The 140,053-nt window shown below is 43.4% G+C and overlaps 1 protein-coding gene across 1 annotated transcript; it reads left to right on the top strand.

The window, feature by feature from the left end:
- Positions 1 to 46,851: 46,851 nt before the first annotated feature.
- Positions 46,852 to 132,435, top strand: TBC1D10A (TBC1 domain family member 10A). Its single transcript, XM_073630862.1, has 9 exons — positions 46,852 to 47,174; positions 101,819 to 101,918; positions 103,580 to 103,687; positions 106,380 to 106,486; positions 108,718 to 108,832; positions 108,907 to 108,972; positions 117,175 to 117,364; positions 126,921 to 127,075; positions 131,031 to 132,435. Exons 1-9 carry the CDS (start codon positions 46,993 to 46,995, stop codon positions 131,547 to 131,549), a joined length of 1,542 nt encoding a protein of 513 aa, XP_073486963.1. The 5' UTR covers positions 46,852 to 46,992; the 3' UTR covers positions 131,550 to 132,435.
- The last annotated feature ends 7,618 nt before the right edge of the window (positions 132,436 to 140,053 follow it).

Raw genomic sequence — 140,053 nt, 5'->3', positions numbered from 1 at the left:
ACCACTAGAGGGGGAGATTACAAAACTAGTCACTATATTTTATTGTTGTCCCCCTTCGGACGGGACAACAATAAAATATAACATTCCATGTTACACTGAAAAAGTACAAGAGAATTACTTTCCATCTTGCTTGTAAAAGGCCTAAGCAAAGCATAGAGCATAAGGTATTTGACTAAGAGTAATCTCTCTTGTTCAGACACCACCTATTTTAATATACAGACCACAATTTTTCCATCTAATACCAACAACTTATCCAACAACCTCTTACTTGAAGATGCCTTTCTGGCTCTAACATGTACATTTTAATCATTCTTGATAATATTTAGATCCTCTCCACATCCAGCTCATTCCTATTGTGCAGTAATGTCACTTATTAACCACTTGAGCCCCGGACCATTATGCTGCCTAAGGACCAGAGGTCTTTTTCCAATTTGGCACTGCGTCGCTTTAACTGCTAATTGCGCGGTCATGCAATGCTGTACCCAAACGAAATTTGCGTCCTTTTCTTCCCACAAATAGAGCTTTCTTTTGATGGTATTTGATCACCTCTGCGGTTTTTATTTTTTGCGCTATAAACGGAAAAAGACCGAAAATTTTGAAAAAAAATGATATTTTCTACTTTTTGTTATAAAAAAAATCCAATAAACTAAATTTTAGTCATACATTTAGGCCAAAATGTATTCGGCCACATGTCTTTGGTAAAAAAAATGTCAATAAGCGTATATTTATTGGTTTGCGCAAAAGTTATAGCGTCTACAAACTAGGGTACATTTTCTGGAATTTACACAGCTTTTAGTTTATGACTGCCTATGTCATTTCTTGAGGTGCTAAAATGGCAGGGCAGTACAAAACCCCCCCAAATGACCCCATTTTGGAAAGTAGACACCCCAAGGAAATTGCTGAGAGGCATGTTGAACCCATTGAATATTTATTTTTTTTGTCCCAAGTGATTGAAAAATGACAAAAAAAAAAAAATATTTACAAAAAGTCGTCACTAAATGATATATTGCTCACACAGGCCATGGGCCTATGTGGAATTGCACCCCAAAATACATTTAGCTGCTTCTCCTGAGTATGGGGATACCACATGTGTGGGACTTTTTGGGAGCCTAGCCGCGTACGGGGCCCCGAAAACCAATCACCGCCTTCAGGATTTCTAAGGGTGTAAATTTTTGCTTTCACTCTTCACTGCCTATCACAGTTTCGGAGGCCATGGAATGCCCAGGTGGCACAAAACCCCCCAAAATGACCCCATTTTGGAAAGTAGACACCCCAAGCTATTTGCTGAGAGGCATATTGAGTCCATGGAATATTTTATATTTTGACACAAGTTGCGGGAAAGTGACACTTTTTTTTTTTTTTTTTTTTCCATAAAGTTGTCACTAAATGATATATTGCTCACACAGGCCATGGGCATATGTGGAATTGCACCCCAAAATACATTTAGCTGCTTCTCCTGAGTATGGGGATACCACATGTGTGGGACTTTTTGGGAGCCTAGCCGCGTACTGGACCCCGAAAACCAATCACTGCCTTCAGGATTTCTAAGGGTGAAAATTCGGAGGCCATGGAATGCCCAGGTGGCACAAAACCCCCCCAAATGACCCCATTTTGGAAAGTAGACACCCCAAGCTATTTGCTGAAAGGCATGGTGAGTATTTTGCAGCTCTCATTTGTTTTTGAAAATGAAGAAAGACAAGAAAAAACTTTTTTTTTTTTTCTTTTTTCAATTTTCAAAACTTTGTGACAAAAAGTGAGGTCTGCAAAATACTCACTATACCTCTCAGCAAATAGCTTGGGGTGTCTACTTTCCAAAATGGGGTCATTTGGGGGGGTTTTGTGCCACCTGGGCATTCCATGGCCTCCGAAACTGTGATAGGCAGTGAAGAGTGAAATCAAAAATTCACGCCCTTAGAAAGCCTGAAGGCGGTGCTTGGTTTTCGGGGTCCCGTACGCGGCTAGGCTCCCAAAAAGTCTCACACATGTGGTATCCCCGTACTCAGGAGAAGCAGCAGAATGTATTTTGGGGTGTAATTTCACATATTTCCATGGCATGTTTGAGCAATATATCATTTAGTGACAACTTTGTGCAAAAAAAAAAAAAAAAAAAAAAAAATTTGTCTCTTTCCCGCAACTTGTGTCGCAATATAAAATATTCCATGGACTCGACATGCCTCTCAGCAAATAGCTTGGGGTGTCTACTTTCCAAAATGGGGTCATTTGGGGGGGTTTTGAACTGTCCTGGCATTTTATGCACAACATTTAGAAGCTTATGTCACACATCACCCACTCTTCTAACCACTTGAAGACAAAGCCCTTTCTGACACTTATTGTTTACATGAAAAAGTTTTTTTTTTTTGCAAAAAAATTACTTTGAACCCCCAAACATTATATATTTTTTTAAAGCAAATGCCCTACAGATTAAAATGGTGGGTGTTTCATTTTTTTTTTCACACAGTAATTGCGCAGCGATTTTTCAAACGCATTTTTTGGGGAAAAAACACACTTTTTTTAATTTTAATGCACTAAAACACGCTATATTGCCCAAATGTTTGATGAAATAAAAAAGATGATCTTAGGCCGAGTACATGGATACCAAACATGACATGCTTTAAAATTGCGCACAAACGTGCAGTGGCAACAAAATAAATACATGTTTAAAAGCCTTCAAAAGCCTTTACAGGTTACCACTTTAGATTTACAGAGGAGGTCTACTGGAAAAATTACTGCACTCGATCTGGCCTTCGCGGTGATACCTCACATGCATGGTGCAATTGCTGTTTATGTTTGACGACAGACCGCCGCTTGCGTTCGCCTTAGCGCGAGAGCAGGGGGCGACAGGGGTGTTTTTTTTTTTTTTCTTTATTATTTTTTTGCTTTTTTAATCTTACTTTTAAACTGTTCCTTTCATATTTTTTTTTTTAATCATTTTTATTGTTATCTCGGGGAATGTAAATATCCCCTATGATAGCAATAGGTAGTGACAGGTACTCTTTTTTGAAAAAATTGTGGTCTATTAGACCCTAGATCTCTCCTCTGCCCTCAAAGCATCTGACCACACCAAGATCGGTGTGATAAAATGCTTCCCCAATTTCCCAATGGCGCTATTTACATCCGGCGAAATCTAAGTCATGAAATACTCGTAGCTTCCGGTTTCTTAGGCCATAGAGATGTTTGGAGCCACTCTGGTCTCTGATCAGCTCTATGGTCAGCTGGCTGAATCACCGGCTGCATTCTCAGGTTCCCTGTTGAGACAGGAGAGCCAGAGAAAAACACGGAAGACGGTGGGGGGGGGGGGGGGCATTCCCTCCCACGGCTTGTAAAAGCAGTCTAGAGGCTAATTAGCCGCTAGGATTGCTTTTACATGAAAGCCGACCGCTGGCTGAAAAGAATGATACCAAGATGATACCTAAACCTGCAGGCATCATTCTGGTATAACCACTCAAAGTCGTGAATGGCGTACCTGAAGACAAAAAAATGGTTAACAATGGTTAACAATAAAGCACAGTAAAGTGTAAATAATTACACACCTGAAAAACAAACATGATAAAACATAATAACAATAACAATAACAATAAAACATTGCAGAATAGAATACAGTAAAAAAGAGCAGAACAATAGAGAGAGAGAATAGAGAGAGAGAGAACAATAAAACAACAACTATTTTTTTTTATTTCATATTTTTTTTTTTTTTTTACACTTTTTTTGTAACTAACTTTTATAACGGTAACCGGTTCCAGGTTCGGGTCTCTCAAAATGCGATGGCATCTTGGGAGACCCTGTGAAAGTGTGCCTAGTCTGTGCAATGCTGTACCCTACGCTAATACTCAACTAGTGAATGGTAGCGTTCAAAACATTCACCAATGCAAAGACCAGGATTGTCAGGACAGGAGGGACAATAATAGCGGGTGTCACGCCTATATCCGCGCTTGCTGCAGACACGACATCTTTTTTGGGGGGTTCGTTGGGTAGGGGTACTCGGGAGGACATAAAAATGCCTCTCATGCAGCCGACTGCATTTGGTTGGGGATGTGAATGGGGGAAGTACGGGCGCTGCAGAAGCGGTGGGTTCCCAATTAGGATTGGCGAATGCAGCAGGAAGGGCACTATGGGCACGATGGGCCTGTGTTTGTCTTTTTGGTGGCAGCGGGACACTACTTGTGCTTGCCACCTCACCAGCTTCAACTGCACTTATGGGACTCGCCACGTCACCACGTGTTACTGCAGTGCTGGTTTGACTACGACCGGGGTGTACTAGGCCGCTGGCGCTTGCCAGTTCACCAAAACGCTACCAAAAAACGTTAGCGATCGCAGGGATCAGGCCTGACTCTGCGAACGCTGCAGTTATGCGTTTAGTGTTTTGTAAGTGTCAGTGATCGATCGATACTGCACTTGGGTGGGCTGGGCCGGGCCGGGCGGAGGGGCAAAACGCAGGTGCTAGCAGGTATCTGGGCTGATCCCGCTAACACTGCGTTTTTGGGAACCCTAAACTGCTGGTGACGCTAGTATAGATCTGATCGGATCAGATATTGATGCGATCAGATACTATACCACTAAGGGAGGTGTACGGTGCGTGCGTGGGTGTTAGCGGTACTGGCGCTAATCTGACGCTGCCTGGGGCTGGTGCTTGCCAGTTCACCAAAACGCTACAAAAAAAACTGTTAGCGATCGCAGGGATCAGGCCTGACTCTGCGAACGCTGCAGTTATGCGTTTAGTGTTTTGTAAGTGTCAGTGATCGATCGATACTGCACTTGGGTGGGCTGGGCTGGGCGGAGGGGCAAAACGCAGGTGCTAGCAGGTATCTGGGCTGATCCCGCTAACACTGCGTTTGTGGGAACCCTAAACTGCTGGGGACGCTAGTATAGATCTGATCGGATCAGATATTGATCCGTTCAGATACTATACCACTAAGGGAGGCGTATGCTGCGTGCGTGGGTGTTAGCGGTACTGGCGCTAACCTGACGCCTGGGGCTGGTGCTTGCCAGTTCACCAAAATGCTACCAAAAAAACTGTTAGCGATCGCAGGGATCAGGCCTGACTCTGCGAACGCTGCAGTTATGCGTTTAGTGTTTTGTAAGTGACAGTGATCGATCGATACTGCACTTGGGTGGGCTGGGCGGAGGCACAAAACGCAGGTGCTAGCAGGTATCTGGGCTGATCCCGCTAACACTGCGTTTTTGGGAACCCTAAACTGCTGGGGACGCTAGTATAGATCTGATCGGATCAGATATTGATCCGTACAGATACTATACCACTAAGGGAGGCGTATGCTGCGTGCGTGGGTGTTAGCGGTACTGGCGCTAATCTGACGCTGCCTGGGGCGACGCATATCACCGCCGGGCGATCAGGGGGCTAAACCTTTATTTGGTAATAAACGGCGGGTGCCCTGACACTATAAAAAATAAACGAACTAACCAGCGTCATCCGTAACGGTTATACGGTGATCAGTGGTGAAAGGGTTAACTAGGGGGCAATCAAGGGGTTAAAACATTTATTAGGTAGTATATGGGGGTCCCTGACGCTATAAAACGCTGACGGCGAACCTAAATATTTACCTCACTAACTAGCGTCACCAGCGACACTAATACAGCGATCAGAAAAATGATCGCTTAGTGACACTGGTGACAGGGGGTGATCAAGGGGTTAAAACTTTATTAGGGGGGGTTAGGGGGGTACCCTAGACCTAAAGGGGGGTAATACTCACTGTCCCAACACTGTAACTGTCACAAACTGACACTATGCAGTAATCAGAAAAAAAAAAAAAAAAAAAAAAAAAAAAAAACTGCTGGTGTCAGTTTGTGACAGGGGGGGGGGGGTGATTGGGGGGGGATCGGGGGGCGATCGGGGGGGGATCGGGGTGTTTTGTGTGCCTGGCATGTTCTACTGTGTGTGTGTGTGTTGGTGCACTCACATAGATGTCTTCTCTCCTCGGGCCGGAACGGAAAATACCGACCCGAGGGGAGATGACATCACTTCCTTTGCTGCTGTTTAGCATACAGCAGCAAAGGAGTGTTTTCATTGGCCGGCGGCGATCGCGAGGGGGGGGCCACGAACGGATGGTCTCCCCCTCATCACCGATCGCCGCTGGACAAAAGACGACCGCCTCGGGCACCGGGGGGGGGGTCCGATCGGACCCCCCACCCGCGGAAGGCAAATCACGTACCCTGTACGTGATTTTGCCTGTCCGTGCCACTTTGCCGACGTACATCGGCGTGAGGCGGTCGTCAAGTGGTTAAAGTGCTGAGCCCATAGGAACCTGAGAAAATACTGGAAGAGGCAGGCAAGCTTTTGACTCTATACGCAATCCTCCAAATTTGAATATAAAACCTTAATCATGTGGCTGACAAATAAAACACAGATCTTTACAGAAAATTGTACCTGCATTATATTTTTATGTCTTTTTGACAGCAGAGAGGATGGGATTTGGGGAATGATGAGTCCCAAATACCTTCTTCAGTTAAAGTGGGAGTCCGGCGACCAATCTTTTTTTTTTTTTTTTTTTTTAGGTCATTGAGACACTTTGCTAATCCCAAAATAATACTCAGTTTGGGTGTAATATTTCCACCTCTGTCTGTTTTCGTACTGAAGAATAACTGTAAAATGTGATGCTGGCTGTTTCCATCTTGCTTGTGGGCATGTGAAGCCCACAAGCATTGATTTCCTGGATGCGGTGAATACTGTTCATTCACAGCTTGTGGAAGCCTGACACTAAGCTCCCAGGAGACAGTGCGGCGCCGGGGAAAGGCAATAAACATGCCTACTCCCATGGGAGGAGAGACAGGAAGTGCCACAGTAAAATACAATATAAAGGTAATTACAGCGATAAAAAAAATTTTCGTGTGGCATTTGAACATCTATGCAATTAACTGAAGGGGGTAAGATTAAGTTAAAAATTTGAGTGGAACCCCGCTTTAAGGAGGGACTTGGGCGCAGCTACCCTGTGCAACATATTGCCTGGGGCTCAGTATGTGACATGTGGCTCCTATCTGGTATCTCTGCTACTTCTGGGGCACCTTTCTACAATTCCTTTATGACGATGGAGGAACAACTTACATCTGCTAGGGGTACAGCAGCAGAATACTTGCTGGTTTGGAGGAGGAACCAGTAGAGGAACACGGGGATGTTTTGGTAAAAGGAGATGCAGAAGAATCCTCATTTGAGGGATCTATTTCTGAAGAACCCCAGGGACAGGATTTATCTCAGATCCAAAAGGCTGTTGTGAGTTTTCTTGTAAAGTTGTCCAGAGTAATTTAAAGTAACTGCTTCCTGAGTCATCTACTCCAATGTTTACAGAATTTGGTTCATGGCAGCTGTCACAACATCCTCAATCCTTTCCTGTACATCCTCATTTAATGGGAGTTTTGTACATGGACTGGACTCATCATGACAAGGTGTTCGCTCTGCCAAAAAAATATTCTCTCAACTATACCCCATGGAGAATGAATTCACTAAGAAATGGAGTATGTGTCCAGCTGTTGTACCACACTCACGGTACATCCCATCCTTCCATCAGTGTTACCTGGAATATATGTAGGAGAGTCTTTCGTGCTCCACATCCCTTCTTGCCAATTGTGGAGAATCCTTCTGTTAGAACATGCAAACTCTGACCAGTTTCCCAGTCCTGACTGCTGAAAAACATCCCCACAGCATGATGCTGCCACCACCATGTTTCACTGTGGGGTTGGTGTTCTTTGGGTGATGTGATGTGTTGGGTTTGCGCCAGACATAGCGTTTTCTTTGATGGCCAAAAAGTTCAATTTTAGTCTCATCAGACCAGAGCACCTTCCTCCATACATTTTGGGAGTTTCCCGCATGCCTTTTCGCAAAATCAAAACATGCCATTTTGTTTTTTGCTGAAAGTAATGGCTTTCTTCTGGCCACTCTGCCATAAAGCCCGAGCGTATGGCTTATTGACGTCCTATGTACAGACACTCCAGTCTCTGCTGTGGAATGCTGCAGCTCCTCCAGGGTTACCTTAGGCCTCTGTGCTGCCTCTCTGAGTAATGCCCTCCTTGCCCGGTCCGTGAGTTTTGGTGTGAGGCTGTCTCTTGGCAGGTTTGCTGTTGTGCCATGTTCTTTCCATTTGGTTATAATAGATTTGATGGTGCTCCTAGGGATCATCAAAGATTTGCAGATTTTTTTATAACCTAACCCCGACTTATACTTCTTAACAACATTGTCCCTTACTTGTTTGGAGAGTTCCTTGGTCTTCATGGCAGTGTTTGGTTAGTGGTGCCTCTTGCTTAGGTGTTGCAGCATCTGGGGCCTTTCAAAAAGGTGTGTATATGTAATGACAAATCATGTGACACTTAGATTTCACACAGGTGGACTTTGTTTCACTAATTATGTGACTTCTGAAGGTAACAAGCAAGCTAAATGACAATTTGGACCAAAAAAAAAATGTTTATGTAAAAGGTTTATAACTAATAGTATCATTAAGGCCAGGGTCAGTAGTGGCATCCAGGGTATGAATCCATCTCATTTCTCTTTGTAGGATTTTTTTTATCAAGATTACCACCTCGAGAGTTTGTTGGAATGTGTTCTAATGCTGCAAATTTTATCACACTGCGGCACAGTGGTGCAGTGGATAGCACTTTCACCTAGCAGTAAGAAGGGTCGCTGGTTCGAATCCCACCCACGACACTACCTGCCTGGAGTTTGCATGTTCTCCCTGTGCCTGCGTGGGTTTCCTCCGGGTACTCCGGTTTCCTCCCACACTCCAAAGACATGCTGGTAGGTTAATTGGATCCCGTCTAAATTATCCCTAGTATGTATGAATGTGAGTTAGGGACCGTAGATTGTAAGCTCCTTGAGGGTAGGGACTGATGTGAATGTACAATGTATATGTAAAGCGCTGCGTAAATTGACGGCGCTATATAAGTACCTGAAATAAATAAATAAAATAAATAAATAAAAAAAATCACCAGCTGTCACCTCACTAGCTGTTTCAGGGAAATGGCATTGTGTCAATCTGTCCCTGAGTGATCTTTCCCTCTTAAAAGTAATATTAGGTTTGGGACCTGTATATTTACAGAGGATGGGATCGTTGGTAAGAAGGTACCAATGTTTCTTAAGTATTTCCCGTACGCATGAGTGTTGGCGATTATAGGTAGGTAATAATCATCCTGGTAGTATCTTCCTCACTTTGTCGGGGTCTCTTAACTAAAGCTTCCTGTCTAGTCTGCCTAAATGCTCTTTTATAAGCTTTTTTAAGCGCTGTCTTTGAGTATCCCCTATCGGACAGTCTCATTCGTAATGTGTCTGCTTACTGCTTAAATAGGATATCATTAGAGCAGATTCTGCGCAACCTGAGATATTGTCCGTAAGGGATACTGTTGATAAGAAGAGTAGGATGAAAGCTACTAGCATGTAAAAGGGTGTTCTCTGCTGTCTCCTTTCGATATAGGGTGGTGTTGATGTTCCCATCACCTTCAGTCACAACTGTAATATCCAATAGATCAGTGGTGGAACCAGTCCATAATATCAAAACGTCATCTATATACCGCATCAGGATGGATTCCTAGTATTTGGCGTACCTGTCGTCAGAGAAGAGCATATGTTCCCACCCCCCCAGGTACAGGTTGGCATACGATGGGGAACACAAAGTCCCCATCGCAACCCCCTGCACCTGGAGGTAGTGGGAATCGTTAAAGGTAAAGACATTGTCTGTCAAAATGTGCTCTAAAATAGAAAGGATAAATTTGCTAAAGGACCATGAATCCTGCGTTCTCTCACCTAGAAAATCCTGTATAACAGACAGACCCAAAGAGTGTGGAATATTGCTGTACAGGGCTTCGATATCAATAGCTACTAAAATCTTCTCCATCGGGACCTGAATATTTTCCAGACGTCATAAAAGATCTGGTGTGTCCTGAATATATGAAGGAAGTGATACAACATGGGAGCAACAGGCTTTACAGAAACTTTGTGCACAAAAGGGAATTATCATCAAACCCTCAGATAAAGGGGGAAATATTGTCCTCATAAACAGAGTCCAGTATGTGGGCATGTGTAACAGAATCCTAGATAATGAGGAATGTTATAAAAAAAAAATTCTGCAGAGCATGCCAGTAAGGTTCAAAATGAATTGTACTTACTTCTTTTGGACTCTTTTCACCAAGGTGTCATTACCAAAGATTTATACGAGGGTCTTCTCGTGAAACATCCTGTTATGCCCACTTTTTATTCTCTTCCTAAGACACATAATAATCTGGTATGTCCCCCTGGAAGACCAGTTTTATCTGGAAATGGAGCATATACTGAATAGGCTAGTCAACTAATTGAGCAATACCTCCGCTCCCATGTTGTATCGCTTCCTTCATATGTTCAGGACACATCAGATCTTTTACGACATCTGGAAAATATTCAGGTCCCAGTGGATACTATTTTAGTAGCTATTGATATCGAAGCCTGTACAGCAGTATTCCACACTCTTTGGGTCTGTCTGTTATACAGGATTTTCTAGGTGAGAGAACTCAGGACTCATGGTCATTTAGCAAATTTATCCTTTCTATTTTAGAGCACATTTTGACAGGCAATGTCTTTACCTTTAACGATTGCCACTACCTCCCGGTGCAGGGGGTTGCGATGGGGAATTTGTGTGCCCCATCGTACCTGGGGGGGTGGGAACGTATGCTCTACTCTGACGACAGGTACACCAAATACTGGGATTCCATCCCGATGTGGAATAGGTATATAGATGACGTTTTGATGCTACGGACTGGTTCCACAACTGATCTAGCTGCATTCATGCATGACTTAGATCAGAATGCATTTAATTTAAAATTTACCATGCATAAAATAAATCTATTCCCTTCCTGCATATTACAGTTGTGATTGAAGGTGATGGGAATATCAACACCACCCTATATCAAAAGGAGACAGCAGGGAACACCCTTTTACATGCTAGTAGCTTTCATCCAACTCCTCTTATCAACAGTATCCCTTATGGACAATATCTTAGGTTGCGCAGAATCTGCTCTAATGATATTCTATTTAAGCAGGAAGCAGACACATTACGAATGAGACTGTCCAATAGGGGATACTCAAAGACGGCGCTTAAAAAAAGCTTAGAAAAGAGCATTTAAGCAGACTAGACAGGAAGCTCTATTTAAGAGACACTGACAAAGTGAGGAAGATACTACCAGGGTGATTATTACCTATAATCACCAACACTCATGCGTACGGGAAATACTTAATTTGCCTACTTATTTTTATGCCCTATTACAAGAGGGGATATATATGGTCACATATTGTTATCTGCCCAATCATTTAAGAAGCAGTTTGCGATCACATGACTACGCTCACATGACCATAATTACATGGCGTTGTTATACGTCATGTGACTGTTTACCTTCTGGCGCCATATTTGCGCCGTTACGCTCCCTTCTTTGTTACTTCCATGCCCTATCATATGAGGATGTATATGGTCACATGACTTTGATCATGCGACGCTATTATACGTCATGTGATTCGGCCATTTTGGTTCCATTTTTGTGCACCACACCCCTTTCCTCTCCCTTTTGTCACTTCCATGCCTCTATATAAGATGGAACGTATATGGATTTTGGGTGCCATACACAGCAAGGAAAGCCGTACATAGGGGTGCAGTGCCAAAGAGTAAGCTGTAATGTTTGTTTAGCCATTCTAGCAAATTATTATGTGACATCTTTTTTGGAAATTGGATATTTATTCCATTTATACAACTGTTTATACTATAGAGGTACATTTTCCCCTGCTTATGCAGCAATACTGATCTGAGCCCTAACAAAAGGTCTCCCCCTATGGGATAAGTGCAGTATTTACATATTCAGGTCAGTTCTCATGTCTCCTAATTTGTCCTTTTCTTGTCAGCTATGCCTGCATTTGGGCGTTTTCCACATATATGCTAATAGGTTGCTATGCCCCCTTTTTTAAACATCCTATTAGTCTCTATACTTTAAGGGATTGAGCACTCGTCCATTTAAAACAGTGGCTCTGTACTCAAGGGCCATTTCTCGGTACTACTAGTAAGAACCATTCATACATATCTTGTGTATCTTTTGTGTATTCTATTCTGGTATATATATCCCGCTCAAAAGGTTTAACACCTAATTATGGATTCTGTCTAATCATGGATTTTTAGATACTGTATGGAATACATTTATAGTGAGAATCTGGGACTTTTTACCGCTGTGTGTGATTTATATTCTAATATACCTCTGCATGACCGTTGTATATGAGGTGAGAGCCATTCTAGTATAAACCGTTTTTTTGATCTGGGGATTTTTTTCCACAGTGGCACCTTAGTCCATAATGGATATGTCTCTGTTTTATCTAGTGATACATATCATAGCATGGAAAAGAAGAAGGGTAACAGCACTCTCTGCAGGAACAACTCAATCCATACACCAGGTCCACTCACAGGTGCCGAGGCGCTATGTGTCCCAACACACTCCAATGCAACAGTAATAAGGAGAGCCGGCAAAACTGTAATCCTTGAAGTGTCGTTTATTGGTACATCAGAGTGACAATAACACAATAAAGCTGATGCGTTTCGGCAATAGCCTTAGTCGTAGCTAACCCATGGCTGCAGGAAATAAATTTGCACCGTGCATGGCCTGCCTAAGGGATTTAATTGTAAATATGTTGTGGGTCACATTACCGGCTCTTCTCCAGTCTGGTGGTTGATCAGGGTTTGGTCTTGCTTCACATTCCCTGGTGTGTGCCTTTTATGTAAGGTATCACATGTATTGTTCCGCCAGTCAAGTGACTGCGTGGGACCACAACTTGGTTTTCTGTATCAGAAATCTCCTTTTGGACCCATCCAGGAAATTCCTTTAGTCCTTCTGACACATAGGGGGTCATTTACTATAGCGCCAAAAAATTATCCTGCAGTACCAAAAAATAGCTCTCAAAAAAGGCCAGAAAGACTTCAACTCTCAGAAACTCAGTGCTAATGCAAATGGAAAGCAGTGCTATTGCCTGTCAGATCACATATGCTGGAATAGTGGAAGTCAATGGGGCTCGAACCTGCAAAATCCAAAGTTCTCACTAAAGGCTTATATGCAAGTTCTTTGCCATAAAAAGTGTTTGGAGACCCGGGTCCTGCCCCAGGGGACACGAATCAATGCAAAAAAAAAAATTAAAAAACAAACGTTTTGTTCGGGAGCAGTGATTGAAACAATAAAAATGTAATATTCCTTTAAATTTCGTACCTGGGGGGGTGTCTATAGTATGCCTGTAAAGTGGCGCCTGTTTCCTGTGTTTAGAACAGTCTGACAGCAAAATGACATTTCAAAGGAAATATAGTCATTTAAAAGTACTAGCGCTAGTGCCGGCTATTAATGAATTGTCGGTCCCGACAATACACATAAAAGTTCATTGATAAAAATGGCCTCGGTTCCCCCACATTGCATTACCAGGCCCTTTGGGTCTGGTATGAATATTAGGGGGAACCCCGAACCAAAATTTAAAAATAAAATGGCGTGGGGGTCCTCCCAAATTCTATACCAGGCCCTTCAGGTCTGGTATGGATTTTAAGGGGAACCCCGCACCAAAATTAAAAAAAAAAGGCATGGGGTCCCCCTAAAAATCCATACCAGACCCCTATTCGAGCACGCAGGAAAAGGGGGGGGCGAGAGAGTGCCCCCCTCCTAAACCGTACCAGGTCACATGCCCTCAACATGGGGAGGATGTCCCCATGTTGATGGGGACAAGGGCTTCATCCCCACAACCCTTGCCCGGTGGTTGTGGGGGTCTGCCGGTGGGGGGTTTATCAGAATCTGGAAGCCCCCTTTAACAAGGAGACCCCCAGGTCCTGCTCCCCCCTGTGTGAAATGGTAACGGGTACATTGTACTCCTACTATTTCACAAAAAGTGTCAAAATTTGTAAAAAAACACACAGACATAGCATTGGACAAGTCCTTTATTAAAAAAGAAAAAAAAATTCCAGCGATGTAATCCTTCCTCATCCCGGGATACGGAGAAAGACGTCGCCACAACGCGAGCCGCCTCCATGGAAGGAGCCTACTGAATGATGCTGGAACTGCCGTGACAATTCTTAAAAAGCTGAGGGCGGGGCCACCCGTGACATGCGCGTGTGACCACGCCCCCTCTGACGCAACGGGAAACGCCGCGGGGTTACCCAGTGACATGTACAGGTGACCCCGCCCCCCTCTGACGCTAAGGGGAGTCCTTATGCGCCTGGGGAACTTTCTCGGCAGAACACCGGAGCTAGCACTTTTAAGTTACTTTTTTCTTCCTTTAGAAATGTAATTTTGCTGTCAAATTGTTCTAAACACGGGAAACACACGCCACTTTATAGGCATACTATAGACACCCCCCAGGTATGAAATTTAAAGGAATATTACACTTTTATTGTTTCACTTTAAGCATTATTAAAATCACTGCTCCCGAAAAAACAGCCATTTTTAAAACTTTTTTTGCATTGATACATGTCCCCTGGGGCAGGACCCGGGTCCCCAAACATTTTTTATTACAATAACTTGCATATTAACCTTTAAAATTAGCACTTTTGCTTATTCATGTTCATGTCCCATAGACTTTAACGGTGTTCGCACAAATTTTTTGTCTGTTCGCATGTTCTGCTGCGAACTGAACAGGGGGGGATGTTCAGCCCATCCCTAGTTATCATTGAGAATCATGGGGTACAACTTGTCAAGCAACTCGGAGGTCCAAAGTCACCCAACTGTGAAACAAGTCATATATATTTTAATAGAAAGGAGCTCTCATTTATACTTGCATTTACATCAGCAGAACAAATGCAGGAAGTGATGTGTGCACATGGGCCAGAAGCAAATGTGTGGGGATGCCAAACAAATCAATGAACCCCACCCACACCAAATCTAACTACCACATCCACCCCACATTGATTAAGCACAAGTACATATCATACCCTTACCTGGAAAATGAGCAGCACCTCCTCTTTGCTAAAGAGGGACCTCGCCATGTCCACCTAGATGGAGATCCTGACCAGCACAGGAACTTCCGGGTGATTACAATGACTTATTTCTGGGTCAGAAGGCGAAACCACACTCTTTTGATCGCTGCTGCGAATATTTGATCTCAACCACACTACTTATGATATTTAAAGGCATTCGATAAGAAATGGTGTCCCCTGGGTTAGCAGCAGGTGAATGACAAAAACAAAAGGCCCAGTTTGAGCCCTGGTTCACACTGACAGAGGGAGGAAATCGTTCAGCTGAAATCACACAATTTCATTCCCCCATGTCATGGGGAATTTCAGAGACATCTGTGCAGGTTTCTGCACTGATATCAATACAAATTGCACCCCAAAGTCGCACCAATTAAAACAGTGCAATTGCCACCGCTTTGACATGTCAAATCACACCAGTGTGAACTAAAGCTGACACATACAACACTGCCTATCCACCAGCTGAATTAATTACCTGCAATTCTCCACAGCTGTTATATATAAAGATTCCACCTTTATCATTAACTTGCAGGTGTGCAGAAGCCTAGGTTTACATTGGAGCGATGCATGACTATTGGCAGCAATGGCACTGTTCCAATCGATGCAACACTGGTTTTGTGGCGCCGCACCAATTTGCTAAAGTAGTTCCTGCACTACTTTTGCCGATTTCAGGTGCGACTTCAATAGACATTTGTGTATGAAGCCACACGGATGTCTATCAAGTAGCACCTGAAATCATGCTGACCTTGCTACTTTGAAATCGTGCTACTTCAAGTGAAGTAGCGCGATTTCAAAGTAGCATCAATGTGAACCAGGGCAAAGAGATTAGTTTTTTGGTGCACAAATACATATTGAAATAAAATATAAGAGATATTGCACTTTCCCAAAACCACCACCCACAAAAACTAAAGAGAAAGAAAAGTAGAAGAAAAAAAAAACACCACAACAAAGCTCAATAATGTACTTTTATTTTACCAGCAGAAAAAAAATGTACATTTATATACTAGCTTCAAAAAAATTTGGACAGGATATATGGTGCTACATTTAGCAATGGGATTTTAAGGGCCCTGCTCATAGGAGCTTACAATCCAAAATTTGACAAAACCTTAGAGTGGACACAGCTTTAATTTCCGTTTATAATGGGCAACACATCACATTTTTATCTGCAAGATTATAGAAACATACTTAACAGTCATTCTTACAAAGCATTCCAACATAATATTACAAAAGACTTATTCAAAACACCCACCACCAGCCCACAATCCACACATACATACATTGGTGACCATGTTCTGCTGGAAGCTGCATTTCAGTGTACACGATTAAACAAGTTCAAAAAGGGTAGAAGGTCAGCAGATGCTTCCAAACGATGTTTGCATGATCAGACAGGAACAATACACACACAACATTGACAGCATGGCCACATCAACCCACTTTTGATTGGAAAAAATGCACAAGAATTTCATCAAATATCCCTAGTTGGGCATTTGTCAATATGCACAATATCATTCCTTCTCCCCCACAAATCACAGCAAAAAATCTGACCTTCTCAGGCCAAACAAACCCCCCTACTGCAGGCTTTTATATAAGAGAGGTTGTATTGTTAGCACACTGACACACCCAAAGAAGTACACGCCCACCAGTATCTTTCAATCTATCTCTTCAAGTATGTCTAAAGTGATTGCACCTGGAACACATAATACTATTCGCAACTGTGTTAGCCCTTGGCTATGTGCATCAAATCTCCAACTACAGGACAAAGATCAAAGTCCATTTGCATCCACATAAACAAAGCAACAGTTTTCTAAGCATATGTACCTGTGCAGTGTAAACCCTAAAATTTTAAATGTCCAAGTCCCTGGGCATGATTAGTGCTAATAAACTAGGGATGAGCTTCGAGTTCGAGTCGAACTCATGTTCGACTCGAACATTGGCTGTTCGCAAGTTCACCGAACAGCGAACAATTTGGGGTGTTCGCGGCAAATTCGAATGCCGCGGAACACCCTTTAAAAGTCTATGGGAGAAATCAAAAGTGCTAATTTTAAAGGCTAATATGCAAGTTATTGTCATAAAAAGTGTTTGGGGACCTGGGTCCTGCCCCAGCGGACATGGATCAATGCAAAAAAAAGTTTTAAAAACGGCCGTTTTTTCAGGAGCAGTGATTTTAATAATGCTTAAAGTCAATCAATAAAAGTGTAATATCCCTTTAAATTTCGTACCTGGGGGGTGTCTATAGTATGCCTGTAAAGGGGCACATGTTTCCTGTGTTTAGAACAGTCTGACAGCAAAATTACATTTTGAAGGAAAAAACTCATTTAAAACTACCCGCGGCTATTGCATTGCCGACAATACACATAGAAGTTCATTGATAAAAACGGCATGGGAATTCCCCAAAGGGGAACCCCGAACCAAAATTAAAAAAAAAAAAATGATGTGGGGGTCCCCCTAAATTCCATACCAGGCCCTTCAGGTCTGGTATGGATATTAAGGGGAACCCCGGCCAAAATTAAAAAAAAAAAATGACGTGGGGTTCCCCCTAAATTCCATACCAGACCCTACAGGTCTGGTATGGATTTTAAGGGGAACCCCGCGCCAAAAAAAAAAAAAAAACGGCGTGGGGTCCCCCCAAAAATCCATACCAGACCCTTATCCGAGCACGCAACCTGGCAGGCCGCAGGAAAAGAGGGGGGGACGAGAGTGCGGCCCCCCCTCCCTCCTGAACCGTACCAGGCCACATGCCCTCAACATTGGGAGGGTGCTTTGGGGTAGCCCCCCAAAACACCTTGTCCCCATGTTGATGAGGACAAGGGCCTCATCCCCACAACCCTGGCCGGTGGTTGTGGGGGTCTGCGGGCGGGGGGCTTATCGGAATCTGGAAGCCCCCTTTAACAAGGTGACCCCCAGATCCCGGCCCCCCCCCTGTGTGAAATGGTAAGGGGGTACATAAGTACCCCTACCATTTCACGAAAAAAGTGTCAAAAATGTTAAAAATGACAAGAGACAGTTTTTGACAATTCCTTTATTTAAATGCTTCTTCTATCTTCCTTCATCTTCTGGTTCTTCTGGCTCTTCTGGCTCTTCTGGCTCTTCCTCCGGCGTTCTCGTCCAGCATCTCCTCCGCGGCGTCTTCTATCTTCTTCTCCTCGGGCCGCTCCGCACCCATGGCATGGGGGGGAGGCTCCCGCTCTTCTCTTCTTCTCTTCTTCTCTTCTTCTTTTCTTCTCTTCTTCTCTTCTTCATTTTCTTCTCCGGGCCGCTCCGCAATCCATGCTGGCATGGAGGGAGGCTCCCGCTGTGTGACGGCGCTCCTCGTCTGACAGTTCTTAAATAACGGGGGGGGGGGGGCGGGGCCACCCAGTGACCCCGCCCCCCTCTGACGCACGGTGACTTGACGGGACTTCCCTGTGACGTCACGGGGAATGCCACAGGGAAGTCCCGTCAAGTCACCGTGCGTCAGAGGGGGGCGGGGTCACCGGGTGGCCCCCCCCCCGTTATTTAAGAACTGTCAGACGAGGAGCGCCGTCACACAGCGGGAGCCTCCCTCCATGCCAGCATGGATTGCGGAGCGGCCCGGAGAAGAAAATGAAGAAGAGAAGAAGAGAAGAAGAGAAGAGCGGGAGCCTCCCCCCCATGCCATGGGTGCGGAGCGGCCCGAGGAGAAGAAGACAGAAGACGCCGCGGAGGAGATGCTGGACGAGAACGCCGGAGGAAGAACCAGAAGAACCAGAAGAGCCAGAAGAACCAGAAGATGAAGGAAGATAGAAGAAAGAAGAAGCATTTAAATAAAGGAATTGTCAAAAACTGTCTCTTGTCATTTTTAACATTTTTGACACTTTTTTCGTGAAATGGTAGGGGTACTTATGTACCCCCTTACCATTTCACACAGGGGGGGGGGCCGGGATCTGGGGGTCACCTTGTTAAAGGGGGCTTCCAGATTCCGATAAGCCCCCCGCCCGCAGACCCCCACAACCACCGGCCAGGGTTGTGGGGATGAGGCCCTTGTCCTCATCAACATGGGGACAAGGTGTTTTGGGGGGCTACCCCAAAGCACCCTCCCAATGTTGAGGGCATGTGGCCTGGTACGGTTCAGGAGGGAGGGGGGGCCGCACTCTCGCCCCCCCCTCTTTTCCTGCGACCTGCCAGGTTGCGTGCTCGGATAAGGGTCTGGTATGGATTTTTGGGGGGACCCCACGCCGTTTTTTTTTTTTTTTTTTGGCGCGGGGTTCCCCTTAAAATCCATACCAGACCTGAAGGGTCTGGTATGGAATTTAGGGGGAACCCCACGTCATTTTTTTTTTTAAATTTTGGCCGGGGTTCCCCTTAATATCCATACCAGACCTGAAGGGCCTGGTATGGAATTTAGGAGGACTCCCACGTCATTTTTTTTTTTTAATTTTGGTTCGGGGTTCCCCTTTGGGGAATTCCCATGCCGTTTTTATCAATGAACTTCTATGTGTATTGTCGGCAATGCAATAGCCGCGGGTAGTTTTAAATGAGTTTTTTCCTTCAAAATGTCATTTTGCTGTCAGACTGTTCTAAACACAGGAAACATGCGCCCCTTTACAGGCATACTATAGACACCCCCCAGGTACGAAATTTAAAGGGATATTACACTTTTATTGTTTGACTTTAAGCATTATTAAAATCACTGCTCCTGAAAAAACGGCCGTTTTTAAAACTTTTTTTTGCATTGATCCATGTCCCCTGGGGCAGGACCCAGGTCCCCAAACACTTTTTATGACAATAACTTGCATATAAGCCTTTAAAATTAGCACTTTTGATTATTCATGTTCGTGTCCCATAGACTTTAACGGTGTTCGCATGTTCGAACGAACTTTTTTCCTGTTCGCATGTTCTGGTGCGAACCGAACAGGGGGGTGTTCGGCTCATCCCTATAATAAACATTAACATCAGTCCCTGGCTGCAATGAGCTTCCAATCCAAAGTCCAAAACTAACTTTCTTACATTAGAGACTATTTCGACAGGAGACAAATAAAATGCCAGCATGTCTTTGGATTGTGGTGAGAAACCCACACAGGGAGAATATATAAACTTCAACACAAGGATTAGCATGTTGGGGAATTGAACCAACATCCCAGGTGCTGCTAAACCTCTGACCTCTGGCTTGTCTATGACTCTGCATCTGCCTCATCCTCTGATCCATCCGTGTCTCCCTGTTACCGACCCGGCCTGTCCTGTGACTTCGTCCCTGTCTCCTGCATTGGTTCCTGTACCTACAGTCTGTGTTTGACCCGGCTTGCCTGACCTTCCTGTGCACCTATACTCAAGTGCTACTTACCTTTCCAGTGTGTGATCCCTGGTTTCAGCTGGTTCCTGTCTTCTGCCAAGTCTGCTAATCTGGCTAAAGCTCCTCTGGAAAACCCCTGATCTTTCTACAGGATGTTAATCCTGCCAGGCACTCGTGCTACCTTGTACTCCCGTGCCACCTGTCTCCAGGGGCCACGAGTCAGGGACGCAAGAGAGGTCTCCTTCTGCATTCCGGACTGGACCATTAGGTACATGACAGTATCAGGCAGCCATGTCTGAGCCCGAGTAGGGAGACTCTCCGATGGATAAACTGTGTTTACATTTGGCAGGCCTTACACAGGCTGTTAAAGGTCTTCAGGAAGGCTACTCCCGGCTGGAGGAATGTGTTCAAGCTCTCTCCCCTCCTGCTACAACCCTGGGGTCGCCACACACTTCTGCCAGCATACCTGCTCCACCAGCAGTAGTGATGTTACCCCCGGAACCTCGTGTGCCCACGCCTTAGAGATTTTCAGGTGAACGTAGCAAATTCAGAGCTTTCCGCAACTCCTGTGAGCTCTACTTCTCCCTCCAGCCACGGACATTTTCTTTGGATATTACTAAAGTGGGATGTAGTTTGTGCTATCAAGTGTTACCTTAAGTTGACTGCTGCAAATTCATAAGTCAGATTTCCTCTTTGTGCTTCCTGAAGGCTCAAGGAAGTGTCACCCAGCTTCCAAATTTATAATTTTTTAATGGATTCATCAGCTTATTTCTCAAGCTCTAAAAGGCAAACTTCCACTGTTTCGGTGACCGTTTATTCTATCAGGAGTGTTGGTGCTTCCTGGGCTATTTGACATCAGGCTTCAATAGCTCAAGTCTGTAAAGTTGCTAAGCTGCTGCCTGATTTCAGATTCATACTTTTACAAAGTTTTCCCAAGTGGATGCTGGAGCCGCTGAGGACCCTACTTTTGGCTGGTGTGTTTTGTAGGCTGCTGCATGAGGTACTAACCTGCTTTGGTTTAGTTGTTTGGGGCCAGTTGACTTTTTGCTGTGTTGCTCTTCCCTCATATTCAGTGCTTTGGGACATCACTACGGTTGTGAATTTGAAGATGCTCTGTGTCTCATGAAGTACGGTAAAGAATATGGGATTTTTTGTTTACCTGTAAAATCCCTTTCTTTGAGTACATCACACCACAGAGATCCTGCCCCTCTCCCTTTGTGTTTTGCTACTTGCTACAATAAACTAAAGCCTTGCCTAGCTGGGAGGGGTTATGCCTAAAAGGGGATTTTCTGTCTTTTTTGTTGCCAGTGTCCAGTCACTTGAAGCTGGCAACATAACCTATCATTATAAGTATGAGGGTGCTCTGTCCTGTGATGTTCTCTAAAATTCCCATTTGAACAGTGTTTCTCAACATTTTAAACCAGCGCCCCCCTCCAACGTTGTTCCTTGTGGTCACACTGTCCAAGCTCCAAATCCCATTACCTGGTAAGAAGATTGGCACAAACTTGGATTCTATATAGAATTTATGTTGTTATTTATAATAATTTTTAGTTAGGCTGTTTACAATACATAATTGCACACATTTTAAACTCAATGTAATTTATTGGGTGATTCATGTGAAGTTATCTTTACTTTGGCCAGGGAGTAGTGCATTTGTGTTAACACATATCTTACCTGATTCTTCAAAATATGATATGGGAAATGATATGTAAAAACAATTTTCCCTTCTCCCAAATCTGTGCAGACTTGAAATTGCACTGCTTACCCAAAAATAACTTTGAGCTTTTCATAGCATCTGTATAGCTTTAAAGTCAGTGGCGGCTGGTGTTTTTTTTGTTTGGGGGGGGGGCGGCAAACAGAACCCCCCCACCCACCTGCGGAAACCTAAACCCCCCCAGCCATCTACCAGTCGGTCCACGGCACTTACCCCCCTATCTAAGCAGCGGCAGGGATCTGTGGAGCGGCGGCTCTTCTCCTCGCTTCAGCCGTGCATCTCCTCCCCTCCTCCTAGGCGTCCTTTAGGATCGCCTGTCCTTTCAGCCAATCAGACACACTTCCCAATTGGCCGGGAGGAGGATCAGTGCTATAAGAGCAAATGTTCATTCGCACTTGCAACATACCAGGGTGGGCTCTCTGCGACCCGGGCCCACCCTATTTTGAAGCCTATTAAAGACTTTGACTCTAATCAGGTGCTTAAAAAAAACCCTGGCCACTGTAATTCATGCGCCCGGTGCCCTAAAAGGGGCCGGACCATGAATAGGGGGCTGCCGCAGTGGCCATAGATAGATTTGTGCTATGCATGAATCTATCCATTGCATATAGGGGGATGGCCCGGACAGAGAGGCGGCGCCCCTAATGGACAGGCCGCCCCTGTTTATAGTTCAATAAGCAGTTCCCCTACTGGACCGCAAAGTCTGCAGGCAACTTCGTTACCTTTCTCATAAATATTATGAGCATGGTAACAAATGTAGTAGGCTGCTTGCCAGAGCCCTCCGGAAGTATCTGGCTCAGACATATGTCCATAAACTCCAGTCTACCTCCGGAGTGGCAGTCTCACATTCCTCTAAGATTGCCTCTCTGTTCCATGAGTATTATGCCAAACTTTGCTCATTGGATGTTGGGCTGACATCTGAGGCCCAGGATTCTAGACAGTCTAACATTCAGGATTAGTTGGCTGCCTCTGGCCTCCCACCCTTGTCGGAGGAACAACAGACAGCTCTGGAGTCCCCTGTCATGCCCTCTAAAATTGAAGCAATGATAAAATCACTGCCTAGTGGGAAGAGCCCCAGCCCTGATAGGTATACTAAGGCATACTATAGTACTTTCCTTCCCCTACTAATGAGCCCGATGTGTAGTTATTTTAATTCAATTGCTAAAAGGAACCGGATCCCCCCTGAAGCTTTGCTAGCTCACATTACGGTTCTTCTGAAAGAAGGCAGGGATCCTACTTTAACGCAGAACTACCGTCCAATATCACTGTCAACGTAGATGTAAAAAGTTTGGCGAAGATATTAGCGAACCGCCTGAAACACCTTATACCTCATATTGTGCACCCCGACAAAATGGTATTTTTTGCAGGTCATGAAGCACAAGATAATTCCCTTAGAGCTATCAACCTTGTCCATTGGGCACGCCCAGAGCCTAGTTCTTATCTTATTCTATCCACGGATGCAGAAAAGGCTTTTGACTGTGCGGACTGGTCCTTTCTGAGGGCAGTCCTGGAGACCCTGGGGCTGGGTTCACATATGCTAACCTGGATCATGGCTTAATATTCAGCCCACAGCGCTCAGGTTAAGATGAATGGCCTTTTCTCTTCCCGATTAGGAATGACACGAGACAGGGGTGCCCCCTTTCGCCCCTCCTTTTTGCGCTTATTCTGGAACCATTGCTGCGCTCGATAAGGGCTAACCCTGACATCAAGGGGTTGAAGGTTGGAAATATGGAACACAAATTATCGGCTTATGCAGATGATGTGTTATTTTACTCAATGTAACCCCTGGTCTCTTTGCTGAACCTTATGAAGGAACTTCAACAATTTGGGGCACTCTCCAATTTAAAAATTAACTACTCTAAATTGGAGATCTTGCCGATTGTGCTTTCGCTTCAAAACTCTCTATAATAGTAACTATCTAACTTTACTGGCAGCGCTTAGGAGTGATCTTGCAAATTGGTCTAAAACTGCCTTTACCTGACTAGGACAGGTGAACATCATCAAGATGAATATCCTCCCACGAGTGCTCTTCTATCTGTAGATGGTGCCAGTGCCCTTGCCCAGCACCTTTTTCTTAACAATTACTAGTATGCTATCTGAAATTGTGTGGAATGCAAAGAGACCCCAGATAGCTATGCAAGTGCTGAGGTGTTCAAAAAAGGCTGGAGGCTTAGGTATACCAGATATCAGGAGATATTATAGGGCTATCATTCTCCAGCGGATATTAAACTTGCGTTTCCATACCCAATCTAGGCTTTGTGTGTCCCTAGAAAAGTGGTGCGTAGGAACCTGGCTTATGTTCTGTGGTTGCCTAGGGAGCACAGGGGGTTGTCAGACACTACCTCACCCTTAACGTCCCAGGCTCTTAAAGTTTGGGACTGGATCAATATTCTATACTCATTGCCCCCCCCCCGTGTCCCCGCTGGCCCCACTTGGGGGCTTTCGCTGGTTCCCCCGAGGGAGCAGATAGCCTTCTTTGGGAAATGGGCAGACGATACTAACGTTAGCTGCGGTAAATTTCTGGAGAACGGTAGACTTCCTACTCTTGAGGCCCTTAGGGCCCACCACGGTAGCTTCCCTATGGACTTCTGGCAACATAAAGGCATAAACACAAGGCTGCTCTATTAGAACTATCCCTACGCTTACATAATTTGAGCTTCTCTTTGTGGCTGATGAACCTATTCCCCATATGATCTCCGAGATATTCCTACTGCTGGGTTCAGCCTCATCTAACACTAAGCCTGCTCATATCAGGGAAAGGGATTTGGAGACAGAGTTTTCCGAAACGCAGCTGGTTCACTTGTATCAGCTTACACACTCTAGCTCCATTGGGTCCAGAACCCAAGAAACTAACTACAAAATATTGAGGCGCTGGTACTGGGTGCCTGCTGCTTCTGTCTCAGATCTATCCCTCCATATGTGACCACTGCTGGAGAGGCTGTGGAGCACCGTGGTACATTGTTGCACCTGTGGCGGAAGTGCCCAGTTGTCAGACCCTTCTGGGAAAACATTAAAGCGCAGATAAAGGAAATATTGGGCCTTGATATTCCCTCCTCTCCGTTGCACTTACTCTTCCATATTCCTCCAGTACCAGTTAGTCAATATAAGAAAAGTGCCTTGCTGCACTTCCTGAATGCCGCTAGACGCCTGCTCCCAGTTTACTGGAAGTGTGCTCATGTTCCTGGTCATGAGGAAAGGATTCGGAAGGTGCAGGAGATTAGGGAAGTGAAAGAACGGGTGGCAACTTGCAAAGGTACACGGGAACGTTTCAATAATATCTGGGCTCCGTGGCAAGAGCATACCTCTGATCCGGGGCATATCTCATCCAGCTTGGATGTCGCATTGTTAGAGCTTGCTGAGCTCTCCCTTAGAGGATGCCTTGGAGAGCACAGTTCATCTGCTTAGATTTATCTTCTAGACTTAGACGGACCATTCTCTTTATCATTTTTACCTTGCGGCGATGATCATTGGTGTGAACGTTCATCTACACTTTCCTAGTGGGAGCATAGGTACGTGCCTGGAGCAGAGGGTTCTCCCTCTTCTCCTTTTATTTTTTTCCCTTTTTTTCCTTAATCTTTTAATTTTGGTTTGTAGGTTGTGTTTTTGATATGCATATGTTTATCTTAATTGTGATACCTGGCTGCATTTACCTGCTATGTTATCTTAGGACACACCCCCTCTGGTGGTCAGCACCCCCCTCTCCTTCCTGTTTCGGAGATGGGGTCCACATAAAGTAGGGACGTAAAGTATTCAGACTCCCTTAAATTTTTCACACTTTGTTATATTGCAGCCATTTTCTAAAATCATTTGAGTTCATTTTTTTCCTCATTAATGTACATACAGCACCCCATATTGACAGAAAAACACAGAACTGTTGACATTTTTGCAGATTTATTAAAAAAAGAAAAACTGAAATATCACATGGTCCTAAGTATTCAGACTCTTTGCTCAGTATTTAGTAGAAGCACCCTTTTGATCTAATACAGCCATGAGTCTTTTTGGGAAAGATGCAACAAGTTTTTCACACCTCGATTTGGGGATCCTCTGCCATTCCTCCTTGCAGATCCTCTCCAGTTCTGTCAGGTTGGATGGTAAACATTGGTGGACAGCCATTTTTAGGTCTCTCAAGAGATGCTCAATCTTCCCCGCTCTGGACCCATCACCCGGGAAACTCAACCCATTCTTGCTACCATGGACTCTGGCCATCAGGAGTTTCTGCGATTCTCATACATTCTCCAATCTTTCCTATTATACTAGGTCTGCCCTGGCTCTAGGCACACGACCCTCAGATAAACTGGAGTACCAAGGCAGTATCTTTCTTGTCTCAATACTGCTCCCAGCACTGCCTCTCCCCAGCTCCTAGCGTCTGATCAACCATCACAACCATGCCTGACAACCTACAACATGTCCCTTCTGTATACCTTGGGTTCCAGGATGTGTTTGATAAACCAAAGGCCGACTGCTTACCACCACATTGGCCGTATGACTGCCCGATCGACCTCCTGCCCGGCTCGGAAGTCCCGTTCGGTCACATCTTTCCACTATCAGAGACTGAGCTAAAAGCCATCAAGCAGTACCTTGATGAAAACCTTGAAAAAGGCTTCATCCGCCCCTCTTCTAGACCAGCCGGAGCTGGTATTTTTTTTGTGGGAAAAAAAGATGGGTCCCTAAGGCCGTGTGTGGACTACGGACAACTTAACAACACAACTATTTGGAACAGATACCCGTTGCCACTCATTCCCGAGTTATTCCAACGATTCCGATTGGCCCGAATCTTCTCCAAGTTGGATCTCAGAGGCGCTTATAATCTCATTAGGATTTGGGCTGGGGATGAGTGGAAAACTGCCTTTAGGACATTTGAATACCTGGTGATGCCGTTTGGGCTCTGCAACGCCCCGGCCACCTTTCAACATCTGGTGAACAACATTTTTCGGGAATAACTTGATGACTTCTTAGTCGTCTACCTAGACGACATTCTCATTTTCTCCACCACCATTGAACTGCACCGGGGGCATGTTAAAAAGGTTCTCACCATACTCAGGCAGCATAAGTTATACCTTAAAGCTGAGAAATGTGAGTTTGTGAACATTTCTACCAATCAAAGCTAAGCAATTCAGGAATGGCCAGCCCCATTGGATAAGAAGGGGGTGCAACGATTTATAGGGTTTGCCAATTTCTATAGGAGATTTATTGTTGGATTTTCTTCTATCGTGGCACCCATTACTCAGTTGACATGCCAACACAGTCATTTTCAATGGTCTCATGAAGCACAGGAAGCCTTTACCAAGCTAAAAGCTTTATTCACCTCTGCACCAATTTTACGTCACCCTGATCCAACCAAACCATTTGTATTGGAAGTGGATGCGTCAGAAACCACAACAGGGGCCATTCTCTCCCAGAGACATGGACCCAAGGCCATTCTACATCCTGTAGCCTTCGCATCCCGGAAGCTCAGCCCACCAGAATTAAACTATGATGTAGGTGATAGGGAGCTGCTGGCCATCAAGTTTGCCCTAGAAGAATGGAGGTACTTCTGGCCTGTTTCATGGACTTGTTTATTTCTTCTGCTACTTGATTCCTCTGTCCTGCATTGGACCCTCAGCCAGTTCCTGAATCTCAGCTAATCCTCCATACAGCTCTTCAGTCTTTTCAGGGAACTCACCCCTGCTGGTGGCCCGTGCCTCCGCATGCCACCTGTTCCCTGTATCACCTTCTGGGGACGGGGTGCGCATGATCACAAGGGCGAGCCGCTCTCAGCATCTCGGCCTCGGTAAGTACTATCCGTGACATCAGGAGCCTGATGTAATCATGCGGTTGGTAAGGTAGATGAATCTGACAGTAGCATTTATGATAGACTGAAGAGGAGATGCCTATGGAGAGGTAGGCCTATGAGAAGAGAGTTGCAATAGTCAAGGCGAGAGATAACAAGGGAGTGAATAAGTAGTTTGGTGGTTTCATTAGTTAAAAAGGGGCAGATTTTAGAGATGTTACAGAGGTGAAGTCTACAAGCTTTTGACAGCGATTGGATTTGGGGCTGAAAGGACAGGTTAGAGTCTAGGATTACCTCTAGTACCCTTTCGTGAGGGGAGGGACTGATAGTGGCATTATTGATCTTGATGGAAAAGTCATAGAGGGGGGGAAGGGCAGGGGGGAATATAATCAACTTGGTTTTAGAGAGATTTAGTTTAAGGAAGTGCTGCAACATCAATGTTGAAATGTCAGTTAGTAAGTTAGTAATGGTACAGGAGACTGAAGGGGTGAGGTGAGGAGTAGAGAGATAGATTTGTGTGTCATTGGCGTAAAGGTGGTATTGGAAGCCGTGGGAGGTTTTCAAGTGACCAAGGGAGGAGGTGTAAATAGAGAAGAGAAGGGGTCCAAGAACAAAGCCTTGGGGGACCCCTACCGAAAGAGGGTGTGGAGAGAAGGAGACAGAGTTATAGGTAACACTAAAGGAGTGCTGTGATAGGATAGACTAGAATCTTGGAGACCAAAGCAGTGGAGTTTATTGTGAAGGAGCGGGTGGTCAACAGTACCAAAGGCTGCAGAGAGGTCTAGTAGTAAGCGTATGGAGTAGTGGCCATTGGTTTTATCAGTTAGTAAACCATTAGTGAGTTTTAGCAGGACAGTTTCTGTGGAGTGCTGCAAGCGAAAGACAGATTGTAGGGGGCCAAGACGGTTGTTTTCAGTGAGGTAGGAGTTAAGACAGTTGTAGACTAAGCATTCTAAAAGTTTAGAGGTGAATGGGAGCAATGAGATGGGTCCTAAATTGTTCAGGTTGTTGGGGTCTAGTGAGGCCTTTCTAAGTATGGGGGTGATCTGTGCATGCTTTAGAGGGGAGGGGAAGGTGTCAGTAGAGAGGGAGAGATTGAAGATGTGAGAAAGCATAGGATAGAAAAAGAGGGTGACCGTAGTAGTTGTGAGGGAACAGGATCCAGAGAACGATTGGTTAGGTGTGCATCTGAGAAAAGCTTGGTAACCTCTTTAGTAGTAGCCAGTTCAAAAGACGAAAGTATTGAATGTGCTGTTAGACGAGGTATGTTAAGTGGAGAAGATATGTGTACAGTGGAGGTGTCCTTACGAATTGTATCAATCTTGTTTTTGAAGTGATTGGCAATCTCTTGGGCAGTGAGTGAGTTAGTGAGTAAAGGAGGTGGGGGACAGAGCAGAGTTAAAGGTAGAGAAGAGCTGACGAGGATTGGATGACAAGGTATTAACATGAATAACAAAGTAGAGTTGTTTGGCAGCATGGAGGCAGGAATTGTATTTTAGGAGGGCAGATTTATTTAGGGTGAAGTCCTGCAAGGATTTCGTTTTATGCCACAGTCGTTCAAGAGCACGGCAATGTCTCTTGGGATTTCTAGTGTTGTCAGTTTCCCAGGGTTGTAATGGTCTTGGCTTAATTCTGCGTGTAGTTAGAGGAGCAAATGCGACCAGTGAGGATGAGAGTGAACTGTTGTAGACATAGGTGGCCAGGTTAGGACAGGAAAGAGGAGAGATTTTATCATAGAGGTGGTCAGTAGCAGAATAGAGAAGAGAAGGGTTAAAGTGGCGAAGGTTTCTATAAGTAATTGCTTGCTGCTTGGAGGGATAGGTGGTTGAAGACAAGGATACTGTAAAACTGATAAGGTTGTGATCAGAGAGAGGAAAGGGGGTGTTGGTGAGGTTGCCAGGAGTGCAGAGGTGGGAGAATACAAGGTCAAGGGTATTACCATTGGATTAAGTGGAAGTGCGTGTTTATTGTGTTAGGTCAAAAGATGAGGTTTAGTTGAGGAGTTGAGCTGCAGCCGTGGTGTTAAGATTAATGGGGGTATTAAAGTCACAAGAATAATAGTGGATATCTCAAAAGGAAAGTAAGGTAGCCAGGCAGAGAAGTCATGAAAAAAGTGCGATATTATCATGCATAGGGTGTATTACACACCCTCGCGCCTGCATAAAATATACCCGTCTGTCCCAGGTTCGTGCTGGAGGTGTGTTGCCCTGTCGGCGGATTTTATTCATATATTCTGGTCCTGTCCTCAAATAAACCATTTTTGGAGGGAGGTGGCTATGGTTGTCTCCATTGTTACCACCATCCAGATACCGCTGACGGTGGAGGTGTTGGGTCTTGTCAAGCCTCTGGCTCATAGCCGAGCAGTCAGAACCCTCCTGGGATTATTAGTCTACTATGCACGCAAGGCCATTGTACTCCGGTGGAAATCTTCTGCTGCCCCATCCGTCAATCTATGGAAATGATTAACTAACTCTGCCCTCCCGTTGTATAAGGCCACTTACTTGTCTAGAGGATGTGCTAAGAAATTTCACAAGATATGGGACATCTGGGTGGAATCCCCATCTACAAATGTAGACTCTTTAGATGACTAGTAAATATTCCATACAATAATCCAACCATCCTTAGTTAACCACTTGACCACTGGGCACTTAAACCCCCTTCCTAACCAGACCAATTTTCAGCTTTCGGTGCTCTCACACTTTGAATGACAATTACTCAGTCATACAATACTGTACCCATATAAAATTTTTGTCCTTTTTTTCACACAAATAGAGCTTTCTTTTGGTGGTATTTAATCACCGTTGGGTTTTTTATTTTTTGCGCTATAAAAGAAAAAAGACTGAAAATTTGGTAAAAAAATGAATTTTTTTTTGTTTCTGTTATAAAATTTAGCAAATTAGTAATTTTTCTTCGTAAATTTTGGCCAAAATTTATACTGCTACATATCTTTGGTAAAAATAAGTACAACTTGGTGTATATTATTTGGTCTTTGTGAGTGTTAGAGAGTCCAAATGCTATGGTGCCAATATCTGAAAATTGATCACACCTGAAGTACTGACGGCCTATCTAATTTCTTGAGGCCCTAACATGCCAGAAAAGTACAAATACCCCCCAAATGACCCCTATTTGGAAAGAAGACATTCCAAGGTATTTAGAAAGATGCATGGTGAGTTTTTTGAAATTGTCATCTTTTCCCACAATTCTTTGCAAAATCAAGATTTTTTTTTTTCCTTTTTTTTTTTTTTCACAAAATTGTCATATTAGCAGGTTATTTCTCACACACAGCATATACATACCACAAATTACACCCCAAAACACATTCTGCTATTACTCCCGAGTATGGTGATACCACATGTGTGAGACTTTTACACAGCCTGGCCACATACAGAGGCCCAACATGCACGGAGCACCTCCAGGCGTTCTGGAGCACCCAGGCCAATTCTTATATTTCTCTCCTACATGTAAAAATAATAATTTATTTGCTAGAAAATTACATAGAACCCCAAAACATTATATATATATTTTTTTTAGCAACGACCCTAGAGAATACAATGGCGGTTGTTGCAACTTTTTATCTCGCACGGTATTTGCGCAGCAATTTTTCGAACGCGTTTTTTTTGGAAAAAAAACAGTTTTGTGCTTTAAAAAAAAATAAAACAGTAAAGTTAGCCCAATGTTTTTGCATAATGTGAAAGATGAAGTTACGCCGAGTAAATAGATACCTAACATGTCACCCTTTAAAATTGCACACGCTCGTGGAATGGTGCCAAACGTCGCTACTTAAAAATCCCCATAGGTGATGCTTTAAAATTTTTTACTGGTTACATGTTTTGAGTTACAGAGGAGGTCTAGGGCCAAAATCATTGCTCTCGCTCCAACGTTCGCAGTGATACCTCACATGTGTGGTTTGAACACCGTTTTCATATGTGGGCGGGACTTACGTATGTGTTCGCTTCTGCATGTGAGCACACGGACATGGGCGCTTTAAACATTTTTTTTTTTTTTTTTTTTTATTGTTTATTTTACTTTATTTATTTTAGTTTGACACTTTTTCCCCCCAAAAAAAATTTTTGATCACTTTTATTTCTATTACAAGGAATGTAAACATCCTTGTAATAGGAATATGGCATGACAGGTCCTCTTTACAGTGACATATGGGGTCAATAAGACCTCACATCTCACCTCTAGGCTGGGAAGCCTGAAATAAAAAAAAAAAAAAAAAACGATCTTGGCTTTGATCGTAGCGGTGAGTCGGTAGAAGCACCGGAGGGTGGCGGGAAGGGGGGGGCGTCCCCTCTCGCCTCCCGTAAGAACGATCAAGCAGTGTAACAGCCACTATGATCATTCTTATGGTGTAGGAAATCGCCGGCTGAAAAAGCTGATATCTGAATGATGCCTGTAGCTGCACCCATCATTCAGATATCCCCGCTCAAAGTCAAGGACGTCATATGACTGTGGGCGGGAACTGGTTAAAAATTGCGGGGTATTGCAGAGTATTGCGGAGTAGTGCAGGGTATATTGCAGAGTATTGCTGGGCATATTGCAGAGTATTGTGGGGTATATTGCAGAGTAGTGCCGTGTATAATGCAGAGTATTGCGGGGTATAATGCAGAGTATTGCGGGGTATAATGCAGAGTATTGCGGGGTATTATGCAGAGTATTTCGGGGTATTATGCAGAGTATTGTATGTATTATGCAGAGTATTTCAGGGTATTATGCAGAGTATTTCGGGGTATTATGCAGAGTATTTCGGGGTATTATGCAGAGTATTGCGGGGTATATTGCAGAGTAGTGCCGTGTATAATGCAGAATATTGCGGGGTATAATGCAGAGTATTGCAGGGTATAATGCAGAGTATTGCAGGGTATTATGCAGAGTATTTCGGGGTATTATGCAGAGTATTGCGGGGTATTATGCAGAGTATTGCGGGGTATTATGCAGAGTATTTTGGGGTATTATGCAGAGTATTTTGGGGTATTATGCAGAGTATTGCGGGGTATTATGCAGAGTATTATGCAGAGTATTGCTGGGCATATTGCAGGGATGGCTGAGCATGGAGGGATGGATGGATGTGACTGTATTTGTCACTGAGCACCGCTGTGGGCACTACACATACAGCCCACAGCGGTGCTGCCATCCGATCCCTCCCCCTCTCCCCTCGCACTGTACCGATCGGTACAGAGAGGGGCGGGAGGAACCGGCGTCATGACATGACGCCGGTCTGTTGACATGTGATCGCTCCGTCATTTGACGGAGCGATCACATGGTAAACGGCCGCGATCAGCGGCCGTTTACCGTGATCCGTGATGCGCCGGGTCCTCTGGACCCGGCGGTCACGGAAGTTCTCGGGTGCGCGCCCCAGGGGGCGCGCGAGAGCAGTATTCTGGGAGGACGTCCCACGGACGTCCACCCAGAACTAGCCGACCGCGCTGCAGCCGTCTTTCGGCTATGGCCCGGTCGGCAAGTGGTTAAAGGAACTTTGAATTATTGCTATACCTGTCAGGAATTTTCTAGGTGACTAGAGTCAGAGAGGGACTATCTTTCAAGTGGACTTAATTCGTACCGGGGGGGGGGGGGGGGGTTCTTTTTGTTTTATTGATTGTGTTTTTGTTTTTTTTCTATTTTCCTTTCTTGTTTTAGCTATGTTTGCTGTTGTACATCCGAGCCTGGGTATGCCCAATAGGCTCTGTTCTGTACCTAAATTGAAATACTGCAATAAAAATAATTTTCAAAAAAAAAAAAGTGGTCCAGGAGGCCAATAAATCACTGCAATTCTCAGAGAAATTGGAGAAAATAAATACAGTGCGTCTTGAAAGAAGAGAGGGATAGAGAGGGAGGGTTAGGAAGGACTTGGAAGGTGAGTCCAGTGGAGGCCACCATGGGAAAGAGCAGCAGAGTCAGATTCTTGAAGCCAGGTTTCAGTAATGGCAATTATGTTAAAGTAATGGGAGATAAAAAGGTCATGCACAGATATGAGTTTGCATTTCAGAGGGCATGTGACATTAGGGGGCTGTTTTTTGGAAGCAGGGGGATAGAAGTTAAATTAAGTTGCTAGAGGAGGAAGGGTGCCATATATAATAATTATTTGTATATTACTTATGGTAATTAACCCCTTGCCGTCCTGGCCAATTCTGACAATTCAATACTCAGAACTCCCAAACATTATATATATTGCTTTAGCAGACACCCTAGGGAATAAAATGGTGGTCGTCGCAACTTTTTATGTTACATGGTATTTGCGCAGCAATTTTTCAAATGCGTTTTTTGGGGAAAAAAAACGATTTCATGAATATATAAAAAAAAAAAACACTAAAGATAACCGGATTTTTTTGTATAATGCGAAAGCTGATGTTACACCAAGTAAATAGATACCTAACATGTCGCGCTTTAAAATTGGGCACACTTGTGGAATGGCACCAAACTTCAGTACGTAAAAACCTCCATAGGCGACGCTTTAAAATTTTTTACATGTTTAGAGTTACAGAGGTCTAGTGGTAGAATTATTGCTCTCGCTCTAACGATTGCGGTGTATGTAACCTGTGTGTATCTGGCTCTGATACTAGCCAGTGCCTCACCAGCCACTGACTTAACCGCATGTCCCTGCTCTGTACCCAACAGCTTACACATATCACCCTCACTCCTCTCCCTATTATTGCACCCATCACTTCCTGCAAATACTGAACCCATATGCTGACCTAAACTCCAGGGCAGTGAGATATGTGCTCTCATATACATCCCACTCCCATCTTACTTTCCTCACCCTCCTTCTTCTCCTAATCTCTGGGAATATTTCCCCCAATCCTGGGCCTCCATTTTCTAACTGCAAACCCCATATATTGTTTTAAGGAATGTTACTATATTTTCAAAAACTGTACTCAAGCAGGTGGCTTAACGAGCAAATTACAAATTACTGAAGTTTGAAGCTATAACTTCAAACCAATAATTTCACAGTAAACAGATAAATAATAAATTATTATGTTATAACTTATAGCATACAGCAGCAGATTCTCATTCTCCCTCTTAACTGTGTGAGAAAAACATGGGATTGTGGGTAAATCTTATACCCATAAACCCATATTTTTTCCTTGTAGTTAAGAGGGCTGGGCTGGAAGGGAGCATTTGTCTTTAAGACACATGCCCCTTCTATGACACTACAGTGAGAGATGTGCTTCCACTGCAGCAGTTTTATTGGACAGCTGGAACCAATGGTACTTTGCCATTGGTCCAAGACCCCAAGCTGTCCTTTCAGCTCAGTGCCTCTGACAAGAAGTGAGGAGAGGCACTTTGAGCTCAACCTCTCAGTTTGTTGCAAACAGAGTGTGCCAGCTTGTATTTAGACTGGGCGCTCTGTATGTAGCTTCTGACAGGCTGCACAAGGAGCCCCGTATCTCCAGTACCATAGGTAGTAGGAGCCCCAAATTCGCCGAGCTACGACCCTCAAAGCTTGATTTTTTTTTTTTAATGTTCCTCACCTGCCTCCTCTGACTGCATGTTCCTGGTACAGAGGAGAGTTAAAGTAAGTACAGTTTGAGGACAGAAAACACGAATGTGAGAAGGAAGGGTAGATGGAGCATATTAGTGGGAAAAGAGTGGGAATCAGACTTCATTGGAAATAAATATCAAATGTTGGTTTGCTTGCCGTCTTTCCAGATTGGAACAGAGTTCCTGCTGTATCTTCATACAGCTTTGGTTAAACTGCTGTGTGGAAACTGCTACATCATTTGTTAAATTAAAGAAACACTCCGGAAAGAAACATGGTATCCGTGGCTAACCCCTGTCCGCGACTTCCCCATAAGCTGAACTAACATTATAGGGAAATGGAACAGGCAAACGTTTAAATTGATCAAATTAGGATCTGGTTTGAGACACTTGAATGGGAGGGAAGAAAACCAAACCAGACCAGACACAGGCCAAAATCATAAATGTTGGTAATTGATTCTTTTGATCACTAAAGGCAAAAGGAGGTAAGAATCAATCACCAATTATATAGACAAGATACAAACAATATGAAATCAGACATTTACCATAAGCATAGCAGTGTCAATGATCAGTCATACATGGCAGGAGGAATTATTTAGACCATATTTGCTTATGCTGTAGTTTAGCTTTAATCAATATCACTCTTGGGTACTAGTACATTACCCTTTATATTCCCCTGTGTGGTTTTCAGATTCAGTATTGTGGTATGATTGATGAAGAAACATGTTGTGACACCTTACAGTTGCAATTTATCTTCTTGTTGATCCTGTAACTCATGTGTAATGGCAAGGAGGGTGGGCCTGAACACCCACACATGCATCCATGAAGGGACAAGGTTTCTGTGCTGAGAGCACTCTGTGTGCACTCCTAGCACAATGACTGAGCTATCACAGACAGCTCCTGGTCTCTGTTTATGATCAGGAGCCAGTGGGATAGGCTCCTGATCATGTAACCAGGGCCATATTTAATATTGATTTAACCCTGGGCAAATATTTTCTTGGGCCTGTTGGGTTTTTACTGAACAATCAGTGCCACTGGCTACAGCCGGTACCATGGATTATTCTATTTTGCCAGCAGGTGAGGCTTCCCACTGTCAGAATACAAGGATTGGGAAGGATTTGAGGTGGATGGTGGAATAGCCTCTTTTTGTTTTCATTCAACCTGCTGGTTGAACGAAAAAGAAAAAAAAAAAGAATCACGTATTGGCAGCCTAAATCATATAGAAAACTTGTATCCATTCCTTACACATGAAGAGGAGCTCGAGAGGAACTGGAGAAGAATGAGGAGGAGCTCAGGAAAAACCGGGAAGAATGAAGAGGAGCTCAGGAGGAACTGAAGAAGAATGAAGAGGAGTTCAGAAAGAATGAGGAGGAGCTCAAGAAGAACTGGCGAAAAAACTAAGAGTAGCTCAGGAGGAACTGGAGAATGAGGAGGTGCTCAGGAAGAACTGATGAAGAATATGTAAGAGCTTGGCAAAAATGAGGAGGAGCTCAGGAAGGACTGAGGAAGAATGGGGAGGAGCTCAAGAAGAACTGAGGAAGAATGGGGAGGAGGTCAGGAAGAACTGAGGAGAAATGGGGAGGAGGTTAGGAAGAACTGAGGAAGAATGGGGAGGAGCTCAGGAAGAACTGAGGAAGAATGGGGAGGAGCTCAGGAAAAACTGAGGAAGAATGGGGAGGAGCTCAGGAAAAACTGAGGAAGAATGGGGAGGAGGTCAGGAAGAACTGAGGAGAAATGGGGAGGAGCTCAGGAGGAACTGGGGAAAACTGGGGAGGAGCTTGGTAAGAATGATGGGAGAATGAGGAAGAGCTTGGGAAGAAAGATGGGGGAAGAAAGATGAACTCAGGAAGAAGCCTGGGAAGGAAAGAGAAAGAGCACAGGAAGACTGACATGGGAATGAGGAGGAGTCCAGCAAAGAGGTGGCAGAGCTTAGGAAAAATGAAGAGGAACTTTGGGAGAATGAGAAGGACATGCTGTAGGTATAGCAGGTTTAAATGACGGATTGTATGAAGACGTATGTACCAAATGTAGTTTTCTGACATTGGAAGGTGGACGGTGTATGAAGGATTATATTTGGGGGAGGGGTGGTGGGTTGCATGGTGACAGTTACAACTAGGCAACTAGGGTGTAAAGGGTGGTGACAATGAAGGAGGGATGTATACAGTGTATTATGGGGTGTGATGGGTGTATACAGAGTACAAAAGAGTGGGATGGGGGCCATAGCTGAAGGAAGGGTGTGATGGGTGTAAGCAGAAATAGTGGTGTGTGATGGGTGGTGACAGGTGCAGGAGGTTTATGTGATTGGTGTATGCAGAGTATAGTAGGTTGAAATCTGCGGTAAGAGTTGCTTACAGGGTATGTTGGGTGTATGCAGGATATAATAGAGTGTAATGAGGAGTGTTGGGTGGTGTCAGGTCTCTGCAGGGAGTGGATGGCTGTACATTGGTCTGTAGGGTGTAATGGGTGTATGAAGGGTATGATGTGTATATACAGCGTATGGTGGGATATAATGCAGTGCACAAGGGGACAGAAGTTGAACATGTCACTCTTTGGAAGGTCATGTGAGCTTTAATGTGCGCAGGCGGCGTCTGCAGGAACAAATCTGGGCTGGTATTGGTGGTGAGATGGACCCGGTACTGCAGGGCCCACGGCCCTCTCACTATTTATCCACTGGACGGCACATGGCCGCTGGCGACCCAATAAAGAAACCAGGAGCCTCTCATGGGGCCCCCGGGCGGTGCCTGAGTGTCCGAATGGTCAGTGTGCCCCTGGGATTGGCTGCCCGGCTACACCGGGAAAACTATTTGTGGGCAGCGCAGGCTCAAGGGGCAGCTGCTTTGGGCCCCCCGACAATGACTGGGCCCGGGGCAACTTCCCCTCTTGCCCCATGTTAAAGACGGCCCTGAATGTGACCAATGTAAAAGCCAATCACAGTGATCGGAAAGTCTATACTGCCTCCAGAGGTTGGAACCCATTTAAAGGGCCACAGGAAAGAGGCTAGAAGTAGTGAATGAATCCAACAGTTAGGCTTCATTCTCGTTTTTAACCACATCCAATTCGCTTAACCTGTGAACCGGCAGCCTTCTCAATGCAGCTGGTGGTGCGGTTTTAAAAAGAGTCCTGTGCGATTTTAGCTCTGGTTCAGGTGTGATTGCAGGTAAAAATTTGCACCTGAGCCGGTAAACAGAACCGTACCGAACTCCCGCACTGAAACCGTGGCGGGACACGTGTGAACTCAGCCTAAGGGTTCATGCGCATGGGCAGAAAAATGCTGCTTCTATAGGAGTCTGGCATTTTTTTTTCATGCCCATGAAAGCAGCTGCATGTCATTTAATGTGGCCAGGCATGTGTTTATGCACGTATTTACATGCAGCGTTCAGGGGCATAAACAAATGTCCCTGAGAGGTGCGTATGAACTCATATACACACAGTTAAATGCGTAAATTAACACATCTAAATGCATTCTTCTGAGTGTAGCTTTATTCTAGTAGCTAGAATACACAAATATTTTAGCAATAGAATCAGCTGAGGCTCATATGCTTATAAACAGCATACGCCTGTAAGCGCACATAAACACACGTAAATATGCAAGATTAGAGACATTTTATTCTGGCAGCATTTTCAGGGCATACCCATATACATGAGGACTAATATCACATTTACTAGGACTGTCCCCTGGAATTCATAAAAACGTAACTAAACCCAAAACCAAACATGTATTATATTGCAGCTTACCAGTCATTATATCTGGTGGCTGCATTTGTTTTCCTTTTTTAGACATTCCTCCCTCTGCTTTCACCAGGTAATCTGGCCAGTACCGCCCCTCTTGTGTTAGTAAGAAACAACTCTGGATGAAGGAGCACAGGAAGCACAGCAGGCAACTGCATTGTCAGTCTAGGGTAGTGCCCAGATAGCAAGGATAACTTGCCACAAACTTGTGGCAGTGTTGAATTGTAAGTCTGTTAACTTGCTGCACATTTTCACTGGCAGGTTGTAAACTTGCAGAGCATGTGAAGCACAAGTTCTAGTTGACACTTCTACAATGTGAGTCTACAGCAAGAGCTCTGCAAGTCACAGTAACCCCTGTGGTGGGATGACTATTGCACAACATAAATGAACCAGAACTTGCAGCAGACTTGCAGAATGTTTGCAAAGTTGATCTGGAGTCACGCAATGCGGACAGGAGCGGACTAACAACCCATGGGGTCCCTGGGCAATAGGAGATCATGGGGCCCCCCTGTGTCCCTGTCCACACTCAAGCCACACAAAACACTCCCCACCTACTTATTGCACTGCGTCCACATTACATACGTTCGTCCCTTCCCCCTTTAGCTGCAGAGGCAGCAGCTGAGGATGTACACTTGCTGCGACAGGAATTAAGCCCCCTGTTGCTTTTGGAGGGTGATCACGACCCATTCAAGTGAATAGGGCCACTCTGAAAACACCCTGCAACTATGTGCAATGCACGTAGTTGAAGCATGCTAGTGTGGGATCCAAGGAGTTAAAGCAGGTGATGAGGAGGCAATACAATGCCTCCTCGCTGCCTGCTTTAACCCTTTTTTTTTTGCTGTACTGCACAAGGTTGCACGGCCTTTGCAGAGCAGCCCCATTCACTTGAATGGGTTACGCTTGGCAGGCGCTACATCTGCCAAGCATGACAGGGTGTATAATACCTGCTGTGGCTGCAATATGTTTACGACCCTGGCCACTGCAGCTAAAGGGTGTGTGGTTGGGGGGGGGGTGAGTAAAAACAGGGCTCAACTATGAGGTTTTATCGTCCCCAAACTGCAAATGTAAACAAGCCCTTACTGTCCTGAGCCCAATATCACAGCTGGTGTTTAGGAGACCCCTGGGATGAGGACAGAGAGGTACCCCTGAGATGAGGACAGAGTGGGACCCTGGGATGAGGACAGAGAGGGACTCCTGAGATGAGGACAGAGAGGGACCCTGGGATGAGGACAGAGAGGGACCCTGGGATGAGGACAGAGAGGGACCCTGGGATGAGGACAGAGTGGGACCCTGGGATGAGGACAGAGTGGGACCCTGGGATGAGGACAGGGAGGGACCCTGGGATGAGGACAGAGAGGGACCCCTGAGATGAGGACAGAGAGGGACCCTGGGATGAGGACAGAGTGGGACTCCTGAGATGAGGACAGAGAGGGACTCCTGAGATGAGGACAGAGAGGGACTCCTGAGATGAGGACAGAGAGGGATCCTGAGATGAGGACAGAGTGGGACCCTGGGATGAGGACAGAGAGGGACCCTGAGATGAGGACAGAGAGGGACCCTGGGATGAGGACAGAGAGGGACCCTGGGATGAGGACAGAGAGGGACCCTGGGATGAGGATAGAGAGGGGCCCCTGGGATGAGGACAGCAGAGAGGGGTCCTGGGATGACAGCAGAGAGAGGGTCCTGGCATGAGAGCAGAGAGGGGGTCCTGGGATGAGAGCAGAGAGGGGGTCCTGGGATGAGAGTAGAGAAGGGGTCCTGGAATGAGAGCAGAGAGGGGTCCTTGGATGAGAGCAGAGAGGGGGTCCTGGGATGAGAGCAGAGAGGGGGTCCTGGGACAAGACCAGAGAGGGGTCCTGGGATGAGAGCAGAGAGGGGGTCCTGGGATGAGAGCAGAGAGGGGTCACTGAGATGAGAGCAGAGAGGGGTCCCTGGGATGAGAGCAGAGAGGGGTCCCTGGGATGAGAGCAGAGAGGGGTCCCTGGGATGAGAGCAGAGAGGGGTCCTGGGATGAAAGCAGAGAGGGGTCCTGAGATGAGAGCAGAGAGTGGGTCCTGGGATGAAAGCAGAGAGGGGGTCCTGGGGTGAGAGCAGAGAGGTTGTCCTGGGATGAAAGCAGAGAGGAGTTCTGGGATGAGAGCAGAGAGGGGTCCTGGGATGAGAGCAGAGAGGGGGTCGAGGGATGAAAGCAGAGAGGTGTCCCTGGGATGAAAGCAGAGAGGGGTCCTGAGATGAGAGCAGAGAGGGGTTCTGGGATAAGAGCAGAGAGGGGGTCCTGGGGTGAGAGCAGAGAGGTTGTCCTGGGATGAAAGCAGAGAGGAGTTCTGGGATGAGAGCAGAGAGGGGTCCTGGGATGAGAGCAGAGAGGGGTCCTGGTATGAGAGCAGAGAGGGGGTCCTGGGATGAAAGCAGAGAGGGGGTCCTGGGATGAAAGCAGAGAGGTGTCCCTGGGATGAAAGCAGAGAGGGGGTCCTGGGATGAGAGCAGAGAGGGGTTCTGGGATAAGAGCAGAGAGGGGGTCCTGGGGTGAGAGCAGAGAAGGTGTCCTAGGATGAAAGCAGACGGGGGTCCTGGGATGACAGCAGAGAGGGGGTCCTGGGATGACAGCAGAGAGGGGGTCCTGGGATGACAGCAGAGAGGGGGTCCTGGGATGACAGCAGAGAAGAGGCAGAGAGGGGTCCTTGGATGAGAGCAGAGAGGGGCCCTGGGATAAGAGCAGAGAGGGGGTCCTGGGGTGAGAGCAAAGAGGGGCCCTGGGATGACAGCAAAGAGGGGCCCTGGGGTGACAGCAGAGAGTGGGCCTGGGGTGACAGCAGAAAGCAGCCCTTGGATGACAGCAGAGAGGGGCCCATGACAGCAGAGAGGGGCCCTGGGTTGAGAGCGGTGAGGGGGTTCTGGGATGACAGCAGAGAGGGGCCCTGGGTTGAGAGCAGAGAGGGGGTTCTGGGATGAGAGCAGAGAGGGGCCCATGGGATGACAGCAGAGAGGGGCCCATGGGATGACAGCAGAGAGGGGCCCATGACAGCAGAGAGGGGCCCTGGGTTGAGAGCGGAGAGGGGGTTCTGGGATGACAGCAGAGAGGGGGTTCTGGGATGACAGCAGAGAGGGGTCCTGGGATGACAGAAGAGAGGGGGTCCTGAGATGACTGGCAAGTGGCATCTTTTAGATTTGGGGGGTTGGATTTAAAATCACCCTACCTTCCAGCACAAGTGGTGCTCCCCCCCATCACTTCTCCATGTATGCATTCTTTCTGCCCCCGCCCCATGCAATAACTGTACACAGACCTCAGATGACAGCACAGCTTTTGCAGTTAACTCCTCCCCGGCTCCTCCTCCTCCTGTCTGTATACATCGGAGCCGAGGAGGAGGATCCTCAGTGAGCTCTCTCTGTGTGGTGTGCAGGGCTGCAGACACAGGAGGTGAAAGATACCAGTGTTACAGGGATCGCTGATGGGGGAACCCGGCAGTGGCGTCTCCAGCTTTCATATTTAGGGGGGCACATGGGGGGACAGAGACAAAAGTAGGGGGGCAACTATAAAATGCAATTTTATATATAATATAATAGATGCTTGCTTTTTTTTTTCTTCTGCTTTAACCCCTTCCTGTCTGTGCTATAGCCAAAAGATGGCTACAGCGCGGGTTTAATTTGGAGGATGTCCTCCCGTGATTGCGCTGCCAGCACACCCCCTGCGGTGCGCTCATGAGCAGATCACAGATCGGGGTAAAGGGACAATCACAGTGGCCCTTTACCACGTGATCAGCTGTGTCCAATGACAGCTGATCACGGGGGTAAACACAAGTCGGTTATCGGCTTTTCTTTACTCACGTTGACAAATTGAGAAAAAAAGAGAGCCGATAACTGGCTTGTGTTAAAGGGACATTGGCACTGATAATCAGGGCACTGATTATCAGTGTCCTGATTATCCGTGCAGTCCCAACAGTGCCCACCAGTGCTGCCAATCAGTGCCGCCCATCAGTTCCTCCTCATCAGTATCACCTATCAGTGTCGCCCATCAGTTCCTCCTCATCGGTGTCACCTATTAGTGCTGCCTATCAGTGCCCTTCAGTGCCGCCTCATCAGTGCCACCTATCCGTGCCCATCAATTCCCCCTCATCAGTGTCACCTATCGGTGCCACATATCAGTGCCTCCTCATCAGTGCAACCTATCAGTGTCAATCAGTCCCGACTCATCGGTGCAGCCTATCAGTGTCCATCAGTCCCGCCCAGGGCTTTTTTTCAGCAGGAACTAGGGGGAACTCAGTTCCACCACCTCTGGCTCAGGTCTTCTACTCCCTGCTCACCACTATCACTTGGTAACACTGAAGTCCAGCTTCTGCGTTTACAAGTGATAGCTTATCTGTCAGTAGCTCCCACAGGTCAGATCTCCTGTACAGATCTCACTGAGTGCTGGACAGGGACAAGGGAGATACAGAACAGGTGCCCAGGGTTCAGTGCAGTCATGGGCAGGAGAGGGTGTGTGGTAGGCTGCACCCTCTGTGGTCTCCATTTTTTCCCTGGTGACCAGTAGTTGATGCTCCTACTGCATCATATCCCTTGCAAGTGACTGCAGTATAGTATAGTATGCTGGGAGGTACTACAGCCGGATAGGTGCTTCAGCTTAACCCCTTCCCGCCGACTGTACGCAGATATGCGTACTCGGCTTTCGGGGCTTATACCGGGATGATCCCCGCAGCTGCAGGCATCATCCCGGTACCGCTGTTTAGAGGCGGCGATTGGCTATCCGTGTATAACAACCGATGCAGCTAAAAGCCGCTCGGCTGTTATACCGGAGCAGCGGGAGAGGACGTCCCCCCCTCCCGCCGCTCTTACCGGGCCTCTCGGTCGATCCGGAGGCTCGGTGACCAATCCGATGCCTCCGGCGGCTGGGGGCGGACTGGAACGAAGCTGTGGGGCGGCTTCGTTCCAGCCTTCAAATTGTAAACGTGGAAGCGACGTCATGACGTCACTTCCCGTTTACTCGGCTGCCAATGGCGCCAGTTTTTAAAAAGTACACAGTATTCAGAATCGCCGTTTTCGGCGATCTGAATGCTTTGAAGTGTAAAGGAGGGATGGGGGGTCTTTTAGACCCCCGATCTCTCCATAAAGAGTACCTGTCACCACCTATTACTGTCACAAGGGATGTTTACATTCCTTGTGACAGCAATAAAAGTCATCAAAACATTTTTTTTTAAACACAATTTATGAATTTAAAAATAAATAAAATAAATAAGAAAAAAAAAAAATTTTTTCAAGCGCCCCCGTCCCCGCGAGCTCGCACAGCGAAGAAAACGCATACGGAAGTCGCGCCCGCATATGTAAACAGTGTTCAAATCAAACATGTGACATATCGCCGCGATCGTCAGAGCGAGAGCAATAATTCTAGCACTAGACCTCCTCTGTAACTCTAACCTGGTAACCGTAAAAAAAATTTAAAGCGTCGCATATGGAAATTCTTAGGTACCGTAGTTTGTCGCAATTCCACGAGTGTGTGCAATTATAAAGCGTGACATGTTTGGTATCTATTTACTCGGCGTAACATCATCTTTCACATTATACAAAAAAATTGGGGTAACTTTACTGTTTTGATTTTTTAAAATTCATGAAAGTGTCCCTTTTCCAAAAATTTGCGTTTAAAACACCGCTGCACAAATACCGTGTGGTATAAAATATTGTAACAATCTCCATTTTATTCTCTAGATTCTCTGCTAAAAAAATATACATAATGTTTGGGGGTTCTAAGTAATTTTCTAGCAAAAAATACAGATTTTAACTTGTAAACACCAAATTTCAAAAATAGGCTTAGTCATGAAAGGGTTTTTAATATTGCAACACAGGTAAGAAATATGACAGATGGTAGAACTTTTAAGGAGGGGGGAGAAGATGAGGGCAGTGGAGGGAGGGGTTGTATGCAGAGAGAAGAGCTACTATTTGATGCCATTTGGCAGGTATGTGTGTGTGGCGGGCATGGTTGAGTTCCTGCACCTATTCTCTGAGAAAAAAAGCCCTGTTCCCACCTCATCAGTGCAGCTTTTCAGTGTCCATCAGCGCAGTCTATCATTGTCCATCAGTCCTACCTCATCAGTGCAGTCTATCAGTGTCCATCAGTCCCACCTCATCAGTGCAGCCTATCAGTGTTCATCAGTTCATCCTCATCAGTGTCACCTATCGGTACCACCCATCAGTGTCGCCTCATCAGTGCAGACTATCAGTGCCCATCAGTCCCGCCTCATCAGTGCAGATTTCCAGTGTCCATCAGTTCCTCCTCATCAGTGTCACCTATCAGTGCCTCCTCATCAGTGCCACCTATCAGTGTCCATCAGTGCCACCTCATCAGTGCAGCCTATCAGTGTCCATCAGTGCCACCTCATTAGTGCAGCCTATCAGTGTCTATCAGTGCCGCCTCATCAGTGCAGCCTATCAGTGTCTATCAGTGCCGCCTCATCAGTGCAGCCTATCAGTGTCTATCAGTGCCGCCTCATCAGTGCAGCCTATCAGTGTCTATCAGTGCTGCCTCATCAGTGCAGCCTATCAGTGTCTATCAGTGCCGCCTCATCGGTGCAGCCTATCAGTGTCTATCAGTGCTGCCTCATCAGTGCAGCCTATCAGTGTCTATCAGTGCTGCCTCATCAGTGCAGCCTATCAGTGTCTATCAGTCCCACCTCATCAGTTCAGCCTCAGCGGCGCACATTAGTGAAGGAGAAAAATTACCTATTTGCAAAATTGTATAACAAACTATATAAAATGTTTTTGTTCTTTTTCCAAAATTTTTGGTCTTTTTTTCGTTTGTTTAGCAAAAAATAAAAACCCCAGTGGTAATTAAATACCACTAAAAGGCTTACCTCTACATAGTCTATCACCTCTTCAATCCATCATGAATGCTGCTGCCAGATTTATCCTCCTTACCAATCGCTCTGTCTCTGCTACCCCTCTCTGCCAATCCCTCCACTGGCTTCTGTTTGGCCAAAGAATTAAATTCAAAATACTAACAACTACCTACAATACCATCCACAATTTTGCCCCCAGCTACATCACTAGCCTAGTCTCCAAATACCAACCTACTTCTCTTCATTCTTCTCAAGACCTTCTGCTCTCTAGCTCCCTGATCACCTCCTCCCTTGCTCGCCTCCAGGACTTTTCCAAAGCCTCTCCGATCCTATGGAATTCCTTACCCCAATCTGTCCGCTTATCTCCTATTCTATTAGCTTTTAGACGATCCCTGAAAACCCTTCTCTTCAGAGAAGCCTACCCTACCCACACCTAACAACTGTATTTTCATTTTTTCCATCAGCTTACCCCCCCAGTTATTACCTTTTGTTTCCACTTGACCCTCCCTTCTAGATTGTAAGCTCTAATGACCAGGGCCCTCTGATCCCTCCTGTATTGATTTGTATTGTAATTGTAATGTCTGCCCCATGTTGTAAAGCGCTGCGCAAACTGTTGGTGCTATATAAATCCTGTCTAATAATAATAATGAAAGAAAGCTTTATTTGTGTGAAAAAAAATTATAAAAAATGTCATATGTGTACAAAAGCTCCCCACGGATCCCTATTCCTGATAAATATAGAGCAGTGATGATAGAAATCCAGTACATAGTCCATCAAATGTTGTTGTTCCAAGCAAGTTTCCAGCTAGTCTGACAGGATCCAGGAGCTGGGAAGGGCCAGCGTTGATTGATCGTCATGGGGGCGGGCCTACAAGTGACAGCACAAGAATGTTTACAGAGATCTGTTGGAGCGCCGCTGCCTGGCTGGAAAACGTCTCGCGGATTGACAACACCAACTTCTAGGACTCTAGGCAGCGATTGGCTGAACCTAGTTTCAGCGTCCCGCGATTGGTTGCCTGAAAAGATGGGATGGAAGGTGATTAATGTTGTGTGTTGCGGGATTCCGATTTGATTGACAGGGCGTTCTCGAGTCTGATTGGTTCGCTGGGACCGGCCGCCCGTAGGCATTGGCTGTACGTGTTTCACGCTAAACGCTGATTGGGTGAGGGGGAGCGAGGGAGGGCAGTTAGTGAGGCCCCAGGAGGTGCCTTGCTGCTGCTGTAGGGAGAGATCGGAGCGGAGGGGCCAGGGAGAGGTGATGATTCCGTGGTGTTGAAGTGGTGGAGGGGAGCCGGGATGGCGCGGAGCCCCAAGGAGGGCAGTGTGTCTCCCTCCGCCAGTCTTCGTGGTACCAGGGAGACCCTCAGTGATCCGGAACTCGAGTCTGTCGGCTCCGACTCCGAGATCAACGGCTTCACTGTGGAGAGAAGGACCGATAAGTACGGCTTCCTGCTGAAGAGCGATGTGGACGGGAGACGGTGAGTGCACGAGCAACCGTGTCATGTCTGTAGCCTGTCAGCTGTCACATCATGTGTGTCACTGGAGCCCAGGACCGAGCTGTCACCCCACCGTTTTATATACAATCCATACATTTACTGTGCGATCAGATACAATCATAGTGCCATCAGATACAATCATACAATCGCCGTGCCATCGTATCTGATGGCACAGCAATTGTATCTGATGGCACGGCGACTGTATGATTGTATCTGATGGCACGGCGACTGTATGATTGTATCTGATGGCACGGCAGTTGTATCTAATTGCCGTGCCATCAGATACAATCATACAATCGCCGTGCCATCAGATACAATCACCGTGCCATCAGATACAATCATACAGTCGCCGTGCCATCAGATACAGTCGCCGTGCCATCAGATACAGTCGCCGTGCCATCAGATACAGTCGCCGTGCCATCAGATACAGTCGCCGTGCCATCAGATACAGTCATACAGTCGCCGTGCCATCAGATACAGTCGCCGTGCCATCAGATACAATTGCCGTGCCATCAGATACAATCATACAATCGCCGTGCCATCAGATATACTAAAAAATCCTTCCATACCAATGCACGCTTCTATAAATGATCAATTTCTAATTCGTACATAGCTGACAGCCCAACCAATCAACATTACACATACAGGGGGAAGTGGATTCCAATCGATTGTTGAGAAACAATCATAAGTTATTGATTTCGGCTCTCTTTCCACAATGCAATCTCAAAAATTTTTTATTTTTTTTGCAAATGTGATTGTATTCATGATCAAAGTATCAGTACTGCCAATTTGATGCAAAACAATCAATGATTTTCCACCCTGGGCGATCAACTCCGATCGAGACTAAATCAATCAGAAGGGAAGTTATGGCTTTTTGATTGTTTTGATCGAATCACACATTGATCAGATAAAATCAAAGCCTGTGTGGGCCCCATTAGGCTCACCATACACATTACAATCTCTGTACAATTCACTTTAGATCGCTGTAATATGAAGACCTACCTGATCTATCCAGTCAGGCCACCCCTTGAACTTCGTAGTTGTTGCTCTAAAGCTAGCCTATACAATCTGATTTGTACAATCTCCTTAAGCCCTTGTTCACACTGCTGCGACTTGTCGTACGACTTGAGAGTTCAAAGTCGCACTCCAAGTCACGCCCCGTTAACAGTAATGAAACCGTTGTAATCAATGCGACGCAGGTCACTCCAACTTAGAAAAAGGTTCCTGCACTACTTTTGGTGCGACTTCAATATGACTTGCGTTGACTCCTGTTATGCCGCGTACACACGGTCGGACTTGCCAACAGGATAACTTCCATTGGCATTTCCGACAGAAAAATTTAGAACATGTTCTCTATCGGAGTCCGTCGGAAATGCAGACAGGAAAAAATCAGATGGGGCATATGCATGGTCGGAATGTCCAACTGAAAGCTCCCATCGGACTTTTTCTGTCGGAAATTCCGACCGTATGTAGGGGGCATTAGGCTGCTTTCGCACTGAAAGAGCCACTTTTTTTTAGCAGCGCTTTACCGCTGTTCAAGCGGCGCTTTTGCACTGCTTTTCGGCTGTCAGCAGGGTGCTTTTAACCTCAAAAAGGGGTTAAAAACTCTTTTGTGTTGCAGCACTTCCAAATCGCTTTTCAGGTGCTTCGGAAACTCTGCCTATTCATTGCAATCGGCAGGGGCATTTTGGGAGCTCTCCTATACCGCCCCAAAGATGCTGCTTGCAGGACTTTTCCAAGTGTCCCACAAGCGCACCGCCCCAGTGTGAAAGCACTCATTGTAACAAATGGGAGGCAGTTTACAGGCGATATTTCAAGCGCTAAAACGCCTGAAAACTGCCTCAGTGTGAAAGGGGTCTTAAATTGTATGCGAGCTGCGATGAGGTCACGCAGGGATGTCTGAGTCAAAGTTTGGGCAGTTTGGACTCGGGCTGAGACTTGCCAAAACGGTTTACTACCGTGTTTCGCCAAAAATGAGACCTACCCTGAAAATAAGACCTAGCGCTATTTTCCAGGAGGGCTACAATATAAGCCCTACCCCGAAAATAAGCCCTAGTTTGGCACTCAGCTAAACACCTCTTCTCTCAGCGGGGAATCTCAGCCCCCTCCCTGCATTGCTCAGAGCGAGGAAGACAGCTCGGGGAGGGCCATGGAAGGACCGAGCAGGGCTCAGCTGATCTCCTCTTCAGCTGAAGCGGGTATCAGCGGGGGATCTCGCCCCCCTTCCCTCTGCACTAATCGTAGTCGTGGAAGACAGCTGAAGCGGGTGTCAGCGGGGGATCTCGCCCCCCTCCCTCCCTCTGCAGTGCTCAGAGCAGTGGAAGACAGCTCAGGCAGGCTATGGAAGAAGGTTTATTTATTTATTTATTTATTTATTTTTGCACTTTTGCATTGCAGAAACGCACACCTTTTGCATTATGTGATCCTGTGGTAGAGGGGATTCTGTCATTTTGCAACCACTGGGAAGACAGCACATTGCATGGCAAGCCCTACCCCGAAAATAAGCCCTAGTGTGTTTTTTGCTGACAAAATGAATATAAGACCTGGGCTTATTTTCGGAGAGACACAGTATGAGGACACACCTAAATATTTCATTCCATTTGTATCAGATCAGTCAGGCCCTTATTCTACATAAAAAATAGAAGAACTTAATGAGGTTGTACAATCAGATTGTATAATAGATCAAATTATCTTCTTTCTTCTAATCAGATTTTTCCATCCAAACTGATCAGAATCACGTAAAATAAACTGATTGATGACACAGTATGTGTCTGTTTGATAATTCATAGATCTGATCATATTATCCAGTTCTGTGAAGAATTGCTCGATGAGCTTGTTATGTGTATGGCCACCATTACCCAATCGGGATGTGTCTCCTGTTATCGTGTCTTTGAATGGGGTCACAGGGAAAGAGTTGTGAGCATAAAACCTATCCATTGATGTAGGAGGGTCAGGTTATGTCTGATGATCTGGGGCGCCGTCAGTGTGTGTGGGTGACCTGGTTTCTGTCACTGATGGGTTGGAGAGAACATCATCAAATCAAAGTGTATATATAAAAAAAAAAAATGGATCTTTTGCCACTTGCCAATCTTTGTAGTGGCGACACACAGAACGGCTTTATATATGAACAGATTTTTCAGTAGATTTTCTATGCAATACTTTTCTATGCAACTTCTATGAAATGCGATCAGAGGATCCGTCCAGACCAATCGGAATCATTCTGATGAAATCGATCAGTAAAGCCCCTTTCACACTGGCTTTCTGATCAGGTCTGCCTGTCAGTTTTTTAGGTGGACCTGATTGGACCCTCCATTCTCCCCTGTGGGGCGGCGGATATCAGCGGGGACATGTCCTCTGACGTCCACCATTATCCAATCGTGTCCTCCAAATCCAGACGGATGGTGGTCCTATTCCCCATCTGTCTGGCAGATCGGATGCGATCAGATCAGATCAAAACAGACAGGTGGTCCGTTTTCACCCGATTCCCCCATAGAGGAGAGCGGGACTGTGCCCACCTCCGCTCTGCACAGTGTATGAAAACAGACCTGTCATCCGCCTGCTCAGTGGGGATCAGCGGAGCCCATCCATTGGAGGCGCCTGTGTGAAAGGGGCCAACACAGAATGGGGGAGATTTCCTAAAAATGGAACAGCTGTGCATAGTAACCAATCCGCTTCTAACTTCAGCTTGTTCGATTAAGCTTTCACAATGAGCCCTTGTTCACAGGGAATGCGGGTTTGAAATTGTGCGAGTTGTGGGAGAGGGAGGCAGGTTGTTTGTAGTACAAATCAGGAGAGCAGTCTAGGGTGACAACATTGTTCCTTCTTAGATAGTAAAGTCTTATGTTGTCACCCCAGGAAAGGAAATGTTTTACTGGCAGGATCATCAGGTGATAATAAAGGGGAAAAAAACTGAACAAAAGAAAACTAATGCAGCCACCACAGCTAAGGATTGGTAAACTGAAATATGACATTCCTGTTTTTGGGGTTTAGATGTGCTTTAAGTTATAACGGTAAGGTTGTGCACTATACGATCTGATTATACAATCTCACTTAGATCTACAAACTACTGTGTAATTTAAAGGGTCTTGGATAGAAATTGATGGGATTGTATAGGTTTGCCCTCATATTGCATAGTTTTGCTAAATGTGATTATAAAGGGACTCTAAGTCTTCAGGGGTGAAGTATGCTTTTCCGTGGTATTTGTCACTAGTGGGGCTGCAGAGTAAGCTGGCCATACACTGAGCCAATTTCAGCAGGGGTCTTAATGACGTTCGATTAGTTAGGGGGGCATGTCGGCACCACTTTCCCCGACATCCTTTGATTTGAAAAGAGAACTCTTTCAGTGTATGGCCAGCTTTAGATCAAAGTGACACTATTGAGTGGGTGTCATGGATGAATTTCTTTTTTCCGTTTTGGGTGAGAACATTGCGTCCTGCTGATGTCGATCAGGGTTTGTGTCCCACAAGTGGGTTGCTAAAATGTCACCAACATTCCAATCTGATTTTACAATCGGCGTTCCATCCCCTATATCTGATTGGACATAAAAGGACTGGTCTCTTTAGGTTGGCCCCCATACTACTTAGTAGTTGGGTAGTGCAGATTGTACAATCACATTGGGACATATGTGACCACCTTAGTGCAGTAGGGTGTATATGTAATTACAAGTGCCACATCATCGGGTTACTATTTTATTCCGTTACATGTTGATGACCCCTTTATCACATATGGAAGTTGTCATTGATCCAGGCCATGGTATAGGTAGGAGACATTTGTCTCATTTAGCTGGGTTTGATCTAGAAAGCTGAAGACGTTTTGCAGAAGCAATGAAACCTCTTCAGCGTCTTGGAACAAGCCCAGATGATTGTGATTTGTTGTTGTTCTCTTTATCACATGAAATGTAGGTCATCAATAGAGATGAGCTCAGGCTCCATTAAAATATGAAAGTCATGCTATTTTCTAGTCAAATCATTTTCCACATGTAAACAAAGGGGCGGGATCCTGTGACATCAGTGCCCTTATATGGACACGTGCCCAGATTTCCTGTTGAGTTTGGAGGATGACTGAGCTCACCTCCAGCCATAAATCTGTCAGCAGTGACACTTACCAAGATCCCTAGCCACTTGCCGACCATGCGCTGTGGTTTTACTGCTATGCAGAATCGTGTATATTTATGTGATTCTGCATTTCTGGGTAGGGGGCACGTGCCCGCCTGGCTGTGCTGTCACTGGCTCCACATGCCAATCAGCAGTTCCCAGCCAATGATTTATGACTGGAACCAACTGATCTTCAGAGCGAGTGACAGGAGAGAGCTTTGTGTATGCAAACAACACAAAGCTCTATCCTGACAGCTGCAAAGTGCCGCTTTTTGTTTCCCTGCAAAGCAGGGCATGAAAACAGGCACATTGCTAAGTAAAATCAGCGCACATTACACATAGTAAACATTGTTGGGTAAACGCTTAACCCTTTAATTGTCCCTGATGTTAACCCCTTCCCAGCCAGTGTCATTAGTACAATGTCAGTGTATATTATTAGCACTAATCACTGTGTTAGTGGCAGTTAGCCAGTTCACACAAAGTGTCGGTTAGTGTCAGATTGCTCACCGTACTATCGCAGTCCCGTTTATAAGTCGCTGATTGCCGTTACTACTAGTATTAAAAAATAAAATAAAAAATCCAGCGTATATCCCATAGCTCGTAGACTATATAACTTTCACGCAAATCAATCAATATTCACTTATTGGGATTTTTTTTTTTATCAGACTTGTAGAAGAATATATTTTGCCTTAAGTTTATGAAGACCATTTTGGTTTTTAATTATTTTTTTTAATATATTTTATAGCAGGAAGTAGAATATTAATAATAATAATAATAATAATATTTACCAAAAGATAAAATCATAGCATGACTGTGCAATCACCGGTTAGACCCCTTTCACACTGGGGCGGCGTCGGCGGTAATACGCTGCTATTTTTAGCGGCGCTTTACTGCCAATTTCACCTTCACTATTCGGCCGCTAGTGGTGCGCATTTACCCCCCCACCAGCGGCCGAGAAAGGGTTAAAACCACCGCAAACCGCTGCTACAGCAGCGCTATGCTGGCGATATAGCCGCTCTGCCCCATTAATTTCAATGGGCAGGAGCGGTGTATACACACTGCTCCTTCACCGCTCCAAAGATGCTGCTAGCAGAACTTTTTTCTTACCGTCCTGCCAGCGCACTGCTCCAGTGTGAAAGCCCTCGGGGCCACCCCTTGGGTGGGGTAAAACCTTCCAGAGCTCAAGTGGCTGGAGTTACTGTAAATACCATGCCACTGCTGGGTTTGGTGACTCATGGAGATATCAGATCAATGGGTTCTGGGGGCAGAATACGGTTATGGGGGGAAAAAAGCTGGTGATCTTTAAACAAGTTCTGGAATATTACATAAATAATTGTGATCTGATCTTCATTTAAGGCCTCATTCACACAGGAATACCAATTCACATGCCTATGCGAAGGGCGGCCTTCAACAACCTGGGAGGTTTGGGTGTTCCGTGAAGGGGTGTGAGGACAGCCTGTTGAAATAGGTAACAGGTATTGGCTGCACGGACCTTTGTGCATCCTGGAGCGTGCCATCCATATGGGTCCAGTGCATGGATCAGAACATGACTAGGAGCAAAATTGGTCTGTACTGGGCTGTTTTCTCTCCAGGTCCGAATGTTCATTCATTAAACATAGCATGAATCAGGAAACTACCACATTATGGCCACTAGAAGGTGCTGGCAATCATAGTAAATAAGTATTTCCTTTGACCATCAGCTCCTTCTGGTGGCCAAATTGCACTATATTCCTAAATCACTCCATCCTGTATGAAATATTAATGTTCAACCTGGAGAGAATATAGCCTAGTGACATTCAACGTAGTCACTATTTGAACAGAACGAATGGACATGCAGCACGAATAACACTGCAAGTTTCTTTTAGAAATGCACCCCTTTGGGTAGCTGCCAATCAGATTTGTGTGGCAGTTTGGAGAAGGATTTATGAGCCATAGTTCTCTTTAGGGCCTGTGGCCATTGGTTTCGATGGTCAATGCGGCTTGCTTTTCAATCTGTTTGAAATGTCAAATGTCCTGAGATCATTCAGGAGTCATTGCGGGTGCACTTGTCCTGGAGCTTCCCTACATTCATCCTGATTTAATTTGCTTTTGTATTCACATAGACTTGTACAGGGAGGTAAAATAGTACTAAAGATGATTTTTTTTTTTTTTTTGTATAGAGTAAGGTTGGGGTATAACCCCTGTCTGGGTTTTTTTTTTTTATATGCCATCCGTGTTCCATTGGGAAGATTTCCCTTCACTTCCTTTTCTATAGCCCAGTGGTCTCCAAACTGGCCCGCGGGCCTGGATGTGGCCCTTTGCTTGCTTTTATCTGGCCCTTGAGGCACAATTAATTTCACTGATAAAAGGCACTATTACTTCTATTGACACCAAAGACGGAGCACTACTCCTCCTCCTCCCCCCCGACACCAGAAATGGGGAGCTAATTTTCCTACTAACACCAATGATAGGGCGCTATTCCTCGTACTGACACCAATGTCTTGTTTGTTTGGGTTTTTTTTGTTTGGTTGTTTGTTTGTTTGCTTTTGTTTTTTTTTTTTTTTTTTTTTGCATTCCCACTGATCTCCAAGCTTATGACATTTACTTCCAATGATTCCAGGGCATTTTATACTCCCACTGACCACAGTCTGGCCCCCCCTAAAGTTTGATGGGCAGTAAACTAGTCCTTAATTTATAAAAGTTTGGATACTCCTGTCTAGCCAAAACATGAAGTGAGAAGAAACCCCTCCAAAATGAGGGAATCCCAAGTTATCACCAGGGTCATCAGAACTAGTGTCCTAATTGGAAGATTTCCCATCTTGCTGTTCTGGGGACATTGGGATTTTTCTTTAATATCCCCTTCAATGAAAATGGTAAACAGGACTAAAGTCTTTCAACTCAGTGGGCCAAATGGGGGGGGGGGACACCTTACAGCTTGGAGTAGCTGTACTAACAATCCATGTTAGTACAGCAATCTCCCCTGCTGTGCTATTGTGTTCTGACAGGGGGATGCCCAAACCCAACCCCCCCACCCCTACCAGAACACTCCGGTCAGCGCTCTCAGACATCGGCAGACCTTTTTCGGTTATGCCCCTTCGACAGAAGTCTGCCAAAAGGCTGAATGTTTCTATTGAACCGGCCGATCCCACCCAACATTTAGCCCGTGTGTACTAGTCTTAACAGGGTGAATCGCGGGGACACAGACTGCAATAAAAACTCGACGGCTGTTCTAATCCCTCTTTAGGCTCTATTCACACTAGTGCGTCTCCGAGTGTGACTTTACACTCTCTAGAACTCAAATAGTAAGAAAGTCCCTTCAAAGTAGTGCAGGAACCTTTTCAAAGTCACTGTTACTTTGTCTCATAGATTGGAACAGGTGCCATTGAAATCAATAGGCTACGACTTGTCATACAATTTTATGTCCAAAGTCTCATGACAAGTCGCACTAATGTGACCAGCGCCTTACTCTATTCAAAACTACAAAAAAATGTTTTGCCTTTTTAGTTACACTTTAAGCATCGCTGAAGCAAACCCAATCCTTGAGACACTGACCCTTACAGAGTTGTTTCATTCATCCCACAACAGTAAAATCAGTCTGTATATGCAGTAAAGCATACTTATTCTCACTGTGGAACCTAAGGGGTTAATCCTCTGCATTGTCTAAAAAAGGCTGTTTGATCCTGTCTACTCTGAGCCTCCCCTTCTTCCACAGTCCCCAGTCCATCTCCTGATAAGACAGAGCCTTTGGAGTCACTCTGCACATGCTCAGTTTGGTGTGTATGCTAGTGTTTTTTTTTTTTTTTTTGTTTTTTTTTTCTGGTAGGGTGATGTGATCAGCACAGGGCCAATCAGCACTGTCCACACAGAGTCAGGGGTGCTGCAGCCTCATAGGACAATCAGGGGAGAATAAAAACTCGTCCTACAAGCTTTAACCAGACACTGGTAGAAGTCATAAGACTGCTATATACTGCTGCTGAGTAAAGGTATTTGCAGTTTATATTTACTAAAATAAATTGCATTTCCATGTTCTGTGTACTGTGGGAGACTAGATATAATGAATGCAGGGTCCTGGGTTTAGTAACCCTTTAAACCACCTGCTTCACATCCTATCAGAGTGCTGAGGTCAAAAATCTGATCTGGCCATTATAAAATATAGACAGGGAAATGTAAGGGTCTGGAGGATCTTAGTTATGAGGAAAGGTTGCGAGCACTGAACTTATTCTCTCTGGAGAAGAGACGCTGGAGAGGGGATATGATTTCAATTTATAAATACCGTACTGGTGACCCCACAATAGGGATAAAACTTTTTCTGCCAAAGGGAGTTTAATAAGACTTGTGGCCACTCACTGAAATTAGAAGAAAAGAGGTTTAACCTTAAACTACATAGAGGGTTCTTTACTGTAAGAGCGGCAAGGATGTGGAATTCCCTTCCACAGGCGGTGGTCTCAGCGGGGAGCATAAATGGTTTCAAAAAACTATTAGATAAGGACCTGAACAACCACAACATACAGGAATATACAATGTAATACTGACACATAATCACACACGTAGGTTGGACTTGATGGACTTGTGTTTTTTTTTTTTTTTTTTTTTTTTTTTCAACCTCACCTGTTATGTAACTATGGATGCAGACTGGAGAAGCTGTGCACAGCACCCAATCTGCTCCTAGATTTCATTGTCAAAGCTTAACTGAAGAAGCTGACGATGGAAGTGGATTGGTTAGTGTGCACAGCTGCTCCAGTTTTAGTAAATCTCCCCAATGGTTTCTTCTATTGGAACCACTGTAGATTAGGTCTTCTGTGTGGGATCCTTGTCAACCTAACTTTTTGTTTAAAGGATAAGTCTACCCTAAAACTAAAATCTCTACATGTACGGACACCCACAATCTCACACAAACCTATCTAACCCTGTAAAGAAGAAATCATTTTTTTTGAAGCTGATCCGGTCTCCAGCGGCGGAAGCTCTGCAGAGGACACGGCCAACAACGGCTGTGAAATGAGTGGGATGTGACGTCACCCATAGACTTACTATGGGGCTTCCCTTGTCGGATGTGTCCTCTGCATCCGCCTCCACAGCATGGGATCAGGTCGGATCGGTTTCACAAAAGGTAAGTACATGGATTTCTTCTTTACAGGGTTAGATAGATTAGTGTTAGATTGTCGATGTCTAGAGATGTAGAGATTTTAGTGTTAAGGTGGACTTATCCTTTAAACTTCAGATCGCAGACAGATGCTGTGATCGCTGTAACTTTGCCCTGACACAACTTGGAACGAATTTGTCAATCCGTTTGCTCTGCAAACTTTGGGTTCCTCAATCCACACACAGTATTATCAGCACTTCTGGACATCCAGATGTTGTTTGACAAATATGAGACAGCTGTCAAGTTTTCTATTCCATTGTTCCCTCCCATAATCGCCTGCTGAGTTTTTCCCTTGATAGGCTGGTGAACGGAGGTGTTATCAAGCAATGAGACCTATATAACCACCTTTACCTGCTCATGATGATATGGGGTGCCCTTGCACTGATATTTGTAGGGTGCCTACAGAAAGAGACCAACAACTGTGTTGCATTCCTTCCATTTGTGGTCTGGTGAAGGCTCTGGTGTTTGGAAACCTTTTTGTAACCCTTTTGTATATCGACATCTCTGATTAGGCCACATTGCACCTCAACAAAATTCTGATGTGATAGGCAAGTCACCAGCTGTGTGTGTTTGTTAGACATGCCTCATTGGATGAGTTTCGGATGAACCAAACACACATGTTGGGGTTATGTTGATCATGGATGTCCTTTGCTGAATTGTGTGATGTGAGTGTATGTTCCTGTATATTCTATTTGGACATTTGCCCATGTGACCCCCTTTGGTGACTGTTAAAGGCAGAGTACTGTATGTTGCCTATCCTGTTTCTGGTTATCATATATTGTTGTCACTGTGAAGGCCATGGTAACACTGGCTATCAGTATATAGATGACCGGGTATGACTGTTTTATGATGGGAGATAATTGTCCAAGAAAACTGCTCAAAGAATTGCACACACGGGACACTTTATTAGGTACACCTTGCTAGTACCGGGTTGGACCCCCTTTTGCCTTCAGAACTGCCTTCATTCTTCATGGCATAGATTCAACAAAGTGTTGGAAACATTCCTCAGGGATTTTGATCCATATTGGCATGATGGCATCATGTAGTTGCTGCAGATTTGTCGGCTGCACATCCATGATGAGAATCTCCCATTCCACCAAATCCCAAAGGTGCTCTATTGGATAAGATCTGGTGACTGTGGAGGCCATTGGAGTACAGTGATCTCATTGTCATGTTCAAGAAACCCGTGTGAGATGATTTGATCTTTGTGACATGGTGCATTATCCTGCTGGAAGGAGCCATCAGAAGATGAGTACACTGTAGTCATAAAGAGATGGACATGGTCAGCAATAATATTCAGGTAGGTCGTGGTGTGGTGTAAATGATGCTCAATTGGTAGTAAGGGACCCAAAGTGTGCCATGAAATTATCCTCCACACCATTACACCACCACCAGCCTGAACTGTTGATACAAGGGAGGATGGATCCATGCTTTCATGTTGTTTACGCCAAATTCTGATCCGACCATCTGAATGTCGCAGCTGAAATCGAGACTCATCAGACCAGGCAACATTTTTCCAAACTTCTATTGTCCAACTTTGGTGAGCCGTGCACATTGTAGCCTCAGTTACCTGTTCTTAGCTGACAGGAGTGGCACCCAGACTGGTCTCCTGCTGCTGTAGCCCATCTGCTTCAAGGTGCCATGTGTTGTGCGTTCAGAGATGGTATTCTGCATACTTTGGTTGTAACGAGAGGTTATTTAAAGTGGAGTTCCACCCAAAAATGGAACTTCCACTTTTTGGATTCCTCCCCCCTCCGGTGTCACATTTGGCACCTTTCAGAGGGGAGGAGGGAGCAGATACCTGTCTAATACAGGTATTTGCTCCCACTTCCTGGCATAGATCACCGTGGTGATTGCAATGACCTACGCCACTTCCGCCGCCTACTCTGTCCTCCTCCACCGCTGTATTCTGTGAGACACAGAATACAGCAGGGACCTGAGAGGACGCGCAGCGCGACTCGCACATGCGCAGTAGGGAACCAGGAAGTGAAGCCGCATGGCTTCACTTCCTTATTCCCTTACCGAGGATGGCGGCAGCAGCAGCCGAGAGCCGAAGGACGGATCGGTTTAGTCTGCCGACACTGCGGGCTCCCTGGACAGGTAAGTGTCCATATATTAAAAGTCAGCAGCTGCAGTATTTGTAGCTGCTGGCTTTTAATATATTTTTTTTTTTCAGCGAACCTCTGCTTTAAGTTACTGTTGCCTTTCTATCATCTCAAACAAGGCTGCCCATTCTCCTCTGACAACAACAAGGCATTTTTATCCACACTGCCGCTCACTGGATATTTTCTCTTCTTCGGACCATTCTCTGTAAACCCTAGACATGATTGTGTGTGAAAATCCCAGTAGATCAGCAGTTTTTAAAATACTCAGACCAGCCTGTCTGGCACCAACAACCATGACACGTTCAAAGTCAATTAAATCCCCTTTATTCCCCATTCTGATGCTCTGTTTGAACTTCAGTAAGTCGTCTTCACCACATCTAGATGCCTAAATGCATTGAGTTGCTGCCACGTGAATTGGCTGATTAGAAATTTGTGTTACCAAGCAATTGAACAAGTGTAACTAATAAAGTGGCCAGTGAGTGCATGTTGACTGCTATTAATGGCCTCTCCTGAAAATACTAGTTACATGGCTGTCATGCTTATCCAGAGGTTTCAATCATTTTATCAGTCTTTCACAGTCGTACAGGTTCCTCTCCCGTACTCAGACTGCTTGCTCTTGATTTCACTGGACACTGAGCTTCTCACAGCATGCGTTAGATGGTGGGGCAAGTCAGAACCTGCCTCATTTCCTCGCTGGAGGACATCCAGCAGCATCTAGCTCTTTATTCCCCAGTCTTGCCATCCCTGACTCACCCCTTTCATTCATTGTATTTCAGTTCCTTCAGTCATGGCGGTTCAGCACACATAGGTGTAACAGAGGAAATAGGGAGTCCGCGCTAATGGGTGTAATTAGAAGCCTAGGTGGGAAGTATATTCCTAAATTGATAGACTGCTGCCCTCACATACGCTGACTCCACAGGGGGTGGAATGAGCGGAAAAAGTGAAAAAAGAAAAGTGTGTGAGTGTGGCGCTGTCCCAAAGTTGCAGAAGAAATGTCTGCATATATACAATTTTATCAAAAGTGTCACGTGTGTATTCCTTTAAGTGTAATATGTATGGCAGTTATTACCAGGGAATATAGCACTAGACACCTTGGATGCGATTTATTGCACTCATTATGCTTCTCATGTTTAAATCACCAGTCACTTTAACCCACAGGAGTGGTAATAACTGCTATACATATTTCACTTAAAGGAATACACACGTGACACTTTTGATAAAACTGTATATATGCAGACATTTCTTCTGCAACTTTGGGACAGCGCCACACTCACACACTTTTCTCGGTTCAGCACACGTCGGTGTTGCCATAGCTTGCTGTTCACAGGAAGCAATGTACAGCTCTCTTCTGGTTCCTCCTTGCATTGAGAAGGGGTTAAATATAAATGCAGACCAGGCATTGTGACGTCACTGTCTGCATGCTTATTCCAGGTCAGTGACTCGGTGTAAAAACCAGGGACAGCCATGCAACTGGCATTTTCAGAAAGAGGCCAGTAGTGATGATCATTGCGTTGCTCCCAGTACAGGTTTTCATATCTGTGCACCACTGAATGAGTGGCATTAGGTCAAACCCTACTTCAATTTGCCACTTTGATGTAAAGCGGCTTATTTCTGCTGATGTATTTTAGGTCATACCGCGTCAATGAAAATATAGGGGGCACAAATCAATATGTGGCCCTGTATAGTCTGACCCATACCAGCTTTTGTATTTTACAGTGGAAACCACATGAAATCATTTAGAAGAGCTCTGCTCCAAAATGATATGAAATCCTGATTATAGCTCTTTATTGGCAATGTAGTGTACCTATGACCTTTAGATTTTAGAAAAGTTGTGTGTCTGTGCAGGCTTTCTGTCTGATGTAATCAATTTGTTCCATGTCCTTTTTAGAAGTAGCCTTTAGCATTCTTTCACAGTCTGCATAATGAGTAATAAAAATCTATTTCTGCTTTGCTGATACACAAATGTGCAAAGGACATTGCTGGTATGTTGCAGTAGGAGGATCTACAATGCTGGGCTTCCAAGCCCGACAATAGAGGGATTGCAGATGGCACTTCAGATTCACAGACCTGCAAGAAATTGTATGCATGCATTTCTCACCAAGAATTTCAGTTGTTTACAGAATCATTTTGTTCTCCAGTGTACCAGTCACAATGTATTCGGACTCAAATAGAACCTAAACTGTGCCCAGAAACAGCAGGCAGTGGGCATAGGAAGCGAGTCGCTAGTATTGCCCACTTTCCGCATTCGGGGCCACTCGCACACCCGTCACATTAGGACACGCAGCTGGATAAGTGCGGCGTTGTCCTAATGGTCTTCCTGCACGAAGTACCTGGAGTCTAGAGATGCTGAAATAATGGCGTGTTCACAGTATACAAGCCTAAGTGCCCATGTTGAGGGCCCTGTTCACACCAGTGGGGAAAACCTGAGTTCTGTGCTTGTTTTCCCGCACTGTGCTCAAAACGCACTGGGTGTCTGATGTGTCAATGTCATCCCAACAACCTCCCAAATGCATATTGCAAATGCAGTGCATTTGTCTGCACCAGATCACATGGCACTGCAGTACCAGGCGATCCGGTTACAGTGCGTTTTTTTTTTTTTTTTTTTTTTTTTTTAAAGTGCATGCACTACTTTTTATGTGTCCCGGTGCCATTTCAGCCCATTTAAATGAATGGGCTGTAAATCACATTGCAATGAATTGCACAGAAACAGAGTGCGCTCCTGTAAAAATTTGAGTATGAACTGGCACTAAATGAGGCCCTGCTAGCTTACTATGTATTGTGTGTCTAGGTGGACCTGGGCTTTTTTTTTAATTCAAGGTCTGTTATAATGACCAGTGACATCACCGTGTCTCTCAGGAAGCTGGGTCCTTAAAACCCTTTGGGAATGCGCTGCAGCACAAACGAGACTATATGGGCCAGTTCACACTAGATTACGGTGTGGGAAACACGCATTCTGTGCACGTTTTCCACACCGCGTTGAAAATGCACTGCACTTGCTCTCTGTAGTAGGTGTCCGTGTTAACGACACCCTAATTGCAGGTCGAAAATGCAGTGCGTTTGGCTGTACCATGCGATCCAGTTACTGTACGTTTTTTTTTTTTTTTTTTTTTTTTTAAGTAGTGTATGCAGTGGTGCAGTCCAGAGTGATTTCAGCCCATTCAATTTAATGGGCTAAAATTGCACAGCACCCAGATAGTATGTAAATCACACAGGAACACACTCCATGTTCCTGTGCGATTCATAGTGTGAGCCAGTAAAGTATGTGATCTTTAAAAAATTGTATTGTTTACCTTTTATAACAGTCAGGCCTGTGTTTAAAATCTTCAGGACTTTATGTACATTGGCACTTAAAACCCTAATGTAGGCCTGAACTATTTTTTACTTTGTCAGGATTTGGTTTTCATTACCAGGCTACCTTGTTGAGAACCTCAGTCCTGTCATTGGATCACAGCACTGCAATAAAAATTACGTTGGCTACAGTTGGACTTTAAAACCCATATAAGATCCGTTTGGGCTTTACATTTATTCTTGTGGTAAAAGCATACCATAAACATCAAAAAGCACCCCTTTTTAAAAGTTAACTTTAAGGGCTCATTCACACAGGCCCGCACAGTAAAACGCATTGTTTTACCATGTGGCCTGGTGTCTATGTGAGGTCTGGCAGGGAGCCATGTGATGCTTGTTTTGAGCTGATACACACTGGAAATTGTTCAGAAATGCGCTGTGCGTTCGTGCAATTCACATGTAGTTCTGTGAGGTGCGATTTCAGCCCATTCATTTTTAATGGGCTGAAATCGCACCGCATCAAATGTAGTGCATTCACTTTTGGTAACTCTCTGCAACCACATGCAATCCAATGTGGGCAAACGCACTGCGTTTGGGGTGTCAGCAACCTATTATTGACACCCGCTGCAGATTGGAACTGTAGTGCGTTTTGAACAAATGCAGGTTTCTCGCACTCTGTTCTGGTCTGAACTTTTTAGCACGTTGCCCTGATTTTTTTTTTTTTTTTTTTTTTTTTTTTTTTTACTTTATTTGATGTGTTATATAGTGACACTTCATGTCTCTGTAGAACATCCCAATGCGCTACGGTGCAGTGACATGCGGTACCATTAGTTGCGCTGAGGAAACTAATATATCGAAAATGGTTGTTTTCCATTCGGCCTAACCGTGATCTGTATTTTGTCTTGTGCAGGAAAACCCAGGTTCTCTCATCTTTTCATGTTTTTGCACAAGACTCCGATATCGTTAGCACAGCCTGATTTTTAAAATGAGAATCTGTGTTCAGCTTTTGTGTTGGGGTTGCTTTGTATATATTGTCTCTGTTGTAAAAATCATGAGGCATTTTGTCTTTAGTCTACCAACACTGGAAAGTAAAATAAGACTGTGAATCATGAAATCTCCCTCTGTGACACAAACGAGTGCATTGTTTTGTTGCAGTAGTTTTCATGAGGTAAGATGACGATAATAGGCTGTGTCTAGTGTGGACCTGATCATCACATTTTACCTCAGGGTTACATCTTTGACATACTTTCACGCTGTTTATGCAGGATTCCACACTCTGATATTTGTATTTGTGTGGTAGCAACTGTTCAGTGAGACCAGTTAGGGTTGGAAATGAAGAAAAAAAGGGAAAATGCATATAAATATTTGTGGTGTGTTAGAACTTGTTCACATGTGTGGCTGTTCTACCAGCCCTCTGAAAAGCAATAGGCGGTGGAACTTTTTCAGAGGGCATTTGACAGGCAGTGAGGAGGCTCAAAATGCTGACCCATAGCACTGCAGCCGTTTGCATTGCATGCTGTTGAAGCTCAGCCCCAGTCACTTGAATGGGTTGTGTTTGGCTACAGTACCATCTGCTTAAAGGAACATGCCGTTTAACTTTTGCCACAAAGCCGTATAGCTTTAAGTGGCTGCATGCCCTAGTTTAGGTGGGGAGTTGGGGGACAGTAAGGACCCAGACACACTAGGAACTGCATTCCTATGCAATTCACATGCAGGTCTGTGCAGTGCGATTTCAGCCCTATTGATTTGAGTGGGCTGAAATCGCACTGCAGCAAAAGTAGTGCATGCGCTACTTTTTGAAATGCACGGCAACCACATCGCATGGTACTTTTTTTGCCATTCGATCCAATATGGGCAAACGCACTGCATTTGGGTGTTTGTTACCTTTTGCTTTGACCACCACAGCAGAGCGCAAGGGCAGTGTGATTGGAATGCGGTGCGCGAAGCCACACAGGAATGCGGCTTTCCCACATTGCATTCTAGTGAGAATTGGCCCTGAAACCACAGCTTAACCACCTTCTTTTACTGCCCTCAACCACCCATGTGAAGAAATCCTTGGGGCACATTTAACCCTGCGATTGGGAGCGTGGTAAAAACACATGGTTAAGCTGCATTTTTTTTTTTTTTTTTTTTTTTTTAGTACCCCCCCCCCCCCCCCCCCTTAAGCTGCAAAGGCAGCGGATGGATGTGCACATATGCCATGCATTCTCTCCCGTCTCTCTTACAGCAGACAGTACTGACACCAGACATGTCCTGTTCAGGCGAATGGGGCCGCACCACAACTGGATGCAATGTATGTGGCTACAATGTGATGGTGCGGCATATATGGGGTTAAAACAAGTGGTGATGAGACGACATAACACCTCTTCCCTGCCTGTCAAACACCTCCTGAAAAGCAATGTGACCATGAATCACTTCTCAGAGGCACAGTGTTGACCGCTGCTAGTGTAAACCTAGCCTTAGGGCATGCTCACATTGGTGTGATGTGGTTTGGGTACAGAGCGATTGTATGTTTTTTTACAAATAGATTTAGGTGCTCCCCCATCGGGCTTCTATTAGACTCTGCGTTTTCCAAAAGTGCGTCAAAGATGCAGCATGCAGGACTCTGAGCTTTCATGAAACCATACAGTCTAATATAAGTCAATGGGAGTGCACCTAAAACTGCGTGTAAAACGCATATACAATTGCATTATGCCCAAACTGATGTAGAGGCTGGAAACTGAAGGGGGCTGTGTGTGGTTAGTGTAACACACAGTACATATAAATTGTCATCTTTACAAGCACTTGTGTAGCAAATCTCGCTGTGCTAATTGCTTTACTTTGATTTGCTGTAGATAGCGAGGACTCTTTCACATCTATCCTATATGCAGGAACACAATTCTGCATACTTTTCCTAACATGCGTTACTTTATTACATGCTTGTTAGCAAGCTATGCATTAGAATTTTTAAATAATAAGAGTATAAATCTACAAAACACACAATAAAATCATGACACTTGAATTGTGCAAAACTTTGCGTTTAAAGTGAACCTGTACGCAAAAAGTTAAGATTTTCTATGTTATAGGGGACATTTAAAAATATTCATTGCGCCTAAGCAGTACCCTGAAAAATCACTTTTTGTTTGTTTTTTTTTTTTTTTTGTTTATTTTGACTTCCACCAGAAAATTAGGAGTGCACGTCCTGGTATGTGAGCGTGCCTAGGCACTTCCTGCGCCTCCAGGGCCCTGCCTCCAGGGACTATCATCTGTCCCTAATTGCTGGAAAATCTCTCCCTTCTGAACACTGGCAGCCGGCTATAACCTGTCATAGCTTTGTACAGGCTTCCTGGTCGCTGCTGTCGGCACACACATGGGCTCCTCAGCCACAGTTTTCCACAAGATACTTTCCACACCACGACCAATTTCCTGCTGTGAATGAGGCCTTAAAGTTTAAAAATGTTGTTGTCCCCCCCCCCCCCCCCCCCCACCTGCTACCTATGCAGCCTTAACCCGAGTCAAAAAAGTGTATGTTTCCCTATATTCAGCCCACTCCAGTTCGGTCACGTAATCCCCGGTGTCCTTGAACTGCAGCTGCAGGGGAGAGGAGGGAACGCTGGACAACGACTGGGATGCCTGGGTCAGTGATGTCACTCATAGGCTCCCATGTCCCACCCGTTTTTGGCGATCCCTTCTCGTCCTGGCCACCGCCTCACAGACTGACACGGGAGGTGGAGCTTCTGATCATGTGACTGAACCTAGTGGGCAGAAAATTGTAAATTGTAAATAAAAAGTTTTTTTATATAACTTTATTGTATGCAGGTTAGGCAGGTGGAGGGAACATTTTTTTTAAACCTAGTCTGTGTTAGGCAGGAGTTCTACTACTTTAGGAAGTAAAAAAAAAAAATGTTGGTAATTTTTTTTTTTTTTTTTACATAAACTGTCTAACCTCAGAAAATCAAGGTTTACCCTACTTGCCACTAGTTGATATTTTTATATAGGTTTTTCATCTTTAGTTCCTCATTAAGATCCTCTTTCCATGTACAACAGGGAACTGTAATGTAAAAATAACACTGAATATACTTCTGTCTTGAACAATGAGCAAAGCGAGGATAAGAATAGATTTTTTTTTTTTTTTTTTCATTCAAGATCACAACGTATTATCGTGTTACTTTTTTGTTCTTCCTAGTGTTTTTATAAAATGGCTTCTGTTTTTAGAGCAAGGTAGCTTCTTCAGGTTTTTACATGAATAAATAAAAACTGATCATTTTAATCACCCTTGCCAGTGTTAATGTTACCAAGCCCTGCATTCACTATATCTGGTCTCCCACAGTACACAGAACATGGAAATGCAATTATTTTAGTAAATATAAACTGCTAAATACCTTTTCTCATCAGCAGTATATAGCAGTCTTGTGTGACTTCTATCAGTGTCTGGTTGAGCACTTGTTAAATCTTGTAGGAGGAGTTTTCATTCTCCTCTGAATGTTCTATGTGGCTGCAGGACTCCTGACCCTCTGTCTGGACAGTGCTGATTGGTCCTGTGCTGATCTCCTGCACCCTCCCAAGAAAAATAAAAACTCTAGCAATACACACCTAACTGAGCATGTGCAGAGTGCCCCCAAGGCATGCTTTACTGCATTTACAGACTGATTTTACTGTTGCGGGTTTAGTAACACTTTAACAACTTCCTGTTGGACGTCATATGACACCATGGACTTTGAGTGGAGATATCTGAATGTTGCCCACAGCTACAGTAGTGTGTGTGTATGTGTATGTGTATATGTGTGTGTGTGTGTGTGTGTGTGTGTGTGTATATATATATATCTCTATATCTCTATATCTCTATATCTCTATATCTCTATATCTCTATATCTCTATATCTCTATATCTCTATATCTCTATATCTCTATATCTCTATATCTCTATATATATATATATATATATATATATATATATATATATATATATATATATTTTATCAGTTGGCGATGCCCTTGCCCCCCATCCTGTGTGATCGGGGCGCTGGAGAATGCCAGGAGCGGCTGTTTACCATAGAGCTGGCCATGGACCGGATGGTCCTCCAGTGGCTGGCGTCATGATGTCACTTCCAGCACTGGCAGATGTAAACATCTTTTTTTTTTAATGCTGTAAAGCCTGAGGGTTGTTTTTTTTTTTTTGTTTTTTTTTTTTTTTTTTTCCTTTCAGGCATTTTTCAGCATAGAGGAGAGATGTGGGGACTTATAGTCCCCAGATATCTCTGTAAAAAGGATCTGTCATGCCCTGACCCTTTTACAAGGGATGTTTACATTCCTTGCAATAGGAATAAAAGTGATCAAAAAATAAGAAATTTATAGGGAAAGTGTAAAAATAAAAAGAACCATTAAAAAAAAAAAGCCTCCATCCCCTTGTGAACACATACGTAGGTCACGCCCGCATATGTAAACGGCGTTCAAACCACACATGTATTGCCGCAAACTGTTAGATCTCCTCTGAAAATTTAAACTGGTGACCTGTAAAAATTTTTTAAAGCGTAGCCTATGGAGATTTTTAAATACCGAAGTTTGACACCATTCCACGAGTGCGCACAATTTTAAAGCGTGACATGTTGGGTATCTGTTTACTCGGTGTAACATCATCTTTCACATTATACAAAAAAGTTTGGGTAAATATAGCGTGTGTGTGTGTTTTTGTTCCCCTAAAAAATATTGCATTTGAAAAATTGCTGCGGAAATGCCGTGTGACGTAAAAAATTGCAATGTCCGCCATTTTTTTCCCTAGGGTCTCTGCTAAAAAAATATATATGTATGTTTGGGGGTTCTGAGTAATTTTCTAGCAAAAAATGATTTTTTACATGTAGGAGAGGAATGCAAGAATTGGCCCGGTATGGAAGTGGTTAAGTGGTTTGTCTCATCCATGTAAACGAATACATTCTGCTGGAGAGCTTGTGCTGTGAAAAATTAAAGACTTAGGGCTCTTTCACACGGAACGGATCCATGATGATCCGCCCCGTGAACATCCGCTTGCTCAGCCAATCCCCGCTGAGCAGGCAGATGACAGGTCTGTCTCTACACACTGTGCAGTGACGGACCTGTCAGAGTACCGCTCTCCCCTATGGGGGATCGGATGATGACGGACCATAGAGTCCGTCGTCACCCGATCCGAAAACGGATGGAAAAGTAGGTTTTTCCTCCGTTGCACTTTTTCGGATCGGAGCGGGTCGGATGTCAGCGGACATGTCAGCGGACATGTCAGAGGATCTATCTAGAGGTCTATGGAGGGTCCGTTCAGGTCCGCCTGAAAAACTGACAGGCGGACCTGAACGGATCGTTCATGTGAAAGAGGCCTTACTGGGTGGATTACTAGATGAAAATAGGCCTAAAAAGAGAAACTAATGCTTTCTTGTGGAAAAAAAAAAAAAAAAAAGAGAAACTAATACAGTTATCGCATCTAAGGGTTGGTTGGTAAGCTGCAATATAATAAAGGTTTGCTTTTGTGTTTAATACCACTTTCAGTTTCTTCATATCTCAGCTTTGTAGAGTGTTTCTGTAAACTCATGCAGCTCCAATATCAACAAGTTCAAAGCACGCCCAAGTGCTCTGTTTCTTTCCAGAAAATGATGTGTCCACAGCCGTGATTAATAAACAGTCCTTTATACTTCTGGCTTCCTTATAACAGGCGGTGAAGTATTGTTCTGAGTCAATATTGTGTGACAGTCTTGGTTACCTTCTACAAAACTACCTTTAAATACATGTCCATCGTGCAGTATTTTGTATTTTCCATTTACATCACCGGTGACGGCTAGGCTGGTAAGTAAATATGAGGGTGTTCCCGGTATTTTCCAACAGGTCTTCAGCGGTGATCTTTCTACACCCACCTGCATGGTCCATAGCCAAAAAGTGTTACCATCTTTCACTTCATGTGGGCCTCCATACTGGTAGAAAATAGTCCAAAACAAGTACTGTTGTAGTTTCAAGTTTTCAGAGATGGTTTTGATTATTATTATTATTATTATTATTAAAAAAAAAAAAAAAAATATATATATATATATATATATATATATATATATATATATATATATATATATATATATATATATATATATATATATATATATATATATATATATATATATATATATATATATATATTATTATATTATATTATATATATTTTTTTTTTTAATCCTTTAGGCCTCTTTTCACCCTTTCGGAGTCCGCCATTGGATTTGCCTGCTCATCGGGGGATCTCTCCGCTGAGCAGGCGGATGACAGGTCGATGTCCACTACGAGTGTCCCACTTTCCTCCATGGGCTGTCTGATGGAAACTGATCGTTTCCATCTAACTGTCCTCCGATCCGCCAGATGAATGGGGAATGAATCCCCATCCGTCTGTTTTTATTGGATGTCTCCATAGAGAACAGTGGATGGTCTAGTCGGGTCTGCCTGAAAAACTGACCGATCGGTCCATCACTGTGAAAGGGGCCTTATCCCCAAAGGATAATGTTACACTATAACCTCTTTTATCTGCCAGGTTTACTGTGTACAGAAAAATTAGAAGCGTTCTACAGTTTGACCCCAATTCAAACCTGAGCGATTTGAAGTGCAATTTGAAACTTCGCCTGAAGCATTTCAATACTTGTCAATAGGATTTCTATTCTATTCAGTGATGCCCATTCACACCTGAGTGTAGCGTCACTTAAAGCTCGTACATGAGCTTCATTTTGGCCCTAAAGACTTAAAAGTGGAAGTGCTTGAAAAACATGTGAGAAAGTACTTTTCTTTTTTTTTTTTGCATATTTTGTTGCTTGGTAACTAGCTTTGCAAAAAATTTGTTCAAGGCCAAAAAGCACAAAAACACGGCATTGATTAGAAATGTGAGCAGCTTAAAGCGGTAGTAAACCGCACCGTGACATCACCGGCTGCATGCGTAAATATCTCCTAAGCCATGCAGGTTTTGGAGATATTCACTGTACCTGTAGGTACAAGGAAAAAAGGAAGGGGGGGGGGGTTTACTTTCACTTTAAAGTGTATTTTTCATGTTTGCAGCCAAATTGGGATAACACATACTACTGTATATGTTTATTACATGTCCCCATTCACATATTTTGATTTAAAGTCAAACATCACATATACCCAGTGAAGTGACTGGCCTCGGGTGATACTAAGAGATGGAACAAATCCTCCTACATACGTTGTATCTGTTCAAAATGCTGCATTTTAAAGCTTGCCTGAGAGTTTAGAAAAAAAATAAGGGGGCAGAGAGCTGAAGTTACTCTGCAGATCTCAGTGAGGTGAGCTCTAAGAGCTGATTGGTGGGAAGGGACCCCCCCACAAAGGAACAGAGCTGAGGCTGTCAATCAGCTGGAGGATCCTCCCCTGTCACCATTTTTCTCTTGGTGTCAGGAAAACTTGTCAGGAGTGAAGCAACGAAGCAGCAGACAGGAATGACACTTAGTACACACTATAGAGGGATATGCTTTGTTTATATTTCATGTCTGCGGTTTACAACCACTTTAAAAAAAAACAAAAAACTTTTAGCTTGGGGCCCATTCACACTGGTGCGTTGTGAAACACAAGATATTTTTTAAACACATCATGTTTTTATACATTTTTAACGTGTGGTCTTCAAATTTTATGCAATACATATACATTTTGCATGCATTTTATACACGTTTTCATTCCTGGTCACCTGGGGAAAAAATTGACATGCGACTCAAAAAAATGCACCTGAAAAAAAAGTAGGGTGCATTTTTGGTGTGTTTCTACTGAATTCAATGTAAGGTGCAGATCGCTTTGAAAGGTGTTCCTGGTCTCAGGGGAGCATTGCAGTGACGGCAGGGAATTCCGGACTTCGCACTGGCTCCTTCCATTCTTGCTGGCAGTGTCATATTTATTTATTTTCTTTCCTGCAACCCACCCTATCCTCAGCCGGTGGCCTAGGCGGGGCTTTGGGGGATTCCTACATGGACACAGCCATCTGCCATATCTCTGCACCCCCTTTTTCAACATTTCTGAGTTAGACCTGCATGATTAATCTTTAAAAAAAATCGCGATCTCGATTCAACACCCCCTCACGATCTTAATCCAGCATTTCCACAGTGCAGAGCCATTCTCTACTAACTCGCAGCTGTCAAACATTTGCCAACTTTTTTTTTTTTTTTTTTTTTTTTTTTTTTTTTATATATCAACATTGCCCAGTGTGCAGAGAACTATAAACAAAGTATCATTTTGGTTCTTTTAGATCAAAGGACTGAACTGAATCTGTAAATGAGGGCAGTTTAACCACTTAAAGACTAAACAGTTTGCTGACATTTTGACATGAGCACGTTAAAATCAGTTTTTTTGCTAGAAAATAAATTTTAGATATAGATATATAGACCCTAGAGAATAAAATGGCAGTTGTTACAAAATTTTATGTCACACTGTATTTGCACAGCGGTCTTTCCAATGCAATTTCTTTGGGGGAAAAAATACACTTCAATGAATTAAAAAAAGCCTAAACAGTAAAGTTAGCCCAATTTTTTTTGTATAATGTGAAAGATGATGTTACGCCGTGAGATTTGTGATTCTCATTATAGCCAGAATTGTGCAGCTCTATTGTGAATGCATTATTTTTACTTGTTTGTTTTTCTCATCAAACTCTCCTCAATCGTACTGCACTATGAGGTGTGCGCTCCCTTTTTTACCCCCCCCCCCCCTTTCTCTTATAATTGAAGGTGCGTTTTTCAAATAGAGCACCAAAGATGAAGCAAGCAGGACTTCTTAAAAACGCAGTGCAGTTTACAAAAACTCAGCGCAGATATGAGCACAAATGGAACTTAAAGCGGAGTTCCACCCAAAAGTGAACTTTCACTTATATCCCCCCCCCCTCCGCTGCCACATTTGGCACCTTTCAAGGGAGCGGGGGACCTGTTTTTGACAGGTCCCCTTCCCCACTTCCGAAGACGGGCCACGGCCTGATCTCCCGGAAGTTCGGCCCACCTCCTCCTTTCCCCACTACTGGGCCAATTAGAAAGCGCAGTGCCCTTCGCACATGGGCAGTAGGGAACCAGGAGTGAAGCCAAGAGTCTTCACTGCCTGGTTCCCCTACCAGGATTGGCGGCGGCAGCACCCAGGAGTCGATCTGAAGATCAGCTGGGGTGCCGACATTGTGGGCTCCCTGAATAGATAAGTGCCCTGATATTAAAAGTCAGCAGCTACAGTATTTGTAGCTGCTGACTTTAAATTTTTTTTCACCCAGGCTGGACCTTCTCTTTTAAATAGAATTCTTTTTTTTCATGTGCTTTTGTTGTGCAGGAAAAATGTGTTCTAGCTTGGCAAAAGTGCTTCAGTGTGAACAGTGCCTATCTTTTTTAGATGCCCTATTCTGATCCCTCCAGCAAGGAAAATCCTAGGTAGTTCTTTGTTCATAAGGGGGCTGGGCAGCTATGTTTGCCCTAATTAGCCCTGTCTGTACTGGGCAGGCAGATCTTCATTATTAATTCTAACTAGATATGAACGCTGTTTGTTCTAACCAAAGGTTAAAGGTGCAGAGGCTGGGCTTTCTTGCATTAAGGAAGACAGACTTAGGACAGTCTAAAGCCTGTTACACACTATGAGGTTTCTTTGGTTCAACAAAAACTGATGGCACTGGTCGGAGCCGCTGTACTCACTATGCGAAGTTTGTACAGCGATCTCCCCCGCTGAGCAGTTTACTTGCTCTCTGGCCAATTTAAGTGAACCATGCCCGAATTTGATTTGCCCCCTGCTGGTTTGGACTCACACTGGATTGTTAGGAAGTGGTCTTGGGCCTACTCCCCTGCTAACCAGACCAGCAAAACCCCCTGTCTTACTACACGTTTTTCTATGGAGAGAACTGTGCTCTGGCATGGTTTACAGTCACACTTCAGAAAATAGTACCAGATCACAAGTGAACCGTGCTCAGGACCACCTATTCCAAGTGGAACTGAAAGAGGGCGCAGTTCCATTAACTGGTCCTGGCATGGTTTAAGTGCTCACCCTACACAAATGAACTGGCCCTGAACTGTGCCTGAGACCGGTTTAAAGCACTAGTGTGAGTACACCCTAACCTTGTTAAAAAAAAAAAAACGTGCAGTCCTCCTGAGAAACATCTAAAAAATAACAAGTCTTCAAAAAACAAATATAATTTTTATTTTTATTTATTTATTTATTTATTTTTTTTAAATCGGGAATTTTCGTTTAATGGGAACACATTACTACAAAAAAAAAAAAAAAAAAAAAAAGACTATTGTTTTGATACACTGTGCACAGAGCAAACTAATTGCCATTCTCTTAGAGTCGGCACACACTGAGGCTTGAACATGACTGCAGCGGCAACTTGCAAAACGACTTCTATATATGTCAATGCAAGTCGCCTCCAAAGTCATACAGGAACCTTTTCTCTAAGTCGGAGCGACGCAATTAGAACGGTTCCATTGTACAGAACGGGACGTGACTTGTCAGGCGGCTAAGTCGCCTGACAAGTCGTCCCAGTGTGAACCGGCTCTTAGGTTTAAATTTATTTTATTATTGGGGTGGTCAGGCTATGTTCACATTGGTGTGATACAATATTGGGGACCATGGTGCCTATTGTGATTCTAAGGAGGCGGCTGTTATCCTTTCACAATAAAAGCAATATGCTGAGACTATTGTTTGGGCATTTTCATACCTCCGTGCTGGAAAACTTATGCAAATTACCTTTTTTTGCATATGTTCTCTGTGGGTTTGTTTTTTTTTTCCATGAAGTTATTTTGTTTTCCATTCTGTACAATAAGATGCATGTAAAGCACATGTATAGTGATGCATTCCATCTCTATTAAAGATATATGCTCATGGGTTATCACTTCAAAAATGCAAGATTGTTTAAAAATACACTTGAAGAAAGCCTGTTTTGGGCAAACATGGTGGCTGCCATTGCTGAGCCATCCTTTTGAATATGCAGATGCCTGAAACCCATGCTGATCCAATACTTTAAAGTGATACTGAAGTGTTGATTTTTATTTCATAAAAAAAAAAAAAGAAAATGTTTACTAGAGTGGTCCATTATCTTCCCTTTTTCGGTACCCCGCCGTCGCTGTTCCTCTTCTACATGTGGCCCTCGGCTAGCTGTGTGCGGTCACACTCCTGAGCTGGGCTGTGCGTGTCCATAGACACACAGCATGAGTCCGCCACGCCCTTTGCTCCCTCCTCACAGCATTAGATTGACAGTAGTAGGAGCCAAAGACTCCAACTGCTTTCAAAGTCTTGTTTGAAAGCAGGAAGAGAGGAGAGTGGGGCTGCAGGATCAGGGCTGAGCACAGGGCTGGATCATGAGAGGCACAGGTAAGTGTTTAGGGAGGTGGAGGGGGTTGGGGAAACCGGTATTGGAAGGTTTTTTTTGTTTTTTTTATCATAAGGGCGGTTTCACATTGCCTCGTTGCGGTTTGGCTGTAGCGCAGTGTAGCTTGGGTTTTCATGCAGGTTACCAGCAGTTTCCGATAGACTTCTATTGATTGATTGATTCTATAGATTGAGTGTTTTTTGGTGTGTTTTCTGAAAGCACATCGAAAGTCCTTCATGCTGCATCTTTGGTGCGCTAATGGCAGTCTATGGGAAACCTCAGGTACACCAAACCACAGCATGGCAGTTTGAAACCACCCTAATGCAGAGAATGTGCTCAGGTAAAAATTTAGTACCACTTTAATACTTCCTGAAACATAAACCTGAAACAAGTATGCAGATTATGAGCTTTGATATTACTATCATTGCTCCAGAAGCAGTGACTTTAAGGTATTGCAGCTAGCATTTTTAAGAAGGTTGTCAGCAGTGGCAGCCTCCATAATTCTCTCAGTACAGATTTCCTTTAAAGTTGCTGTATACCCTCACATACGCCAGGTGAAGTGAACAGCCTCAGATGATACACAGAGATGAAACAAATATCCCTACATTTTTTTGTTTTTGTTTTTTTTACATGTATATCTGCGGTCGTCAGCTTTATATTTTCTTTAGAAAGTGAACATCGTGTTTAGATTTTTTTTTTTTTTTTCTTCCTGTTTCAGCAGTGGGAGTGGAGTCTGGGCATACACCATGTGACAGATGATTGGAGGAAAGGCACACACCCCCCTCCACATAGGCAGAGAAACGAAGAAACTTTCAGAGCTGTGCTGTGAATAGACAAGCTCTCTGCTTATCTGTCTACAAGTTACCTTTGGACTTTGGACACACGAGATAAAAGTAGCTGGAAATTTGTGTCGGAGAACTTGTCCAAAATTCTCATGCTGATAACTAAGGAACGAAACAGCAGAAAGACACGGGACTTAGGGCTTTGGAGAGAGAAGTAAACACTACAGATGGACGTGCCTATGTCAGATTTCATGAATTGGGGCTACATCCACTTTAAGACAGTTTTATTCAGCGTGTTTTAGTTCTGCGAGTTTTAATAAAGAAAATCCTCTTTACGGCATATCTCGGGCTGTTTCCAGTAATCTCATCTCCCAGTACACTGGTAATTAGGACATCTATTTTTCGAGCTATGCAGCACCTTCAATTTCTAGGTTATAATAGCAGCCTGTGTTTTAATACATCTTTAGTGTACATCCCTGTTTTATTATGAGGTGTGTGGGGTTTTTTTTATTTTTATTTTTTTAATATAGATTTAAATTACAAGTCCATGGCTTTACAAAAATTGTTTCAGCCTCTTTAAACATTCTAAGCTGTGTTCCCCTTCCTTCTGTACTTGCCTCTTTCGGTGGCTGTGGTCTCCTGCGCTGTTTGCAGCCTTCCCACTACAAAACTAGTTTTGTGGTTGTTCCTATAGACTTGAATATTCATTTAAGTCTTTTGCACCATTAGTGCACAAGCAGCCTGGTGATACATTTTTACTAGCTCAGCTGCAACTGTCGGAAAAGAGAAGTAGGATCCTGCGGTGGGTGAAACGGCGCCTATTATAGTTATAGGGACCAGGAAAGAGGGCTGGTAAACACATGAATTTTAAGTTTTTTAAGTCATTGTGTCGATTTTCAAATATACTTACTAATAACTGCAAATTCAGCATGTTGCTGGTTACTGATATAAGCTGACCCATGTTACAATCTGATTGTACAATCTCCTTTAGCCCCCGTTCACATTGGCGTGATTTCACATGTCAAATTGCATGCCAAGTCGCAGCCTATTGCTGGCACCGGCACTGTCTCAATCGTTGTGACGCAGACTTTGCGGCTCTGGGGGATGATTTTTTTTCAATAGACAATCTGTGCATGAACCCGCACAGATGCCTTTCAAATCGCCCCTGAACTCGCACTTAAAAGCAGGTTTGAAATCGTGCAAGTTTAGGTGAAGTGGCACGATTTCAAACCAGCGTTCATTGTGAACAAGGGCTTAGGCCCCATGCACACAGGCGTATTAATGTAAAATTCCAGTGCATTTCCCCGCCCCCGAAGGAGTCACAATGGCTCCTCATGTGTGTATATTTGAAATTACTAACATAAACTCGAACATGTGCAGATATATGCCCCTGAATACAGTTTATGTCCAGGGTCTGCACTGCTATGTACATTTAAGTTTTTAAGATGCGTGCCCAGCTTATGAATACCACATTCTCGATGAAATCGTGAGGCTCCTCCCTGACCAGTTTCATCACCACCCCAGTTTTGTTTACCCTTGAAGTATTATTGGGTCGGTAATGAAACGCATCTGGGCAGAGCCTCATGATGTCCTCATGCTACCCAAAGGTAGCCGAATGGTTGGCTTATGAGGTGATGTTGAGGCCTAAAACCTTAAGGGGGCAATACACCTATAATTTTTAAAGCAGTTTTATGTCGGTGCACTATACTTGTGAGTGCATTTCTATTGTTTTAAATAAAGGTGCCAATTTATAAGCAGGGAAGCACTACAATGGGTTTGGAAGGGTTCCATGGAACCCTGGTTGAGAAACCCTAGTTTAGGGGTTGATTATCGGTTGCGCAGAGAATCATCTACTTACAGTTAAATGAAATGTCTGCCTTTACTTCTTAACTTACATCCACATGAAGATTCTTTGGCAGTCTGTGGTATTCATTGACAGTCGAGCTCAGATAATTAAGTGTTCTTCTCTCTTTCGAAAACAACAGATTCAGATGTGTAAATAAGGACATTAATTATAATAACCTATTTTCCATGTTTTTCTAGCTGGCTCCATACTAATGTGCTAATTCCATTGAGGGCTGCAGTCAAACATAATGACTTTCCCTGGCTGTTATTTTTTTAGGTGCCTGGGTTCTGCAGTCCAGTATAACTGTGTATATGGATCATTTATATTTTAGCTATGAATAATTCAGTAGGGTTAGATGTATATTTTGTAGAGATGCAAGTTTTGTAGTTGTAGACCATATGAAATGTCTTAAAGGGGACCTAAAGGAAAATATGGTTGCTGCCATTATTTACCTCTCCTTTTTCAAAATCTAGATGTCAGGTGGTCATGGATTGGCCTTCTGAGTTACTAACCTGGAATGTGTATGTAGACCAGGAGTTCTGACATCACCCAGGTGCAGCTTACTATATACTTTTAGGTCAGTGACTTAGGCTGGGTTCACACTGTTGCAATGTTGGACATTGCATGTGATTTGCACCACATTGCACAATACAATACACACATTGTATGGCTGAATTCGCATTGCATTCGGACCAAAATGGTGCTGGACCCTTTTTTTTTTTTTTGGTCTACACTGGAATTGGATCGCATGGGTGTTTACACCCATGCGATCCGATTCCTGCACTATTTCACAGTTTGCACTGCGATCTGCAAATTGATCTGGGGGTGTCATTAACTTTGTATGGACCATGACAGCCTATATAGTTCACATTACAGGTTATCTTTAAAGTGAAAGAGATGCCAAACAACAACTATTCTTCAATGTTCCTTCCTTTTCTGCTTAATCTGCCCTGGTTTCGTCATGTAATCCTACAGCTCCGGCTCACCTGTGTCTGTAAGCGGCTGCTGCAGGGGAGAGGAGGGAGCGCTGACAACCACTGAGCCATGGGAGCCAATGGGTGACCTTTTATAGCTCCTGGAATTTATTGCCATTGTTGAGCGCTCCCTTACATGGGGAGCCGGAGCTACAAGATCATATGACCAGACCAGATGAAAAAAGGTAAGTACACAGATCTTTTTTTTGTACAGGTTATGAAGGGGAGGGAAAGTTTTAAAGAATACTTGGTGTTAGGCTTTTCTTCCACTTTTAGTATGAATTCTAATGTAGGCCTCTGGCATATAGGCGGTAAAGAGAGCCAAATTCTTTACTGATCTGAACACGTTCTTGTCTATGAAACAATGTACACATCTGCGTAACGATCAGTAATACGAGTTCATAGTCAATTTTTTTTTTTTACGTTTTTAATTGCAGGATATGTGTATACAGTGGGGAAAATTATTTGATCCCATGCAGATTTTGTAAATTTACCCACTTACAAAGAAAGAGTCTTTGATCCCCAAGCAAAACATGACTTCATTCTTGGTGGAGAAACCCTTGTTGGCAAGCACAGAGGTAAAAAGTTTCTTGTTGTTAGTGACCAAGTTTGCACACATCTCGGGAGGGCTTTTGGTCCACTCTTCTTTATAGATCTTCTCTGAATCCTTAAGGTTTCTTAGCTGTCTCTTGGCAATTCGAAGTTTCCGCTCCCTCCGTAAATTTTTCTATAGTATTAAGGTCTGGAGACTGACTAGGCCACTCCATGACCTTAAAGTGGTTGTAAACTCTGTTACACCACTTGTACCTACAGGTAAGCCTATAGCAAGGCTTACCTGTAGGAATTGTAAATATCTCCTAAACTTGCACTTTTTAGGAGATATTTACTATATGCGCTGCTGCTGACGTCATTGGCACATGAGCACTGAAGAAACAGCCCGCTGGTGCTGTTTCTTCAATGGCCTTGCCCGGCAGGAGTGACGTCATCGTGGCTCCGGCCAATCACAGCGCCGGAGCACGCAAACTCTTAAGTAACTCCGGTGAAAGATGTCGGCCGTGGAGTATTTCATACATTTATCTTGCAGGTTTTTTTTTTTCTTGGGGGGGGGGGGTGTTCCCCCCCAGAGGTTTACAACCTCTACAATGTGCTTCTTCTTGAGGTACTCCTTTGTTTCCTTGGCGATATGTTTTGGGTCACTGTCATGCTGGTAGACCCATCCACAACCCATCTTCAGTGTTCCAGCTGTTATTTCCCCCACTGTGTGTATGTTGTAACACTGGCAACTAGAAGTTGATGAAGAATGTGCGTGTCTACGCATACGCACGTTTACGCGTGTTTACTCAAGGTCTTTATGGAACATTTTACCCAGGATCTTTCTGCCAGCAAGATCCTACATATATTCTTCAGTAAATTATTATGTCATTGTGCAGGAGGCCTCACAAAAAAAAAAATGCCTAGATTTCCCTGCAAGTTTAGCCCCGGTAAAGTCAACACAAGTTGTTCTCATATCTCCTTACCACTGCAACAATTTTTGTTTTCCTTACATCTCAAAAAGATGGGTTTTGGACAGTTTTTGTTGCCAAAGCAAAAAAAAAAAAAAAAAAGCAAAACTAATGCATGTTGCATGTTGCAATTCCCATGCATAAAAGTGGTTGTAAAGCCTTAATGCATTCTATGTATTAAGGTAAAAAAAACCTGTGTTGCATGTGCCATCCCCCCCCCCCCCAATACTTACCCGAACTAAATCCCTAAATCCCAATCCAGCGATGTGCATGAGAGCACCGGCTCTCCTGGCCCTCTCCCTCCTCACTGCACAGATCCTGCTGCTGTCAAATTCTGTGACAAGGGTGTGGGGGGGCAGGACCAAGCCTCCCTGTCTGTGTTGGTGGACACAGACAAGGTGGCTCTGGAACAAGCCCTCACAGGTGACCCCATAGGAAGCAGCTTCCTATGGGGTCACTTGCCAAAGAGAAGGAGCGTCAGCGGGGGGACCCCCAGAAGAAGAGGATCAGGGATGCTCTGTGCAAAACCACACAGAACAGGTAAGTTATAATATGTTATTGTAAAGGGAAAAAAAGGAAGGTTTAATGTCCGTTTTTAATGCAGTCACCCCGAGTGATTTGCTAAGAATGAACACTGAACTGGTTGTATTAGGGAACTTGCATTCATTCAGTTAATTTCGCTCAATGGTCAAGTGTTGTATCCATTTAAATAATAATTAAGCTAATTTCCTGAGTATGAAGGGCAGAGTGGACTCTGGACTTCTTTTCTGATCAGCAGTGCATTTTCCCTTGTTTCTGACATAGAGCTTCCTCTGAAACAGTATGGTTGTCTTTTCTTTTCTTTTTTCTTTTCTTTTCTTTTCTTTTCTTTTTTCTTTTCTTTTCTTTTTCTTTTTCTTTTCTTTTCTTTTCTTTTCTTTTCTTTTCTTTTCTTTTCTTTTCTTTTCTTTTCTTTTCTTTTCTTTTCTTTTCTTTTCTTTTCTTTTCTTTTCTTTTCTTTTCTTTTCTTTTCTTTTCTTTTCTTTTCTTTTCTTTTCTTTTCTTTTCTTTTCTTTTCTTTCTTCCCATCTGGGCCAAATTTGACATTACTCACATGGTAAAATCAGCATTTTTTTTTCCCTTTTGCTAGCAAATTACTTGGAACCCCCAAACCTTATATATTTTCTGGAACCAGAGGCCCTGGCGAATAAAATGGTGGTTGTAGCAATTTTTTTTTCTGTTGCACGATACTCGAGCAGCTGTTAATCCAATGCAAATATTTATGAAAAAATACACTGAAATGCATTTTAGTGCACACAAACACAATATAATACCCAGCGTGTTTTGGTAAAATACAAAAGATGATGTGCAAACATGTCAAGATTTAGGCTGGGTTCACACCATGTGCATCATGGGGCAAAGCAGGGTGTCCGGTGCATCCCCATTCACAAGTCCGAATTTTTCCCTGAATTCGGGCCTGAAACTGAGCCGAAAACACACAGGACCCTTCTGCTGTGTGCTCAGCAGCTACCCCGGAGATGTGCGAACCGACTCCATTGAGAGTTGGTAACACTCTCCTGTGAACCCAGCCTTAATTTTACACAACTGTGGAATGACAACTAAACATTTCCATAAGCGTCACTTTACCAGTTTAGATTTAAATGTGAGCGCTGATGCTAAATATTTGTCATAGACTCGGTTCACACTGGTGCGTTGCGGGAACCAGCAGGACTCCTGTGCGGGTTCCTGTATTGCATCTTACTCAAGGGCAGTTCACACTGTTCTCTGCAAACTGCCGCGTGAGTCAATAGAAAATGAATGACTCCCCCAAATCGCAGTTCTGAACACCCATGCGGCTCCTTTCCAGTGCAGACCAAAAAGGGTCCTGCACTATTTTGGTGCAATTGCGATTTCAGCCCTACAAACTGTGGCTGAATTTGCATCTCACAGACATTGCATATAAGATGTGCACAGCAATGCAGTGCAAATCACATGCGATGCCTGGGATCGCATAAGCGTGAACCCAGCCTCACTCTGCGGTGATACCCCACATGTGTGGTGCAATCACTGTTTACATATCTGTTCGGAACCTACGTGCATTTGCAAACGCATTTGCACAGTGGGGTAATTTTAATTTGATTTGTTAGATTTTTGTTCAACTTTATTGCTCTCACAAGGGATGAGCAACATTGTGATGACTTGGGCAGTGACAGGTACTCTTTGAGAGATCTGGGGTCTTAAAGAACCCTGATCCCTTCTCTGTCCAGGCAGCTAATCAAACAGATGCCTGGCTGAAAAATGTGCAGCTGCAGCCATGATCCTGGTAGAGCCCCTGGATTCTGAGGCATGACCAGAGCATTTTTTTGCTGTTCAGCACTGCGCTACTTTAACTGGCAATTGCGCAGTCATGCAACGCTCTACGCAAATGAAATTTTTGTCATTTTTTTTCACCCCCTCACAAATAGAGCTTTCTTTTGCTAGTATTTGATCACCACTGAGTTTTTTTTTTTGTTTTTTTTTTGTGATCTAATCGAAAAAAGACAACGTTTTGAAAAAAACGATTTTCTACTTTTGTTATAAGACCTGTCCACAAAAATAAATAATCAAAAATAATTTCTCCATAAATTTAGGCCAACATATATTCTGCTACATATCTTTGGTAAAAAAAAAAAATCACAGTAAATGGTTTTTGAAAGTTATAGCGTCTACAAACTATGGTATTTATACTGTAATTTACGCAGCTATAGATGCTATACTGTAATGGCGGTGATCAGTGCCAGTGTGACTGTGATAGTAGGGTGGCGAGCAATCTGGCTCTAACTGACACTGGCTGGGAGGGTCACTAACTGACACGGACGTGACACTAATACAGTGATCAGTTATAATACTTTACACACTGACACTGTACTAGAGGCACTGACTGGGAAGGGGTTAACATCTAGGGCAATCAAGGGGTTACCTGTGTGCCTAACAAGTTTAATATATGCTGCTTTTACATACTACTCTGGTTGTTTTTTTTTTTCTCCCGGCTTTTCAAGGAGAAGAAACAACCAGATCACTGTTCGCTGTACACAGAGTTCTGTGTGTTTGTAAACACAGTAATCTGTGTGATTGTACATAGCCGATCAGCAGGTTTCAGCAAGAATCATTGGCTGAAATCTGCTTCCAAACTGATTGGACACAGCACTGGTCAGCAGGGGGTGCATGCATGTGTGCCCCAAACCCAGAAGCAAACTGGCCACGTACATGTATATTGCTGAGCCCGCACCTGCTGCTCGCTGCTAAAAAATCACTTGGGACCCCCAAACATTAAATATTTTTTAGCTAAAGCCCTAGAGAATAAATCCGTGGGGTTTTTTTTTTTTTTTGTCGCATGGTATTTGCGCAGTGGTTTTCCAAATGCAGTTAAAAAAAAAAAAAAAAATACTGTTTTTGAATTTTAATGCAAAAAATCACAATACATTTTTTAATTTTTTTCTGTCACAAGGAATGTAAACACTCCTTGTGACAGCAATAGGCATGTCACAGGTACTCTTTATGGAGAGACCCCAAATTCCTCCTCCTTCCCTTTTTTTTTTCGAAAAGCATTCGATTACACCAAGATCTGGGTTTTCAAATGGTTTTAATTCTTTTAAAATGGTGCCGCTGACATCTGGGTAAACTGGAAGTGATGTCAGGTCATGGCTTCCAGGTTACTATTGCCTAGAGCTGGTCAAAGCCGTTACAGGCTTTGTTCGGCTCTGATCAGCCGCTCGGGTCTCCCGGTGGGGATGGAAGAGCCCAAGAAAGCCACTGGAGGGGTGTGTGTGTGTGTGTGTGTGTGTCCCTTCCCACGGCTTGTAAAAGCAATCCAGCGGCTAGTTAGCTGCTAGAATTGCTTTTACAAGAGAGCCGACCACTGGCTCTAAATAATCGTTACTGGGAAGATGCCTGCAGCTGTAGGCATCAGCCCGGTATAACCACTTGACCTACAGGTACGTCGCTGGTCGGCAAGTGGTTAACGCTAACAAAACCCTCCTATCCTTTTACAACCAAGGAAGCTGACATCCTGGCTTCTGTTTTGCTCTGCAGTTGTCCACGTGATTAGTTATCACTTCAGCCATTTGATGGCTTGACATCTTGGTTAAGAACCCAAGCAACTGTGTCTGTAATCATTCATGGCATGCCTTGAATGTAACCGTTTTGGAAAACTGTCAAATCAATGGATTTAGTTCTGATTTTCAAAAAGCGACAGTTGCTTTAAGCACAGGTATCCAAAGTGAATTCTCTTGTCCAGGTGTGCTTGTGGCATGACTAGACAAGCGGCCTCCGGAGATGGTGACAGCTCCATGTCTTCCGATAATCTCTGTTGTGTCTGCAGCAGAGAAAGACAGTTGGAGGCTTAGTCAGATTTGCCGTCCAAGTCCTTCTATGACAGATCTGTTTAGTTGACTGCAAGTTCCAACATGCCTTACCAGCAGATTGTTTATTCTAGTAATTGTACTTGTAGAGGTCTGCAGAGCACTTGTGCAAAAAAATAACACAAACTTTTAGAATTTATATTTACAGTGCATCTGGAAAGGATTCACAGCGCTTCACTTTTTCCACATTTTGTTAGGTTACAGCCTTATTCCAAAATGGATTAAATTCATTATTGTCCTCAAAAATTCTACAAACAATACCCCATAATGATAATGTAAAAGAAGGTTGTTTTTTAAATATTTGCAAATTTATTAAAAATAAAAAATGAGAAAAAATCCCAGGTATATATCGTAGGTATTCACAGCCTTTGCTCAATATTTTGTTGAAGCACCTTTGGCAACAATTACAGCCTCGAGTCAGGAGAGTAATGTCGGGAGAGTAATGGAAACCCATCAAATATCCAATCCAATGGCACGTAAAGGCATAGTTCACCTTTACCAAAAAAAAAAACCAAAAAAACTGCCTATGCAGGTAAGGGATGCCTGTAGATGAAAACAAGCAGTGCAGCTTTGACTAAAGTTGAATAATGCCCTTGCTATAGCTGTAGGCCATTTATGTCCCTCCTGAAGCATGACTGAAAAACACCCAATAGTCATATCATTCTATCTTGCCTTGTTGCTAGGAAGTTGCTAAGAGACTCCTAGCTTTTGCTGTTCACCTCCACCATCATAGAAGTGGGCTCACAAACACTGAGCTTAGAGCTACTGTGTCAGGGGAGAGAGAGTGCATGTAAGGAGATTTGAATCAGAAAAAGAGCTTGCTCCTATGTTGGTGGAGGTCAAGGTGGAGCTAGAAGTCTCTTAACAATGTCCTAGCAACAAGGCAGGATGGGGCGATGCAATCTCTGGGAGTTTTATCAGTCAGGCTTCATAAATGGGGGGCCTGTACTTATAGCAAGGGCATTATTCAACTTTGGTCAAAGCTGCACAGTTTGTTTTTATCAACCACTTGCCGACCGGCTCACGCCGATATACATCGGCAGAAGGGCACGTACAGGCATATTGATGTACCTGAGTGTTGCCCCTTTAAGAAGCGGCTTGCGGGCGTGTGCACGTCTGCCGCGAGCTCCGTGAGTGTGATCGCGGGTCCCGCGGACTCTATGTCCGCGGGGATACCCACGATCGTCTCACGGAGAGGAAGAACGGGGAAATGCTGATGTAAACAAACATTTCCCCATTCTGCCTAGTGACACTGATCACCGATCCCTGTGTTCGGGAGCGGTGATCGGTGTCGTGTCACACATAGCCCATCCCCCCCACAGTTAGAATCACTCCCTAGGACGCACTTAACCCCTACAGAGCCCCCTAGTGGTTAACCCCTTCATTGCCAGTCATATTTACACAGTAATCAATGCATTTTTAATCGCACTGTATAAATGTGAATGGTCCTAAAATGGTGCCAAAAGTGTCTGTCCGCCATAATGTCGCAGTCACCATAAAAATCACTGATCACCGCCATTACTAGTAAAAAAAAAAAAAAAATTATTAATAAAAATGCCATAAAACTATTCCCTATTTTGTAGACGCTATAACTTTTGCGCAAACCAAAAAAAAAAAGGTTATTGCGATTTTTTTTTTTTTTTTTTTTTTTTTTTTTTTTCAAAAATATGTAGAAGAATACGTATCGGCCTAAACTGAGGAAAAAAACTTTTTTTTTTATATATTTGTTTGGGGATATTTATTATAGCAAAAAATAAGGCTTTTTTTTTGCAAAATTGTCGCTATTTTTTTGTTTATAGGGCAAAAAATAAAAACTGCAGAGGTTATCAAATACCTCCAAAAGAAAGCTCTATTTGTGGGGAAAAAAGGACGTCAATTTTGTTTGGGAGCCACGTTGCACGACCGCGCAATTGTCAGTTAAAGCAACGCAGTGCCGAATCGCAAAAGGTGCTCTGGTCTTTTGCCAGCCAAATAGTCCGGGGTTGAAGTGGTTAACTGGTACCCCTTACCTGCATTGGCAGTTTTTTGGTAAAGTTGTAGGCCCCTTCCTATACGGTACAGCCTCTGTTGGGAGTCCTCAACTGGGAATCGGTCTGCCGATCCCCGCTGAGCAGGCGGATGGCTGGTCTGTGTCTGCTCTGCTTTAGCAGAGCGGACACAAACACAGCCGGCTCTCCTCTATGGGCCGTCGGATGTAAACGGGCCACCTGTCCATTTACACTCAACTTCCATCTGATCCAATGAGGGAACGGATCCGTCTCATTTTAGCAGATTGGATGTCTGCGAGTATCAAGGGACACATGTCCGTTCACACCTGCCGCTTCATACAGGAGGGTGGAGGATGGAGGATCTGATCGGGTCCACCGATTGGTCCGCTAGTATGAAAGGGACCATAAAGACACAATCGCCTGTGTCGCACAATCAACTATTTACTTTGATATGGAAGAGGACTTGTTTACCTTCACCAATATGAGGATATTTCCTTATGAATTTGCCGCAACAATAGCGCCATACGGTGAAAAGGTCATAAAAGGAACTAGTTGCATTTGTGGCCTGAGCACTGGTTGTTGCAAGGCTTCGGACTACGTACACATGGGCAGAAATGTGTTGCAAATGCTTTGTTGAATTGCTCCCAAAATGTTTTATAAAATCTAATTCTTTTCTCTCTGGTTATGTGACTACACCGCCTTCATTAGTGTCTTGTAAACAAGTAATGCTACTGAAAGGCAACCACTGATTGTGCGGCTTGTCTGGGGTCCTGAGGTGAATAGCGAGGCCTAGCTAATCGATACAGAAGATGTAAACAAACCTGTTTGGAATACGAACGAAGATATTTGGGAGGGAGGAGAAGCTTTGAGGCTTGCCATTGAAATAACTCTGAGTCACACATTTGGCTTTTATTAATAATATATAAAGCTTGTTTCTGGGTTATGAAGGCATTGTTGATGTAACACCTCTGTCATGCGCAAGGACTGAGTGATGAGACACCAAGGGCGTTCATTTTTCACTCAATGGTGCGTGGGATTCAGAAGCCACTCTTCCACTTCCTCTGGATGAGTTTTCTTTCCTTCCTGAGGTCATATTTATGATGGTGGGGGTAGGGGGACGTCCGTGTGCTGCACATCCAGAAAAGGAAGTCTCTGATAAATACCCTCATTCTCAACAATACATTGTGCGTTTTTTTTTTTATCAGTTCTCAGGGACGAAAGACGCCCCCGCCTCCCCCCACTTTTTGTATTGTCTGCTTCATGCTAACTGTACAGTTCTGTCCTTCACGTGACTGAGGTCCTGACTACGAACGTACTATAGCTCTTATAGAACGAAAGCTGGGAGTTGGTTGTGACTGGAATTAAGACAGTGATTAATATATCTTCCACATAATTGTGTTATAAATGGTCTGAGATAATCAGAACAAATCAGCTAGCCCTTTTCTGAATGACGTAAACGGTTAACCCCTTGATGCTAATGAGGTATTTCCTGTCCAATGTGCATATTTGTTTAAACTGCTCAGCAACAGGGTATAGGAAATCCCAAACAAATTTTCTCACTACCCTTTTTTTTTAAATTTTTTTATTTATTTATTTATTTTTTAATGCTTTTGACTGTTTTAGGCTGCATTCACACCTGAGCATTTCAAAGTAACGTTTTTACCGCAGATTTGTTCAGGTCACCAATATAAAAGGCAGAAAAAACGCCTGTAATCTGCCCCAAAGGAGCTCATGTTGTTTTTTGCGCTTAAGGCGTTTTCCAGGCATTTTGCTTCAAGTGACAAAACGTTCAGATGTGACATGGGAAGGGTTGCGGGACTTTGAATGAGATTTATGAAAACATAATCTCCATCCCTATTAATTGAGAAAAGAGACGGGGTTTGGGACTTTAAATGAGGAATGCATGAAAGGACCCAAGGATAAGACAATGTAGTACGGATGTGTTTATTAGTATAAAACACCCAGCAGAGCATGCATTTGAAAATACATACATAATAGTAAGCATACATAATAGTAGACATATATAACAAAGCATGATGCAAGAAACCATAAAACACAGTAAAGCGACTACTTAATCGCATTGCTAAAAAAATCCTCTCACGAGTGGAAACATTAAAACCAAGGTGGGTCCTAGAGTTAAATCATGTTGCATCTGTGTATGCCTGACGCGTTTCATGGCGTACCTGCCAATCTTCAGGGGCGGATGCATGATGGAGTAAAATTTGCAAAAGGACATAAATGTGGTGTGTAATTTTGATCATATCACCCAATAACTGGGAGAAACAAAGATAGAGATGAAAGTTAATCCATCTCCAACCAACTTACTCGCAGCATGCGAGAGTGTGCGTGCGAGTCGGAGCACATGGGCCACCAAATAGTCTGCAAACCGGGAGCTGAAGTGGGGCCAGTGGAAAACAGCGACCGTGGACATATTTCCAGGTGGGCAGATGTGAACAGGTGCCATTGACATGAATGGGATTTTGCTTGTTGGGCGTTTTTCAGGGCATTTTTATGAGCTGAAAATGCTCAGGTGTGAATGCAGCCTACGTTTTCTATTTTGTGTTTATAATCCACACCATTGCTGTCTTTTGTAAAGCAGCAGCACCCTAAACCTTTCGTATACTGCACATAACTTAAAGCGGAACTTCGCTGTATCTGCCAATAACTCAAATTTGTTTTTAATGTTCAAAGCAAACTCTCCAATCCCATCCATGTCTCCATGCTTTATTTTGCTGAGAAATCACTTTGAAAAACACACCTTAGCATTGCTTGCTGTGGCCATCTTGAAGTGTTTGTGAAGGCATTCTATGCCATAAGATAAAAAACCTTCTCCATGTAGCCTTATATATTTACCTGAGCCTGATTTCCACCCAGTGATGTGCACAAGAGCCGAGGGTCTCTGCTCTTTTCCCTCTTCGTTGACTCAGGCACAGCAGAGAGAGCCATTGGCTCCCGCTGCTGTCAATCACAGCCAGTGAGGCGTTAGCGCGGGGGGTGGGGCCAAGCGGACACAGAGCGGGACTTGGGAGCAAGCACGCATGAGTGCCCCCATAGCAAGTGGCTTGCTATAGGGGCGCTCAGCAGGGGGAGGATCTCTGTCATGTCCCTGGTAGCCCATCCCCCTTACAGTTAGAACACACCCAGGGAACACACGTAACCCCTTGATTGCCCCCTAGGGTTAACCCCTTCTTTGCCAGTGTCCATTTTTACATTGATCAGTGCATTTTTATAGCACTGATCAATGTAATAAGGTCACTGGTCCCCTGGTCAGATTTTTCCGCTGCAATGTCGCAGTCCTGCTAAAAATTGCAGATTGACGCTATTACCAGTAAAAACAATAATAAAAAATGTCCCTAAATCTATCCCATAGTTTGTAGATGCGATAACTTTTGCGCAAAAAAACAATCAATATATGCCTATTGCGATTTCTTTTTTTTACCAAAAATGTGCAGAATATATATCGGCCTAAACTGATGAATACATTTTTTTTTTTTTAAGTAAAAAAAAAAATTGGGTTTTTTCAAAATTGTCGTTTTTTTTTTTGTTTTAAAGCGCAAAAAACATAAACCACAGAGGTGATCAAATACCACCAAAAGAAAGCTCTATTTGTTGGGGGGAAAAAAAAAAAAAGGACATCAATTCTGTTTTGGGTACAGCGTCCCACAACCGCGCAATTGTCAGTTAAAGTGGCGCAAAAGCGACGCAGTGCCATATCGCAAAAAATTGGTCATTAAGGGGGCTGGAGTGGTTAATGTAGCATTTACTTCCTGGAATCCATCTGCCCTTAGCTCAGGCATGCAGGCAGGAGGGTGTGCTTGGCTAAAAAAAACCTCCTCCCCTCCTGAAGACTACTGGGATGTTTCGACTTCATTTTTTATCCAGGCCAGAAACAAGAAAGCAACTGAAAAATGAAAAAAACTGAGACCTGTACATAATTACCTACTGTTTTTAATTTTAAGCTACTATTTTCAATTCCCCCAGGAGTAAAGCCTTACAGCAGGGATCCTCAAACTATGGCCCTCCAGCTGACATTCACAGACATGACTAGGCATGATGGGAATTGTAGTTCCTGAACACCTGGAGGGCCGCAGTTTGAAGACCTCTGCCTTACAGTGTCAGTGCCTTTTACTGCGGGTCTGCCCCTATCCACAAAAGTCACATATGGCTATATTTGACCCTAAGGCTACTTTCACACTGAGGAGGTTTTCAGGCGCTTTAGCGATAGAAATGGCCTCTGAAAAGCGCCTCCCATTCATTGCAGGGTGACTTTTCATGCCTGGGCGGTGTATTCTTGGGATGTTGTCAAAAGTCCTGCAAGCAGCATCTTTGGGGTGGTTTGCGAGCGCTGTATATAGCACTCCCAAAACACCCTTCCCATTGCAATGAATAGGCAGCACTTTGAAAGCGCCACAAAATGGGACTTTACCCCTTTTACAAAAAAAGCACCCCGCTAGCGGCTGAAAAGCGCTGCTAAAGCACCGCAAAAACGTGCTACGCTTTAGCGCCAACGACTGGGCACTGCCAGTATGAAAAGGGTCTTGGTTCTTTTCTTTTTGATAACATAGATGTCTATATTTTTGAGTTACCTGTTCTAAATATGATAAACTTTTCCTATCTATTTACTAATGCTAGAAGCAGGGGGCTGAAAAAAAAAAAAAAAATTAGTTAATGTTGAGCGAGTTCCTCTGGCTATCCTAAAATAGGTCAGTAGCTGCAAGTACTGTAGCTGCTGAACTGTTGGAAAACGCTGATCTACCAGCCCATGGGGTCCAGCACTGTCTCCCTTACACTCAAAATCTATGCAGCTTTTTTTTTTTTTCCCCCTCTATGCCGCCATATTGGATTCAGGAACCAGCTTTCCCATCTAAAGCTTCCTGGTAGAGCTGCACGATTAATCGTTAAAGAATCGAGATCGCGATTCAGCTCTCCTCACGATCTTAAGGCCTCATCTACACTGGACATTTAAAAACCTCTTCTAAATGTTGTAACTTGACAGCTAGTAATCGACATTAAACAACGTCCGTTTTGCCACATTTACATGCTGCATTAATGAACATTTTTGCTTACAAGCGTTTTCAATGGGAAATATTTTCTGACCAATTGCAATGGGAAAATATAGCCTCCTCCCTCCTCCTTCCCCATTACAAACACCTATGAATGAAAAAAAGCTTATAAATGCGAGTTATCACGTTTTAGAGGCCTTTACAAGCGGTTACAGGCATTTGGCATTTTTAAATGCCTTTGAACATCCGTTCTGAATGCATTTTTTTTTTTTTTTTTTTTTTTTTTTTGCTGTAGTCCTGTATTTCACCTGAAGTTATCTGTGGGTTTTTCTTTGCATCCTGAACAATTTTCCTGGCAGTTGTGGCTGAAATTTTAGTTGGTCTATCTGACTGTGGTTTGGTTTAAACAGAACTCCTCATTTTCTACTTCTTGATTAGAGTTTTAACACTGCTGATTGGCATTCTCAGTTCCTTGGATATCTTTTTATATCCCTTTCCTGTTTTATACAGTTCAACTACCTTTTCCCGCAGATCCTTTGACAGTTCTTTTGCTTTCCCCATGACTCAGAATCCAGAAACGTCAGTGCAGCACTGGATGAAAGATGCAAGGGTCTGTCAGGAGTCCAGAAACTCATTGACCTTTTATATACACACACTAATTACAAGCAAACAGATCACAGGTGAGGATGGTTACCTTATGTAATAGCCAGTCAAGCCCCTTTGTGTCAACTTGTGTGCATGTTATCAGGCCAAAATCACCAGGGTATGTAAACATTTGATCAGGGTCATTTGGGTAGTTTCTGTTGCCATTATGATGTAAAAAGAGTAAACACAGTTGATTGATATTAAATGGATTCAGCCAAACACTAACCATGAGTGAAAAATGTTTTTGTGTGAGGCCCCTTTCACATTGGGGCGGTTTGCAGGCGTTATTGCGCTAAAAATAGCGCCTGCAAACCGCCCCTAAACAGCCTCCGCTGTTTGTTCAGTGTGAAAGCCCGAGGGCTTTCACACTGATGTGGTGCGCTGGCAGGAGAAGAAAAAATCTCCTGTCAGCTGCATCTTTGGAGCAGTGAAGGAGCGGTGTATTCACCGCTCCTAAACCGCTCCTGCCCATTGAAATCAATGGGACAGCGCGGCTATACCGCAGTAATACCGCGGCTATAGCCGCGCTATACGAGGGGTTTTAACCCTTTTTCGGCCGCCAGTGGGGGGGTTAAAACCGCACCGCTAGCGCCCGAATACCGCGGTAAAACAGCGCTAAAAATAGCGCTGTTTTACCGCCGACGCCCCCTACCGCCCCAGTGTGAAAGGAGCCTTATCATTCATATTCTCTGAAAAATGGCCAAGAAATCCTAAATTCTGCCAGGGTATGTAAACTTATGAGCACAACTGTATATTGTATGATTGTATCAAGTCTATTACCATCAGTGTTTGGATAAGCGATACAGTGATGCCTTGTGGTTGATGAGTTTATGCCTATTTATTATCACCTTCTGGTAAGCAGATGGGATTCCCATTGGGTGTGGTGCGCTTTTCCATACAAACTGAAGCTGGTGAAGGGTCCTTTCATATTTACCCCTTCTTGGAAAGACCTGTTATTTGAAACAAGCGCTGCATTTTGGACTTTTATTTTGTATTGTTTGACAATCCACAAACTGTGCTGGCTGCTTATGTAGATGTTCTGTTATTATAGCTAGCCTGGATGCCCCCCCCTCCCCCCCCCTTGTTCTTTACTCTAAAATGGACCTATAAACAGACTAAGATGGCGAACACAATGTAAAGAAGGCACCTTACTGTCCCTACTTTAGTGTTACTAAACCAGAACCCACAACATTAAAATCAGTCTGTATATGCACTAAAGCATGCTTGTTATGCTCACTGTGGAACCTAAGGGGTTAAGCCTCTGCATTGTGTAAAAAGGCTGTTTGATCCTGTCCTGATCCTCCCCTTCTTCCACAGTCCCCAATCCATCTTCTGATAGTACAGAGCCCTTGGAGGCACTCTGCACAGGCTCAGTTTGGTGTGTATTGCTATTTTTTTTTTGGTGGGGGGGGGGGGTTCATGTGAATGGCACAGGGCCAATCAGCACTGTCCAGACAGAGGGTCAGGGTTCATGCAACCCTTATAGCAGGGATATGCAATTAGCGGACCTCCAGCTGTTGCAGAACTACAAGTTCCATCAGACATAGCAAGACTCTGACGGCCAGAGGCAGAGGCATGATGGGACTTGTAGTTTTGCAACAGCTGGAGGTCCGCTAATTGCATATCCCTGCCTTATAGGATAGTCAGAGGAGAGTAAAAACTCCTCCTACAAGCTTTTACCAGTGCTCAGCCGGACACTGATAGAAGTCTACTGCTGATGAGAAAAGGTATTTAGCAGTTTAGATTTACTAAAATAATTACATTTCCATGTTCTGTGTACTCTGGGAGACCATATATAGTAAATGCAGGCTCCTGGGTAGGAATGGGCTCAAGCGTGTTTGGAATCCCACCTGCCTCATCCTGCCAGGAAGCCAACATTGCACACCGCTAATCACAGGCAGTGTGAGACCTTTCCCAATCCACAGTAAGGATGAGCTCCGGCGTGTTCGCAAGCTGCACGTGCAGAGCCGCCAGGAAGTCGGCAATGCGCTGCGCTAATCACAGGCAGTGAGACATTTCCCGATCTCTGCAGCTGCACATCAGGAAATGTCTCACCGCTTGTGATTTAGCGCTGTGCAGTGCCGAGTTCCTGGTGGGCTCGGCATGTGCAGCTTGCGAACACGCCAGAGCTCATCCTTAATCCACAGCTGCACAGATCGTGAAATGTCTCACTGCCCGTGATTGGCCATGTGCAGTGTCTGCTTCCTGGTGGGATCCCGAACACGCCTGAGCCCGTCTCTAGTCCTGGGTTTTGTAACACTTTAAGCACTTGCTAGCTGGTCCAGTGCACCATTGGGGCGGGCCCCCTACCTCACCCACAGGGCCTGGGCAAATATAATTTTTCCTTGCACATTAGCATCCCTTCCAGGTTTGGAAATTGTGACCTAAATACGGATATTTGGGGATTTTAACTTTTTTATAGTGTGTGTGTGTGTGTGTGTGTGTGTGTGTTTTTTTTTTTTTTTGTTTTGCGCTACACATTACATATAGCAGTGCATGCCAAAGTGAGAACAATCATTTTAGACCAATCATGTATGGTTAGCTCTAAAGTGATGTCCTGTATGGCCCTTATAAAGTGTCGCTTATGGAGAATATAGGGTACCAAAAGTTTGACTTGCTGGGTGTCGATTTACTCAGCACAGCCTCATCTTTTATAGTATATCAAAAAACGAATGACATATTGCATTGTGTATGCCCTAAAATTACCTTTTTTAGTGTTTTTTTTTTTGTACTGAAATGTTGCACTTCATAAACCGTTGCGCTAATATAGCGTGATGTAAAATATTGAAACAAGTATAAAGAATGCAAAGGAAATTTTTTTTTTTTTAAACTACCACCATTTTATTCTCCAATGTCTCTGCTCTCAGAAAATATACAGTATAATGTTTGGGGGGGGGGGTGTTTAAGTAATTTTTAGGCCAGAAAATATTTTTTAAACATGAGCAACAATGCAAAACTGGTTCTGAAAATGAAAGGGTTAAGCTGGAACTTCTGAACGCAGTAGAAAGTGATCTGGGAAGTAAAATTGTTCATACTTCCCAGATGACTTCTGCATTAAAGTGGAGGTTCACACAAAAATTGAACCTCTGCTTTTCGGAACCCTCCCCCCCTCCGGTGTCACATTTGGCACCTTTCAGGGGGGAGGGGGGTGCAGATACCGGTCTAAGACAGGTATTTGCACCCACTTCCGGGGATAAACTCCCACGGGAGTCTATGCCTCTTCCTGTCCCGCCGCGCTGTCTGCTGGGACAATGAAGATATTTGCCAGCACACCATTGAACGGCGTAAATAGCGTCCAAACGTGTAATTTATTGCATGATCACAACACAAGGAGAGTGCAACGTGCCCGACGAAGGGGTCCTGCGTGACTCCGAAACGTTGCACTCTCCTTGTGTTGTGATCATGCAATAAATTACACGTTTGGACGCTATTTACGCCGTTCAATGGTGTGCTGGCAAATATCTTCATTGTGACTTGAACCAGTATCCAGCTGGTTGTTGCTGCAGCACCCATATTCGTGAGCTCATCCAGGAATGTGTGCGATGGGAATATGAAGTATTGTCTGCTGGGACACACACGGGTCCCAGAGACAGCACGGACCATTCAGATTAAGCTGCGCAACTCGCTTATGCGCAGTAGGGAACTGGGAAGTGAAGCCACAAGGCTTCATTTCCTGATTCCCATACCAAAGATGGAGGCGGCAGCATCCGAGGACCGAGGGACGGTTCAGCCTCGGGTGCCCACATCGCTGGACCCTGTGACAGGTAAGTGTCCTTATTTTAAAAGTCAGCAGCTGCAGTATTTGTAGCTGCTGACTTTTTTAAAGAAAAAATTTTCGCGGGACTCCCTCTTTAAGAAAAGCTAAGTGTAGGCGTGCCAATGTGAATGAGGCTTTAGTTTTATGCATGACAGATACATTGATTTTCTGGCTCTGCTGCTCTGAGTTTCAGCACTTGTACAGTGAAGGATGGTGTTTACTCTCCTCCCTTCCTTCTCCCTAATCCATCCATAAAACCTCTTTTATTCTATTACCATAAGGCAAGGAATTCTGTGACTGGACAAGTGGCGGTCCTGTCATTCATTTGCTTCTTCCTTTCCTCTTGTCTCTTCACAGAATGCCATGTATTGTGTGAATAGAATACAAGAGCTTTTAGGAATGGATGTGGGGGGATAACGGACACTACACTTCACAGTACAAGTACCGTTAATCAGCAGAAGTTTTGGAAGATCATAGTGGACCGTATTATTTGTCATGAATACAGCTAAGATTTTTAGCATCCCCAACAGATATCCAAATGTATATGTATATGTTTGGTTCAGGTGGTGTCAAGTGTGTGTGTGGCGGCAACCAGGTGAGGAGTACAAAGACAAGTGTGTCTTGCCTACAGTCAAGCATGGTGGTGGGAGTGTCATGGTCTGGGGCTGCATGAGTGCTGCCTGCACTGGGGAGCTACAGTTCATTGAGGGAACCATGAATGCCAACATGTACTGTGACATACTGAAGCAGAGCACGATCCCCTCCCTTCGGAGACTGGACCGCAGGGCAGTATTCCAACATAACGACCCCAAACACACCTCCAAAACGACCACTGCCTTGCTAAAGAAGCTGAGGGTAAAGGTGATGGACTGGCCAAACATGTCTCCAGACCTAAACCCTATTGAGCATCTGTGGGGCATCCTCAAATGGAAGGTGGAGGAGCTCAAGGTCTCTAACATTCACCAGCTCTGTGATGTCATCATGGAGGACTGGAAGAGGACTTCAGTGGCAACCTGTGAAGCTCTGGTGAATTCCATGCCCAAGAGGGTTAAGGCAGTGCTGGAAAATAATGGTGGCCACACAAAATATTGACACTTTGGGCCCAATTAGGACATTTTCACTTAGGGGTGTACTAACTTTTGTTTCCAGCAGTTTAGACATTAATTACTATGTGAATTATTTTGAGGGGACAGCAAATTTACAGTTATACAAGCTGTACACTCACTACTTTACTTTGTAGCAAAGTGTAATTCCTTCAGTGTTGTCACATGAAAAGATATAATAAAATAATATAACAAAAATGTGAGGTGGTGTACTCACTTTTGTGAGATACAGTGTGTGTGTATATATAAATATATATATTTTCTCTATCATTTTTTATTCATATTTTATGCAACCAATGGCTCTTGTTAAAACAATCCGAACGTTCAAATACCCAAAGTTTTTTTTTTTTTTTTTTTCTTTTAGTAGAAACTGTTGCTTGGATTACATTAGTTTTAGAAACCATGGTGATCAACCAAAGGGATTTATTGTGATTTACATTAATCTGCATCTGTCTGATACCAGCATCACACTGTTGTAGGCAAGCAGTAAGCATGCTCCTGTAGTGTGCTGCTGTTTACGCGGTGTGCACGTGCAGCCATTTCCTCCACACTGAACGCTATAGTGAACAGGTTCCTGTTCATTGTATGCAAATGAACCATTATCGCTTTATGCTTGCTTGGTTGCCCCAATGTTTATTGGTGTGGAAAGTATTGTTTTGTTTTTGTCCTTCAGGAGAGACAATTACCGTAACAAAAAAAAAAAAAAAAAAAAAAAACAGAATAGTGACATGATTTGCATTCCAAAATATCTATTTAAAAAAAACTCTTAATCGCTTTCTGCTTTTAAAGATGCAGAATCTCTTGAGCTTCATTCAGTCCTTTCTATGGTGCATTGACATATTTTGCATGGGTTTTACATGCGTTCCTATGTAACGTGGGTTTTCATGCACCATTGATGCGGTGATTGAGTTCTTTTTTTTAATGCTACACACCAAATTGTGAAGGTATGAATGCACCATTATTCATGGGATTCATCCTTTGCACTGAGGTTTTGTAGATGATGGATTTGCCCATGATTAGAAGTTTTATGTGCATATAAAAGTTGCACAGAGAAGCCATGTATTTTAGTCCCTATTCACAAGGGGTAATTAGCTGTGTACCCTGTGCAGAGCCATTTTTACCGACACAGGGATTCACGCAACAACACTGCATCCCTGTGGCGGTAAAAGATGGCCTTGCACGGGACACACAGTGCCGGCGTCCCATTGTATATTGGAACACGGCTGTTGTGTTCCAATGTGACATCCATGTGTGTGTGTGTCCCCAAACTCACCTTGGGTGCTTTTGGGGCTGTGCACACACGGATGTCACATTGGGGCAGATTTTACTAAAACTGGAGCACTTGGACTCTGTTGCAGCTGTGCATGGTAGCCAATCCGCTTCTAACTTAAGCTTTGTCACCAAAACCTGGAAGCTGATTGGTTTCTGTGCAGAGCTTCACTCTCCAGTTTTAGTAAATAAACCCCCATTAGGACATAGCAGCAATGTCCCAATAGACAACAATGGGATGCCAGCATGGGGATGCACGCAACACCTGTGCGCCCCCGAACCGGTGAATGACGATATGGCATGCATGTCATCGCTCCATGTGAATGAGGCCTTACAGTGATTTTAGAATTATCTACATCGAAACCAATTGGCTTCCAGTGTGTTTTTAATTAAAAAAAAAAAAAAAAAAAAAAAAAAGCTTGCAACAGTACTTTGGTGTATAGACAGAATTTCCGACCATCCTCATCTGCCACTTTTAGAATGGGCACATAAGCAGGCTAACGGGCATCCTCCTGTTCCATGAAATGCAGTAACCTTGGCAGTCTCTTCCGGTTTATAACTCTGGGAGTTTCATTTCTGGCTAATTGCTTGCGTGTATAAAAGGATGGCAGGCCTTAGTACTTATTACAACACTGGGAATGACTATTTGATTATAGACAGAGGTTTCTGTTTCTGCAATTAGGTTTGCTAAAGATCCTATCTATATATTCGTGGCTGACTTGGAGGACATTTTTTGCTCAACAAAACTTGGAGTTTCTCTTTAAATCTAGTCTCCTATGTGGCGGAAGCACAAGTCTTGTAATAAAGTAATGAATCATTTATTGGACTCTGTTCTCAGTCATCCTCCATGAGCTACAGGCAGTTATCTGTATACAGAACTGTATATCTGTGTAGGTTGTTATTACTATTCAGACTGCCACGTCCTTTCGTTATGCATTAGTACCAGATGCTTTCTTATATCGCCACCCCGTCTCTTCTACTGTTACTATAGACAAAATAGTTGTGTGACATGTTATACAGCTGCAATTAAACAGTCGTGGTACAAGCCTGTGCGTAGAATGAATGGTCTGTAGTTGTTGTTTGCGAACCAGTCAACCAGTCAACATTCACAATTTAGTCAGTGGGCTGATGAAAGCTGAAAGTGATTTGAAAACCTAAAAACATATATTTATTATGTTGCAGTTTAGCAATCTGTAGATTTAGTGGCTGTATGTAATATATTATATATTAATTATATATTCTAGTTTTTTTTTTTTTTTTTTTTTTTTTTTTTTTCCTTTTTTTATTTTGACCTGGTGATCCAGCCAGTAAGTTGTTTTTCCAACTTCCTTTAACAGACCAAGCTGTCCAGCAAGAGTAGCAGTCAGAGGGTTGAGACAAACCATGTAACGAACGCTAAGGGGTGCTTACAATGGTCAACGTTTATTCATTTATGTAAAACCTTTAACCCAAAAAGAAAAGTGTTAGCTGGAGTTTGGCTTTAATTTGTTAGTCAAGTCCAGCTAAATTCGCTAGCCCATCTAACACTACCCTCTCCCCAGATAAACAATGCTGCTGTCCAAAGGTGTCTGTTGCTTCTCCATCCAGAGTGGAGACACCCTAAAACATGAAGTGTGTTACTGGCAGGGTCACCAAGTGAAAATAAAGAGGGCATAAAAAAGAAAATGACGAAGCCAGAACATTTAAAGGGATACTAAAAGTCTTGTGTTTGTTGTTTTTAAACAAAAAAAAAAAAAGTTTATACTTTCCTGCTCTGTGAAATGGTTTTGCACAGAGCAGCCCAGATCCTCCTCTTCTCGGGTCTCTCACCGGTGCTCCTGGCCCCTCCAACTTGATGAGTGCCCCCACAGCAAGCAGCTTGCTATGGGGGCACACGAGCTGAGCTGCTGCACTGTATGTCCATTCAGACACAGAGCCGTGGCTCGGCCCCACCCCCTCTCCTCATTGGCTCACTGACTTTGGCTGAGCCACAGCAGCAGGCCCCATTGGCTCCCACTGCTGTGAATCAATCAGGAGGAATAGTCCTGGACATCCTGGAGTCTCTCATGCAACATCGCTGGATCAAGAAGGGGCTCAGGTAAGTATGAGCTGCTGCATACAGAAGGCTTTTTATCTTAAAGAACTGCAGTCTGCTCACATAATTTGTAATAAAAACATCTTTGCTATTCTGAAGCTTCCCTCCAACCACTTTGCATATTATTTTATATATACTGTGATTCTGTACTTGCCAAATATGTTGCAGAAATCTCCCTCCACTGAGTCTGGCTGCAGCCATTTTAACTGTGGGCAGCTGAAGTTGCTGCCTGTTCACTTTCTGGATTTACACAGAGAGGCACACACCTCCAGCTCTGTAGCCCTGCAGCTTTCATTGGCCCTCTTATGACTCACCCCCCTCCTCCCTTCCTGGCAAACTCTTGCGAGAAAGTGCTGTGCAGGATGTCATAAGCCTAGGCTAATGACCAGACAATAAACAGGAAGTGGGCTGTATAAGGTATTTACTTTCAGAAAAAAAATGTTTTACTATCCAAAGTTAAAACAACAAGGGCAGAAGATTTAATAGATGGAAAGATAAAAAAAAAAATGACTGAAGGTCCGCTTTAATACATAGAATGCATTACGAAAAAAAATCTTCTCCCTTTACAGCCACTTTAAAGTGTTAGCTTATCTTTGCACAAGAAAGTGAAAAGGATGGATGATTAGCTTTTACTGCCCACGCAGCTGATGTAGCAGTCCAGGGATTTGAAAGCTGCGGTTTTCTTCCCCTTCTTTCCTTAGAAATGCCGGGATAGATCAAAGTGATTCCAGTTGGTCAAAGCTGTTGCGTGCCAGCGTTGACTAATCAGAATCCTGATCTTTCCCATTGCCCCTAAGGCTCCATTCACTTTAGCCGTTTTGGGATCTTGGGCAGAATTGCACTGCAATCGCAAAACACGGATTCGGGTGCCATTCATTTTCAATGGTGCCTAAAACGCATAGCGGTTTTGCCACGATTATCGTTGCAAGCCACAGCGCGCAAAGCCTGTTGTCGAAAAAGAAGCTGGAGATTTTTTTGGGCCACAAGCTTCACACGTTGTGGTTTGCCGCAATTGGCGTGAGATTTATCGCAGCAAAACCATACCGCGTTTTAGGTGCCATTAAAAATGAATGGCACCCAAACCTGCCTTCGGCAATTGCAGTGCACATTGCTGCGATTCTGCGCAAGATCCCATAAACGCCAAATATGAATGGAGCCTAAGGAAATAAGACCACATTTTTAAATCCCTGGACAGCTGCACTGGCTGTGTGAGCAGTGAAAGCTAATTGTCTAACGGAGGTAAATCAGCAGGGCTTGGGTTGGGGGGTGTAGTGTGTTAGTGTGCAATATTTTACTTTTTTTTTTTTTTTCCCGCTTGAATTTTGATTGGTTCTTCTGGTCTGCATCCCACATTGTACTTTGAATTGGCCCATATGTGTTGTAAAGCAAATGTTTTCTTTCACAGGGAAGAGGAGGTGCCAGTTGACGTGTTACGACAGAGGGAAGCAAAATGGCTGGACATGCTTTCAAACTGGGATAAATGGATGGCAAAAAGGCACAAAAAGGTAGAGTCCTATGTTTATGCTGTACTAGCTGATAATCACACACCCTCACCCAGTCATCTGCGTGCAGCATGCTAGGGTGTGCTCAGAGCACCTTGTTTTGGGATATACTTTATTTTTAGGTCCTTTAAATATTGTTCAAGCAACATCCCATTTCCTATGTGGATCATTTATAATGGGCCATGGTTTGGTTGGAAAGACTTGCAAGTTCACATGAGGTTGAGACCTGCGTAAAGGTCAATAAAACAGGATCTGGATTTAACCTTGTGTTCTAAATACCAAATTGGTAAACCATTTTTAAGCAACGTTAAATTAAACTGGGTTACAGGTTTTTGGAACCATACAAACAAATGGCCACTGCCCTCACCTATAACTGACCTTTGCAGCAAGGAGCACATGGAAGGGCAACGCATGCAAAACAAAACCAAAGAAATTCCCATCTCAACTCAATGACCAGCTTGCAACCAACCGAGTCATCCTGTGTAACAGTATGCGTTAAAAACAGGGGTTTAGTTTGCAAATACATACGTAAGCTTAAGATCCCCGTCAAGGCACCTTAGTATTTTCTGTAGTCCGAACAAAGTTGAGTTTGGAATTTCTTTTGTGTTTTTTTTTTTTTTTTTTTTTTTTTTTTTTTCACAAAGGTTGAATACACCATACTAAACAATAAAAACGTTCTGCTGTATGTAGCGATTAACACCCGTAACATCTCAATGCAGCATCCATCATTTAAAGTTGTAATATTAGTATCTGGAAGAGCAGCCTCTGTTTTTGATGTACAGGAATAATGTAGAATACTGCTGCTAAAAGCATTTTTCACATGCCACGGCACTGCAGAGCCTGGACCAAGTCCTATATGGTATAAACCTAAAGGCAATCTGTGGTTTGATCCCCTGTTATTACAGTAATTGTTGGGAACTGGATGCTCGTATACAAGTTCAATCCTGCCCCTCGTGATTTTCGCTGATTGACATATGCAGAAGAAAGACACTCAGCTATGATATACGCAAAGACTGCAGGGCAGTACATTGTCTAGAAATACTTTGCTCTGTTGTTTATTATGCCTCTGACCACACACTTTAGATGAAATGCGGTATGGTTTTACACAGCTGACCAAACTACTTTGTAAAACGGTCCACGAAGTGAGGCCCATTTGCAAACCATGCCTGCACATGCAATGTAAAGGAAAAAGGTGTGTTTGTTTTTTGTTTTTTTTATAACTTTATCACCAAATTTACTTATTTTGGCTGAAAGCCATAGCTGAAAGTTAATGTAGAGTTTTTTCAGTTGTGGGAAAGAGTCTGGTGATGTCATATCTGCTGCTAGGCAGACCACAAATGATACTGTTAGAACATGTGAGGGCAATCAAAAATGAGTGATGTTTGTGTTTTTTTTTTTTTTTTGTTTTTTTTTCCTATTCCATACCAATGGTTAGTTGGGGGTGGGAGGGGGTTTGCTAATAATCTTATTGGGCTTAAATTAATTTCCTTTTGATGCTCATATGCATACGATCATTCAGATCCCTTTATGATGTTACAGGCAAGTTTTCGTTGGAGTACAATGAACATCTTCTCCTTACTACATTAGATTTTCGGTCTCTGATTATCGCATAGGGACATTTTGTGATTAAGTGATTTTAGAGTAATGGGGTTTTTGTTTTGCAGATAAAGCTGAGGTGTCATAAGGGAATACCACCGTCCTTGCGTGGCAGAGCATGGCAGTACCTTTCTGGAAGCAGAGTAAGGATGGATCAGAGCCCCCATAAATTTTCTGTAAGTATATACTGATGTAAAAAAAAAACTATATCTAGTTTTAAAGCTGATCTCTAAGCAGAAGCAATATTTAATGCAGTATTATGCATTGACTGAAAAAACATTGATGCTAATTTTAAACTTGCATCTAAACTGCTGCACCTCTGGAAGGCTTTCTGTGTTTGGATCACATTTCAGAGGCGTTTCACAGCGGTGAGGAGGCTTTGAGGCCTCCTCACTGTCTGTTGTAACTCCATAAATAGTGCACCAATGCGCCGCACTTGCGTGCATTACAGGTGGTTGCTGGGAGTTTAATCAACTGGGTCATGTTTACTGGACATATTGCCTTCCGAGTGCAACAGGAGCGATAGTTTGTATGCAAGCACCCCCGTTCGCTGCCTTTGCTCAAATTTGCATTTCTAACAGCCCCCCAACCACAAGTCTGCGTGCTGTATATATTTTTAAGGGTTAATTTAGGCTTGTGGTTGGGGGGGGGGGGGCAATAAAAGCGCTCAGTTAAACTGCTTTTTTAGACATCGCGGCCACTGTACCCGTGCATCGGCTTCCCCGCTGTGCAGCGGGCACACGCATGCCCACAGTGACTCGTACATGAAACGATGTACGGGTATGTCGTTTTGCGCAAAAGGGCTGACCTGCCGCAGTATACAGTGGGGACGGAAAGTATTCAGACCCCGTAAAATTTTCCACTCTTTGTTGCATTGCAGCCATTTGCTAAAATCATTTAAGTTCATTTTTTTTTCCTCATTAATGTAAGCACAGCACCCCATATTGACAGAAAAACACAGAATTGTTGACATTTTTGCAGATTTATTAAAAAAGAAAAACTGAAATATCACATGGTCCTAAATATTCAGACCCTTTGCTGTGACACTCATATATTTAACTCAGGCGCTGTCCATTTCTTCTGATCATCCTTGAGATGGTTCTACACCTTCATTTGAGTCCAGCTGTGTTTGATCATACTGATTGGACTTGATTAGGAAAGCCACACACCTGTCTATATAAGACCTTACAGCTCACAGTGCATGTCAGAGCAAATGAGAATCATGAGGTCAAAGGAACTGCCTGAAGAGCTCAGAGACAGAATTGTGGCAAGGCACAGATCTGGCCAAGGTTACAAAAACATTTCTGCTGCACTTAAGGTTCCTAAGAGCACAGTGGCCTCCATAATCCTTACATGGAAGATGTTTGGGAAGACCAGAACCCTTCCTAGAGCTGGCCGTCTGGCCAAACTGAGCTATCGGGGGAGAAGAGCCTTGGTGAGAGAGGTAAAGAAGAACCCAAAGATCACTGTGGCTGAGCTCCAGAGATGCAGTCGGGAGATGGGAGAAAGTTGTAGAAAGTCAACTATCACTGCAGCCCTCCACCAGTCCGGGCTTTATGGCAGAGTGGCCCAACAGAAGCCTCTCCTCAGTGCAAGACACATGAAAGGCCCGCATGGAGTTTGCTAAAAAAAACACTCCAAGATGGTGAGAAATAATATTCTTTGGCCTGATGAGACCAAGATAGAACTTTTTTGGCCTTAATTCTAAGCGGTATGTGTGGAGAAAACCAGGCACTGCTCATCACCTGTCCAATACAGTCCCAACAGTGAAGCATGGTGGTGGCAGCATCATGCCATGGGGGTGTTTTTCAGCTGCAGGGACAGGACGACTGGTTGCAATCGAGGGAAAGATGAATGCGACCAAATACAGGGATATCCTGGATGAAAACCTTCTCCAGAGTGTTCAGGACCTCAGACTGGGCCGAAGGTTTACCTTCCAACAAGACAATGACCCTTTAGCACACAGCTAAAATAACGAAGGAGTGGCTTCACAACAACTCTGTGACTGTTCTTGAATGGCCCAGCCAGAGCCCTGACTTAAACCCAATTGAGCATCTCTTGAGAGACCTAAAAATGGCTGTCCACCAACGTTTACCATCCAACCTGACAGAACTGGAAAGGATCTGCAAGAAGGAATGGCAGAGGATCCCCAAATCCAGGTATGAAAAACTTGTTGCATCTTTCCCAAAAAGACTCATGGCTGTATTAGACCAAAAGGGTGCTTCTACTAAATACTGAGCAAAGGGTCTGAATACTTAGGACCATGTGATATTTCAGTTTTTCTTTTTTAATAAATCTGCAAAAATGTCAACAATTCTGTGTTTTTCTGTCAATATGGGGTACTGTGTGTACATTAATGAGGAAAAAATGAACTTAAATGATTTTAGCAAATGGCTGCAATATGACAAAGAGTGAAAAATTTAAGGGGGTCTGAATACTTTCCGTCCCCACTGTATATGCGGTGGGCGGTCCTTAAGTGTTTAATTAGCACTACTGAAGTCGCTCCTACTTTAGAAAAGGTTCCTGTACAACCTGAAGGCGACTTCTATCTGACTTGTGCCCATAGACTTTAATAGAAGTCTCCTCCAAGTCGGATCCTCATCTATGTTGATGTGATTTGGAGCCAACATTACAGGAAGATAACTGAGGCCACTTGGATAAAGATTTTTGGATAAGTAGAGGTAGGGGTGTGTTTTTTTTTTTTTTTTTTTTTATCAAGTAATATCTTGGGGGTGCAAGACAGAAGACTGGAACTTTTTTAAATCAAGTTTTGAATTTGGCGTTAACAGAAGTAATGCTATGTGAACATATTACTGTCTTGCCTTATTATTTGACTCCAATGTTATGATGCTGATTTTGCTCCCATAGGAGCTGGACTCAATGGCAGGTGATCCTAAATGGCTGGATGTAATAGAACGAGATCTTCACAGGCAGTTTCCTTTCCATGAAATGTTTGTGGCACGAGGGGGTCATGGGTAAGTTTTTCCTGCCTCCTAAAAGAACATTTGCTTAAAAAAAAAACAACTTGTCGATTGTTATTTCCCGATATTCTCTGATGGCCTGTGTTAACTAGCTCAGCTTTCTATATCTTTATGCTGGCATTGGCCCGCATTGCATTATTCAGACTTTTCCTGGCTGCATAACCACATTCTGTTAGGGTTATTGATTTCTACAGGCCTGAGAACAGCAGAGATTTTTATTAAATCATACGATGGCCTAATGCCATATTTATTAAGCGTTAAGTGCTGTATTTTTAGAAATCTTTTTGCCAACAGTATAGATTGCTTTAACCTTGTGCCTGTCAGTACAAAGTAATTATAGAGCTGTTGCTTTGTATTGTCAAACTAGACAGCAATCATTCCCTGTGCTTTCTTTGTTAGAAGTAAATGTTTTTTGTTACTTTTGTTGTTTTTGATGGAAAAATAATGCAGGAAATAGAAATGATCGATGTAAATGACATCATCCATAACCAGTATATAATCCCAGTATGAAATTTATGGCAATTTTGAACGGTCACCGACGAGAGGAAGTACACCAAAGAGAAACACTGGCCTCACAGGCTGTGTATTCTGGGTCAGCGACTCCAATTATTGAATCCAGCGTATTGGCATGAAAGCCACATAACTGGCAATTTCAGAAGGTCAACAGTGGTAGTCTTCATGCCTCTCTCATGACAGCTTTCACTTTCACCATAAAAGGGAACAATCGTTTTACTATGATTAGGATTCAGTTATTACTAGGAAGGAAGATGTGTTGGCTTCATTTTAGAAGACAAGGCAAAGCTATTAACTTTTTACAATTTAAACCCAACTCTGGGTTTTTTTTTTAGTCATACAATTCAGTGCTCCCAGCACTTGAAAGGTAAATGGTTGTTAACGCTAACTGGTGCCCGAATCAACACTCTGCTGTTAGGATCAATTCCGTTGCTTAAAATTCCTTTGTTTTACTGTTCCTAGTCTGGTTTATAATACTATGACAAAACTTGTATGACATCAACATATTTCTAGTAATTATGGGAGAAAAAAAAACTTGACAGATAATTATGCAGATAAAAAGCCACTTGCTTACCTCTGCTGCCTATAGGCACATGTCCATTGCTTACAATACCACTCACTCCGGAGCTCCCCTCTTTTCTCCCCCTGCTCCAAGCTGTGGGCACTCTCCCTTGCCATCATCATATACAATGCAGGGCAATTAGTCCTGAATTGTATGGGAAGGAGGTAAGCGTTTCCAAGGAGTGCCTTAAGCGACCATAGATTACGCGTCTTTCTCTTTCCTTCCACCAATGGGTGAAGGAAAGAAAATCACTAGCGGTAATTATGTTCTGCCAGTGGGGGAGAGCGCACGCTACACAAGGAGCCTTCCCAGATGGTAGAACACAATGATTACTGTTAGCGGTTATAGCCACAGGCAGTGTACGCATGTAAAAATCTGACAGGCTGACTAGACCCAAGAGGTTATTTGCCTATGTATGATCGGTCTTGTTGTAGACAATTCATAGTAGTTGATTATTAAGCTAATACAGAAAACAAGTTTGTACAACTACTCCCATCTATACTCTTGTTATATTAAATAAGATTTTATTATATTAGATTGACATTATAAAGCATGGGTGCTCAACCTGTGGCCCTCCGACTGTTGCAGAACTACTGCCTTTGGGAGTCTTGCTTGAACCGTTGCTTCAATCAGCGGATTGCAATGCTTCATGGGACTTGTAGGTTTGCAACAGCTGGAGGGTCACAGGTTGAGCACCCATGTTATAAAGGCTTAAAATGTACCTGTGCACTGTGTTTGCACTTGGGAATGTGAAAAACAACCAGGTTTCAGCATGTGGCCTACCCCCTTCCCACTTCCTGTGCTTTACCATTGGCTCTTCATTGTGATAGGCAGATTTACTGACCAGTAGTAAACCTTTGAAGGGGACAGTCCACAGCTCTCACTCATAGTAGCTTGTTTGCCATAGGTAAACCAGAGCGCCGTAGGTTTTTCAGATGACGTATAAGAAAAAAGAGTGAAAGTACAGGCACAGGAAAGTGCTGCTATGAAATGTCATCTCCACCTTTATAAATATAGTGTTGCAGTACATTTGTGTTTTAATTATATACAGCAATCTAGTTTAAACCTAACTGATGGTCATAATAACAATCCTGTGTTTTAGTGACATAACCCTCACCTTTATATAAGAGAGATGTTCTTGTCTTTTTAGCCAGCAAGATCTCTTCAGGGTACTAAAAGCTTACACTCTGTACAGGCCTGATGAAGGATACTGTCAGGCCCAGGCACCCATTGCAGCTGTTCTGCTAATGCATATGCCAGCAGAGGTGAGAAGTCCAGTCCACTGTATGCCAAGTATGAGATATGAGCACAAATCTCACAACTCTTGTCTCTTCCACAGCAAGCATTTTGGTGTCTGGTGCAGATCTGCGAGAAGTACCTGCCGGGATATTACAGTGAGAAATTGGTAAGGACAAACTCCAGTTGTTCTGGCACAGCCACTGTTTTCATTGGAGAGCTACAGATAAAGATTGGCACCATGCTAGATGCAGAACAAGGGTCATTGAAAGTCGTTATCAAGATTTTGAGTAAGGCTGGGAAAACTACACTTAATATTTTTTTTTTAATTAGCGCTTACTATTTTTAACTGATTTATCCCCTATATACATGGGTTTCACATATTGGCTTGGCAGTATATGTTTGCACAGTGCAGCCACCAGCGATCTAGTCCATCTCTGTAATGAAACCTCTACAATCTAGAAGTTACTAGTGATAAAACGGCAAGCACTTGGGCCTTGTTTATACAGGCGTACCTAAGCTTGCACCCATGCAAGGGCCGTGTTTGTCTACATGGGGATGCATGTTCTGTGCATCCCCATGCAGAAGTCCTATTTACCTCATGACGCAGCCACTGCTCCCAGTTTGAAAGACTTGCGAGCGCGGGTCCCCAAATGCACGCTGTCTACATTCAGTAGGCTGCACCCACACAGCTGTCTAATTGGGAACAGCTGCTGTATCGGAATTGACATGAATGGAACTACTTGTATAGGGATGCACGGAGCACTTGTGCATTTCCATGCAGGCAAACGCAGCCCTCGCACAGGTGTACAGGTTTGCCCATGTGAACCAGGCCCTAGTGTACAGGCTTTGCTTTACTACCCTGTAAGTACTTGTCAGACTGGTAACTGCCCCCATCAAAAGTAGTGGCTTTTGTCCTAGGTGTAGCAAAGGTTTATAAAGATGGCAGTAGGTTGAGACTGATGTGTTATGGTTGGATGTGTACAACCTTTGTTGCCTGAATATGGAATCATATAATGGTACAGATTACCTTTTTAAAAGGTGATCTATTATGCCAGTTTCATTGCCTTTAAAAAAAAAAAAAAGAATTGCAGGTGTCCAGTCATGGCTAATCAGAGGTCTGTGACAGTTCATGCCTGAAAATGGTATTAAACTCCATTAAATACATTTTTATAAATGTGCCTCCTGCATGTTTATGCCATAATGTGCTAGTGTTCACCACTCACATGACTTGCTGTCAAAGGAAGCCCCCCCCAGTACGGAGATGTCAGTGCTCAGGTGCTCCCATCTTCTTCCTTATGGGTTTTTGCTGTTTGGCCATTTGAATGGCTGGACTGCATTGACTTCACTCCCAACATGCGCATGGTAGTCGGTTCATCATGGCACTCTGAACCGTGATGCCCAACTATGAGGAGGTTACAAAACCGCACACCCAACTCCAGGTGCCCTTTAGGCTCAGGATGTCCTTCCTACATCCAGGAACAAATACTTGAGTAACAAAACAGAAGAGCCGGCTCTTCTGGAAGTTCCATCTGTAATCTTTATTTTATCATGAACAGGTTAAAATGACGGCTGATGCGTTTCGGCACAAGCCTTGTTCACAGCACTGGTGCTGTGAATAAGGCTTGTGCTGAAACGCGTCAGCCATCATTTTAGTCTGGTCATGATAAAATATTTGCGTTCATACCGCTTGAAGAGCTACACATGTTTTTTTATAGTGTCTTCAAACCGTCTGTCTATAAGGTGACTAATTAATGAATGCAAAAGGTGGCCACAGAAGTAACGATCTGTAAAAACTAGGGGTATATTTATAAAGCAGACAATATGAGATTCAGCAAAAATTCAGTGTAGGTGAATGTGCATGTGTTAATTTACAGTGTACAATGATTTACAATGATTGAGTCACATTCATGGCATTATAATTATGCTCCATAAACATTGTGACATAGGTTTAGTGATCTGCTATCTCCTACTAATAATAGTTAATGACTGACCCTTTACACATGGAAAGAAAAATCTCCATTTGGTTCAAATTTAACTAAAGGCAAATCAGTTTCTTTTTGCAAAAGACTTGGAACCATGGTCAGGTTTTTGTGCTGCCTGTGTCCCTGTCAGGGAAACTTAACCTGGCCATTTGTTTTTTTATTTTTTTCATGCAGACATACAAACGAGGTGGATGGGTAAATTGTCCCTTCTGGGGCATTGTATTCTCACCCTGACACCCAGTGCTGTCTGAATACACTGATTAGCAGCCGCAGATGATAACTGGAAGCCACTGGTCGATTAAACATTTTCCATGTTGAGTGGGGGAGCCCACATACTGATTGAAATACGGCAAGTTCCCGGTGGAGCAGCTACATTTTGATCAGTGTATGGGCAGCTTTACTCCCCCCTCATTGGCCTAATCACTAATGTCTTACCAGGAATGAAAATAAAGAAAAGGCAAAAATTTTAAGTTGACACTAGGACCAAAACAGAGGGGGACATTCATTCTTATGACTACTGTCTAAGAGCGGATATTCCTCACATTGGAACATGCTCTCACTTCCTGTTGAATCTACAGGACAGGAAGTGAAGGAGAAGCTCCCTATGAGACACAGATGCCAAAAAAAGTGGTTTGAACTTTCCCCTACTCTAGCTAAAAAAAAAAAAAAAAGTTTTTTATACTTTAAGACCGGGGTCTCCAAACGTTCTAAAGAAAGGGCCAGCTTACTGTCCTTCAGCCTTTAGGGGGGCCAGACTGTGCCCTGTGGGAGTAAATAATGCCTGATCTTTCATATTAAGAGGCATAGGCGTGCGCACAGGGTGTGCCTGGGCACACCCTAATCACCCTGTGTGGAGCAGATTCCCCTTGTTTAGACCCCTGATATTTCACCAAAGCCCCCTAATGGGGCTCCTAAAAAAATGGTAAAAAAAATGATCGTAAAAGAACAACAATAAAAGAAATAAAACTGTAAACAATAATAAAAAATTAAATAAAAATAAAAACTACTGACACCAGCCACTGCCTTGCTGACACCAATCCCTGCCCTACTGACACTGCCCATTGCTCTACTGACACTGTCAGTATATACACATGCACACACATGCATGTGTTTGAGCTTTGGGGTGCACACCCTAATGTAATAGGTTGCGCACACCTATGTTAAGAGGAGAAATAGTTGGTGTCAGTGGAAGGAATAGTGCCCCATTTTTGGTGTCCAGTGGAAGGAATAGTGCCCCATTGTTGGTGTCAATGGCAAGAATTATGCCCCATTGATGGTTTCAGTGGCAGGAATAATCCCTCAAGGACCGGAAAAAGGCAAGCAAAGGGCCACACCTGGCCCCAGAGCTGCAGTTTGGAGACTACTGTTTTAGATATACTTTAAAGTGTTACTAAACCCACAACATTAAAATCTGTCTGTATGTGCAGAATAGCATGCTTTTTATACTCGCTGTGGAACTTAAAGCTGAGTTCCACCCAAAAATGGAACTTCCGGTTCTCTCATCCCTCCCCCCCCCCTCCGGTGTCACATTTGGCACCTTTCAGGGGGGAGCAAATACCTGTCTAATAAAGGCATTTGCTCCCACTTCCAGCGACAGATCGCTGCAGATTCTGTGGCGATCTACGCCATGTCCAGCTCCTCCTCCGTCCCCCCTGCTGTCTTCTGGGATACACACAGGTCCCAGAAGACAGCAGGGACCAGTTGGGATGCGCAGCTCGACTCGCGCATGCGTGGTAGGGAACCAGGCTGTGAAGCCGCAAGGCTTCACTTCCTGATTCCCTTACTGAAGATGCCAGCGCCTCCACCCGGGAGCTGAGGAACAGATCGGCTTCAGGTGAGGACATCACAGGCGCCCTGGACAGGTAAGTGTCCTTTTTTAAAAGTCAGCAGCTGCAGTGTTTGTAGCTTCTGACTTTTAATTCTTTTATTTTGATTTTTTTGACGGAACTCCGCTGTAAGCGGCTAATTCTCTGCACTCCTCCCACCTACACACTCAGCACTCGGGCGGACCATGCAGTTTATCACGTGACCGTGGTATACAGATCAGCCAAAAAGGTATATAGTGGCAGTATTTTAATGTAAAAAGATTTATAAGCTGTGGGTACTGTGGGAGGGTGTCAGATTAAGGTTGCTTTCACACTGAGGCGCTATAGCGCTAAAAATAGCACCTGTCAAGAGCCTCTCCTCTCACTCCAGTGTGAAAGCACGAGGGCTTTCATACTGGAGTGGTGCGCTGGCAGGATGCCAAAAAAGTCCTGCAAGCCGCATCTTTGAGGTGCTGTAGGAACGCCCCTGTACATTAAAATCATTGGGCAGTGCCGCGGAAGTGCCAGCAAAGCGCCACTGCAGCAGCGCTTTGCAGGCACATTTAACCCTTTTTAGGCTGTTAGCGGGGGTTAAAAGTGCCCCGCTAGCGGCCGAGAACGGCCTCAAAAATGACGGTGAAGCGCCGATAAAAACAGCGGAGCTTTACCGCCGACGCCCCAGTATGAAAGCAGCCCTGGGATTCAGTTTGCTTCTTTTTGATATATACCTGCCTACTCAGTTGTGCCTCTAGTCTTAATGTTATTTTCACTTTTTATATATCATCTATGGCTGAGTTCTTCCTAAAGCAGTTTTTAATGATCATTGTCTCATGATTTGTTATTAATTGCAAGTAAACTCCCATTTTACAATAGTTTGTCTGCAGTGGTGGCTGAGCTATGTGCATAATAAATGGAACTAGTGAATACCTGTAAATATTGTCCTTTTTTTCCTTTTAGTTACTCCACTCCAAGGTTAGGAGTGGAATATATTCGGTTATGTACCAGTATAATGTTCCTAAGGAAACACGGTTGGAGGAATGTGTCCAATCTCTTGGGAACGAGCATTGTATTGTTATCGCCTGGCTTTGTCTTCTGTGAAGAATTTGTTTTTTGGTGTAGTAAAAATGACTTGTTCAATGTGTAATGGCCTTTCACGTGTAGGTTAATATGTGTACATATATGAAAAGGTACAATAACTGAAAATGCAAACCTGGCTATAGTGTGCTTTTTTTCATTGAGTATATTAGAGTATATTCACTTTCGGTAGGTTATCACAGATAAATGAGTCGCACAGGCTTAAAGCGCATCTTTGGGCAAAGTTAAACCTATCACTGATCCCTTCCTTACACCAATTGGTAAAAGGTTCCAATCGCCGGCGCCTCTTTTGGGAGTGGGGTGTCCTATGATCCAAGCCTACAGTCTTACTCATATCACCTGGTCACCTTATGGTGATGATGACATGTGTGCAGTAACCTGCTGTCTGAAAGGACTCCCTTCCCCTATTGGAGAGCCAGTATGAAGATTTCACATCACCAGCAGTGACATGGGCACCCAAAGAAGGACCCTCAGACTCTACAGGCAGATTGCATCCAGGGCTGGTCATCTGCCCTGCAGGACTCCGCTATTCTGTCCATAAAGGACATGCGAATGAGGCTTTAGACTTGTTTGTCCTTACTTGAAGGACTTCGCTGATTCTATTGTAAACTTTGAGAATGAATTGCTCCGCAGTGGCTGTATCTGTAGAGGTCAGTGAGGGTGTGCTGTTAAAATGTATTTGTTAAGAATATGTAATTATTTGAATGTCCAAATCCTGCCCACATTACTATTTTAAAAAGTAGGAATCAGAAAGGCATGCTATTTTAGAAACTTGCCTTGCCATAGCTCACCTCCTTTTTATCTAATTTTTCATTTTGGCATGTGGGTTAATAATTGGATGATCCTCAGCTGTACTGGTGTGGTGAGGCATTCTTGGCAGTTCTGTTTTATCATCTTTCAGAGCTTGCGGTTTCTGTAATTTTGTTGGCAATGAGAGGGTGTGCAAGTATTCTAATGTAAATATTGCTTAACCTTTCTGAATAGCACACACTCAGAGTGTGTAGTGCAGACTCATAGTCTATCACTGTTCAAAGACCATCAGACAAGGAAACTTGAGCATAATGCACTTCGCTGCTTTTTTAAAAAAAAAATGGTGCTTTATATGTAAAATCCAAAATGAACACCTAAAGAACAAGTTTTGCACTGCATGAAATTTGCTGTTAATGTGTGAATGTCAGCTGCTTGTTCAAATATGTGAAATGTTGTTCACAAACTCTGTTTAGCAAAAAAATCTAAAAATTATTCCACACTTAATGTCACAGCTATCAGAGACTGCAGCAACCTCTACCTGAATACAATATATGTGCATATAAAAACCAAAAAAGAGTTGTGCTGTAGTGCTATAAATAATTCATCAATATTACACTGCTTAATCAAAAAATTCAAGTGTGATAAAATGTGTAATACTTAAAGTGCCTCTGTGCAATAATCAAAGATCATAAAGTGCTTCTGTGCATATCAATCCAGCACATCAAAATTCATGCGAGCAAAGCTATCCAGTGCCCATGAAAGATTGTGAATCCATCCACTGTAGAATGATGAGGCAGACCGATGCTTTGATCACAAATATATGGACTGCACCTCTTTTCATGAATAATCGCCACCAATACAAAGCACTTAACCTCTGAATTCTAAGGGGTTAACCAAGCATATGTATCCAGCAGTCCTCAGCAACACGGTGTGCACCTTCACAAGATGGCCCCAGAATACCTCGCTTTTTTGAAGATCTTGGGCCATGGTGTTTTTGTTCTGTTTTTCTGAGTGATATCTGCATTTTCTCTGCGGTGATGCATTCAAGTTACAGCAGAACTACACTATCTGAGCGCCAAAATCCAAAAACACTATTTAATTCATTTTTTAATATTCAAAGCAAACTCGCCCATTCTTCCATGTCTTCGTGCTCTATTTTGCTGAGAAATTACTTAGAAAAACACTCCCTAGCATTTCTGGCTGTTGCCATCTTGAGTAAGGGCAGATTATTCATGTAGCATTTACTTCCTGGAATCCATCTGCCCTCATCTCGGGCATGCAGGGTCGTCTTAGCTGAGAAATCCCTCCTGAAGACTTTTGGGTTGTATGACATCATTTGCCTAGGCATGAAAACTAGGAAGTAAGTAAAGAGATATGTAAGAAATGGTTTCAGACAAGTCAATATAATATAGTTTCCTACTGGTTTACCAGTGCTAGCAGCATAAGGATTCAAAATGGTCAGTGTTGATTGAGAGAGTGAAGTTCAACTTTAAGAGGTGTGCCAGGGGCCATTTTAATCAACAGGCTTTGTTATCATTTTGGGTAATCTAGACTTGGGCTAATTTTATGTAAAATCTGTTTTTATAATAAGGACTGTAATTTAAAAAAAAATATAGTTTTCCTCCTTTTTTCTTAATAATAAAAAAAAAAACCCTCTGCATAAATTGTATCCAGATCTACTACCCAAATTAAGCCTGACAAATATGTGATTTGAAAAAAATTTAAGGGACTGAAGTAGTTAAAAATCTGTACCTCTGAGCTGACATTAATTGTGAGGTCCTGTGAGATATCTATGAAGAGAACAGAAAATGGAGCAATCAAACTAAAAAAAAAAAAAAACCTTTCTATTAAAAAAAAGTACAGATACATGAGACATAAAGGCTTGGAATAGTTAACCACTTTAGTCCTGCTGTTTGAAAACCACACTGCAAAAACTGCTGTCAGCCACAGTGCTATTTTAAAACATCAGAGAATGAGGACAGCTGTAGTGGCTCCTGGTTGGCATTCTGGAACTGCCGCAGTTAGCTCCTGGACTTCTTTCTGGTCCTGCTACAGAGGGCCCCATAAGAACATTCTCTACAATAGTGGGTCACTGCAATACTGAGATGTATTGCTTATTGACAACAGTGATCCGTTGTAGCAGAGATGCATGGGGGCAGTGAACTAACTACCCTCCACCCCTCTCCAGCTTGATCTGACCCAACCCAACACGAAGAGAGACACTAAATTGTTTAATAAAAGTGATCTTCTATGAAAGTAAGCTGTGCAAAATATAATTAACTATATATAATATAATGCACTCTGTATGTAGCGCATTCCTGAACCCTGCACTCTGAGTGTATACATAGTCCTACAGATACAACCGGCCATTTGAGGACAACCATACTGCTGATGCGGCCCCTGATGAATTTGAGTTTGACACCCCTGCTCTAGGTAGTTCATGGGTCCTTCTTGTCATTCAGTTACTGCTTGTCTGTATGTGGTACGGCCAGACAGCTACTCTGACAGTCTGCAGGATCAGTTCATTTCACCCGTGTAATGCTCTGCAGGCTCCTAATAAAAAAAAAAAAAAATAATAAATGCACTTTTTTTTTTTTTTTACCTGCAAAAAAGATGTACATTGATTATTATTATTATTTATTTTATTTTTTTTGTAAAGGTCAAATTAAGTGATGCCCATTGAATTATTTTTCAACTGTGAATTTTTGCCCTTTTTTTTTTTTTTCTTTGTACCAGGAAGCGATTCAGTTGGATGGAAGGATTCTGTTTGCACTGCTTCGTAGAGTATCTACAGTGGCCTACAAACACTTGAGCAAGCAGAAGATTGACCCCATCTTGTATATGACAGAATGGTTCATGTGTGCATTTTCACGGACGCTTCCCTGGAGTTCTGTTTTGCGAGTGTGGGACATGTTCTTCAGTGAAGGTAATTATTATTATTTTTTTTTTTAATCTTTTTTTAAAGATATGTTTATTGATTTTTACAGACAATCTTGCATACAAAAAAAAAAACTTTTGTTGTCCAACACGATGCATGGTCCATGCACTCAAACGAGCAATAAACAGTGAACAATAATAATTATCATCACACATGTCTCTTGTGGTTATTAAATGTATAGTTACAAGGAACAGTATAGGTGACCAAATTTTGAATCGGTGAAATCGTAATTGAAATCAATAGGGTGGTTAGCGCGACCAAAGAATATAGCTAGCTTATTTACACTGGTGTGAGGGTCAGAGGGTTAGCTGTCCATCTGCCCCAAATTTTATGAAATGTTTTGGTTCTTTTCCGAGTCTCAGATGTGAGTTTATAGAACAGTAGAGAGTCGTTGATTAGTTTCAACCAAAGGAGTCTCATTGGGGACTGCAATCCCTTCCATGATAATAACATGGACTTCTTTGCATAAAAATATATAAGATGCGGAGTCGTTTCTTGGCATCAGAGGGCTATGATAGGCAGGTCACCGAAGATGCCAGGAAGCAGTTCTTGGGATTCATGATGTTTGGTAGACCTAGTGCAGAGGAAATAAAGGAACCTATATCTATCCAGAAGTCCTGAACCACTGGGAAGGTCCAGAAACCGTGTAGGAAATCGGCATTTTGGCCACATCCTCTAAAACATTCAGCGGAGGGGGATGAAGGTAATTTAGTGCAATCCTCCGCAGCTGTATTGAAAAGCTTTGCTTCTTTATATGTCAATAGGTGTACCGTGTTAGCCAGCAATGGCAGCAGTGAAGCAAAAATGTAGGCAATACTTTTTGTTCATGCCAGAGAATGACATATAAACATTTATGAATGTTTATGTTAACCTGCACCCCTAAATATATTGTTAGCATGATTAAAAGTTAAAGCGGAGGTCTGACCACTGCTGCAAAAATTAAAAGCCAGCAGCTACACATACTGCAGCTGCTGACTTTTAATAATCGGACACTTACCTTTCCTGGAGTGTTTCCATCAGCTGTCATGTGCATGCCACCTCCATTGCGGGTAAGGGAACCCGACAGTGAAACCTTACGGCTTCGCATTGGAAACCCTACTGCCCATGCGCGAGGCTCCGCTCCTCTCCCCTACTGGCCCAGCGGCCGGGGAAGGAGGGAGCCCGGGCGGTGACTTCAGTACCCACAGCTGAGGCTCCTGGAAGTGGGGAGGGCATACCTGTGAAAGCATACACCCACCCCCACCCCCATAAAGGAGCCACATGTAGCACCTGAGGGGAGAAGGATTACGACAAGCGGAAGTTTCACTTTTGGGTGAAACTCCGCTTTTAAGGTAGGGTAGAGAGGGGGCAGATGTTTCTTTCTAGAAGAGATCACCTAGCCGTGACTTGTCCTGTGAATTGATGACGTGCACTCTTGAAGTACAGTAAAGCAAATTGTGTGAAATTGGAGAAATGCTGTATTTTGTAGCTTACAGTGAGGCTGCCCTTATGAGTCATATCTGACGCACTGTAGTGTCTTAACCTAGGGCATTCTCGGTGTGCTGCCAGCTCAGAGTGTGAGGCGTGCGGTGGCCTTGTTAGATGGGCAGGCTTCATGCTGCAAGGAGATGTTACTCATTATAGGGTGTGTGACTAGCGCTGCTTGTCTCTACATGCCTTTCCAGGACAAGTGAGGAGCACACTGTGTCTGTTCTGGCTAGTGTCATTTAACACATGTTGTCTGTGTGTCTCGCCCCTCCTGTTTTTGGCATTTAAAGGACAAATGCATTTAAAATGGAAAAAAAAAAAAAAATGACTTGCATTATTACATACATTACATTATTACATACGTACATTATTAAAAATAGGTATTATTATTTATACAGGATTTATATAGCGCCAACAGTTTATGCAGCGCTTTATAATGTAAAGGGCGACAGTGCGATTATAATACATTTCAATACAGAAGGAATAGGAGGGCCCTGCTCATTGAGGTTATAAACTAAATGTACTAAAAATACTATCAATATTACAATATATTTGTATCCCCACAAAATTGAGATGGTATTTACATATGCTGTACCACCTTAATTCTTTAAGTTGGTTGTTCTGGTTATTAAAATATTACATAATCATCTTTAAATCCTTAGTATTTATATTTATGAGCTACGTCAACTTCCTGTGCTCTCTTGGGGGATATACTTCCTCAGTAAACAATGTTGGCTTGGGGAATAAAAAGGGGAACATAAGACAATACAACTGTCTTCAGGCATTTTATGGCAAATTCCTAACCTAAAAGTGAGTAGAACCTTGCTCTACGGAAATCCTTATAAATAGGTTAAGCTATTAGTTTTAATAGTGTTTGTAAGCAGCTCCCCTCAAAAGTGCAAAGTGCTAACTTAAACTGATTTGGGGTGTGTGGTTATAGGGGGGGCTATGAATCTAGTAACAATCTATCTACAACAATATATTAAAGTGCATAGTGCTAAACAATTCATATAATATGCAAGACATATGTGCTTAGAAAAATTGATAATAAAGTAAATATTTCATGAAAACAAAAGTCCATATATTAGTTGTGATACCACTTCTTCAATCTTTACACCGTCACCAATGGCAAAAACGTCATATAAATCACCCGGTGGATGTGAGTGAAAGGCCTATTCACCAGACCACCGTGACTTCTTTAACTAAAAAGGTTGGTTTAGGCTGTGTTTTGTGGGTCAGGAATCTTGCTGATGTACCGGTATGGATAAAGCTTGGAACCTTGTTTGTCTCCACCGCAGTTACCCATTAAAAAACAGATAAAGACAGGATTATAGTGTAAAACTGTTTAATAGAAAATAGTGGTTAAAAAAACTAAAGCCAAATGTCCAATTAAATAAGTCGGTGCCTTAGCCTGGCACTGAGGATAATAGCATAAGTCACCAGGCAAATGGATGATTTGTTCAGTTTCTGCTTGTAGGGCCGGCGTGCGTTCCACCGCCGTGGAAACAGTGTGTCAAACTACTTTAGACAATTTCACAACAGCGACCCAACACTGCTTATTTTTTATGGAATAGATGGAGTTAAAAAACATTGGAGAGGGAACAATCTTAAAGGAGCAATTTCACAAAATGAAACGAAATGGCTACATAGATTGGACACTTTACAAACCGCTGGCATGAACATATAAGTAGATCTAAATTGCTTTCTAACCAATGATTATTTAGAAAATTATATGTATTCATTAAACATAGGCGTCCTTTATACATATAGGGGGGTTGTCATATTGCCAGGTTCAGCAAGATTCCTGACCCACAAAACGCAGCCTAAACCGACCTTTTTAGTTAAAGAGCTCACGGTGGTCTGGTGAATAGGCCTTTCGCTTACATTCACCGGGTGATTTATATGAAGTTTTTGCCGTTGGTGATGGTGTAAAGATTGAAGTCCTATCACAACTAATATATGGACTTTTATTTTGATGAAATATTTCCTTTAGTGCCAATTTTTCTAAGCACATATGTCATGAATATTATATGAATTGTTTAGCACTATGCACTTTAATATATTGTTGTAGCTAGATTGTTACTAGATTCATAGCGCTCCCTATAACCACACACCCCAAATTCCTAACCTGACTAGCCCAAGAATACAACCATAGATCCACTGCTTGAAAGTACAGTACAGCAATTGTAGTCAGAGAAAAACAGAAATGCTTTTGGTGCTGACCAAGTTTTTAAAGTCAATGACTCTCAACTGTCTGATACTCGAAAGATGTTCTGCATTTGACTGTATAAAAAGGTAAATTTCACCCATGCAAATCCAGGGTTCAGAGACAATTGAATTATACTGCCACCTACAGGAGGATTTAAACACTGGGCAAAAAAAAGAAAGAAGTGACTAGATTAGTTTAGTTTAACTCCTCCCACGCCCAACATGCCTACGTGGTGTGTTTCCAAGAGGATAGATGCCTTTTCTTGAGAAAAATGTAAAGGCCAACTCCAGGAAAATGAAGAAAATTCAACCTTTGCCCTCCGTGTGATGTCCCTTCCTTCAGATCTGCCTTGGACACCCTCATTACGATGTAAATGGGGGTAGGAGTACTCTACCTGTGGCTTTTCCATTTGGCCTGTCCACTGCACTCCGAGTGTTTGCTAAGGTAGTGGCCCCTGTGCTAACCTTCCTGCACTACTATCTTGGGATATCTGTATGACCTCCTGTTGCATCCACCCAGGTTCTGGCTGATAATGTGATGTGGACAGTTCAGACCTTGAAAAGGTTCTGCTCTGGAACGCATTGCTTGGAGTCTTATCCTAGACATAGCTCAAGTCTGTTTTTTTTTTTTTTTTGTTTTCTTTTTCTCAAGTGATTCTTCTAACTCTCCCCTCCAAGACTCTTAACTCGACAGTCCAGGAGCCCCTCGACTTTCGGGGTAATGGGTCCCACACCAGAGGTGTAACTAGAACCGTCAGGGCCCGGTGCAATAAACCAGGAGGGCCCCCCCGATACTCCCACCCTTACATTAAAGGGGTTATAAACCCTCATGGTTTTTCACCTTAATGCATTCTATTCGGCTGGGAACGAGTACACCATATCTAGCTTGTGTATCGTGTCCTGATTGTCAATCAAATCCTATTGACTTGGTGCCGGGGGGTGGGGCCGAGTCCTGCATTCTGTGTGAATGGAAACAGATGCAGGACTCGGGAGCGCACCCGCACGGGTGTCCACCAAGTAGAGCGCTTCTCCGACGTGGACACTCGATGCGGAGAGGAGCCAGGAGCGCTGCTGAGGGACCCCAGAAGAGGAGGATCGGGGCCACTCTGTGCAAAACGAATTGCACAGTGGAGGTAAGTATGACATGTTTTATTTAACATTTTATTTACAATCCCTTTAAGGTCCATAGCGGTCTTTTTTTTATATGGCAGTCTGCAGCGTTCCCCTTTACATCAGAGCTCTCCCTTACATCAGGGTCTGTAGCATTCCTCTTTACGTCAGAGTTCCCCTTTACATCAGACTCCATAATTCCACTTTGCATCACATAAAGTTCTCCCAGAGTCTGCAGGGTTACCCCTTACAGTGTACCCCGATGAAAATCTTTGGATCCTGATGTAAAGGGGGACTCTAATGTAAAGGAAAATGTGGCGGACCATGATGTAAAGGGGAACGCTGTTGACTCTGTAAGGGGGGCTCTGATGACCATGGTCTCCCTTACATCATGGTCCGCAGCATTCCCCTTTACACCAGAGTCCACAGGGTTCCCCCTTACAGTGTAAGGTAGAACAGTGTAAGTGTAACTAAAGCGTTCCCCTTTACATCAGACCCTGGTGTAAAGGGGAACGCTGTAGACTCTGATGTAATGGGAGGGGCCACCGTACATCAGAGTTTCCCTTTTACATGAGAGTCTACAGCGTTCCCCTTTGCATCATGGTCCGCAGCATTAACTTTTACATCAGAGTTCCCCTTTTACATCAGGGTCCGCAGAGTTCTTCCTTGCACTGGGGGGAATCCTTCAGACTTTGATGTAAAGGGTATGATGTGGGGGGGGGGGACCTCTGGTGACACCCCCCCCTCCAATAGACTCTGTGTGGCCTGGCTGGAGCTGTCAAACTGACCTCACCACCTCCATTGCTCGGGTGCAGGACAGGCTCAGTCAGACCTTGGCTTTGATCTATCATCCTCTTCTTCTCCTACCGACTCGCCCACTCCTCCTTCATATCACCCACCCATTCAGTGTAGTTTGTCATCTCATTCACAAGTAACATTTGTCCCATAGTTGTGGTTTTGGGCGTCATATTGTTGAAGACCAACTCCACTCTGTATATGGGCAGACTTCAACAAAATGGCGCTGGCAATAGAGACATTTGGCTTGGCAGGGGGCCAGGCTCCTGCTGATGGAGAGCTGTCCCATCCAGGACATCCAGAGTGCGGCTCTACAGACGTTCTGCAGGATTGGTGTGTGCTGGCCTATTCTCCTCCTTTCTAGAAACGTCACTGCGCGCCCGTCCTGCCCCCGAGCCTGTCTGAACCCGAGCACCATTTGGCCGTCCTGCCGCCCCCCCCCCCCCCCCCCACAGTGGTGGAACGCCAGGACCCAGTCACGAGTGCGACTGCTGCAACCCTGGTAGTTCTGCCACTGCCCCACACCCAGAAGTGTTCCAGGATCTTTGTCTGCAGATAATGAGAACTTCTGATGGGAGCAGTAGAGCCCGATGTACGCCTTTGCTTTCTTTGAAACCCCTCCCTCATCTGCTCCATAGGATCCAGAGATACTCATAGCTTCTGGATTGGCCCAAGCAAATGTAGTACTCTGATCTGATCAGACTCTTAGCAGATGCTCAATGGGCTCTCCCAGACTGTCTAAATCAGCCTTTCTCAACCTTTTTATCATAGAGAAACTGCTAAATCTCATTGTCAAGAGGTTATGGGAAACCACACAAAATTGATTATATCTACAGCTCATTGTATATTATGTTTTTAATATATTCTTATTCAAAGAATCATGTACATCAATTCAAGCAGTGTAACAATTGCTTAAGTGACCTAAATGCAGAATCACATTAATGTACAGGCATCCATGTTGAATTGCTTAGTGAATACTCCGTTTTATGTCATACAACTCGTACAACATACTGTATGCTAACTAACCTGACCCCCTTAAAAGAAAGAATGCCCTATTATGCTTACGATCACTGTGGTGCCCCCATATAATGCTCCTTACATTTGTAAATATTTTTAACTTATGTGAGAAACAAAAAGAGATGCTCTGCTAGTTCCATGACTCTGGCTCCTGTCAATTGGCATTTGTGCCAGAAGTTTGAAAGCACTACTGCTCAAGGAACCCCTAGCAACCTTTTGGAGGAACTCCACGGAACCCTGGTTGAGAAAAGCTGGTCTAGATCTTCTGTGCCAAGTACTGGTTCTTGGTTTTAATAAATTGAAGCTGTGACTACCATCAAGGGACAAATCTTGGTACTTACAATCTTAACTTAAAGACTGCTATCCCCCATTCTTTGATTAGGAGGGCTCTCGTATAGCTTTCCCTGTGCAACCTCCTGTAACTCGTGGGATTTGAATTTGATTTTCTCTCCACTTAAAAAACCTTTTGAAACTAAGGTATATTTTATTTATTTATTTACTCAAAAGGTTGTTTTCCTTGTTGCCATCGTCTTTGCAAGGCAGGTGTCTGAGCTAGTGGCTTTGGGCTTTAAGGCCCAGAGTCGCCTTCCTAAGGCAGTTTCAGCCTTTCACCTCAACCAAGACATTGTTCTTCAATCCCTCTGTTTATTTACCTCCAGTACATAAAAGACATTTCTTTTCACGGTCTGGATATATTTTGTGCTGTGTGAGTTTACCTCGAAACCTCTCTTCATAAAGAGGACTCCCTTTTGTTATTCCAGATGCTCCCCACAAGGCTGTCACTGGGTTTTCTGTCCTTCAGTTTTATAAAGTGGACTTTCAGGCCTCATCTGATGCCAGCTTTGAGTGTAACGTCCTTCAGGCAGCTCCTAGTTCTTTGGTTTTGTTGTGTGGGCATGTTGGTGTTATTGTTGTCCACCCCTCCTTTGGACTGCTTTTGGATGTCCCAGTTGTCTTTGAATTGTGCCTACCTCAATAAGCGAGAAATGTTTTTTTGGGATTTTTGTACTTGCCATAAAATCCTTTTCTTGGAATTCATTGAAGGGTCTCTTCCCTGTGTTTACCATCTTACTCCTAGTACTGCTGGGTGCGTGAAGGGTTATACCAGGCTGGTTGCTGGGGTGCTTTTTTTTTTTTTTTTTTTTTTTTTTTTTTTAACCAATGCCCAAATTGTTAGGTTACCAGTAGAAACAATAGTTGGGCAACAAAGTTGGTGTGTGGAAAGTTTTGGTGTTTTCTGGCGATATATTCTATTCTGTTTCAAGCAGTTCCGTTTTGATCAATTCTAATCAATATGTTCAATGGTAATGACACCATCCCTATCACTACTGCAACCTCATTGCCGATCTTGGGTCTCTGTTTTGAAGCTGTATGCATAATGGTACTAGACGTTTTATTGTCAGTGTTTCAGCAGCGCTCAATCCATCTTTCTCAAACAGACTGAAGCTCCATTGAGGTGTGTGTGTATGTATGTGTGTGTATACACACACACACACACACACACACACACACACACACACACACACACACACACACACACACACAGCGATTCAGCCCACACCATTAAGGTTTCCCTTTTTAATGCTGTGGGTAGTACGTTTTATCATGTTTACAAGTCAGCCTCACATTCCGCAGGAAAGCCAGTTCTCCACTGGAGTGATGGCTTCCTCTTTCAGAAGTCAGAACTGCTGCCGGTGAGATATACTCAAGTACAGTATGTGTGGTATGCATGCTCACTTCTGTTTACTTAGGTCAAAAATGTAAGCAGTGACTTCTAGAGCTTAAAGGACACATTCTCTACTTTTAACTATATTTCTCACATTTACATGACAGAGAGACAGAAGGATATCGGGCAGCCTACATCCACAGAAGATCTGTGGTTAGTTTTCCAAGATGTTTAGAACAACCTACCCGCAGAGTTCCTTCAAAAAACTGTGCAAATGTAGATAGAAGAATTTAAGAATTTCTGAAAGCATTCTTAATTTGCAGCTTTTTTTTTTTTCACAACTGCCTAAAACTTTTGTGTGTATCATAAAAATATGAAACGTTCCACACTCCAACTTTATTAAGTCACCAGTAGAAACAACTTTAACCATTTTGGGTTCAGACAGGGTCTCCATCAGGCAAACGGTGATACTATTAGATTGTAAGTTGTCACAAGCAGGGCCCTAATAACCCTCTGATATGGAATTGTATTGAAACTATATTGTCTCCCTTTTATATTAAGAAACACTGTGCAAACCTGAAGAGTAATACAAGTAGATATACATAAAGTCAGTCTGTGGAACATTTTGATGTGATGTTGATATGTAGTCTGCTCTGAGTCGTCCTTTTATGTGTATAAATTTTCAGCTTCAGCTATTGTACTCTGCAAAGATCCCAAATGTTAGGAGTCTTTATCTGCATACTGAATAAAGGTATGGCAGCCAAGGAACTAGAACTTGCAGAATAAGTGAGCAGAAGCTGCAACTGTTTGTGTTAGGAAAATATTCCTTTTACATATTTTTTTTTTTTTCTTTTTTTTTTTTTCCCTCTCTGACCTTCTTTAGAGATATGCAGGACTTGCTGTTGAAACACTTGTCCTAAGCACAGCTTAAGTAGTAAAGCCCTAAATACAAGGTGCCATAGTCTATAACAACCAATCAGGAAGCTGATATAAAAGGTTCATGTGTTCCTAGAACTGTGATAGCATCTCCTGCTGCCCTCATGTCTGAGATAGTATATTGGTATTTGTGGCCTTCAAGAATCTGAATAGTTTAAATAGCTCTGGATATACATTTAGGTTATAGGTCTGGAATTATTGTTTATATTTCAGGCACAATTTTGACTGCTATGTTATAATAGTACAATGTTTGTTTGTTCTTTACAGATTAATAGTGAAAGTTTTTAAAATTTCAGATTTTTTTTTTTCATATTTGATTTGTTATACACTTATTTGTATTTACAGGTGTAAAAATCATCTTTCGAGTTGCACTTATCCTTCTAAAGTATACACTTGGCTCCACTGAAAAGCTCAAATCGTGTCAGGGTCAGTATGAAACAATGGAGAAGTTGAGAGCAATTGATCCGAAATACATGCAGGAAAATTTTCTTATCGCAGAGGTGAGCATTATGTAAAAGAACAGTAAAGTAGGTCATGAAATTTCTTTGTTTTTTTTGTTTTAACTTAAGAGGCGGTTCACACTGGGACGACTTGTCAGGTGACTTAGCTGCCTGACAAGTCACGTTCCAATGGAACTGTTCTAATAGGAGCGACTCAAGTTGCTCCGACTTAGAAAAAGGTTCCTGTGCTACTTTGGGGGCGACTTGCATTGATTTCTATATAGAAGTCGTTTTGCAAGTCGCCGCTGCTGTCGTGTGCAAGTCGCCTGAGGCAGTCGCGCTGCAAGTCGTGCGGCCTCAGTGTGAACCGACTCTTATTGCGATGACAAATACATAAAAAAGAGAGGCCCAGGTTGCAGCAAATGTTCAGATAATAAAATATAAGATACAGCAAAGACCTTGTAATGCCTTAGCACATATATCTATAGGCTAGTAGGGTACAAAAGACAGGCCTCATAATAGCCTAAATTGAGGTGGTCAAAGGTGTGCGTTTTATCCTTACTTTATATTCGAGTTCTTAGAATAAGTCCCTTTTTTTTTCTGTTTGCCCCTTTAACCCCTTCCCGCCAACCGTACGCATATATGCAGCTTCACAGAAGTGGGCTTTTATCTATGGGGCCACATATCTGTGTACCTGTTTTTGTGCTGGGAGCGTGCACTCGGCACAAGGACTGGTCTATCACGGAGAGCCCCAGGTCTCCTACTAACGTTCGGGATCATCTGATCGCTGTGATAGCCTCTGATTGGCTAGCACAGTGATCAGTCCCTGTACAGCCCTCCCATGTGTTTCCTTCCTCTTCTAAATGAAGAAAAAGGTGCATTGTGGTTGATTTACTAAAGGCAAATCCACTTTGTCACTAACAATATGTCCTCCCTTAATTGATAACAACGAATCTAAAAATGGTATTTCCTCATGATTAACAGACATGTTGAATTTTAGACCTGGAATCAATAGATTTAAATATATATTGAACAATGATAGAGATTCAAGATCGCCTACCCAAATGGCGAAGGCGTCATCAATGAACCTGTACCAAACTGTACATGTACAATTATCACTGAAAAGTTTACAATTGTAGACGAATGCCTGTTCTAACATGTCCTTAAATGCATTGGCATATGGGGGTGCCACATATGAGCCCATCGCAGCTCAAGTGAGCTGCAATATAGTCCTTGAATAGAAAAAAATTCTCTTCCAAAACTATCTTTAACAAATCCAAAAGAAATTTGTGCAGGAGTGTATATTTTAGACCTGTCTAATAGACGTTGACATGCTTCCAGGCCAAGAGTGTGTGGAATGGCCATATATAAATTAGCCACGTCCCACGTAACCAGCACCGAGCCTGGAGGTAATATAAGATTTTGGATCTTGCTAAAAAAAAAAAAAAAAAAAAAAAAAAATGTTCACTATGATTCATTAATTAATTGATTCCAAAATGTGATGTAAAAGGGTACCCCGTGCTGCCTAGACTAGTGATCAGGAGGGCCAATCACAGAGCCCTCCTTCCGATCGGAGATGCGCTGCGGGTGACACGAGCGCATCGGGATCACGCCGCCGCGCGGGCGATCCCCCTCCTGATGGACGTTCCTGAACGTCTACTCAGAAGGGGAGAGCGCCCACTCTGCCGTTTATGTACAGTGGCCAGGTGGGAAGTAGTTAAGAGGTCCTGTCATGCTTTTTTTCTATTACAAGTGATGTTTACATTCATTGTAAAGGGAATAAAAGTGACATTTTTATTTTTACACGGTTTCAAAAAAAAAAAAAAAAGGTAAAATAAGAAAAAAAAAAAAAAATGTTTTAAACGCGCCCCGTCCTGCCGAGCTCGCGTGCAGAAGCGAACGCATACGTGAGTAGCGCCCGCATCTGAAAACTGTCTTCAAACCACACATGTGAGGTATGGACGCGATCAGTAGAGCGAGAGCAATAATTCTAGCCCTAGACCTCCTCTGTAATGCAAAACATGCAACCTGTAGAATTTTTTTAATGTCGCCTATGGAGATTTTTAAGGGTAAAAGTTTGTCGCCATTCCACGAGCGGGCGCAATTTTGAAGCGTGACATGTTGGGTATCAATTTATTCGACGTAACATTATCTTTCACAATATAAAAAAAATTGGGCTAACTTTACTGTTGTCTTATTTTTTTTTATTCAAAAAAGTGTATTTTTTTTTTAAAGTGCGCTTGTAAGACCGCTGCGCAAATACGGTGTGACAAAGTATTGCAACAACCGCCAATTTATTCTCTAGGGTGTTAGAAAAAAAATGTATAATGTTTGGGGGTTCTAAGTAATTTTCCTGCAAAAAAAAATGTTTTTATGTTGTAAACAACACATAAAAAAAAGAGGTCCGGTTCTTAAGTGGTTAAACATGCTGCTAATAGTATTGGCAAAATTTCCATTCAGTGCAGCTCAAGCAGACATGATACAAGAGATCAATGCAGCCTCACCAGTGCCTGGATCAGAGTGGTTATCTCCCGTTGTGTCACGGAGCTTGATTTGAATTGCCAGGGCCGGGCGGCCGCAGTAACAGTATCCCGCCTCCTTTTATACGTCACACTGATTCAATGTATCGGCATTGTTACCCGGACTATTCAGCTCTGTGACACAGGGAGATCGCTGCTCTGTGTGAAAAGGAGTGTGTTCTTTTGCCCGCTTGCCAAAAACAGGTTTCGGCCGATATGTTTGGGCGGACGAAATTTCGGTGCACCACTAATGGGGAGTGCACTTTATCTGATAGTAATGTGTAAGTGTAATATATTGCCGTTTGCCAGTCCTTAGCTGTGGCAGTGGGTGCATCAGTTTTCTTTTTTTTCTTGCTTTTCTTCATTACCTGCTGATTCTGCCAAAAACACACATTCTGTCTATGATGACAACACTTACTCACTGTACTGTATCTTTGGAGGAGCAGGGTTGTCACTTTAAGGCATGAAGTATGTTAGGACCAAAGAACACACTTCTCCACAACAAAAGTAGGAGGTATTCTGGACTTCACAGAGAGCTGGACACAGTGATAACAGCGCAGCACATTAAGTTATTAGCTAATTCCTCCAGCCCCCCCCCCCCCCTTTTTTTTTTTTTATTGTACTGTATGAAACTGACTGGGACGAGTCCGAGACTATAGGTTGGCAGGATATGGGGTCTTTGGTCGAGCATACTGTGAAAGCGTAGAGTTATTCTAGATAGTGACCCAATTTACTGCATGGTAGATATAATGTTGTGTTCTTATTGTGGGATGTTTAAATCTGATGGTGTGTTATTTTTTCTCCTGTGTATGTTCTCGAACTTGTCTTATGATTGAATAAATAAAATAATTGAAAAAAAAAAGTTATTAGCTAATATTTCTGGCAGGAACAACAGATAATTTTGCATGTATTTAAACAGATCTGAAAACATGCTGTTGATGGTATGTTTAGAGTGTATCCCTAGCCAGAACTTTACTTTTCTAGGGATGTGTTAGAACTCCTGTTACGTTTTTTAAAATTTTGATCTATGTCCCTATTGAGGAGTATCACCTTCCCGGGGGTGGGGGGTGGTGGTGGGGGGAACATCAGTGTGCAGCTCCCTCCCCTCTTTTATACTCACCTGAGCCTGATCCACTGATGTGCATGGCAGCAGAAGCTCTTCCGGGTCTCTCTCATTGGCCCGGGGGATCCAAGAACAGTAGGATCAGGGCTGCTCTGTGCAAAACCATTGCACAGAGCAGGTAAGTGTGACATATATTTGTTTAAAAAAAAAAAAAGAAGTAAAAGGAACCATTTACAAACATTTTAACTATTCTGCTTTATCATATTATATGCTTCATCATAACAAAACTACCACTGCCAGCTATGTCCTATAGAGGTAACAAAGGCAGGTGACTGGCGTTTTTATCTTTTCAGTGTGTATTTGCAAAAGTTCAACATTTTGTGAGAGTAACATGTTTTTACCCTTTTTTTTTTTTTTTTCTTTTCCTCATAAGATTTTGGAATTGCCCATCACAGAGCGGGATGTGGAGCGTGAGCATCTGATCCAGCTAAAGAAATGGAAGGAAGAATTTGGTGAGCTGCAGTGCAAATCCCCTTCCCGTATGCACGGGGCCAAAGCGATCAGTGATGCTGACCATCTAGGTCATAAGCCTTTAATGCATTCCCCTTCCATCATCCTCCCATCCAATGTAAGCACTGGGAAGAAGGCCAAGGAGCAAAAGCAGGAAGAGAAGGAACAGGAAAAGCAGCGAAGTAAGGAGATGAAGGAGAGGGAGAAGATGGAAAAAGAGAAAAAGAAAGGTGAAAAGAAAAAGAGTAAAGGAAAAGCTGACCAGTCCAATGGGGCTGTGAAAGAGAAGAATGGAACGGAAAATGGAACCGAGGGGAGCAGAGATCACCGGCAGGAACCGGTACAGCCTCTCATGGCCAAAGTAACCCAAAATGACTCTTTAAATGTGCACCAGTCCAGCGAGAGCTTGTGCTCCAAAGAAAGTGAAGACACCTATTTATAATTTCCACAATTACACCACATGATCAAATGACTACTCCGATCATAACCATCAGTGTGCTTGTGGAGTCTTTCAATCTCTGTATTAGTCATTCTTCAACAACTAAGAGAAATCAGACTTGAATATATAGTGAAAATACAGGAACTGGTCTTAGTTTAAGAAATTCAATTACAGGATTTGTCTTGGATTCATGAAATATATGTGTACTTTCACAAGTCATCTTGCTAAGAGATTATAAAACCTTGATTATGTATTGTAGCAAGGTTCTTCACTTCTCTCCTGGTGTGAATAGCAATGGGGATCAAACAGTTACTTTGATGTACCATCCAGGCTGCAAGGGATCCTTTCTGTATTGTGACTAATGTCGGTGTAAAGGGTGCAGGCCATGCATCCTGTGCTCTGTTCCATTCCAGATGTTTTGCTGCTGAGAGCAGAATTTTCTACTATGCACAACGAGTTTATTGTTTCCTCTATACATGGGACCAAGCCGAGAAATAGAACAGACAATCTCTTCCTCCATCCCACAGATACTCTTTGTACCAGTAAATGGATTAAAAGGAGTCCGAATTGTGCTCCATATCTCAGCACAATGGACCGTCTGTTGAATTTCCTCATACGTTTATTAGATGCTGTACATAGTAAAAGGAAATCCAAATTTGTATGTTGGGTCTCTGTGGGAGACTCTAGGAATGAACTGTATGCTGTTACCTGACCAAACTACACTATTCCTCCCTCCTCCTGACACTGCAGGGAAGGGTTCGTATTCCACAATGTGTTGTTATACAGTTACACTAAACACAGCCAAGCAGGAATATTTATTTATCTATGGTATTAGCTGTTGCAAAAAGAAAAAATAAAGACACTTGCCAATATTTAGATTACAATAAAATTACGTGTCATTTCTTTCTCAATATCTATCGCGCTAATTGCAAGGCAAGTCGTTTATATGGTGAACCTGTTTGTACACAGGCCATCTCTAAATAGATGGCTTATTTCATCTGACGTTAGTATTTAAGCCATTGTGTTTTTGCCCAAAACATTTCTAAAATGTGTGTATTCATGAAGAAGCACACCAACAAGATGACTTGTGCCATAAAATTCCTTGTAAAAAAACAAGTACGTATGTGGAGGTAGTAAATCTGTCTTCAAGTAGAACACACACAGGTTGATTTACTAAAGTAATAACAGCTGTTCACCTAGCAAAGTGAATGTTCACTTTTTAAAGCAAGGGTTTAAAAAAAAAAAAATGACGTGAGAAATTTAGAAAACACGTTTTTTTTTCGTTTGCACGGTATTCAAAGTGAGTACAATTTCACAGATTTTCACTTTAAACACACTTTGCTAAGTGAACTGCTTCTGTTTCTTTTAGCAAATCAACACTAGTTTCCTGTACCTCCCAGGGTCTCTATTGGTGAGATCTTTGTACTGAAAGAAGGAAGAAAGGGTAAATAATCTAGGTTTTTTAAAATCATGTTTCTCACTACTCTTACACAAGCTGCATACAATTGTTAAGAAATCTCTGCGTAAGTACTTTATCTTGGTCATACAGCAGAGGACACAGATTGGATATTCATAGACAGGGGCGGCCCCCGTCCATTAAGGGTACAAGGGTACACAGGGGCCGCCCCCTCTGTCATGCCACCCCCATATGATTAATGCATAGCATGAATCTATTCCAAGGCCGCTGCTGCCACCCCCTATTCAGGTGTCCGGCCCTTTTTCGGACAGCAGGCACCTGAATTACAGTGGTGGGGGTGTTTTTTATTTTTTGAAGCACCTGTTTAGAGCCGTAGGCTCTAATAGGCTTCAAAAAAGGTGGACTTGGAGCGCAGAGCATTGCGCTTGCAGTCCACCCAGATATGTTAGAAAAGCAAATATTCATTTACTTTTCTAACACTGAACCTCCTCTCTGCCAATCAAGAAGGGCGGGTCTAATACCCGTCAACTCATTGGCTGAAGGCACACCTATTGGACGTCTAGCAGAATGGAAGAACAGAGGAGGTGGAAGCATGGAGGACACAGGAATGGCTGCCTGACCCGCCACTAATATGGGGTAAGGGCCGGGCTGGGGTCACCGTGGCTGTATATGATGGAGCACAAGTGGCTGCATTTGATGGGGTTTTTTTTTTTTTTTTAAGTATGCTTCAGTTTGTTTGCAACCCCCCCCCCCCCCCCAACAAAAAATTTTGAGCATCAGCTGCCACTGTACATAGACCCTAGGTTGTATGCTGCTACCTTCAGCTGATTGGACACTGGTAAAGCTTTTGAACACAAACCCCGGGTGCACCTCCTAACCCTACCCCACTCTGTCAGAGAGGAATTTTTGTTAGTGCCATTCGATGATGGACCTCTTCTCCCTGATGGAGTTTTTCTATGCTTGTTTCCTCGTTTTGTATTTTTGAACAATGCTTTTATTTTAGATTCTTTTGAAGAATTCTTCACTGTCTTTTACTATAATAGAAGCAGTACATTCGAATCAGTAATACCTTAGGGACCAGACTCCACACTGGGAATGACCTGTGATTTTACTTCAGACGCTGGGTCTTACTTGAAAGCTCACCTTGGCACCAGTGTAGTTAGTGAAAGGGTGCTGTAGACCAGTGTTTCTCAACCTTTTCCTCTGTCAAGGTACCCGTTAAAATTCTGTATGATCTCGAGGCACCCCATTCTAAAATGTAAAACGCTAAAGTAATAGTTTTACATAAGGCAGCAACATTCACACATATAGAACACCCAATGTTAGCTGTGATTTATTCTTCCAAAGCAAATATACCTTTCACACTGGTACTAACTAGTATTCCAGTGTTTCTCTCCTTCACTCTGATAACATGGGCAAACAAGGATGCTGTGCAGGCACCCCCGCCAACGTGCTTATTTACTGATGATGTCATTGGTTGTTATGATGTCAGCTGCTAGATTATTGTAATGGTGCACAAGGAAACCCTGTGGCTTTGTGTCCCATTTAGCAAACATTTTTTAGAAATTATAGTGCTATTTGTACTACTGAAAAAGGATATGCAAAACACAACAGCAAAATGTAATAATGCATTAAAGTGTTCACCAATGCCAGAAGTCTGCCAAGCAAAGTAGGGGAGTGGTAAACTTTGGTGCATGAAGAGAATGCTCATTTGATTGGTATTGCTGCATCCTGGCTTCATTCTTCATAAACTGGGTTTTTAATATTCCTGACCATGCACTGTTTTGGAGAGACAGCGTAAAATAAACAGGGGGGGGGGTCTGTCTGTCTCGATGTGAGAAGTGATCTCAAAGCGAGTGTGAAAGAGGACCTAGTTGATGGAGAGTGTGATGAGGCCGAAGCATTATGGGTTGAACTGCATATACTGTAGATGTGCGTAGTTCAAAGTTAATCATTGGAGTTTGTTATAGGCCACCTAGTGTTTAATGAGGAGGTGGAGACTCGGCTCCTTGCACAGATGGAAAGGGCTGGGACAGTGATCATAATGGGGGAACTTTAAAGGGAGTGCCACATTGGGGTTAATTATTACAATATGGTACCTTCGTCCCAAATTTATGAAGAAAAATATAGGAATGGGAGGATAGGAGTAGGCTTTAATGGTACCGTATGACAACGGAAGATGACAGTCTCAGATAAAAGTTTTATAGATTTTATTACAAAAATATATAAAAATACAAATATGATTAAAACCAACAATGATAATCAAGACATTTAACTGTACAGTCACGCTATTGTGACATCTAAGACAGTACTACCATCCGTGTATAGATTGCTCTACATGTTTCGCGGATGAGGTGTACTGATTCTTCAGGAGAGAGTGATTATCATATAACTACAAATAAAGAGAAAGCATACATTAATTATATGATTGCATATAAAATAAGGGTATATCATATATCTGCTGTAGAGACCCTTGAAATGGATCATCTTACCACAGGATGCAGTTATACAGGCGGCCCAAAAGGAGAATCGAGGGAGCTCAAAAATCCAGTGAAATGGGTCTCTATGGGAAGTTATATGGTCTAAAAGAGAACATACATGAATACTGAACCCATAACAGAATAATTGATGAATCATATAGAGAAATATATCCGTATATGCTTTTCCTCATTCCATCAGTACACTGCAGAGGGACGCATCCACATGAACAGGGCCAACAGTTTATCTCTCACCTTAAGAAAGTCAGGATATAGAGGCAAAGTCAATGCTGGGTGGAGAGATGTACAGAGGCATCTACCCGTATCCCCATAAGCACAGGGCCCCCCTAGGATAGAGTGTAGAATCAAAGGATGAGACCATCCACAAGGATGCTGGGGGCTAAAGCATAAAAGGTCAAAAACATTTAAAAGGATGTCCATAGGTTGGACCTACCTTTTGAGCACCACTTTTGGATGTGCAACCTGGATAATGACAGAGAAGCTGTAGCATACAGCCCCTCTATTTAGATGCCTATGTGTATGGGCTCCTGCCCAGCAATGCCCGCAACAGCGTCTGATTTTACTGGACCCGGAGTGCGCATGCGCGATGTCTCAAAACGTCTCTCACACCACGGACAATGTCCGCAGATGTGAAGTCATATAGACAGCGAGGTGAGGACCATGTAGTTAAACATGTGTCCCCATCACCCTCCAGGGCCGCAAACCTGCCGGGGGGGAAGCCAAAAACCCGGCTGCCACAAAGGGACGACATCCTAAGGGCAAAGAGTCAGGGGCAGCCCTGATGGGGGATTTGAACTACCCTGATCATGATTGGACTAATGGCACTGCTGGAACAGTAAAAGGGCAAAATGTATAAACCTATTATTACAAGACAATTTTATGGTACAGTTCATAGAAGCCCTGACTAAGAATGATGCTCTGTTGGACCTGGTAATCTCAAACCATGCAGAGCTTATTACTAATGTTCGTTGAAAAGAACATCTGGGTAGCAGTGACCATAACATGATTTCATTTTATAAGTTGTATTCTGTCATACGAGAATTTTTGTATGGTGAGTAACCTCTTAACATGAGACTAGCATGCAACAAAAAACAGACGAACGGTCGTCCGAAAATCTTATCATGTGTATGAGGCTTTAGACTGGGAGGGAATTTTGGCATTGACTCGAATAGAGACTGTATGTGAACACGCTGCAAAGTATATTCCCATAGGCAACAAGTTTGAAAGGCTAAAAATAAAGCCTATGTGGCTCGCATCTAAAGTTAAAAAGCTATACATTTATAAGAAAAGAGCTTTTAAAAAAAATATATAAAAATGAAGGAACACTATCATTGTTTAAATGTTACAAAGAATATAACAGAATATATAAAAAGGAAATCAAGGCCACCAAAATTCAAAATGAACTACAGATTGCAAAAGAGAGTAAGACAAACTCAAAGAAATTCTTCAAATATATTAAAAGTAAAAGTCAGGTCTGAGCATGTAGGCCCTTTACAAAATAATCTAGAGTGGGTGACTGGGGCCAAAGAGAAGGCAAATTTATTAAATACAACTTTGTGTATACAAAGGAGCATGGGGGAGCTCATGTCATCCATCCCTCCATGCTCAGCCATCCCCCCCATGCTCTGCAATACCCTGTGCAATACTCTGCAATTCCCCACAATACTCTGCAATGCCCTGCAATACTCTGCCATACCCAGCCATACTTTGCCATGCTCAGCCATACCCAGCTATACTCAGCCATACTCTGCCATACTCGGCCTCTGTATGTGGCCAGGCTGTGGAAGTCTCACACATGTGGTATCGCCGTACTCAGGAGGAGTAGGAGAATCTATTTTGGGGTGTCATTTTTGGTATGTACATGCTATGTGTTAGAAATATTGTATAAATGGACAACTTTGTGTTAAAAAATAAAATGTGTTTTAACCACCTCAATACAGGGCACTTACACCCCCTTCCTGCCCAAGCCATTTTTCAGTTTTCAGCGCTGTCGCACTTTGAATGACAATTGCGCGGTCATGTTACACTGCACCTTGATTACATTTTTATCATTTTTTTCCCCACAAATAGAGCTTTCTTTTGGTGGTATTTGATCACCTCTGCGGTTTTTATTTATTGCGTTATAAACAAAAGAAGAGGGACAATTTTGAAAAAACACAATATTTTTTACTTTTTGCTATAATAAATATCCAATTTTTTTTTTTTTTTTAACAAATTTTTTCCTCAGTTTAGGCCGATATGTATTCTTCTACATATTTTTGGTAAAAAAAAAATTGCGATAAGCGTATATTGATTGGTTTGCGCAAAAGTTATAGCGTCTACAAAATAGGGGATAGATTTATAGCATTTTTATTATTTATTTATTTTTTACTAGTAATGGCGGCAATCTGCAATTTTTATTGTGACTACGATATTGCGGCGGACACATCGGACACTTTTGACACATTTTTGGGACCATTCACATTTATACAGCGATCAATGCTATAAAATTGCATTGATTACTGTGTAAATGTGACTGGCAGGGAAGGGGTTAACACTAGGGGGCGCTCGAGGGGTTAATGTATGACCTAAGGAGGTGACTCTAACTGTGGGGGGAGGGGACTGACTGGGGGAGGTGACCGATCGCTGTCCCTATGTACAAGGGACACGCCATCGGTCTCCTCTCCTCTCTGACAGGACGTGGATCTGTGTTTACATGCACAGATCCACGCTCCTGCTCTGTTACCCGGCAATCGCGGGTGCCCGGCGGACATCGCGGCTGCCGGGCACGCGCACCGGGTCCCGAGTGACGCAGCGGGCACGTGCGCGCGCCCCCTAGTGGCTCGGGAGGGCGAGGACGTCATATGACGTCCTCCCAGAACAACAGAAGCCTCGTCCAGCCGTCATATGACGGTGGGCGGTGGCTTAGCGGTTAACCACTTCCCGCCCGCCGGTTGTCAAACGAGGTCCTTGACTTTGTGCGGGGATATCTGAATGATACCTGCAGCTACAGGCATCATTCAGATATCGGCTTTTTCAGCCGGCGATTTCCTACACCATGAGAATGATCATAGCGGCTGTTCCGCTGCTTGATCGTTCTTACGGTTCTTACGGGAGGCGAGAGGGGACGTCGCGCCCCTTCTCGCCGCCCTCAGGTGCTTTTACCGACTCACCGCTACGATCGAAGCCAGGATCTTTTTTTTTTTTTTTTTTTAATTTCAGGCTTCCCAGCCTAGAGGTGAGATCTTATTGACCCCATATCTCACTGTAAAGAGGACCTGTCATGCCATATTCCTATTACAGGGGATGTTTACATTCCTTGTAATAGAAATAAAAGTGATCAAAAAATTTATTTTTTGGAAAAAAGCCTCAAACTAAAATAAATAAAGTAAAATGAACAATAAAAAAAAAAAAAAAATTTCCCCATGCATGCAGAAGCGAACGCATACGTAAGTTGCGCCCACATATGAAAATGGTGTTCAAACCACACATGTGAGGTATCGCTGCGATCGGTAGAGCAAGAGCAATAATGTTGGCCTTAGACCTCCTCTGTAACACACAACATGTAACCAGTAAAAAATTTTAAAGCGTCTCCTATGTGGATTTAAGTAGCGAAGTTTGGCGCCATTCCACGCAATTTTGAAGGGTGACATGTTAGGTATCTATTTACTCGGCATAACTTCATCTTTCACATTATGCAAAAACATTGGGCTAACTTTACTGTTTTTTTTTTTTAAAGCACAAAACTGTTTGTTTTTTGTTTTTTTGTTTTTTTTAAAAACGCGTTCGAAAAATTGCTGCGCAAATACCGTGCAAGATAAAAAGTTGCAACAACCGCCATTATATTCTCTAGGGTCTTTGCTAAAAAAAATATATATATATAATGTTTTGGGGTTCTATGTAATTTTCTAGCAAATAAATTATGATTTTTACATGTAGGAGAGAAATGTCAGAATTGGCCTGAGTGCTCCTAGAACACCAGATGGTGCTCCGTGCATGTTGGGCCTCTGTATGTGGCCACGCTGTGTAAAAGTCTCACACATGTGGTATCGCCATACTCAGGAGTAATAGCAGAATGTGTTTTGGGGTGTAATTGGTTGTATGCATATGCGGTGTGTGAGAAATAACCTGCTAATATGACAATTTTGTGAAAAGAAAAAAAAAAAATCTTGATTTTGCAAAGAATTGTGGGGAAAAATGACAACTTCAAAAAACTCATCATGCATCTTTCTAAATACCTTGGAATGTCTTCTTTCCAAAAAGGGGTCATTTGGGGGGTATTTGTACTTTCCTGGCATGTTAGGGTCTCAAGAAATGAGATAGGCCATCAGTACTTCAGGTGTGATCAATTTTCAGAGATTGGCACCATAGCTTGTGGACTCTATAACTTTTACAAAGACCAAATAATATACACCGATTTGGGTTATTTTTACCAAAGATATGTAACTGTATAACTTTTGGCCAAAATATATGAAGAAAGAATTACTAATTTGCAAAATTTTATAACAGAAACGAAGAAAAATGCATTTTTTTTACAGAATTTTCGGTCTTTTTTCTTTTATAGCGCAAAAAATAAAGAACCCAGCGGTGATTAAATACCACCAAAAGAAAGC

This window comes from Aquarana catesbeiana, linkage group LG01, assembly GCF_042186555.1.
Source record: "Aquarana catesbeiana isolate 2022-GZ linkage group LG01, ASM4218655v1, whole genome shotgun sequence".
NCBI classification, from domain to species: domain Eukaryota; kingdom Metazoa; phylum Chordata; class Amphibia; order Anura; family Ranidae; genus Aquarana; species Aquarana catesbeiana.
This window is presented reverse-complemented; position numbering and strand designations above follow the sequence as displayed.

Bases quoted from the DNA above. Each gene is read 5' to 3' on its own strand.
- TBC1D10A (XM_073630862.1), top strand. From the start codon at position 46,993: ATGGCGCGGAGCCCCAAGGAGGGCAGTGTGTCTCCCTCCGCCAGTCTT. The intron at 47,175-101,818 runs GTGAGTGCACGA...TTTCTTTCACAG, and splicing joins AGCGATGTGGACGGGAGACG to GGAAGAGGAGGTGCCAGTTG. The intron at 101,919-103,579 runs GTAGAGTCCTAT...TTTGTTTTGCAG, and splicing joins TGGCAAAAAGGCACAAAAAG to ATAAAGCTGAGGTGTCATAA.